The sequence below is a fragment of the Peromyscus leucopus genome, chromosome 14, assembly GCF_004664715.2.
Source record: "Peromyscus leucopus breed LL Stock chromosome 14, UCI_PerLeu_2.1, whole genome shotgun sequence".
Lineage (NCBI taxonomy): Eukaryota > Metazoa > Chordata > Mammalia > Rodentia > Cricetidae > Peromyscus > Peromyscus leucopus.
The window spans coordinates 87,793,945-87,915,840 of NC_051075.1; the positions used below are offsets into that span (position 1 = coordinate 87,793,945).

The window sequence follows — 121,896 nt, forward strand, 5'->3', positions numbered from 1 at the left end:
ATGCACAGATAACTTGAGGAACAATAACATAGAGAATATTTAAAGTGATTATATAGTTATTTTCTCAAAGCTCTTAAATACTTACTTTTATTGTTTTGATTCTAAGTATATGAATAAAATAATGTGTTTATTATTATACTTAGAGTTTATCTGTGTCTTAATATTTTCATAAAAATATAAAGTATAAGTTGCTGTGGGATATCGTTCTGTGTGCTATGAATGTGTGTTGCTCTGATTGGTTAATAAATAAAATACCGATTAGCCAGTAGCCAGATAGGAAGTATAAGCAGGATAAGTAGACAAGGAGAATTTTGGGAAGAGGAAAGCTGAGTCAGGAGTCGCCAGCCAAACACATAGGAAGCAAGATGACAAGACAGAACTGAGAAAAGATACCAAACCACATGGCTAAACATAGATAAGAATTATTGGTTGATTTAAGTGCAAGTACTAATCAGTAATAAGCCTGAGCTAATGGCGGAGCAGTTATTGCTGAGAGTATGCTGTACAAAATGGATAAGCAGAACACACACACACACACACACACACACACACACACACACACACACACACAAGGGTAGGGGGACTATTGATTCCTGCCAAGACAAATGTGGTTGCAGCTTTAGCAACAGGCATCCTCTGAGGCCAGGACAATATGACACCATCGCTGAAGTGGCTTTGCAATCCTGAAAGGTACAGTGCCCCTTCCTTCAAAAGACAGCTAAACAGGCATTGGGCCAGTGGTTCCCAGTGTGCAGTGGAACAGTAGCTGGAACAGTTATGCTTGGAGGAGTAACTAGGCTGACAGAGTCTGGCCTCTTAATGGTAGACTGGCATTTAATAAAGGAGATGAAGCTACCCACAAGCCGAGAAGAATGGGAAGCTGAATTCCAAAAACACCAGCAATTTCCAGAATTTAAAATCCTGAATCAAGACACAACACTGGCAGAATTCAAGTGTATCTGGTACATGGAATACTTGCACTAAATGTGAGGTCAAGCTGTAGGCCTTGCGTACATCCTGCTTCATAAATGAGTTGGTCAGATACACTAAGCCTGTAGGCCAAAGATGATGCCCCAACATGCAGAGAAACCTCGGGTGACTATACAGGAAGCTGGCTGTTTCTGTCATAACTCATGTTTTTTGGAAGTCACTTGTTTGCACTTCCTGTTTTACTAGGTAATATTATTTTCTTCTCAGGTGTCTGAGGGAGTTGAAGATTAGATAGTTATAGTTACAGTTTTCTTTGTTAATAAATTCAGAAAAGAAACTCACTAAGAGGTGTTAAGTATGTCAAGTTTGAAAGACATTATAAGATACTTTTCTGTTGGTAATACAAGATATAAGATAGATAATCGAATATTTTCTCTGAATTTGTCAAATGCAAATGGACTAGACATTGTTGGTGTATTTATTGCTTTTATACATTGTATATAGTTATTGTACTTATTGTATATAGATTTTCTTAGTTATAACTTTTTAATTTTTTATTAAACAAAAAAAAAGGGAAAATGTGGTGATATTTTATTTGTGCTTTATAAATAAAGCTTGCTTGGAGATCGGAGGAATAGGAACAGCCATTATAAGTAAACAAAGAAGTCAGGCAATGGTAGCACACACCTTTAATCCTGTCTCTTGGCAGGCAGGAATCTCTTTGGATCTCTGTGAGTTCAAGGCCACACTGGAAACAGAGCCAGGTGTGGTGGCACACTCCTTAAATTCCAACACTAGTTAACCATGGAGGTCTGGAGGTCTGTACAGACAGACATGAAGTGACAGAGCTGGGCAGGAGGAAAAAGTGATGTAGCTTGACAGAGAGAGCAAATCAGATGACAGAACAGCAAGGCATATAGGCATGGATAGACAGGAAGTATCTCAAATTTGGAAGCTGCAGAGTTGGTGAGGTAAGGTTAGCTGTGGCTTTTCCTATTTTCCCTGATCAGAAATAGGGTTTTCACCCTCATATCTGGTGGCTCTGTGTTTTTTATTTAATAAGACCATTTAGAAATCCATCTACAATAAGTTAATTTTCATAAATAATGTACATACTTGATTAAAATAAATGACATCATACAATGATTCCTTTTCAGCTGGTGTAAAGAAGGACTCTATATCAACATGATTTAGAAAGAATATCATAACTTTACATATGCACACACACATACATAACTACTGTCTGATGTATTTATCATCATGGGTCAGAAGATCTTAAGTGCTTCCCTGGTAACTCACAATGACTCATACCGACTTATAAAATAGGTATTGTTATTTTGAAACTCTTACACCAATGTGTGTTTGCTTCAGGGAGTTGACACAATTAATAAGAGGCCAAACTGATACTAGTGTAGGTGTGGATCAGCCAGTTAGGCTGTCTTTTGTTGTTGTGGGGTTTTGTTCTTTTGGGGAGCCTGCTGCCCAGCTCCTAAATAAACCATATACAGAGGCTTATATTTAATTATAAGTGCCCAGTTTTATTTTGTTTTTAGCAAGCTTTTCTTAAATTATGCCATCTACCTTTTGCCTCTGGGCTTTTCCCATTCCTTTATTCTGTAAGTCTTATTCTTATTCCGTGGCTTGCAGTTTAGCTGGGTAGCTGAACTGATGTCTTTCTCCTTTTCTGGCTCTTAGATTTTAGATCTCTCTTCCCAGATTTTTTTTAAATTTATATCCCCTGTCTGTCCATCTGCCTATCCTTTTCCTATCTTATTATTGGCCAGTTTTTTATTTGTCCATCAGGTGTTTTATATAGGCATAGTAACACAGCTTCATAGAGTTAAACAAATGTAACATAAACAAAAGTAACACACCTTAAAATAATATTTTACTACAGTCTTTCAATGATCCATTTTGATGCTCTGTCCAATGAACTTCATGCCTCTGCCTCCTGATAGAGCATCTCTTCAAATTTAGTACTTGAAGATAGTAGTGCATGATCATATGCAATGCTCTGTTCTGGGGGTAAGCAGCTTAGCTCTGGTGAAGCTATTTTACTGAAATCACCATCGAAGTTTCAATAGACATTCGAGTCTGTCTGAGAAGGTAAGGTAGAAATCTTTTTTGGAAATCATTCTACTTTTAAAAAATGGAAACAAGGAATGTGTGTTTCCAACACTGAAAGTTTGCAATAATTGTATCGATTATTAATTAATCGTAATTTAACGTAATTAATTAAAATAGCAAAATCCTCCAACATTATGTAACTTTTTTCAGTGGTAGGTAGGTTAGTGTAGCTCTTAGACCTCATCAGAGAGGTGGTTAATGCAGGGATTCAGACCTGGTCAAAATATAAAGAGTAAGGGGCTGGAGTTCTCAGTCACAGAAAGGACATCTATATCACCTCTTCTCAGGGCTCAGGGCCATTGCCGAAGAGGAAGAAAAGCTTACAAGAGCCAGAAGTTGGGGAGGACTAGAGCCAAGTAGTATCTTCATAACATGGCAGGACCACTGCATTCATACACTCACCCAGCAGCTGTGGTCACTCACATATGCTCTGTATAAAACTAAACCAGTCACCATTCTAGCATGGAGAAGGGGACTCATGGGTGCCCTCATCTGAGGAGCTATGAATTGTAGCTGGAGAGCTTCTCTCCAGGTCGCACCAAGTCCCCGCAGTCCCACAACCCACGTATAAAATAATCACTCAGATGCCTATATTACTTAAACTGCTCAGCCATTAGCTCAGGCCTACCATTCTCTAGCTCTTACTCTTTTTTTTTTTTTTTTTTTTTTTTTTTTGGTTTTTCGAGACAGGGTTTCTCTGTGTAGTGTTGCGCCTTTCCTGGAACTCACTTGGTAGCCCAGGTTGGCCTCGAACTCACAGAGATCCGCCTGGCTCTGCCTCCCGAGTGCTGGGATTAAAGGCGTGCGCCACCACCGCCCGGCCCTAGCTCTTACTCTTATACTCAGTCCATTTCTGTTAATCTATATGTTGCCACGTGTTCCGTGGCTTTACCTGTTGCCTCTACATGATGTTCTTTGAAGGACAGCTGGTGTCTCTTTCCGCTGCCTTCCTCTCCTTTTCCTCTCTCCTCTCTGCTAGTCCTGCCTATACTTCCTGCCTGGCTACAGGCCAATCAGTGTTTCATTTACACAGAGCGATATCCACAGGAATGAATAGCTGATAGCTTCTGGGAAAGGCAGAGTCAGTTTTCTTTCATGGTGTGGCTCCTGGTGGGTAAACCACATACCAGCAGATTGCCCCACAATATATTGACAGAACAAATTGGAGTTGATGGGCTATTAAGTTAAAAAATAGATAACACAAAATTGGAAGGTTAAGTGGGGGATAATAAGGGCTCTGGGAAGAGTTAAGGGGAGGATTTAGGGTGAATATTTTAAAAATATATTATATAAAATTCTCAAATAATTAATAAAATATTTATTAAAATATTGCAAAATGGGCAGAGTATGCAGCTCAGTGATCAAAAGCTTACCTAGCATGAGAGTCAGCTGGATTCAATTTCCAGCAACACAATGATGGCATAGGACAAAATTAATTTAAAATACAAAAATATTCAAGAAGTATTCTGCTTATCATTCAGTCTTCTGCTCTATCACTATATCTATCTCTACACATATGTTTACAGAAATATATATCTATATAGGACAATGTGTGTATCTAAATGAGAGTATATATTCATTCAACTTGGTGGGGGGGATATAACAATCTTCTTAAAGTAAATTCTGACTGAGAAAAACCATAGGCTATACATTCTCTTGAGTCAGAAGATAGCTCAGTGTTGAAACTATGAAAGGAAAAGTACCACTAAAGATTATGAAGAGCATAATGATACTTGTCATCTCTATAGCATCTCTCTTCAGAAGCACTCACTTGGACTCTGGAATATCAATTGCTGACTGGAAATCACAGGGTGGGTACTCTTTGCTTTAAATTCACTGGCTGTCAGGCAGTGACCTCCAAACCTCTCCTCTCCTCTTGTCCTGTAGGTGCTTATGACAGTTTTGCAGAGGCCGGTGACTAGGACAGCCATTGAGATGGATGATGAGAAAGCCCACCTATGGCACAGAATGGAAAAACAAACTCCAGTTCCAGTGCAATTTGTGGTGACATTTTCTTCCTTTTTTTCTGAGTTCTCCTTATAGGAAAACTCTGTCTCTCTGAGATGCTTCAAATCCTGTGCCTGACTAAGTTGAAATTATGAACTTGAAAGTGTATGGATAGACATCACACAGTGTGACACATATTTTATGAACATTTTAGCAGGGGATAGAGTCCATCACATGTAATTAAATGCTTCAACAACTGTACCAACTACCAGACATTAAGAACCATGGCTAGGGAATGCAAACTTCATTTCAATTCAATTTATAGAGAAATTAAATGCTAAGAAAGCAAAATGGCTATTTCTGGTAGATATATTATTTTTTTGCCCCGATTTTAGTTTACCTTGAATCTATATCTTGTCATGAAGCCAAAAAAGTTAACATTTTTGGTTCAAAGCATTTATGGTGAGGCTTACAACCTTGGAGCAAGGTTATCACTCATCTGGTTGATTACCCTAGTGCAATTATAACCAGAAAACTTCAAAGAGGAAGTTCCCGTGCCACAGAGACCAGTTCAATCGATTATTAAATTCATTATTCCCCATCACTTCTTATGTCTGCAATTCCTTCTAATTCTGTTCTGTTCTATTACCTCAACATTTCTATTCCTGGGGAAAAAAATCATGCAATTGAAGGAGTGCTCATAATCATTGCTGTGTTTCAAAAGGCATCTTCAGTGCATTTAATGTTTGGACCAGTGTGGACACTCAATAGGCTTGAATAATGCACAACAGGAATTTGCTCTGACATCGTGCAGCTGTGACAATGCAATTTCAACATCTGACTAATAACTGCAGTTGCTCAGAACTATGGGTAAGAAGTGTGGTGGACAAATTTTTATTACAATTAATATCAGCTGTACTTTCTGTTCTCTTCTTTTGATTGACCAAGAAGGACCAACTAAGGATAAGACAGAATATCTTACCAAGGCCAAACAGATTCTTTAACGATGAACAAGGAATTAAAATTTAAACGTGAATCTTTTAATGTGGCGCTTTGAAATGACATATGTCAAGCAGCATTTATATCATTTAAGGATGTTCTAATATGAACACCAATTCTATGAGCAGTTTTAGAATAAATTTAAATATACTTTGGGAGGAGGTTTGTCTATCCTTGTTTCCTATTTATATCTAGTCATATCTTTGTGAAATTTAGTGTACTATTTTCAAGAAATGTTGTATACCACCTGTTGCTGGAAAGCTTCTCTCCAGGTTCCACCAATCCCCGCAGTCCCACAATCCATGTATAAAATAATCACTCAGACAGTTATCTTACTTATAAACTGTATGGCCGTGGCAGGCTTCTTGCTAACTGTTCTTATATCTTAAATTAACCCATTTCTATAAATCTATACCTTGCCACATGGCTGGTGGCTTACCGGCGTCTTTACATGCTGCTTGTCCTGGCGGTGGCTGCAGTGTCTCTCCCTCCTTCTTCCTGTTTCCCCAATTCTCCTCTCTCTTTGTCCCGCCTATACTTCCTGCCTGGTCACTGGCCATCAGTGTTTTATTTATATAGAGTGATATCCACAGCAACCACCTTAATAAATGAACCTGGCTTTCAGAACTAATGGTTGAAAATTGTTTAGAGAATTTGGTAAGTCAGCATTATTTTGATGTTGTACTTCACTAACATTTAAATTCATTAATTTTGAGAACATTTTATCAAAGACTAAAAAATAAGGGCCAGTTAAGGGGAAAATCATTTGTTTTGTGACTGTATTTGAGTCTACATTACAGGAGGTGACACACATCTGGTATGTAAACTGGATCAAAGGCTCATAGCTATGGGGTCATGGGCCCTGGGAGGGGAACTTTCTTTTGCTAAGTCGTCATGATATCAACCTGTCTTCTAACTGTTTATGATTATGGCTATAGACTAATGCTTCTCTTGGCCCCTGTCAGAGAAGCTCTGTTTTGAAGTGTGTAATGAATAATGCAGAGACAGATCCCTATACCTTTCCATGATTAAGCAAAGTAAAAATAATAACTTAGAATCAAGTAGTATATTCAGTAAAGTTGCAGCATACAAAAACCAGTGTACAAGAATCTGTTGCATTTTGGTGTGATAATTATAAAACTATTAGAGACTGAAATTAGGAAAATTCCATTTGTAATGACATAAGATAAAAAGATACATCTAGGAAATGAAAGATTTATACAGTGAAAACTGTAAAACACCAAGGACAGAAATGAAAGACACACCTGAAGAAGTTAATACTGTTAGCATGTTCATACTACTTCAAACAATTTACAGAACCTGATATGAGTTACAGATACATAATTCCTGTCAAAATACTAATGATTTTTTTTAACAGAAATGGAAAAAAGCAATCCACACAATAGGTTTAAACCAATAAAATGAATCTAGGCTTAATTACCAATTTATAATGAGTTCCTTTTCATTTTATTTTTCTGACATTGTGTTCATTGCATTTTAAGACACAGTCCCCCGTTTTTTGCATTCAATACCAACCACTAAAACTAAATAATGAATTTTGGTTGTTTACAAGAGTTGAACTTGTATTTAAATAGTATTCTGTGTTAGCACAGAAAATAGCCAAGGATATTTAGATTTATTCCAATTCACATCCTTATTAATAAAACTTCAGACAATGGATTTGGTTTTTGTCTTTCAGGAAAAATATTCAGTATTAATATTCAATGTTTTATGTAAGTGTATGGTGTTTTATTTCATAAAATACTTGTCTGGATTGCCAAGGCCTAAGTGCTATTCACTGTTGAGGTGTGAGGGGGTGGTGGTTAGGTATTTTCATCAAGCGTCTTGCCAGTGACAGGTCATTCAAGCAGTAAATAAAAGGCGCTTAAGGGAGTTAAAACAGCAGAAAAGTTAATTTTATGGTATTAGAAGAAGATAGATTTATTTATTCTTATTTTAATTTTAGCCAATTGGGTATTTGAGAAATGATTTCTATTTTTTAATAGTCTGTGAACTTATGATATGAGTGAAAAACGATTCATTTCTGTTATTTAATACTATGTCATAGGGTGAACTGTTATTTGTAACTTTTTAGCTGTATAACCTTGCATCACTTATCCAAATTTAAGTTATTATACTCTCTTGAAAATTATGGAATTAAACAGTACTTTGATTATAGTGTTATAAAGATAAAAGTAAGCTAATACATATCAAAAGTTTGGTCCTTATTTTGTGTATTCTTCTTTCATACATATTCTTGAAAATATAAATCTTTTATCATATTTATTATTACTAACAATAGATTCTTGTAGGACAACTGGGAAGGTTGTGACTGATTTCAAAGATGCTGTGATAATGAATAAAACCAATTAATTATAATAATCCTAGTTAATGTACAGCTCTTCCCAAACTGCTGTTTGTTATTCTTCTTATGCTAATATTCCCCATAATATTACATGATTATTGTGATTTAAAGTTTACAGCCATATGGAGTGATTAACCCAGAAATGAACAATCAAAGTTTCTAAATTATCAATTGACTGTTCTCTATTCAAACACTCAGTGAAAAGTAAAATCGAAATAAAAAAATCACAAAACCATTCCATGAGGCCAGTGCTCTGCTGCTTCCAAAGCCAGTTAAACATATGGCCAGAGAATGACTGAATAGAATCTCTTATGAAGGCATATACAAAATCTTCAGAAATTATCAACAAATTGAATCCAGCAGGATATTAAAAGAAGTCTATGACATGAAGCAATGGGATTCATCTCAGTAAAGTAATACTGCTTAAACTCATAAAATGAACCCAAGTAACAAGCCATAGTAAAAAAAAAAAAAAAAAAAGTAAAGAATACACAATCATCTAAATGGACATGAAATAGTCTGACAAAGCAAATACCTTTCCATGATTAAGCAACAGCAACAACCAAAACAATTCATCAAAAACACCATAGGAAGAGGCTACATATTGACAAAGGACTTGGCCAAAACAACCTCAGCAAACAACACATCACATTGTGCTGTAGAAGATGGAAAACGGCCTCCAATAAGATTAGGACTAGAAAGGGAGTTTCATGACTTACTAGTAACATTGCACAGATTGTTCTAGTCATTAGGTATGAAAAGAAAAAAATGTATACATCTAGGTTTTAGAAGGGAAGAAGTAAAATTACCACTGGCAGATGCTATAATCACACACACACACACACACACACACACACACACACACACACACATACAAACACAGTCATAGTAATACATACAGATATTATAGTTAGTGAGTCCTATAACAATGTAGGACATAAGAGCAATACAAGAACACACTTATATTTCTGTACATTAGCAAGGAACAATAGGAAAATAAAAATAAGAAATTCCTATTCTAATAGCATCTGAAAAAATAAAAATTATAGAACTAAATTCAATTGAAAATGTGTTTCAATGTGAATAATATAAAATATTTTAGAAGGTAGTAAACTGAAAGTTCTAAATAAATTGAAAGATCCCATGTTCATAGATAGGAAGACTTTTGATGGCAATATGTTGGAAAATAATCAACAAAAGCCTTATCAAAGTTCCAAATACTTTTTCTGTTTGACATGGACTAGTAGAGTATATATTCCACATGGAATTTTATTAGTAGCTAAAACAACCTTATAAAGAAATCAAAGCTGGCTGACTCACACTTCCCAATCATAAAAATATGTGACAAAGACACAGTATTTTAAAGGTGCAATAGTTTACATAAACGTAAACATGGAATAGAATGGAGATTATAGAAATTAACCCATATATCTATGGCTAATTGATTTTTAACCTGGGATGCCCACATTCTTAAAAGTGAGATATGCAAAGTCTTTTGATAAAATGTTACTGAAATAACTTGATATGTAAATGGGTGAGTTTTGATCCTCCCCCTCACCATATACAAAAATGAACCCCAAATAGATCAAATATACAAAGAGCTAAAACTATAAAACTTTTAGAAGGATACATCTGTAATTATTCATGATCATATATTAGGCAATGATTCTAAAATAAATCACACAGAAAGTAAACATATCTTTTTTAAAAAATGGGTTAATTACACATCAAGTAATAATATAAAGAGTTCACAGGGATGATTATACATCGGGGCAAATACTTGAAAATTATATATTTGATAAGGAGAGTATATTGCCTAGAATATATTTTAAATGTCCATAGCATGGAAACATAAGGCAAATAATCTACTTAAAAAAAAACAGGAATATAATTTGAAATTTGAGTAATTGTTTCACCAATTTGATGAACAAATAGCCAAGTAGCCAAGGAAAAGATGTTTAGTATAGTATGTTTAATCACAAGAGAAATGTAAGTAAAAAGAACAATGAATCTCATGCCATTCACAATAGCCATAATCTAAGTCAGAAAACACAGGGATAAGAATGTATAGCTGGAGCCAGGTGGTGCTGGCACACTCGGGAGGCAGAGCCAGGCAGATCTGTGTGAGTTTGAGGCCAGCCTGGTCTACAAAGCGAGATCCAGGACAGGCAACAAAACTACATAGAGAAACCCTGTCTTGAAAAAAACCAAAAGAAAAAAGGAAAAAAAAAAAGAGAATGTATAGCTAGTAAGATGATTCAGCTGATAAAAATTCTTGCTGCCAACTCTGTTGACCTGAGTTAGATCCCTGGTTATACTCTGACCTCCACACATGCTCAATGTCTTGCATTTGCTACTTTGCACAAAAGTAAACAGATAAAAATCTAATGCAAATTATAAGAAAAAAATATGAAGACAGTCAAACCATCTTACAATGAATGTCCTGATATGTAAAATGGTATGGTATCACCTCAGTTAAACATAGTATTACTAAATCTTTTTAAAATTTAATTAGTTAATTAATTACAGGTTGTCTTATCTGTGTGTAAGTATGCACACTAACTGTATGCCTAGTGCCCCTGGAATCTAGAGCTGATCCTCTGTGATGAAAATGGTTATGAGCCACTATGTCGGTGCTGAGAATCAAACCCAGGTCCTCTGGAAGAGTGCCAGTGATCTTGACAGCTGAGCCATTTCTCCAGACCTTTAGAATTTCTACATAAAATAGGGAGTTCAAGCTGAGGAGATGACCCCATGGGTAAAGGGTTTGCTGTGGAAAGCTAAAAGGATGACATGTAATAGTAAGTCATGAGGACTCCGTTGTCAACAATATTTATCATGTCTCATTCATTCTCAGAGCTGTTTCCATACAGAGGGATCAGCATATACATCACCTGTCTTGTAGTCTTTCTTGGTTTCTTTCTTAATGTCTCTAGTCAAGATTTTCAGGCAGTCTCCCTCAATCAAATCTGATCTTTATTAATTTTGAAGAGAACCATAATGTCTTCCCCAATGCAACATATTTTCTGGCTTCCATTTTGAAGTTAAGACACTCTTAAAATATATAGGTTGGTTTAATTTAGCAGTTTCCATAATCCAGTGTCTCTGAGTTGTAAACAGAGGTTTTTCTCTGTCCTGCTCCTTCCTGCAACTATTCCAAATAATCACTCAGAGGCTTATATTAAGTATAAATGTTTGACCAATGGCTCAGGATTATTACTAGTTAGCTCTTACATTTAAATTAAGCCCATATTTCTTATATATGCTTTGCCACATGGTTCGTGCCTTGTTACCTCATTTTCTATATGTCTTGATTCCACAGTGGCTGGCTGGTGTCTGCCCCAACTCCACCCTTCCTCTTCTCAGAATTCTCCTAGTCTGTCTCTCGTGCTCGATCTCTTCCTGCCCAGCTGTCAGCCAATCAGCTTTATTATCAACAATGAGCATAGTCCACAGCATTTCCTCCTCTTTGCCTAATTAAAAAGGAATATATTAACCTTAACACGGTGACATTATATACATAAGAACAGTTATCAAGTAAGAATTGTAGAGAAAATATTTAGTCTATTTGTATTTGGCAAAATTAAAGAAAATACTCTATCATCGATCCTATCTTTCTGAGTCTGAAGTTTCATATCTAATTTACCTCTTACCATAACTAAGAAAAATTAGAACTATCTAATCTTCAACCCCATCAAAGACCCCAGAAGGATATATTACCTGAGTAAATAGAAAGTGCATTGCAAGCAACTTCCAAAACTCTAGAAATGACAGAGACATCTGGCTTGCTGGACAGTCATCCAAAGTTCTTCTGTAATTTTGGGGCATCCATCCTCAGCCTACAGGTCTAGAGTATCTGGCAGACTTTTCAGTGAAGCAGGAACTCTGATGGACCATCCTGCCTTGTGTTGGTGAAGTTCAGCAGTCACTTTCCTATGGGTCTTGCATGTGCAGTTTATGTAACATACTGTCAAGCAGTCCAGGCAAGAATAGTTTCTTGCACAAGTGGCTAGCCTTGCCACATTGAAAGCAAGCTCCATAAGGAGTTTCTTCAATACCCATCATTCTCTTTGAAGTAATTGGTGCATGCCTGCAGACATAATAAATATTGTTGACGACAGAGTCCTCATGACTTACTATTACATGTCATCCTTTTAGGTTTCCACAGCAAACCCTTTGCCCATGGGGTCATCTCCTCAGCTTGAACTCCCTATTCTAAAGGTCTGGAGAAATGGCTCAGCTGTCAAGATCACTGGAACTCAACTTTTCACTGTTGAGAAAAGTCTTAAGTTCTTAGATCGTTTTCAAGGGCATATTCTGTATGTCTCTTAAGTGTTTGAAGATTGCCTATCTAATTGAAATATATCTTTGTATATCTAGAAACCCTAACTAATATGGCTATAAGTTTGACTATTATAGATGACCCAACTATTAATCTGCCTTTTAATCTTACATTACATTTTTAAATGAGCTGCATAAACATAATACCTTAAACAAGAGTAGAAATATACATACAATATAACAAAATTGACTTTAAATTTGTATCAATAAACTAAAATCCATACCAATGTAAAATATTTTGAAATTAGCAATTGTTTTTTAGATTAAAGTAGACTCAATAATCTACCCTTTCTTTTTCATCATAATAATCTACACTTTCTGCATCATTTCTTTATCATATCCCCCTTTCTTCTATAAAAAGAGATTGACTATGACCATTAACAATTTATAACCAACCCTCTAAACAAAGACATACATCTGTAATATATTTTTGGGAAAGTGGGTGTAGTTCTCTAGACTATTTCCTGTTGATTGGGGATGCTGTTAATCTTTTGGGGACCCTGAGAAAATTTAGCATAATTGTTAAGTCTTGACTACTATTTTGTGAGGCTGGATCATCTTAGTCTAAGGCCTTAAAGCTGTTTTGGTTGCTGGATCATCCGGGCCATCATTTTTATTGGTGTTTGGTTCCCTTGCTCTAAAAATATATAAACATTTAAAGGTAACATACATCTCTGTATTAATACAGATATAAACTGTACATTGTACATAAGCCAGTCAAAGACTATATTTTTTTGTTTTGTGTCTGAACAGGTAAAATATATGTTATGTGTCTTGTAGTTACTTTAGGTTTATTTTCCCATGTCTGTAGTTAGGATTTCAGGGGGTCTTCCTCAACCAAACCTGATTTTCCTTAACCCAGAATGAATCCAGAGCCTCTCATATCCTGTGGAAACAAAAGCAGAACCTCTTTTCCAAAGCAACATATATATCCTTTGACCTAAATTTTGAAGTCAAGACATTTTATAAATGTATAGGTTGGTTTAATCCTACAGCTTTTATAATCAAATGTCTCTCGGAAGTTATCATTTGTTCATTAACTGTCAAAAAATTTAAAGTCAACATAATAACATACAGTATCCAGACTCTGTTTGTTTTCCATCTTTATATGGCTTATTATATTTTCTTTATTACTCTATTTCTTTTTTAAGGACTTTCTCTACATATTTTCTTTTTTCTCTCCCAACCCTACATATATTTTTTAAACATACTGTAACACATTTAAGGACCTTTTTGCCTGAATTTGTCCTATTGTGTATCTTTAGCCTTTTTTTTGTCTGTCTATGCAAAAACTCTAAATTGTCATACAGGGCACAGCTATATTCTCAAGCCTGGAGGCAGTGGCTGAGACTCAGTAGTTGTTGTTTTTTGTGCATTTACCTTTAAAAATTCAAAGTCAACAAAGCACCATACAGTATCCAGACACCCTGCATATTTCCCATCTTTATGTGGCTTATTCTTTTTATATTATTTTACACTTTATTATTTTTAAACTATTTTTATGACTGTCAGTACCCATTTTCTTTTCTATCTTTAGCATCTAAGCACATTTTAAAGCATACTGTGCTTCTTTAGAGGTTTTCTATGTCTGGACCTGGCTTTACTAAGCACCTGCAGTGGTCTCTGACCACGTGACACAAATCTTAAACTGCTGTGTCAGCTACTGTGTGGCTCAGCTTAACACGTGGTGCTGGCAGCTGGCTCCAGCCCACAGGAAGCAGCTGGTAGCTGCATCTCTGTATGCCTCTCAACACCAACCTGCCTAAGAGACTGCAGGATGAGGAAGCCACATCTGGCTCCTTGTCAAGAACTTTTCTTAGCTTTCTTAAGTTCTATGTTTAGCTATTTGAGCCTCATGCTGGGTTCCATATGTGCTTGGATTTTTCTTTGGGCCACCAGCTCACATAAAACAATGGGGAGCCTTTTATTAATTATGAAAGTTTGGCCTTTAGCTTAGGCTTGTCCCCATCTAGCTTTTATAACTTAAATTAACCCATTTATATTTATCTACATTCTATTACATGGTGTTATCTTTCTTTCATTTTTCCACCTCCTGTTTCCTTTCTGTGTCTCTTGGCTTCTTCCTGTGTGCCTAGATTCCTCTTCCTCTTCCTTTCTCTCCTCCGAAATCCTGCCTAGCTATTGGCCGTTCAGCTTTTTATTACACCAATCACAGCAATATATTTCACACAGTATACAAATATCTCACAACAGTCAATTCTATGAAGGAGTCATGATGCAAAAGCATTCAGTAGTGCAGAACAAAAGGCAAAAAGGAACACAGAACCTTTTTGAGATAAGACACAATCAAAAGGGTTGCAAAATTCAAAGACACCATGTGGGAAATGAGATGGAACCTGCCTTTAAGCAGTATGGCCTTCATAACGCCCCAAGTTGCTATGCAGCCATCTGTGGAAGAAAAGTCAGAAGTCTTTCCCAGTTCTGGACCTTGAAACCTGTAATACTAACTTGTCAGGGCAGAGGTACTACTTGTGCAGTAGTGGCAAGAATGTTAAGGGAATAACCAACTAATTTCTAGTTATTCTGAGGCCCACCCATAAGAGTAAGTTAATACCTAATGCTGTGAACCTGGTCAAAGGCTCATGGCTGGGCAGGCCATAGGCACTGTGAGTAAATCTACTACTTTTGCTTTCCTAAACAGACATGGCATCAAACTGTCTCCACAATATTCAAATTAATAACCATAGACTGGTACAGTCTTCAAAGGGGCTTCTATTTGCAATTAACTCAATTAATATAGAGACTCATAGTCAAAATGTGGAGAGCATGTGAGTGTTGAGTGTTCAGCCATAGATGGAACACCCATATGCCCCCTCCAAGACTCAGGAAACATGGTAAAAGAGGGGGTGAAAAGAATGTAAGAGCTAGGTAATAGGAAGGAAAACTAGGAGATGCTGTCTTTTGACTAAGACGTGGCCATGGCACTTCTGAACCCACAGCCTACATAGAACTTTAACAAGACCGAGCTTGTAAAAAAAAAAAAAAATTGAGTCCAAGCTAGGAGAGGGGATTGTGGAGCCCCACTGCATCCAGGGGAGCTAATGGGAACTGAGTGCTACTGGGAGAGAAGTCATTGTCATTTGTGACATAGCCAGTGATGGGTGCCTCATGCTTCATGGGGTAGCTACATGTCCTTGCTTATGTAAATGGCCCTAGTTAAACTAAAATGCAAGGGTACAAATAAAACAGAAAGACATGAAATTTACATAGGAACTTGAAAGGGAAAGCTGTGTGGGGAAGATGGTGAGCATGTGAATACATATATTATACTTTTGCTACTGGAACAGAGGTTGCAGCTGTGGCTGTGGGGACTGACTGGAGTTGGGTAAAGGAAGTATAAGAGTTTGAATAGGCATGTATTTGAATATATATGACTAGTCAAAATAGATTGATTTTCAAAAAGGGCAATAGCGGAGAATAGAAAGATACAGGTAGAGAGGACACATGTTTCACAGTAAATTGTGGCAAGTGGCCTTTACTATATTCATGGCTGAATCTTCCCTTATCTGAAGTTTTCCATTTGCAGTAGAATCCCAAAGTAACACTTCATCAAGAGTACGCATCTCCATTTCTACAGACTTCTAGAACCTCTGTAACTCTGAACTTCTCAGAAGGATTTAGTTCACGAGTGTGTTGTAAGAAAATGTGTGCTTGTGATATAGAGATGTCAGCACTCATTTCAGGTATACTCGCTCTCAATGAAGTCATTACTGAGGGCGTTCGGTCTCATTCCAACAGAGAAGGGAGGCAGGCAGTGATAAGTACCAAGGAGTCAAACATGGGATGGTTCTCTGTTGCTGTTGTAAAAATCTCATTCATAGAAGCAAGAAATAAAACAGTGATTTCCAAAGACTGGAATGGGGAGGGGTAGGAAAGAGTGGGGAGAGGTTGGCTAGCATGTACTAAATTACAGCTGAGAAGGAGGAATACCTAAAAATGACCATACCTAAAAACAGTATATTGTTTACTTCATAGTATCTAAAAGAATTGGTTTTGAATGTACTTACCACAAAGAAATGGCAGCTTTTAGGTGATGAATATGCTAATTACCCCGATTATTTCACAAGTCATTTCACTTAATACATATCTTGTAATACCATACTGAAATACCGCACTGTACTTAATGTATATGTAATTACCAGGTGTCTTAAAAAGTGGTCTTAATGTACAGTTAAACTCAGAAGTCATCTTATTATCTCTTAGTAGAATTCTAGATTCATACTCATACTTTCAAGTATTCCCCAACTCCAGTCAGTTCCCGCGGCCCTGTATTAGCCTCTTTTCCTACAGCAGCGCTTTGCTGACCTGCCGTCCCCCATTTCTGTCTTTCCAAGGTAATCGCTACGTTCTAACCAGTGATGGTTCCAAAGCCAACCTTGCTTCATTTCACCTTTTTACTTCTGGTTTTCCAATTTCTTCTGCTTAAAGGTCTCCCTCTGGTGACAAAATCATCCACTTTGGGTTTCTGCTTGCTGACTAATGTATTCCTTCGTGACCTCACAGCATTGTGTGCTTCTTTCTATCTCAACAACTCAGGGATTTGAAAACCTAAACATGTATCACCCAGTTAACTGACTGGTCATTGAGGGTGATCTTACTCATATTTGTGGCCTTCGTTTCTAGGCAAATTACTGGAAACAGAGTAAATACTCAGAAACATCTACTGAAGTGGATCCAGAAAGTTATGGTAGGCCTAGAAAAAAAAAAGACAACAAAAGGGTTTCATACTAGAAATAAGAAAATAGCAGATGGGACAGAAAACATATTCTGAAGTTGCTGAGCAAGCTAAGTAAAACCACTAGGAAATAAAAAAAAAAAAATCTGGTTTTGTGGCCTATTTTCCTCACCTCACTCATTTTTAATATATTCAGGTTACTAGGAGGGACAAAGATGTCTGCTAGAAATTAATCAGAATATTATAAAATACATGTCATTTTTATGGAAAGTATTGCAGAAATTTATATGGACAGCAAATAATATTTGTGCTGAGAAATCATATAATTTATACTTGGTTTTAGACCAAAAACAATGAAATAATGCATTTTAAAATATTATTTAAAAAACAGATTCAGACTTCTGACAAATATAAGACATTGTTTTGAAAATAATTAATTTAGAGGATTTAATGTGGCAACTTTAGAATCAGAAATAATATTGTGCCCTGCTACTAGGTTGACAGCATTACCTTATGTACAGTAGAAAGATATCAAAGTGAGTGATAACCTGAGAAAATTGTAAAAGATGTTAGCAGGCATAAAGAAGAGGTCTAGTCGGTAACAGTAGGAAGGACTGAGATATTTATCATCTCTCTTGTGCTTAGAGAAATGGAAATCACATTATAACTGGGAAGTTTCAGTGGAATTTTTATGGCATCAGAGTACCACAGACTTTAACGAAAGTATCTGATAAAGCACAGAGAAGAGGAAATGGAATGTTCATTGACTGGAGATAAATCTAGGCTTGTTACAACCTAAGGCAAACATTGGAATAAAGTCTTGAAGATGTTCTCGTTTCTCCCCTCTGACAACAGTAACACACAGGCAATGATTAATCACTGTAGAAGACTTTTCAATGGAAGATAAAGTATAGACAGGTTAAATGCCATACGATGACAGCTAATGACAGTGACTCAGAAGTAGCAGATGGAGCCCATGTTTATAGCTCACCAATAGCAAGGAATCTGCAGACACTAACAAGTGTAAATCTAATCAAAGGTGCAGCAAGCCTTCACAGTTGAAATGAATAGTGTAGGAAAGGAAGATGAATATTAATAAGCCATAGGAAGACACCAGCCATCAACAGGTACCAGATTTGTATTAGTTGATTTGAATGAAGCCTATAGAAGGTCTGCTCCCCACTTTCACAGGTGCCAGCAGTTCTGGAGGAATGAATGATTCTTTGGATGATAGCATTAGCATTTAAATGATCTTCTTAAAACTCTAACAAAATTAAATTTATACATGACTACAACATCATTTTATTAGCTCTTTGAGAATTTTGTGCTTATATCCATCCTATTTACTCGCCTCTTTCAACTTTTCTAAGATCTACCCTGCCTTCCCTACATTCACAACTTAGTGTTTTTATTTTTTTAACCCATCAAGACTAATTTGAACGCAGATATTTTTGGATACAGGGTCTTTTGCTAAGGATGGGAGACTTACCAGAGGATACACTCTGAGAAAAAAACTGACCCTCCCAGCAACTAACAACTGTTAATAGATCTTCAGCTAGGATAGGTACTTCCTGTGAACCTCTCCTCTCCATGCTGGGATTTATTCTGGCTTAGACTTGCACAGGTCCTGTGCATGTTGTCACAACCACTGTGAGTTCTCATGTGCAGCTGCCCAGCTGTGCCCAGAAGACATTGATTCCTTGCAGTCATCTATCGCTTCTGACACTTACGCTCTTTCAGGCTCCTCTTCCCAAACTGATCCCTGAGCTGTGAGAGGAGTGGTTGTGCTATAATGTATTCCTTTTAGGGCTAAACATTTTGCAGTCTCTTATTCTCTGCACCTTGGCCAGTTCTGGGTCTCTGCGTTAATCATCATATACTGCAAATAGAAGCATCTCTGATGAGGGCTGAGAGATGCCTTAATCTATTACTATAATAAGTCATTAGGAGTCAGTTTAATACTATGTCCATTTAGCAGAATAATAGGAGGTTCTGCTGTGTTTTGTTACACTTGCCCTTGAAAGTGCAAATCCCTATTAAATATAACCTTCAATTAAAAATGATCCTCTCCTCGTTTTTGATAAGGAGCAGCAAGCAGGCAATGCCTTAGCAATTCAGCCACTGCCAACTTGGCACATGATAAACACTGTGATGCTATATTAAATATTGAAATATTTGGATAAAATGACTTTTGCATGGGCCTGTTTGAGACTAGAGTGGCTCATGATTACTTGCACATTTGCATTATAAAGACAAGTTAAGCAATGGATCCTGTGTTAACCATGTGTTGACCTTCTAGCCATGTCCACAGGCATATGCATGCCAGTGTATATTATATAAATGGCATGTAAAACAGGAGGAAAGTGATTGAAAAGGGACATTTGATCCACAAAGAAAGAAGTTAAGGTAATTGTCTTTACCCCTTCCCCTTTTCTTTTCTTCTTCAGCTTCATCTGTCTGCCCCTCAGCCCTGGAGGAGGCTATGGGCTGAGGACTCACTGCTGGAATGAAGAGTGACTGAGCTGGAGCTGAGGTCAAGGTAAATCTCTGCTCCCAGTCATTGCTGCATCCTTCCCCCTTCCCTTTCCCTAGCTCCTCAGCAGCTTCTCCTGGTGCAAATCCCCTGCAAAGACACTGAAGCGGCCGCCGAAGTTGCGGGGCGCAGGACTCCGGAGGCATTGGCTCAGGAACTTTTCACGTCATTCCCGGCTCCGGAGCCCCTAGTCGCGGCGGCGCAGCCTTTCCCACCGCGGATCCCCGGTGCTCATGGGGCAAGCAGAGACAAGCTTGCAGCACTGAGCCCAACAGGACCAGTCCGTGATGTCCAGCACTAAATTGGAGGATTCCCTCTCTCGTCGCAACTGGTCATCTGCTTCGGAGCTGAATGAAACTCAAGAGCCGTTTTTAAACCCCACGGACTATGACGACGAGGAATTCCTGCGGTACCTGTGGAGGGAATACCTACACCCGAAAGAATATGAGTGGGTCCTGATCGCAGGGTACATCATCGTGTTCGTTGTGGCTCTCATCGGGAACGTCCTGGGTGAGTCTGGTCACGGGCAACCCTCCAGAAAGGCTGTCACCTCCCCTCCGCCCAGACTGCAAGGCTGGGAGACCCCTCCCTTCTCCCGGGGTGCAAACAAAGAGGTCGCTGCTCTTGGGTGAGGTTTCTAATAATTTTTGGGTTGTTGTTAAGTTTTCTGATTTTACAAACTAGGAACGAGCTCTAGAATGATTATCATGTTTGTCTGCGGAGAAAAGAGGGAAACTGTTTCTGTTTGAGAACCTAGATTATAAGCCCAAGGAGAGGGACAAGGACCTCCAGGTGGATTTGCTGAGTGTAGGGGAATCTGTAATGCTTTTGTGCAGGCTGGGTGGGTTTGTTGTGGAGGGCTTGCATCCGGAAAAACTGATGAAGTCATAAGGCCTTCGCGAGCTCGGTACCATGCCCTTTAGCAAGGAGGCTTAGGCTTGGGTCAAGAAGAGGTAATGAAGGGGCAGAGTGGAGGTAGAGGCAGGCAGGCAGAAGTGCGCTCAATCACAGAAGCGGAATTAAACAGAAACCGTGCCTGGAGCCTTAGGAGGAAGGCGGAGCAAGAAAAGTGCTCCGGAGCTAGTCCTGACCACCCATTCAAGCATGCACGCATGCACGCATGCATGCATGCATTCATTCATTCATTCATTCATTCATTCATTCATCCATCCATCCATCTACCCATCCATCCTTTCAACCAATACATATTTCCCCCAAGTGAGTGGTTGTTATCAGTTTCAGAAAACATTTGTACCAACTGGTGCTTTTTTCTTACAATAAAACTAAGCTTAATGTCAGAGTCTGTCTTGGTCTGTGAAAACACAGGTTTCCTTGCTCGCTCATTACTGCGCTCCCAACCACAATTTCTGAAGGATAAAGTGAGGGAGGAGTAAGAAAGCTATGGGGGCTTGGTGGGTTCATTAGGACAGGATGGGAGAAGCTCTTTCAAGAAAATGAGCTTCCTTCAGGGAGGGAGCTACGACTTAAATTGTGAATGGAAGGAGTATGTACCTTGATGAATGGAGACCAGGAGGCTTTTCAAATGCAGAGGGCAGTGTGGAGGAAGTCTGTTGAAAATGACAGGAGCAGGAGGCAGACAGCCAGGAGAAGGTGCAATCTCCCCAGTCCACACGGGGGTGGGGGCAGGGGTGAGGGACGCGAAATGGGCTGGGAACTGGGAAGTTAAAAAAAAAAAAAAAAAAAAAGGTTGTAGCTGCAATGAAGGACAGAACTCACCAGGCTCTCAATGTTACCCTGGCTTTACCATCTCTTCCAATTCACAGTAGATAAGCTGACAGTTATGTGACCGAGAAGGGCTCTTTAGAGAGAGTGTTAGTCATGAGACAAGAAATCTCTGAGAACTTTAGCTTGCTCTTTATTATTTTAGGATATTTTTGCTCTTTTGCTTTTTTTTAAGATTAAAAATAAAGACAATCTTCTTAGTCTACAATGAACGTGAATGGACGTGTGAGTAGATGTGATTCAGCCTCTTGTTATAAGGATAAGATTTTAATGGTTGTATCTGTTCCTGTTTCCCATCTTGTCATCTTCAGAGTCACAGCTATAAACAGAGTACTATGAGCAGAGCAGCAATTACTGCATGTGGCCCATACTTATTGCTAAGTGAATGATCAAATTGAACATGCATTGAGTATCTACCTTTGCAAGACCACATGACATAGACTCTATTGCCTAAATCTTAAAATAAACCACACTGGAAGATAGAGCAATGATGGCTTATTAGAGGACATAATTCAGATTCAGCCCCATTTGTTCTGACCTCACATCCAGAATTCTCAATTGTAATTCTACTCTAGAGCTAGAAAGCATGTAGAGAATAGATTCTCTGTTCTGGGTTGTCTGCAAAAAGCCTATTGGATGGACTTCCTTTTCTCCTCTAGATCCATGTACACTGCCAGTAAAGTACCACTACCATTCACTTCACAAGAAATCCCAGGGAATATTACTGCTCTTAACTTCAAGAAAAGTTAAAAAAAAAAAATTAAAGCAGGGAAAGCTATAAACAAACACCATTTTTCTTCCCCAATTTTATTTCAGGCTTAGTCTTTGTGATAAATGTGCTCTTCTTTGATGTATTCAGTTTGCTTTGCAAAGGCTCTGTGATACAGTCTTCATGGCCTGATTGCATGGTTTCAAGAAACTATGGTTGGGGGAAGAGTAATATGTCTACACTGAGGCTACTTCATAATGTCAACTGTCCACAGCCTCAAGTCTTTAAACACCCAGTTCCATTCAGCTTAAAAGAAAGATTTACCCAAGGAACTCTAGTTTCTAGATACTGACAGTTATTTCCCTCAGGACTGAATTGCATCTGAATAACACTGAAATCTTCTCTGGGTGAACTGAAGTTCATGTTTTACTGACATGTTCCCTGAAAGTTGGTGAGGTTTGGGTTTGACATTTAAACAAATGAGCGCCGTCATTACTTACAGACTTCTTGATCTTTGATGTCACTGTCAAATCTGCAAGACGGATTAGAACAAGAATTACCTTTCTGCTTCATGGTACAAATAGATCTACTTAGGGTATCAGGAAAAGTGACACTACTCATGTAAGATAAAGGGATGCTAAGAGTATGAAGGAGACACAACACAGTACAGGCAGCAGATGTAATTACTGACCCTCAGGTCCACATAACATGTGCACTTTCATGTAACTGGTTGCTTGGAAAATATCAACCTTGTTGAATTGCACATGCAATGCCATTAGCTAGAAGTCCTTTTTCTGACAATGTCCTTTTGTAAACTGATGCAGTAGAATATTGTCTAAGCATAATAGCAAAGTCTTGATCACTCAGCCTCTTTTTTTTTTTCCTACTGACAATCTCTCACCATCATTATGTCCCTACTTCATTATAAGGATGCTCCTTGCAGAGATAGAAAGCAGTTTCCTGGAAACAAATGACAAAGTCACTCACAAAAAGGTACAATTACTGTAAATGGGAGTTGATGAGTGTTTGTGTTCCAGCAGAAAGTCATATGCATGTCTAATTATGGAACTTAAAGTCCTAGGAAGCAGTAGGTGGTAAGGTTCTATATCTTATATCCAAGTCCACTCACCTACTTATTTAACTGATATATTTTGAGCAATATTTTATTTATAAAATTGATGTGTGTAAGAAGGAAAATACTTTGGAACACTAAAATAAATAAGTTAGATGTAATCTTTAGCCCTTGTTCCTTGAGAAGAAATTGGAGGGAAAGATGTTTCTATTCACTCAAATGTTAAATGGCCAGGAAAATCTTCATTTCTCTGCCTCTCTTTCTCCATGCTCAGTGATATTGTTTCACCTGGGAAATTCCAAACTTCCCTATCATGACCTCAGAAAAAGAAACCATGCAAACAATGGACATTCATCTAGTCATGTTCTTGCAATTTGTGTGTCCACGATTAAGTTCTGAACTCTCTAACTCTTCCCTTTTCTAATTACAAACTGAAGTTGATAATAGCTGCTTTTTAAAAATCATATCACAAATAATATATAATACTTTCCCTTGATATAAAGAAGAACATGCCAACATATTTTTCTTGAAATAGTAAATATGGATTAATGTCATTTTATTTATTTATTTGTTTGTTTGTTTGTTTCTTTGTTTTTGCTGTTCCTTTACTTCCACTAGTGAAGTGTTCCCTGTTGAAGTTTGTAACTTTCTGCTGCCATAGCCTAACTTAATCTATGTAGCTCTTTCAGGCCTCTGCCCTCATCCCATTCCTCAATGGAGTGGTTTTCTAAAAGAAATGAGTAAAATGGAGTTGGCCACATTACTCTCCTTTCCTGTCAGATCCATATACCCATCCTTCTGGTATTGTATGCTTAGCATTGCCTTTCTGTCTCTCCATGCAAGTCCTTATTTTTTTTAAATTTAATTAATTTATTTTTTTGGTTTTTCAAGACAGGATTTCTCTGTTTAGTCCATGCTGTCCTGGAACTCATTTTGTAGACCAGGCTGACCTTGAACTCAGAGATCTGCCTGCCTCTGCCTCCCTAGTGCTGGGATTAAAGGCATGAGCCAAAATTTTTTCTCACAGATTATACTTGCTTACACTATGTCTTATTTGTTTGTTTATTTGTTTATTGTAGTTACTGTCAGTAAATTGTTCTAGCAATAATGTTCTAAATAATTACTTACAATATGTTGATTCAACAAGGTTAAACCACATTGTCACTTAAGGATTTAACCAATATGAGTTAAGGAAAATTCTGTTCATGAGATGGTAAGCATATCTGTAATGTAGTTGCTTTCTAGAGTTAATTTTATATCCAAGAAGTGGTACTGGCTAAGCTACAACTCTATTCCCAGCCTTCTTAGAGTTAGGTTGATACAATGTGATGTTCTTAGATTAGACCCAATAATCATGAGCATGTTTGTCACATTATATTTCAGTCAAAAAATCAGGATATTGTTTTTCCTAGGTCACTCTTGTCCTACCATGGAAACTTTTAGATATGCACATCAACTTACCTGAAAACTAAAAGTAGCAAGAGAAAGCCAAAGGATAATAAATAAATAAGAAATCTATAAGGGTGCTGAATCTAAAAATTAAACACAATGTCTCAGGTTCCTGATTTTTTTTCCCCTGATTTTAGTAGGAGATCATAACTAATGTAGTTGAGGAATTTTCATCATCCAGCGCCTTAGTTATGCTTGCAGTTTTCCCATGCTAGTGCTCAAGCTCCCTGAGTTCTCACTGGGCTCTTCACATTCAAAACCACCCACCCCTGATGCTCTTTGTCTAATGAGAGGGTGCAGTGCCCTCTGTTGCTTGATTCAGCATTCCAGAGTTCTTTGCTCTGCTAGATCAGTAATGACTCACTGGGGTGGATCAGTCAGGAACATGCGACATGGATGATTGGTGTGTTTATCTCCCATTCCTTTTCTCAAAGAAAAATGAAGACCATGTATGGACTACTATGAGTCAAGCCCCATGTGCTAGGCTCCATTCACATATGCTTCGATGCCACCACACAATCTAATTAAAATGCAGAAATCAATAACTGTTTAACAAATGATAAAAAAAAAAAAAAAAACCTGCAATTTCAACCAATCTGAAAGTTCAGTTACACAGAAAGTGGCAGCTCTAAATCTCAAATATGGATTTGTCAGAACCGGTGCTCCACGTTCTAATACTTCACATGTCCTCTTTATCATCTAGGCTTGACGGGAGAAGCACAGGTGAAGGAAGGGAGCAGACAATGCCCCGGTGCCCTCTAGAGAGCATGCAGTACTGTCCTGGCATGTTGTCACACTGTTTCTCTGATAGACTACACTTCTTCAGCTCAGAGGATGAGCTCATTTGATAAGCCAATCAAGGTCAGGATAGGGTTACATTACAAGACAAAGTTTCAAGGTAAAATAGGTACTGCCAAAAATGCTTTTGCCTGTTCTGGTGAGCTGACTCACTGGGGGGAAAATGTTAGATAATCATGGTTAAGGAATTTATGTTATTGAAAGTATTATTGTTAGACATAACGTAAGAAAAAAAAAAAACCACTTAAAACCTGATGTAATCCAGAGACCCTTATTCTTTTTCTTTGTTTTCAAACAGTCATGCATTTAAAATATTAATACTTTATTAAACAGCTCTTAGTTATTATTAATTTGACCATGCAAATTTGATAGATTTTAGTTTGCATTACATTCCTATCATTAGATCTATTACCTCATAAAAATCTAGCTCCTCAAATTAAGTGTCTGCTTTGTTCCTTATTCTCATTTAGATATCACTGTGATTGAGTCTTTGCTAATAAATTTGCTTTCAATAGTAAATGCCCCAAAACCATGTTTAATATTTACAGAGAGTATTTATTCTTAGAAAATCTTGCTATACTTTTGTGTTCATTACTCATCAGAGCACCTTTCTGAGGTATGTTGTATTTAATTTAAAAGTTTCAAGTACTTAGAAGTCACTATGAAAGAAAAGCATGGCACACAGAAATATCCTGTAGCTGTTTTCTCAGAGCGAGAAAAACTGTCCGTTTCCTATCATTCCAGGGGGCAAGATCGGGAGCACAGATGACCTTTTCCCAGTCTTGTGCTAAGCCAGCTTTGATTCCTGAATTGGTCAGTACTGTGGGAACACAATCACATCTAATCAAACTCAATAACTTGTCAAAATAAGACAACGATGTCAATGTCTTGCTTTGAAGTAAGAAATAGCTGTAAGTCCTTGAAAGACCAAAGCCCTTCCAGTCATCAGTCTTTTTCTGTAGGCAGATTAACATGAAGATTTTGGTCTCAGTTACTTTTTTATTGCCAAGGCAAAATACCATAACCAAGACATCTTAAAAAGAAAGAGTTTATCTGGGGCTTACAGTTTCAGAAAGTGAGTCCATGACCACCATGGTGAGAAACATGGCAGGACACAGGCAGGCATGGCACTGGGACAGTAGCTTAGAGCTTATATCCTGATCCACAAGCATGAGGCAGAGTAAGAGCATTAATAGAGAACATCCTGAGGAAAAGAAACCTCAAACTCCACCCCAGTAACACACCTCCACCCACAAGGCAGCAACTTGTAATCCTCCCTAAACAGTTCCACCAACTGCGTACCAAGCATTCAAATATACGAGCCTATACATAGGCTGTTTTCATTGAAACCACTTACAACTTTGATTGGTCTGAATAACAAGTTCCTGCCATAATAGCCAATAAACCCTAATTTTTGGTACCACATAAGTTTATTATTTCTTTTTTAGACTTTTGAAACTATTTATGTGTGTGTGCCTTTGTGGGTTTATGTGCATCACAATGTATGGGCAGGTGCCCTCAGAGCCAGAAGCTGATGTTAAATCCTCTGGGGCTGAAGTAACAGGCTTTTGAGAAGTGTCATGTGATGCCAGGAACTAAATTCCAGTCCTCTTCGAGAGCAGTATATAATCTTAATCATGGAGCCATTTCTTCAGCCCTGTGTCTGGATAAGTTAGCAAATAATGCAGTAAGAAAGTCTGTTCCATCCAATGACTCATGGTCCATGTATCCACTGTTTGTGTGCCATCTCAACACCTGGCATCTGAGGTAACCAGCTACCAAAGCAGCTTCCTGGTGTTCATACCTTGTCTCCTATAAATTCACATCATCATTGTTTGGGTCTGGATGACAACAGCATTCAAAAGATGAAAGAGTATGCTGCTTCCAAAATTACATTTTAAAAGATTAGAAACTTTAGCTAGAATGCATATTTTCTTTCTTGCTCTTAAGTATTTTCTTCTGAAGCAACCCTACCAGGGGTGGGATTAAACTCTCCATCCATAAAGAGAAAATGAAGGCTGTTAACAACGAATTGAACCCAAGTCCTCTGGAAGAGCAACCAGTGCTCTTAATCACTGAACCATCTCTCCAGCCCCAATTGACTGAAACTTAATGGCAGACTCAGAAGCAGAGTTGTCCATCCAAGTTCCATACCAATATTTGGCCCCTCTGGGATTCAGAATATACTTTGGTTATTGTAAGCAATTAGGTTTTCAGGTAAGTTGATATGCATATCCTGGTTTCCATGGTATGACAAGAGTGACCTAGGAGTAATTTGAAAAAACAAAAACAACCAGATTCTTTAACCAAAGTATGATTTGACAAACATGTCCATGATTATTGAGCTTCATCTTAATAACATCACATTGTATCCATCTAATTGCAAAGGAGGCTGGGAGATGTATATCTCTGTCACAGAAAAGGTATGTTACTAAATGGTGTTTTAATTTGCATAAAGTCAGAATAAGGGAAGTGAGAGAAATTCAGTACTCAGTGGCATAACTATAGAGTCAGTTGAAAATATTGAGAGGTTTTATGCCAATGACTGTACTAGGACTAAGGGTACAAAGAAGAAATCTGAGGGGCATGCACCCCAGTTGAAGAGACAGACATACAAACTGTTTCAATAGAATGTGCCAAGAGCTCTGATGGAGGGTGCACATAAAGAAATCGAAACATCTGAGAAGACTGGTAAGCATCTTTGCATGGTTAGGTAGAGATACAGGAAAAGAAGACAACTAACCTGAGTTATTGTGAGTAAATTCAAGTTACCTAGGTAAAGAAAATGGAATAAGGAAGTTCTAGTCAGAGAAAACAACGTAAAATCAAAGAGATGTGAAATGACAGGGACTGCAAAGAGACTGGTAACAACTGATAACTCCTGAGTTAGCACAGGTAAGGAGAGACAAGAGAGAAGTCTGGGTTGTGATGAGGCTTGGACCAAGAAAAGCCTGTGCATCATGCCTCAGGTCCAAGGGTGAAGGTTTCTCTCTAGATTGGCAATGTTGTATACTTTAAAATTTCTGAAAGCAAGACTAGTTTAAACACCTTTGTTTTTCTTGGCTCATAATGAAAACACAGCAATGATTAAAACTGTAGTATCCCAGGTAGGTATGATGGCTCTGTGGGTAAAAGCATCTATTCCCAAGCCCAGTGACCTGAGTTTGGACTCTGGACTCCACGTGGTAAGAAAGAACTGACTCCCACAAGTTGTGTTAGGACCTCCATATGCACATGGTGGCAAGTCCCAGCTATACACAAATACACATCAACATGCACACAAAAATAAATAAACACGATGTTGTTATACAATTGTAATATTCGTCTCTAGATTCTCAGTGTGTTGAATTTCCCAAACTCAAAAAGATATTTTTAATTATTACCAGTGAAACATCACACACTTGAGTCATGGAACATGGAGAAAGCAAGCTGCTCCTGACCTGGAGGATTTATCCCTACTGAATAGTTTTCATAATGATGGCAGGTGTAATGCCTGCCACTGGAGGATAAAAATGAGCAATCTCATCCAGTTGAGTGTTTTGGTTATGAAGTCCCACTCCTGGCTAACGAGCTATTGGTAATTTATAGCTATAGGGAAAGAGTTCAGCAGTTTTCTTTAAAAGTATAGGCCCCGAAAAGTTGACCTCATTCAAATACACATTCTCATACCCAAGAGTATATAAGCAGTGCTAATTGGACTTCATGGGTTTATTAAGAAGAAATCTGAGGACACAAAGTGGGGTCATTACAGAATGGGCAGTGGACCTGGAAGGAGTTGAGGAGAGGAGTGAATGTGATTTAAAAAAAAAATGTATGAAATTCAAAGAATTAAACAATTTTTAAAGAACATAGAAAAGAGAAATACATATGTTACATTTATTTATTTGTTTTTGGTGCTGGGACTGAACTTGGGTCCCCACAAATGTCAGAGTATAAATTATATCATTAAAAAGCCTCTCAGTCCTACTTTTGTTCTGTGTTTTAAGGAAACACACATATCAAAAGATTTATGTTATAGTTACTAAAGCAATGATTGATAGGTACCATTTAAGATATCTCTCCCTAGCAGTACAAGCCCTTCAGCATTGCTCAGGGACTTATAATAGGAAACTATCTTACCCCTCTAGGAAACTTTTAACTGAAAGGGTTTAGGTTTGGGTTTTTTTTTTTTTTTAATGGAAAGTACACCAAGATCTTCTTAAATGATATTCTATATTTCTGCAATATCTGAGGCTACATCGGGTACCAAACCTTCACTTTAACTATCTTTGTTTCAAAATAATCCCTGGTTACCTTTATGAGTCTACAGATACACTTGAGTTCCGTGTTCCAAATGCATGATGAGAGCTGAAACCGAATGTCACCGTGACTCTGACATCCTGTTAGGCAAGAACATCCTTACCTGAGTACAAGGGGTTTCAAGCATGCCAACAGAGGCTTAACTTTGGAAAGTCTTCATTATGTACCTTGTCACAATTAAATCATACTAATTGTGAACGTTTTCTGTGCAGAAAATTGGGGGAGAGAGAGAGAGAGGGAGGGAGGGAGGGAGGGAGGAGGAGGGAGGGAGGGAGGGAGGGAGGGAGGGAGGGAAACTGAAGAAGTAAATCAGTCATAGAGCACTCAGCTCAAATGTCCAGGGCTCTAATTCCAAGCTCTGGCTTCACTGAAATAGAGAAAGAGCAAAAGAAAGAAAAAAGAAAAGGAAAAAAATCATACTTCTGGTGAAGTATAAGACCAATGTTGATAATTGCGGGTTAGTTCCAAAAAATTAATTTAATGACAATAAGAGAAACAAAAATAATGCTCTGACTGACTCTGGCTCTTAATTTCCAGAAATTTCAATAAAATTATGCAATTTTGTCCCAAGAAGGATAATGTCACTAAGTCTAGCAGGTATCAATCAGGGCAGCCTTCTCAACAATGTTTATTGTTACCAGTCAGTGAACTATAATACAATTTATAGAATTAGATTGGGGGCGCTATTATATTGCCCTCATTATATAATTCTTCAACAGAGTGTTTATAATAGTCCAATGTAGTCTTGCAGTCACAAGTATGACAGAGCTATTATTGCCCCTTCCCTAGGTGGCAACATTCAGTGTTAGAGAGGCACTGCTGTGTCAGTTTTCTGAGTAGTTTCTCCTTCCTAAACAGTACTTCTTCATTCTGTTCTCCATTTTTATTCTTGATATGCATATGTTAAGTCTATACAAGTTGAAAGTATCCGTGGACTTTAAGGAACAATCAAACTGTTTAGTATCAACTAAAAGGGTCATTAATTCCATAATCAGCATGAGCTCAGTGATCTATAACTATCTCTTCATTGGTGCTACAGGGGATAAAGAGGGAAAGATAAAAGAAGGGGTAAGCCAGAGATGCTATTTTCCCTCTTGGTAAAAGGACTTCTTACAATGACTTTAAATACCGAGTGTCATTAGCAACAATCAAACCCCCTAAAGATTATTGGTTTCAAGTTACAAGAGCACATCATCACACAAGTAGAACCAAAAGCAGCAGAGCTTTATAGAAGACTAAGTTTTGTGTAGAAGTGAGAGGCAAACAGAAAAATACGTCTTGCAGCAACATGGTGATTTTCTAGGATTATTCAATTTAGAACTATTTCCTTTTCTTATTTCATTCAGCAAATATTTATTGAACACCCACAGCATGCAATCTCTTTTATTACATTTTGTAGAGGAAATAGAAAAGTTAATAAGACATGATCCTTACCTACAAGGATTTTCTAATTGTATGTTTGAGTCTAAGCTATAAATAATAGACTGTAGTATGGCAGATATTGAAGAGGAAAATGTAAAGTCAGAGAATATAGCAGGTCTGACTTGGGGTCAGAGCCTTCACTGAAAAGGAAATATATGATGTTCGATTTGTTGACATGTGAGTAGAATTTTGAAAAATTCTAAGAGTACAAAAACATTCCATTAAAGCTGGTAAAGTAGTAAATGTACCATAGCTTGAAAATACATAATAATTGTACATAAATCTTGCCAAAAAGTGATTCAGAAATCCCAATAAAACCTTGGTTTTCATATGCTTTCCGATAAATTTAGCATAATACTTCTTTAGATTCTTTGAATTGCTTCCTTTATGGTTTTGTGGGTCTTTATTTTGTGTTTCTTGTCTGTAGAATTGACTAATTGTAGACTGAAAGAATAAAAATCCTGCCATTTTGATATCTGACAAAATAGACTTCAAAGCAAAACTAATCATAAGAGATAGGGAAGGACACTACTTACTCATCAAAGGAAAAAGCCATCAAGAGGACATTGCAATTTTAAAACTTCCCTGGAATTGTTTTTAAATGACTGTTGTCACATGTGAGAGTGTTTGGGAGGAAGATCAATTTGAGGCATGGTAAGAATGAAGATATGAGAGACCTGAAACTGGGAAACCCGCACAGGATTCTTCAGGACAGTCATTATTAGGGTAAAGTCCACATAGCAGATGAATAGAAATAAAATGAACCAAATACAAGAGATACTATAGAGCTGGAAGTTGGCAGCTCATCAGATATGAGGAAGTAAAGGAGTTAAAAAAAATAAAAAAGCACCTGATATTTAATAGAAGGTTTTTGCAAAGAGAGTGTGGTGCTGTCTTACTTTGTCTTTTCATTAAGTAAATGAAAAATCTGTGAAGAAAAAAAAAGTTATGGTGGATAGAAGAAGAAGAAACTTGGCAACAAGAGTTGGAGTCACTATTGCTAGAAGAATGCCAATATGGATTTCCAGTAGCAGGCATGAATTCTGTCTGAAGGAGCAGGTCTCCAAACCAAGCAGGGAGTGGTTGGTTAAATCTATAACAGTCATACCACTGTTGTCCTAATGGGTCCAATTTGCCTGGTAGGTCCATCCTGTAACGCTCTAGATGTACTGATGAAAAATGTTGTTCATGACTTTTCTCACTCAGCTAATAATCTCACATAATGATCCTAGCAGTACAAGAGCCAGCTAACAGGTATGAAGCTTCCAGATCAGTTCTAGCTTGATTTCCCTATTGCTTATGACAAAACTTTGTGGTGTCTTTACCAGTAGGGTCTTATCATCTAGTTCAGGTGAGCAACCAAGACCAAAGTCAAAAGTCTATGCTGTTTGGAGATTTATATAGCATACCTGACCACCAACTCATACAGAGGTAACTTATACCTTACACTGGAATTTTCATTTGATCATCTATGGCTTCTGAAATTAGCATTATCTACCCATGCAGGATACCTATATTCAGTTAAAAAGTGATTTATAATTAAAGACATAATTTCTTTTTAACTGTTTCTTCCATCTTTAGGTTTTAGTTACCTCTCACATTCATCCCCTTCCTTTCTTCTATCCCCTGACCCTCCCTGTTTAAACCCTACAATCTCAACTTCCCCAAACTCTATTTTCATTTTGAATGTGCTATACTATTCCCACTTTGTTTTGGTTGGTTCTCTACCATAACCACTTCTCTTCTCCATTTTCCTTCAGCTCCTCCTCCTGCTTATACATTTTTACCCCCAATATTTCCCTTTACACTTTCACTTCACAGGTGTTCTATTACCCTTCCCTACTCCTTCCTTTACCACCCCCTCCATATGCCTGTGATGGTTAGCAGCAATTATCACTCAACACCTCCAGAGCACACCTGTGAGGGATTATCTAGATGAAGATTAGCCTCTAAGAAAGTCTATGAGGAATTGATTGATACTTTAATTATGTGGGAAGACCCACCTTAATTACTGTGGGCAGGATCATTTCCTATGTCGGAATCCTAGACTGCATAAAATGGAGAAGGCAAGGTGAGCACTAGCATGCATACATTAAGACAGGTTGCTCTGCTCTTGGATGTGAATGAAACATGATCAGCTCCCCCAAACTTCTGTTGTTTGTCTTCCCCACCATGATGAAGTGTAACCCAGAACCAAGAGCCAAGTAACGTTTTCTCTCACGTGTCACTTTTGTCAGGATATTTTAACAGCAACAGGAAAAGTAACAAAGGCAAGTTTCTTTCAGACTTCATGACCTATAACTACACTCACTCACCCAAATACATTTAGTATAATATTTTCCAGTTCCATTTATTTTTGCCAGATATTTGTTCATATAAAGTTGAATAAAACTCTGTCATGTATTCATACCACATTTTTATTGTTCTTTCTTCTATTGATAGTAGTTTCTTGCTATTACAAATAGAGAACAATAAAAAATAGAAGTATAAGTATCTTTGATACAATATAGGATCCATTGAGTATATGCCCAGGAGTAGCACAACTGGGATATATATATCATCACCACTGATTCCTATAGTGACTGTATCAGTTTACCCTCCCATTAGCAGAAAATAAGGGTTCCTCTTAATTCACATTCTCACTAAGGGTTGTTTTCTTGGTGATAGGAATTCTGACTAGGATGAAATAGACTCTTAAAGTAGTAATAATTTGCATTTTCTCATAGCTAAGGATGTTGAATGCTTTTAAAAAAATATTGGCACCTTATGTATCTTCTATTAAGAGCTGTATGTTCAGGTCATTGACCCATTTATTGGTTGGCAGGGTTTGGTAAGTTTCATTTTGCGGTTCTTTATATATCTACCCTCTTTCTGGAATACATGTGACAAATATTTTCTCCCCATTCTGTCTGCTGTCTTTTCACTCTGGTGGTATTTTCCTTTGCTGTGCAGGAGCTTTTAAATTAAATCGAATCCTATTTGTTAACTCTTGAGGAGTTTCTTATATTATTTCTATTCAGAAAAATTTTCCCTATTCCTATATCTTGATGTGCTTTCCTAGTAAGTTTTCCTTTAGCAATTTCAGGTGTTAAATTAACATCTTTGATCTACTTTGAATAGATTATTGTGTAGAGTGAGAAAAAATATATCTAATTGAACTCTTTTGCAAGTGGCTCTCTGATTTTAACAGCACCGTTTTTAATGACCTATTTTTTTCAAGTGTATATTATTTACACGTTTGTAAAAATCTGATGGCCTTAGGTGCCTTGAACTACTGTTGGCTCCTCTATTGTATTCCATTGGTCTACATATCTATTTATTGACTGATCCCATGCTTTCTTTGTCACTATGGGTCTAGTATATAGTTTGAGGCCGGTTACATCTCCAGCAATGTTCTTTCTGTTGAGAATTGCTTTTGCAATATATGGTCTCTTGTGTTCATACATGAGTTTTAAAAATTGGTTTTTAGTTCTGTGAAGCCATTTGAATTTCGAATGAATTGTATTGAATCCATAGATTACTTTTGTAGTATAGCAATTTCCATGATATTAATCCTGTTAACCTAGGAGAAAAAAAAAATGTCTTTCTACCAGTTACCATCTGCTTTGCTTTATATTTTCAGTGTCTCAAAGTGTTTTATTGTATAGATCTTTCACATCTTTGGATAGGGTTATTTCCAAGTATTTTTTTTTAAATACTACTATGAATGAATTTTTTTATTAACAAGTGCATTACTGATTTTTAGGTGGTGGTTCCTGAAAGTGGTTATCAGATCTAAGAACATTTTAGTGGAATTTGTAGGGTCTTCTTTAGTATAGAATCACGTCATTACAAATACGGGTAGCTTTACTTCTTACTTTCTTATTTTTGTCTCTTTCATATTTTATTACCTTTTGCTGTAGCTAACACTTTGAGCATTAGACTGAGTAAAAGTGAGCAGAGTAGGGTATTCTTGTCTCATCCCAGATTTTAGAGAAAATACAATTTCTCTACATAGTATAATTTAGGCTACAGGTTTATATGTCCTGCATTATGTTATTGCATATTCCATATCTTTTTAGATCCACCAGAACATTTTATCAAGAGAGCATATTGAATGTTGTCCATATCTTTTTTCTGTATCTATTGAGATGGTTACTTAATTTCTGTCCTCATCTATTGATAATGTTGTATTACATTTATTGACTTTCACATGTTGAAATTATTTGTATCCCTGAGGTGAAAATAACTTGGTTATGATGTATGATCTCCTTGGTGTACTCTTCAATACTATTTGCAAATATACAATTTAGAATTTTTGTATCTTGCCAGACAGTGGTGGTGCATACCTCTAATCCCAGCACTTGGGAGGCAAAGGCAGGTGGATCTCTGAATTCGAGGGGAGCCTAGTCTACAAATGAGTTCTAGGATAGCAAGGACTAAACAGAGAAACACTATCTCTGTGTAGCTTTGGAACCTTTCCTGGAACTCACTCTGTAGCCCAGGCTGGCCTTGAACTCCCAGAGATCTGCCTGCCTCTGCCTCCCAAGTGCTGGGATTAAAAGCATGGGCTACCACCACCAGGCTTAGAATTTTTGTAACTTTGTTCATCACAAAAATTGATCTGTAACTTCTGGCATGTAACTTTTGACTATACACATTTATAAATTATTAGTCTATTATAGATTTTCCAGCTTTCTGAAATATAAGTTATCAGAGTATTCCCTAATGATTTGGATTTCACTGAAGTCTATTGTAATGAATCCTCTTTATCCTCAATGTATTGATTTGGCTCCTCTCATTTTTCTTTGGTTTATTTAACAAGGATTTTATCAATCTTGTTAACCTTTTCAAGGTATCAAGTCTTTGATCAAGTCTATATTTTGTTCTTTTAGTGTTCATTTCTTTATCTTTTGTCATAATATTATTTACTATTTCTGCTGTCTACTGGGTTTGAATTTGGCTTCTGTTTTTTATTCTATTTTATTTATTTAGTGTGTATATTTGTATTTGTGTATATGTGTGGGCACATGGGTGTCACAGTGCCCATGTGGAAGTCAGAAGACAACTTGTGTGAGTTGATTGTTTCCTTCTACCATATGGTAGACCTACCATATGGAATTAAACTCAGATAGTCATGCTTGATGACAAGTGCTCTTACCTGCTGAGCCCTTCTTGATTTTCTAGAAACTTGGGGTACATCATTAAGTTATTCAGATGCTTCTGAATTTTTTTCTGGGAAGGCTTATATCTATAAAATTCACATTAGTCCTGCTTTGGTTATATTCCAGAAGCTGTGGAATTTCCTTTATCATTTTCATTAGGTTCCAATCATTAAAAAAAATTCTGCTTCCTTCAATGACACACTCTTAATTCATAAGTATATTGTTCAATCTCCAAGTATTTTAAGCATCTGTTTAGTTTCTGAGATTACTCTTACTGATGATTTCCAGTTTTATTCCATAATGATCCAACAAATTTTTATAACTATTTCAATTCATTTTTGGTATTTGTCAAGACTTGCTTTGTAGCCTCTAAGACATTCAATTTTAGAGAAGACTCATGTGGCATGGAGAAGAATATTCATTCCCAGTCTGTGAAGTAGAAGATTTTGTATATACATACTAAATACAGTTGACCTAGGCTAGAAATCACCTTTTAGGGTTCTTCACTGACTTTGGTTTTATAAGGAGCATTTGGGTATGACAGAGAAATTTGAATTCTTCTACTTTTGTGTCAGGATCTGTGTGATCCATTATTCTTTTATCATTTGTTTTATGAATGTTTATAATAGTTATAGCTTCTTTATGATTTTTTTTTCTTTTATCAATAGGTAATGGTCCCCTCTGTGTCTTCTGATCAGTTTTTGGGTGGAAGTCTACTTTCTCACAATAGGAGATTAAAGTTGCTAACTTGTTTGCTATTTCTGACCTTTGATTTCCAGTTTGGGGGTCCCTTTCTTACTTACATGCATTTCTTCAGACAATAGAGAGTTGGATTTTTTTTTTTGGTCTGTTTTTGTTTTAAATTTTTTGCACAAGATATTTTTGGTGATCTTCTTTCTCTTCCACTAACTCATCCCAGATTCCCCTTCCATATTCACCCAACTCCATACTACTTCACTCTCAAAGTAAAAAATGAGAACAGAAACTGTGGAGTCAATTTTGTGTTGGACAACTATTCCTGAGCATGCTGCCTTACCTGGAGTGTAATTGCTACACTGTGTGTCACATCAGAAAACTTATTTTTCCTTCCCAAGCAATTATCAATTGCAAAGACCATCTTTATTAGGGATGAGACAATCCATCTACTTCTCTTCTCCAGGCTAGGATTTTGTCAGCTTTAAACTTGTACATGTCTTATGCATGCTACAAGAGTCTCTGTGATTTGTATGTTCATCTGCTCATTTTTTTGTCTGGAAAGCACTGTTTCCTTTGAGTTACCTGTCCACCCCTGGCTTTTACAATCTGTCTGCCTCCTCTTCTACATAAATTACTGAGTTTTGAATGGAGAATTATGATACAGATATCTCATGCTCCAAAGTATCTCACTTTCTGCATTGCCCAATTTTGATTTGCTGTGTTAATTACCACCTACTGCAATGAGAAACTTCTCTGATAAGGGTTCAGAGATACACTGACCTATGGGTATAGCAATATTCCATTAGTAATTGTTTTATTGCTATGTTCATTTAGCACAGCAGTTCTCAACCTATGGGTTGTGACCCCTCTGGGGGTCAAATATCAGATATCCTGCATATCAGATATTTACATTATAATTCATAACAGTCACAAAGTCATAGTTATGGAGTATAAACAAAATAATTTTATGATTGGAGGTCACTACAACATAAGGAACTGTCTTAAAGGGGTTGCAGCATTAGGAAGGTTGAGAACCACTGATTTAGCAGAATAATTGTAGTTATCCACTAGGGCTCATTACTATCTAGTCTCCGGTTCTTGGCCTAATTAACAGTGTAGGGAGTAGATCCCATCTCACGAAGCAGGACTTAGACTACACACTAATAAAAGTGTGTGGTTACTCCTGTCCTGTTTATGTCACTGTTGTCCTATGCTATTGTATCTCGTGGGATTCATAGATGGGTAAGATTTATGTTTATTTTTCTTCACTGGTAGTGCATACAGCACTTTGCAGCACTATGAATGCTAGCCAGTAGGTATGAAGCTTCTGATTGAACACAAGCTCAATTTCTCCATGTTTGATGACAGATGCACGCGTGTCTTCAGAAACAGGGTCTTACCAGAGTCAGGCTGTGGAGGATAACCAATATCATTAGCAATAACTTGTAATGTTTGGTGGAATCTATGGGATTCCTTTGGTCAATGACTCAAAAAAAGATATACCTAATTTTCAATACTGGGGACTTTATGTGGTAGCATACAATGTCTGGTTACTGTATTGTCTTTCCCATTATATGGTAACTATATTTAAAGCCCATTTATATGTGTATTTATTTTGGCAAGCTTCTACAGTAATAGTTTTCCATATGGTTTTCCAAAAGGTCTTAGCACTAGTTGTCCCTCTCCATATCCTTTCCTCTACCCTGCCCTCCCACCCCCTCCCAAATTATAATCTTCCTATTATAATTTATCTTTTATTCTTTTATAACACCATATTCTATTTCCTCTTCATTGGAACATCCCTCTTATTCTGTCACTTATTTGCTATCTAACCTCTGTGAATGTTTTGAATGAAACGCACATATATAAACCTTTAAAGCTAGCATCCACATATAAGAGAAAACATCTTTTTTTCTTATATTTGTCTTTCTGGATCTAGAGTACTTAGTATGATTGTTTCTAGCTCCATCCACTTACCTGCATATTTCATTTTTCTTAACAACTAAATAATATTCTCCTGTGTAAATGTACCACATTTTTATTATCTATTCATCAAATGATGAACATCTAAGCTGCTCTCAAGTTCTGGCTATTATGGATAGAGTAGCAATGGACATGGATGAGCATGTATCTTTGTAGTAGGTTGTAGAGTATGTGCCAAAGAATGGCATAGCAGTATCTTGTGGTACATCAGTCTCCAGCTTTGTGAGAAACCTTCACATTGATTTCCATAGTAGGCATACCAGTTTGCATCCCAACCAGCAATGAATAAGTATCCCCCTTCCCTAAAACCTCACCAGTATACACTACTCTCATTTGTTTTGTTGATCTTGACCATTCTGACTTGGGTAAGATGAAATCTCAAAGTAATTTTAACTTTCCCTTCCCTGATGGTTAAGAATGTTGAACTTCTTAAAGTATTTCTCAACTATTTGTGCTTCATTATTTAAGAATTGTTTACTTCTATAACCTATTTGTAATTATGTTTAATTTGTTTTCTTGATGCTCAGTTTTTTTAATTCTTTCTATATTACAGATACTAACCCTCAAACAGGTGTACTATTGGTAAAGACTTTTTACCATGTTATAGGCTGCCCCTTTGCTTGAATGATGGTGTCCTTTGCTGTACAGAAGCTTTTTGGCTTCATGAAGTCCCAAATATTAATCATTGGTTTTAATGCATGAACTTACAGGGACCTGTTCAGAAAGGCTTTTCCAGTGACAATGAATTCAAACCTATTCTCCTCTTTCTCTTCTGTCAAATCTTATGTTGAGGTCCTTGATCCATTTGGGATTGAGTTTTGGATAAGGTGATAGACACAGATGTATTTTATTCTTCTACATGTAGTCATCTATTTTGACCATGACTATTTGTTGAAGATGTTGTTTATCTAGTGTGTTCTTTTGTTTTATTTTGTTGGTTTCTTTGTCAAAAATTAGGTGTTCATAAGTGTGTAGAATTATGTCTGGGATTTCAGTTCTATTCTATTACTCAGTGTGCCTGCTTCATGAAAATACCATGCTGTTTTTGTTTAATTGGCATAGCTATGTAGTACAACTTGAAATATGAGGTGGTAATACCCCAGGAGTTCTTTTATCATTAAAGATTATTTTTATCTATCTTGGGTTTGTGTGTATATGTTTCCAAATGAAGTTTAATAGTATTTTTCAATTTTTGTGAAGAACTATGTTGTAACTTTAAGGAGTGCACTGAATCTGTATATTGCTTTTGGTAAGATGGTTATTTTCACAATATTAATCCCACCAATCCATGAACATGGGCAGTTTTTCTGTTTCTTCAGTTTCTTTCCTCACTTATTAAAGTTTTCATTATACAAGTCTTTCACTTGCTTAATTAGAATTATCTCCAGATATTTTGAGGCAATTGTGAAAAGTATTGTTTGTATGATTTCTTTCTTGGTATGTTTGTGATTTATATAAAGAAAGATTAGTTATTTTCTGCGGTTAGGGTGGAGATGCTGAGATTCTCTCCACTTGAGACTCTTACCACACGCCTGCTGCTGTCTCCAGACATTCAGCTTGGGGGCCTTTGCTCTTGTCAAGAAGTTCCCCTCATTCCCCATTCTGCCATGCTCTTTCTGGAGTTCCAATGTCTTTCTTCGCTGGGTAATGGTAGTGATCTTTTTTTTTTTTCAACCTCAAACTCACGACCTGTGTCCTGGTGCCTGTGTTTCACTTTCCTCTTTTGGCATGCTCCTTGAATTAGGTCTCTGATTGGCTTTTCAGTGATGCAAACTCCCTCTCCTGGACTCACAGTGACTAGTGTTTGGAGTCCTTCACCACAGCTTCTTGATGGAGTCTAGCTCAGTATTAGCAGCTTGGTGTGGCTGGGGTGCAGGCTGGTTTCATTATGGAGAAATTCCTAACTGGTCTCATTCTGCTTTGTGTAGTTCATTCTTTTATTTCTCAATGATAGCTTTTTTAATTTTCATTTTCTTCCATCCAAACTCCCTGTGCACAGATGATTCTTCTAAACAGCCTTCTTCTCTTCCTTTTATATTTACTCAAGACTTGAAAAGAATAATCTTGAACCATGTACTTTAAAAGCATCCAGAAAACCAAAGCTAAATGCACATCAGAACTCTAATTTCAAGGCCTGTACTTCAACTCTTGAATCAGAATTCCAAGGGCTGGAGACTTAGACTTAGAAATTTACTTTTTGTCTAGGGCCTTAGAATATGAAAATTCTTGCCATAGGAAATAGTAAAGATATACCTACAAGTGTTAGATGGCAGATATCTAGAAAGAAAAATGGTTTCACATAAAATGAAAGTTGATTATGCCAATAGTTACCAACGGAAGAATTGGAGATCTGTTTTGAAATGAATTAAGCTAGAAAGCAAGGAAATATAACAAAAGGGTCAATAGAAAAAGATGGAGGAGATAAAAGAAGTTAAAGGTATCAGAGCTCTAAAAATTTTCTTGATATTAATTCTGAAGTAATATTCTTATATCACAACTAATGTGTAGCTATAACTGTGGATATTAGCATGCTCTCTTATGTCATAGACAACACACATTACACCAGAAAAGATGTTTGAAGTCCGAGATGCTAAGTGAATTTCATTGCAAAATAGAATTAGTAATAAAAAAACTCTTTCAGTATAACAAGTCAGCTTTGCAAGATGAAAATGAAGTCACTTCATTGTATTGTGTCCTTTGAACCGTTAAACAAATTCTACACACACATAACTGCTTTTGCAAAGCAAATGCAGTTAATCAGTTAAGTCACAGAAAGAACTGAAGTGATGATATGAAAATTAAAGGGGTGTCACCATCAAAGCAGTATGGAAGCCAAGCTCTGGGTCATTTGTAGTGGCTCTGATTTATTAAGTCATGAATTTCAGGAGTCTTTTGTCATATATTGGAATTACAGGAAATTTGGAAAGCATTAAAATTTCTCAGCAAAAAATTTAAAATGTGAAAACACTGAAAGAATAACTTAAGATGAGAAATAAAAACTTGTATATGGATCTGTCCGTACAAATATTTTAAAAATGAAATTTTCACCCAAAGATCTTTAATTTTTTTTATATTATAAAGGAAGGAACAAGATCCTGGCAAGCTCTATCTAATCCAATCTTTTTCTTAAATTTTTCATAGCTTGCTAACATTCTTCCAAAAGGTATGTCTTTGAGAAATATGGAGCAAGATATACAAGCCTGGAGTTATAGCAGTTACAGTTAAGTTAGAGAATTATTTTGTTTTAAACTAAGTAAATTCATTCAGATTTTAACACATCAAATATTCCTATATATTGCATATATGCCATATATATATATATATGTTTCTGTGTTTCTCATACACTTTAAGGAAATGAGAGTGCAATTAATAGTTTTTTTTTAACTTCTTTTTACCTTATTCTTGTGTCTGTCACATCATGCATCTTGATCTCATTCATCTCCCTGTCCCTTAGTAGCAGCCCTCTGCCTCTGTAACCTCTTCCCACCAGAAAATAATAATAATAATAATAATAATAATAATAATAAAATTTAAGAGAAAATAATAAAAAGAGAAAAAAAGGAAAATTCTCATCGTGGAAGCTGTAGTGTGACACAGTGGGTCACACAGTCCATACATCTTTACTTGCACAAGTGTTCATTGCAGAGTCATTGGTCTGGTTCAAGGCCTCTGGCTTCTGCTGCACCACTGACACTGGGACCTCACTAGGACTTCTCTTGGATATCCTACCGTTGTTGCCCTGTGTTGTGGAAATCCTGCAGCTTTGTGTCTGCAGGAATGGCCCCTTCACATGCTCAAGTAGATCATAGATGAGGTGGATGTTGGGTGAGCCAACTCATAACCCTGGTTCTGGGCCTGGATAACTGCAGGATTGGTCGGCCCACCAGGTCTCCCCTGTCCTCACCACCAGGGGGAGCTCTCCTGCACTGTCCAGGCTGGTTCACCCTATGAAGCAAGGAGCAAGGAGTGGACCAGTTCTCCTTTTATGCCATCAGAGCTCGTTCGCCCTTATCAACACCACTCGGGCCAGCTCTACTGTGCGGCCCAGAACAGGTGCAGTGTCTGCTCTTCCTAGTTCTGCAACTGTTGAGGGTCAGGGACAGCTCGTCCACTCTCATGACCCCAGGACCATCTCTCCCACCTGCAACAGGTGACAGGGGCATCTCTCCCTTGCCCATGCCACCATATGGTAGATGAAGGGCAGGACTGGATCTCCCATGTTCACAGCCCCCATCGGCTCACCTGTGGCCCCGTCAACAGGGTTAGCACCACTGTGCTACCCAGGCGAGGTGCAGGGCCCATTCCCCTGAGTACTGCAGCTAGTGAGGGGTTGGGTCAGCAACCCTGCTTGCCACATGGGGTCGAAGGGAGAAGAGGGGAGGACAACTTTCCCTCACCAACAACACCACAAGGCAGACAAGGAGGACAGAACCCATTCTCCCATTCTCACACCATCAAGGCCAGCTGGCCCATGCGCTCTGAATAGGGTCAGCTCTGTGGTACTGCCAAGGCAATGTATAAGACCCGCTCTCCTGAGTGCTGTAGCCAGGGAGGGGCAGGGCCAGTTCTCCCTAGTGTTGCAGCCAGTGAGGGAGAGGGACAACTCTGTGTAGCCCTATCCTCTTGGCTTTTGGTGGTATCAGGAGCCTTGGACATCAACACAGATCACAGCTGCAGCAGGGCCACCGGCCTAGACATGCATCCTGGCAGCAACCCAGACCCAGATATCACCATGATCCCTGGTGCCAAGCAAACTGCCCACCTCAGCCTGCTCCTCACCACTTTCACGTCTTCAGATCTGAACTGTCCACATGACTTGAACCATTCTGTCTCACACTCTCTCTCCCATATCACACCATTCATTTGTTCACCATAATAGTGCCTGACTGGCGCTGCAAAGGCAGGCCTATGCTTTCTCCTTGGTGCCTGGTCATGTCCTGGACATGCATGTAGGTCTTCTTCTCCCTTTCAGTCATAATGATAGTATTTTTAAATGACAAGTTTTAAAAAGTACTAAAGTTTGAAGCTCCCATTTCACTTCCACAATGATGGTGATGATGATGATGATGATGATGATGATGATGATGATGTTGATGATAACAATGTTTTAAGCTTTTCTTGGCTTTTCCTATGAAGGTTATTTTCAGCACAAGTTTATGCTCCTTAGAACACAATTCATTGCTTTGTGTTTAATTTTAGTATTGATAAGTATGGATGCTAAATTATTTATATGTCTCCATTGCCAAATATGATTGGCTTTCTTTTCTGTAGACTATCTCTAAAGGTCTTATATCCATCCACAGATCCAAATATAGTACAAGAGCTGAACATATATTATACTTTTAATGGCCATTTTCTTCATCAGCATGATAATTAAAACTGCAACACTCATCATGAGTACAAGAAAAGATGATCTGTGTTCAGATTTGAGAACTGAAGAAAATTGCTAGAAGCTTTTGGATAACAAAAGCAAGGTCACAAGAACTGATTTCCTTTGGAAACTTGGGATAATCATGTTATCAATAAAAAATATTTCATCTCACAGCTTGCATCCTGATGCTCTGCTGAGACAGATCTAACTGGTGGTGTGTCTCTGTCGAGTGTGTATAAAGTAAATCTCAATAATGTTAAAATAGTTATTCATCCTTCACGAAACTACTAAGGAGAGCCTATTATTTAGACTCTGCTTGATATTAGAAGCATCTACTATAGACAATATATCATCATTGACCTTGAGGAGTTAGCAGCATCATAGGGAAGAAGGGATGTAATAATTAGAGTAAAACACAGCAGGATGTATATATACAGAGCTGAGACATACAAGTGTGTGTGTGTGTGTGTGTGTGTGTGTGTGTGTGTGTGTGTGAATTAAATGGATGAAAATAAAATATTGATGCCAGAGAGTGGACATCAAGGAAGTGAATGACAGGTGAGGCGAGAGAAAGCTTCACACAAGCCATAATTCTGCTACCTACAATTCGTCATATCATACCAATAACAAGGAAAACTATTTCCTCCTCCCCACTACGGTGTTTGTTTAACTTTAGCAGGCACCTTTCTCCTATTTGTTCACCTTTATAATGTCTGTGGACACTGCTGACAATACAGGCTATTTGCAAGTTTACCTATTTAAAGTCACACAAGAGAAAAGAGTTCGTGTTTCTCTTGTATGACAGTTTCTGGGGAGACATGAACAAGCTTTGCTCACCCCAGACAGGGAACCAATGACAGGATAAAGTAAAAATACCACCAAAGATGAGCTAAGTGAACCAATTTGTTTCATTGGGCTTACTTACAGGAATGAGGTGAGGGGTTATTTATGGGCTCACAAATGACTCAAATGCAGCAACTGCACCAAAACCCTGTGGCAGCTGATGAAAACTGGAAACCTGTAGTCCAAAGTACAACCTGCAGGCAGCTCAATGTGCTGGACAGTATCCTTTGAAATAAGATGAAAAATTGGTCTGAGCATCTTCCAGGAAGCCCAGTAGGTTTCTGCTTCTGTCAGGCTGCTTCAGGGGAGCTGTTTCCTCCAGGCAGCCTAGCTGGTCACAGAGTTTCTCTCAACAGTTCTTACAACTTGTATATGTTTGAGGAGAGGGAAACTCAGAGAATCTGGTCAGTTTTAGGGACTTCCTGTATCCTTTGAAGTATTTACTTCCTGAACCTAATGGGTTTCCTTCCAGGATGGAATGCTTTATTTACCTCTTAGAAATACACTATTGATTCACCTCCTTTCTGACATCCTGTGTCTTAACAAGCATCCCTCAAGATGAGATCCAAGGGTTTAGTCTAGAATGAATTTCTTACATACACACTTGCAAAGATACCATTGGTTTTAAAAGATGATGATATTTCATATTGTATATGATAAAAAACACTGAGTTTTTTACATACGTGTTTTCATATCGCAATCCCCTCTATTTGAATCATAACAAGCAATCACCTAGAAATCTTGATTATTTAATAAAAATTGGAAAATGATTCAACATATAATGGTTAATCTGTGTTTCCATTTTCAAATTTCAAATACATTAATTGCTTCTGTGCTATGGCCAGTACAACTGTGAGCATCACAGGGACCTGGAAAGGAAGGTATAGTTAGACAGAGACACAAGACTCTGGATTCACTGCAAGAATGAACAATTTTTATTTTTCCTACATCTGTAGATAATATTGTTTCTATAGCTATTCGAGATCTCACTACAAGCAGGGCTTGAACAGTCCATTTGGCCCCCTTTCTGAGTTCTTCCTCCTCTACTTCCCTGCCCCTGTGGCCTTGCTTTTCCCTGGAGAACATACTGCCTGGGCCTTACCTCACCTCATGCCTGCAGTTTCCCACAGTCATGTGGCCACATACAGGTCAGGGCTTGTTATTTAGAAAGGAACTGTAGTCATCTGGACCCCAACAGATCTAAGATGGTAACACATCTCTAATATATGTATTACTACTTCACTCTCAATAATATTATACTCAAAACTATTGATTTTAGAGTTCAAGGCTTTAATAAATACATTTAACAATATCAAGAACACAAATGAGACTTTTTGGAGGTTCCTGGCAGAGTTTTATTCAGCATTGTGATGTTCTGTTTCTATACTCATGTGTCTTTGTCACTGAGTAAGCCCAGAGTATGACACCACAACAATTAGATATTAATTATATCTCTTTATTAAGTCTGATACTTTTTAAACCAAATGGATTAACCTTTTAGAGCTTTTAAAAGAACAACAGAGCAGCTTTTAAATGAAATACAATCATACAGAAAGGCAAAATGTGATTGAAAAACAAGCATGGAATGATTCATAAAATATTCTATACCTAATAATAGAGACAAAATTCCACTTCATGGGACATGTCAGATTTTCCAGAAAAAAATTACTATCAAAACCACTGTGATATCAGTAACTAGAGAGTCATCTCCTTCCAAAATAAAGAATGGACAGAAAAAAATAGAGAAGGAAGACTTGGGAACAAGGTAGAACAAGTAGTGAATGAAAATAGAATTTTTTTAAAAATCAATAAGAAATTGACTTAACAAAACAAAGCATTAAAATATAAAATACCTCAGGGAGGGAAAAAAATCAATGCAAGATAATAAAATGAAAATGAAAATATAAGGAAATGACTTGACTTTTCAAGGGAATTTGGATGAAGGTATCATGAGGAATATAATGTGTCAAGTTTCCTTGAACATAAAACTAGATGGCAAAGCTTAAATTACAAACAGTAAGAAAAACAACATAGGGAGTGAACAGGAACACAGATCCAAATGCCTCAAATGTCTAAAATATCAAGGATTTTACATGTCTGCTCTAGCATAAGGATCTAGTGGCTTTGTCTCCTAGCAATGATGTCCCCTCTGTTCACCGTTCCCTTCTGGAACTACCTCCCTTAGGAAACAGTTCCCTTGCTATATACTGTGTGGAAGGATGGTGGAGGTGCAGATATTCAGGGCAGACTTGACTTCTCATCCTCCTCTCCTCACCCCAAGAGATCAGAGACCACCCAAGAGGAACGCACAGTGTGCTACATTCTCATAAATCTGTGAAAAACAAGTGCACATTTGTTCTTGTAAGATTTTTACTAGTGTGAATCATTAGACCTAAAGATGACCAAGACCTTTTTCTTTTCTACTTAAAAGAAATCACGTATAGTAGTATAGTAGTACCCTCTGATGGATATTTGAAGCTCAAGAATGTGTGTGTGTGTGTGTGTGTGTGTGTGTGTGTGTGTGTATTTCCTGTGTGTACATACTTACAAGTCAGGCATAGTAAAAAAAAAAAGTGTTATAAGTCAGGCACAGTAGAAGAAAATGAAGGAGCAGAAGAAGGAGAAGGAGAAAGAAGAAGAAGAAGAAGAAAAGGAGGAGGAGGAGGAGGAGGAGGAGGGAGGGAGGAAAGGAAGGAAGCTTACCAAAGATGTCAGCATCATTATTAAGTCAAGAATTTTCATCCTTTTACTTAAAAGAGATACTTTTGGCCTCTCTTTGGCTTATCTTAATTTCTACCACTTATGCTGTTTCATTTGGAGATAATTACTAAGTAAAATGAGGTGTTCTATATGTAACTACTGAGACCCATGACAATAACCCAATAATGGTGACTTCTAAGTGGCTAACGAGCCAGTAGGACATACAACATGTATATGTTGACAAAGGGAGATTTTCCATTAGGGTAGAACAGATTAGGATGCTGTGAGGTTTCGTCATGCCACAGAATGAAAAAATTTAAACATTATAAGTTATATGCATCTAAAATTTTCTGTTTATTATTGGCAGGAGTTGGCTGCAGATAAGCAAAACAGTGAAAATTGAAACTATGATACCATGGGAATATGGTCATCACAATGGAGGCCCATGAGAACAATTTCCAGAGATTAGGGAAAAATCTAAAATGAAGAATTCATAGATCTAGTCAGACTAAGGCTTTTCTACTTTCTCTGTTATATAAGCCTTATTTAGTTTATATTCATTGGATCTGGATGAATATACTTCAGACTAATATGTCAAGTAGGAACAAGAGTGTGTTATATTGGTAGGAACAAAGAAAGAAAAAAGAAAGTGAGGGGAAAGGGACAAAAAAGGAAGGTAACTAAGAAACTTTGACTTTTCCTTCTGATGGTTTGCAGCCCTGAGAGACTTAAGTAACTTTGTCTAGTGTATGTATGGGCACACTGAAAGCATCGCTTTTCCGGCTTCTGACTGATGAATGGAGGGATTGTAGTCTCCGGTCTACCTAGTATCTTAACAAAATAATAGCACTAACACCCAACTCAACCTCACCTACCATCCTACATGTTCACTGACACTGAGCCTTTAAACTTGGTCCTTCACCTAATTTTAACCACACAGCACTAATTTAAATCGTGTCTGCTTCTAATCTGACCAAAAAACCAATCTGAATTTTAAAACTAAGTCGAGAATTAAACACAAAATGTCATGTCATTAATTTAGAGATGAGCTGGGCCCAGTGACACACTCCTTTAATCCCCACACTCAGAAGGCAAAGACAGGTAGATCTCTATGAGTCTGAGGTCAGCCTAGTCTACGTAGTGAGTTTCAGGCCAGCCAAGGCTACATAATGAAATCCTTTCTCAAAAACAAACAAAAAAAAAGTAAAATAAAATTGAAAGATGAGTCTATGCTTTTCTTTTTAAAGAAACTATGGATAGGATGTTTTAGGGAACACAATCCATGCCTTCTGGCTCAGGTTATACAAATGCTTGCTAGGAAACAATTCCTAGGTTGTTGTTGTTTTTTAACAGAAGGGTGCATTTAGGAATTGATCATTTCTTAATATTTCATTTTTTAAAATATACTTTAATTATAATAGAATTATATCACTTTCCCCTTCCCTTTTTTCTCTCCAACCTCACCAAGTACTATCTCTCCAAATGCTTTACATGACTCCACTCTCAAAATTACAGCCCCTTTTTCTTTAATTATCATTATCACATACATACATATTCATGCATATCCCTGAGAGAGGCTAATTCTCCCTCTCTCAGTAGTCATTAATTGCCTATAGTTCTTTGTGTAGGGGGTGGGACCTCATGAAATCTTCCTGCTTATACTTTAGCACATCTATGGGCATTGTTATTGTTCTGTCTTGCTCTTAAAATCATTTCTAGGAGAGACTATTTCATTGCAGACTTCTTGGTATTCTGACTCTTATAATCTTTTGGTCCCCACTTCTCCCATGTTCCCTGAGACATACAACCAAGAACTATGATGTAGATGTATCCACTGGGGCTGGGCTTCCCACTATCCATTGATCTCTTCATTATACTTAGTTGTGGTTTGCTGTGAAGGTCTCTATGTGCTGTAAAGAAAAGCTTCATTAATGAGAGTTGATAGCTTCACTTATCTGTGAATATAAGGATAAAATTTAGAAACTAGTGAGAAATTGTGCTGGTCTAGCAAAGTGGCAGTAGTACATTTTTTTTACTAGAGACCATGATAAGTTTCTAGTACCTTGCATAGTTTCCCTCCTGTTAAATGGGCCTCTAGTCCATATATAGACAGCTGTTGGTTACCACCAATATGTAAATGCCACTTGTACTTTCAGGGATATGGCTCCATGCTGGTCATTGTTGTTGCTCATAGATTCATCTGGGTAAGACTATTAGTTACCTGTTTGGGGAACTTGCATAGAATTTTCTGGTTCCATAGTAACTAGACAGCAGGAAGAAGGCTTTCAGGTTAGAGCCAATTCAAAATGTTTAGCATTCTTATGTTTGCTCCAAAATAATTACATTTGTTTTATTTTGAGAAAAATTGACAAGTAGATATAGTTTGAGAATAGTTTCAAGATGAGAGGAATAGACCTTCACTGTAATTGAGGATTTGACAAAGATACCAAGATATCATATTAAAATTCTAGGTTTTTCCTGTTTGAGTGAATGAAATGAAAAATTCATAAGGGAGGATTTAATGAGTCAGTGGAAACTCTAAATCCATCAGAATGTGATTCACTGCAAACTACCAACTGCTCAGTACCTGAATGAATCTATCAAAGAATTGTGTGGCCTGAGTTCCAAATGTAAAGGAATAAGGCACAGGGATTGAAGCCTGCATTTGCTGCTGGACAGGCCTTGTCACTGCTGTGCTTTGCCCAAGGAAACATTACTGCCACTGGATTTGTCCATCCCAATGCAACAGTCCAGGTAAATCCACATGACATGATCTATAAAAACATTTTCATTTACATTTATTTGTTCTTTAATATATAATTTCTCATTTTCATTTCTTTAGATATTCTATTTTATGTATTTTTTCTTATGTTATTTTTATAAGTACTACTTAGTAATTTGGAAGCCGACACTTAAAATTGAATTCTATTAACATTTGTAGTTAAGTACAAAAACTATTGTGTAAAGCCAGTCACTGGTCTGTCTTATTTAATCCTGCTTATATAGTTGTATGATTCCTTATATTTCTTTAAAAAAATTTTCTTGATCTTATTACTAAAATTTGAAACTGTAATTTCAGATTATTGCCACTCATAAAATATTTAGTGTCAATTTGACTTCATATCTATATAGTGTCAATATATTCTATATAACATGATATGTTTTATAAATAGTCTCTATACATATTTTAAAATGCAATTTGTTATTCAGTTATTGAATTATTTTCAGAATTCAACTGCAGTTTATCCAATTTGTTTTCCATTGTTATCTTTGGTTTTGATATGTGCATTGATTTTGTGTTGTAAAATTCCTTTATTCTATCAGAGAATGGAATTTACAAGCAAGTTAGCTTAAGGTTGATTGGACATAAGATCCTTTATTCATAAAATTTTAAAATCTTATTCTCTATTTCCCTAAAGTCTTTGCACATTGGTGATGTAAGAAAATTATTTTAGAAAAAGCTGTTACCTTTGCTCAATGAAAACAACTATTTTTCTTTCACTCCTTGTAATCATTCTTATTTCAAATTTTATGAATCTATTTTATTTGGTGTGAGTACTATATTTAAAAATGTGTATTTCAAAAGACTGCTGGCAATGGCTGAGAGACAGCCGGGACTGACTTGCTCTGGTGATGGGATGGCCAAACACCCTAATAGTTGTGCCAGAAACCTCATCCAAGTACTGAGGAATCTGGATGCAGACATCCATGGCTAGGCCCCGGGTGGAGCGCTGGGAGTCTAATTAGCAAGAAAGAGGAGGGTTTATATGAGCAAGAATTGTTGAAACCAAGGTTGGATAAAGCACAGGGACAAATAGCCATACGAATGGAAACAGATGAACTATGAACCAAAGGCTGAGGGGCCCCCAACTGGATCGGGCCCTCTGAATAGGTGAGACAGTTGATTGGCTTGATCTGTTTGGGAGGCATCTAGGCAGTGGTACCAGGTCCTGGGCTCGTTGCATGAGATAGCTGTTTGAAACCTGGGACTTATACAGGGACGCTTGGCTCAATCTGGGAGAAGGGGACTGGACCTGCCTGGACTGAGTCTATCAGGTCGATCTCAGTCCTCAGGGGTGGCCTTGATCTGGAGGTGGTGGGAATGGGGGATGGGCTGGGGGGAAGGGGAGGGGGGCAGGAAGGGGGAGAACAAGGGAATCAGTGGCTGTTATGTAGAACTGAATAGTATTGTAAAATAAAAATAAACAAAAGAAAAAATGTGTATTTCGGGGCTGGAGAGATGGCTCAGCAGTTAAGAGCTCTGGCTGCTCTTCTAGAGGATCCAGGTTCAATTCCCAGCATCCACATGGCAGCTCTCAGCTGTCTTTAACTCAGTGCCAGGGAATCTGACACCTTCACACCAATGTACATAAAAGTTAAATGTATTATTTTTTAAAGTATATTTCGATTGTTTTCTTGGTGCTGAAATTTCTTTCATGGTATACACTTTTTTTCAGACAAGATATCACTATGTAACCCTGGTTTGCCTAGAACTTGATATCTAAAATAGGCTCATTTCAAAATCATAGAGCTCCACAGACCTCTGCCTCCTGAGCACTGGGATTAGAGGTGTGTGTTACCATGCCCAGCCTTAAGTGATATCTTTGTCTGTTTTTTTCTATTATCTTCTCTTGAAGAGTGACATCTCATTATATTCCATTATTCTTATGTTTTTCGTTATAGTTTTGAGCCTAGATTCTATCACCCTTCATTCATACGTACTTTAAGTCATCTTCCAATCCTCACTACTTGTTAGAGTTTCTATTGCTGTCATAAAACACCATGACCAAAAGCATCTTGGGTAGGAAACCCATATTCGCCTTCATTCTCAGTCCAGCAGCAGAGTGATCTTTGGGGGTTTAGTTCAGTAAACAACTCTCAGGTCACACTCCATCACTGATGAAAGTCAGGTGAGGAACTCAAGCAGGAACCTGGGAATGGGAACTGAAACAGAGGCCATGGAGAAATGCTGCTTAGCGACTTGCTCCTCAGGGCTTGCTTGGCCTGCTTTCTTGGGACCACCTACCCAGGAGTGACATTGCCTGCAGTGAGAAGGGCCTACCCACATGAATCATTAGTCAAAAAAATGCATTACAGACTTGCCTATTGACAAATTTTAAGGAGACATTTTCTCAACTGAGAGTTTCTCTCCCCAAATGACTCTAAAATATGTCAAGTTAACATAAAACTAACCAATACAACTCATTGGATGGTTTCATTTTAATCCAGCTCCTTGTGGTGCTGTGACCGTATATTAAATTGTTTTTAGATTCTTCATCTTCTGGAGTGGACTCCATAACAGTTTTAGACACTTTTAGAAACTTCAACAAAATAGTTCCCAATATTTTCATCTGTTTTTCTAAATATGGTTCTTCTTTATTCTCCTGCCAGAGTTATTTTTACTTTGCTACTGCATCTTCCCCTCTTTCATTCATTTTTAACTGGAAGACGAATATCCAGACCTAGCATTTAACAACGAGTCCCAGTGGAGTGCTACACCACTTACGTGCTGGCAGCCTTTCTCCTCAGATTCAATTCAGAATGATGCCATTTATTAATACAGGGCTTTCCAAATTATGAGTTCATAAGACAGGCATTCCAAAATAGGATTGAAGTCATTTTTCTGTGAACTACATGGTTTGCTAATTTCACTCACTTTTAAAATATTAAATGCTATGTGAATATATATGCAGTTGAGAAACAAAGAAAATATCAGATAGGAGCATATTAACTATCACAAGGACTTCATGTTTGAGCAGGGCATTTTGAGCATTTTTTTCCCATTGTAGGTTAGAGCTCTATTATTTGAGCAGAAATGTGGCATCTCCTATTCCATGATTCAGAGGATCACTCTGTTGCTGGACTGAGAATGCAGGCTCAAACTTGAGACCAGAGCCCATGTCAATTCTTGTCAACCCCTAATACTTTGCTTCTTGATGTTTATGAGCATTTTGCTTGCATGTATGTAAGTGTACCATGTAAATGCAATGCCCTTGGAGGCCAGAAGAGGGTGTTGGATACCCCAAGAACTGGACTTAGAGACAGTTGTAGGCTGCTATGTGGGTGCTGGGAACTGAGCCAGAGTCTTCCTGAAGAGCAGCAACAGCTCTTAATCAATAAGCTACCTTCCAGCCTCACCTCCTACTTTTCACAGGAAAGGTTTTTGGGTACACCCAAAAAATATCTCTGAGACTCTAAATCCTCTTACAGGCACAAATTGGGCATGCTGGAAGTGACACTGAGGATGGCCCTTGAGCCCACATACTGTTTCATTCATGGAAGTTGATGTAGCTTGTATAGAGAGCTGCAAAGTGTGTGTGTGCGCGCATGCATACACACACACACACACACACACACACACACACACACACACACACACACACACTTTGCTCTCATCTAGAGGGCCTTCTCGATACATGTTGATTTTCTCACTCTTTTACCATAATAGTCCATTTCCTAATAGTATTTCTCAAAAGTGCCTCTCAGACTCTCTGAATTTTGATATTTTTCTTAGAGTCTTATTCTAAAGGAAACAAAGCTAAACAAGGGCAAAGAGTAGTAATATGGTAGTATTTTGTAGATTTCTCTAGTAGTGCAACAGACAACATGACATTTTGGACCAGGTGGTAACAATAAAAAAAAAACCTATTGTAACTCAATATGCTAAATATAAAGTCAAAGAAATTTGTTCCACATAAGTTGTGAGAATGGAGGGGGGGATGTCGCCAAAATGATTGTCCTAAATAAGCAAAGTTTGAATTTGAAATAATCCAATCTAGTATGTTTATTAGACACCCATGTAAGAATGTCAATCAATACTGCAATATGTAAAATCCAGGCTGAATAATAGACTTGAAAAAAATCAGCTCAGTATGCTCAGCATAAATAGCAAGTAGATGAGACCACCATAAATGTTAATCTAGGCAAATAAAAGAAAAACCCAAATAACAAGATGAAAAGTACTCCAGTGTGGGAAGGCAGCAAAGCCTGAGAGAAGATTGAGCAAGAGTCGCTGTGAGGAAGTCTGAGCTAGCCAATTGGCTGAAATATTTCCAGGAGGGGAGTGAAATTGCTATAACAAAGCAGGCTGGGCCAACTCTGAAGAGCTAGCCAGTAAGCATCAACCCTCTATGGCCTCTGGTTCAGTTCCTGCCTCCAGACGCCTATTCTATTTGAGTTTCTGCCTTGATGTCTCTTGTGGATACACTGTGTTGTGGAACTATAACCTGAAATAAACCCTTTCCTCCCCAAGTTGCTTTTGGTTACAGTGTTTTAGCACAGCAGTAGAAACCCAAATAAGATAGAAAATAGTAACAGTTCATGTAGTATTGCTGTGACAAGAATGACCTTGTGTTTTGGGAAGGATTGTTGAAGGACTTTGAAACTTTGGGCTACAAAAGCCATTGAGTGCTCAGAACTTAATGAGCTGTAGTGGGAACTTAGAAGATAATGCTGAGAGCAGTGCAAATGATGGAGGCTGGGAAAGTGCCAGAGGAAATTCTTGAGAGTCTTTAAAGCCGCTGTTGGGACCATTCATGTGGTACTTTGAATTAAGAACCATTGCAGTGAAGCCTTTGCTTTTCTGGAACACTGATACTAGTTAGCTGGGGCTAAAGAATAAGCTATGATTAAAAAGAGATGAGCATCACTGAGGTCAAATCTTCTAGGAAGTATTTCCTCGGGATCAGAACACAGAAACTGTGTCTAGAGGGACCAAGGCTGTACCTTGTGCAGCTGAACTTGGTAATATGTAAGAGTTCTCAGATGGTACTAGATTTGTGGGCATGAAATGGTCATGACCTGACATTTCACAGCTCTATAGTTTTCTCAGCTAATTGGTAATGGAAAGAATTAAGTTATACCTCAAAGAGGTTTTTAAAAATACATGTGCGGGAGCTATCCAAATTACAAGCTTTTTAAATTTTTAACTGACACATAAAATTGGATATATTTACGGGCTATTCATTTGAATTCATCAGATAGAAAACATTGACAAAGCAAACTAGAGAAACACAGATGGTAATTATAAAAAATGTAAAATTGTAAGATAATTATAACTGGAAGCAATGTCATGCTTGAGATAGTACCTCGAGATTTTCTGTATCTCCTTTGAAAGGAAAATATGTAACCTATATTTAACTATGCATATACAAAGTAAATATAAGGAAATGATAGAGTTTGATGTAGAAACTAAGATTAATAGAAACTGTAAGACTGACAGTATAATAAATAGAGTTAGGGATATAATTCATTGGTAATATTTGTCTAGTGTACACAAGACTCCAGCTTCAAGTTCCATTACCATAAAAACAAAACAAACAAAAAGCACATGTTTTGGTATCTGGCTTGTTCTGGAAAGCAAAAGGAGTCCAAGGATATGATAAAAATATCTGCTATCAACACTCATGAAGCCACAGATTCATTTCAGACATACCTCATAAGGAGAAGGATGGTCATGTCCCTGGTATATTCTAACCAGATAATAATTAATAAAAGAAAAAAATAACATACATGATATTATTGGAAACCTGAGTGGTATCTATAATACATACCATTATTTTTTATTGGTCATTATTTTTATTCTTGCCTACTGTATAAGAAGCACTGGGTTTAAAACAGTACCACAAGAAAAGAAAGAGAAAATTATGGTTAAATTAATTTTAGAAAAGTATTAATATGATTTCATCTTAAAGTATGTTAAACAGAAAAGATGACAATACTTGAATGGTTAGTGGAATATATTTTGCAGTATTATGTCATTGAGTTAGGGTAATTTTCTAAGTTTATGGCTTATCATACAGTAAAATATCCACCTGTTTAGAATACACATTCAATCATATTTTTGTCTTTACAAGTAGTTGATTGTGAGACCATATAAAATAAGTTTATCCTTCTCAACCTTTGTTTAATTTTTCTATGAAGTAATAAGACTGAAGATAATTGTGAATTGCTTTATAAGTCTAACAATCCTTCTTTTTAGATATAAAAATTCATAGATTACTGAAGTTGAACCCACTCAATTCACTTACCAGTAGGACTGTATATACATTCAGAAGTCTATCCAATTAATGTTGGTCAACGAATTAATATAACTTAAATTCTATTTTACACAAGTGGTTCTTAATTTGCAAAATAAAGACAGTCATTAATGAAAGCATTTGTTGTCATTTTAAATCAAACATAATATTCAGAACTGAACATCTTCTTTGCCAGGAACTCAGTTGAGTGCAGAAATTCATAGGTTAGAGTTTGTTCTTTTCCACAAATATAATAATTATCTCTCTCTTCAATAGCTTTCTTATGGAGTCTCTAAATATGGATTTGATTTGTTTCAAAGTATACTTGCCATTTGAAATAAACTTAAACAACTAATCAAATTGTGAGCATATGGAATAAAGGGCCACCATGTTTTAGGTAGGTTATTCCAGTTAAAATAGTAGGAAGAAAAATGTAATTTAAAATAGGAATGAGCATCTAAGAACTGTTGTAAAAGGTGGAACAGAGGAAGGATCATAAAAGATTATAAACACATTGAACGGTTAAGTAATTTACTGTACAATTTCTGATGGTACTGCAGACTTTCTGTCTTGAGTGGAAGGTTGGATAAAGTAACCTACATAATATATAATGAAAATAACAGAGCCCCTTTTATTCTGTCTCCTATGGGTATGTATTAATAAAGAAGCCACACAATAATTTATTGAAGAATGTCAAAACACAATCTGTATCCATTTAAAAAAATCTCCAATTCCAGATAGAAGAGTTAACAGGTTTTGTGATCCTAGAACAAAACTAGCATTTATAATGAGGCCACCTTTACTTCTTTTAATAGATCTCCACTGGCAGTCACAGCACTTTGATGACATCATGGTATGATAGGGCTTAAGATTTATATCTGGATAAGCTTTGAACAAATATGGATTGCCAACTAGTGAGAGTATATTTGGTGTATTAACTAGAGCTACTTTTTTTAACAACAACAAAAAAAGAGCAGAACTCTGAATTTTATCTGTAAACCTCTGTTGGAGACTGTATTACTCATAAATGTGTTCCCTTAATGTTTAGACCTAACCCTGGACTGTGTGGGGTTTTGTATGAACAGGAAGGTGTATGAGGGTGTTACCAATGCCAGCTATTGATTTCTGCTCTAGTTGTGTGGGTGAAGTTCAATGTTACACTTTGAGCTGCTGTAAATCTTCCCATTTCCTGATGCCATGAGTACCCAAGAGTTTCAGATTGCATCTGTAATGGGATGAATGCACGAGTATTTCTGGGTATTACTAGATAGGCCCGATGATTTATGTTTTAATTAGCACCAGACTTTGGCAAATCACATAAATAAAAGAACCATGTATCTAAATGATGTTTGTGTAACAGTATTATTTATTAGAGTTCACACTGAGCTAACAGAGTACTTGAAATTAAGAACTGTTTTGAACTGCATTGCTGTCTAAACATGGCCTTGGGCTTTATATTAAGGCACAGATATGTTGATGAGGCTGATCTCAAAAAGAAAAGAAATACTAAAAATGCAAAATTTAAAATTACTGATTTTCTTACTGTTATTACAAATATTTTTTTCTAAGTAGATCAATATATACCAGATTATGTGATGATAGCATAATGTAATAATAAGCTATATTTTTGTACAGGGCAGAAAGGATCACATGAGAAAGGAATTATGGATTCCTTTACAGACATATTTAATAGAGTTTTACAAGGGATTAAGTGACTGACTGCAAACAGACTCTAACTGACACCAATTTAACCAGACAGCAAATGGTACAAGAAACATCATTTTTTTGCCAAGAAATAGCTGCATGTTGTATTCAACATTTATGATGGATATTCATTTATAAGACTGTTTTCCACATGTATTTTTTGTTTTCACCAAATGATTATTATAACACACTTGCAAACATGTATGCATTACTTTTGAATCAGAGCCATGGAAGAGTAGATAATTTGAGATTACATCTATGCATTAGCTTCGGTTGTAAAAGTTGATTACTTGGGAAATCCAAGGCAAGTAAGGTAGCTTGTTAAAATTTTCTCTTAAAGACTGGTTAATCAGACAGGATGAGTACACCATAGGCTAGAAATTTAAGTATTATTAAGTTAATAATATACCTTAAGGAAATGTGGCAGTGAGGTCCAGCAAAATTTTCAGGTCTGGCATGTAAGTTATTTTTTATCATAATGCATCACTACAGGATGGAGAAATGAGTCCAGAATAATGACGAGAATAAGACTGGGAAAATAAAAGAAAATCAAAGCTTAGATGTTGAAAATATTTTATGTGAGACTTAGAAATAACTAGGTTTTAATAAGGAAAAAACAAAATATTAAACTTTACTTATAATATAGTAAGGTTTTATCATGTTGAGCCTGGACATCAGAGTCTGATTCTTCCTTGTATCCTTGGCTTGAAATGTAGAGCAAATTGTAAGGATTTCTGCATCTCAAAGCACTTGACTTACTGAAAAGTTAGAGGCACAATATTTTTCATGAGCATGCCTTCTCATAGGAAATAATTTCCTCAGTAATAATGTCAGTAGACACAAACCAAGAAAATCCCAATAATATGTTCCAGTAATTTACAGAAATTGAACTTATAGGCTCTGAAATCTTATCACATGCCATCTTTCCATGGAGGTCTCATTTAACTGTCTATATTATGTAAAAACAAATTTCTTAGAAAATCCATGCATTCACTAGCATTCTTAAACCTTTTAGGGTTTAACAATCTAATACTCTTATTGTTTTTATAAAATGACTCTCTTTAATGTGCTCCTTTTCAATGCCTATTCACTTTTTAAGAAAAAAATAACAGATACATTAATGACAGAAAATAGAGCATGTGGAAAAGACTTATAAAATTCTCTACATAAATTACCAACACTTTTATAGATAAGTTTATAAACTTATCTATAAAAATAGGTATATTGCTATTAATCATATACCTGTAGTCTTGTTTGTGTTACGTGGTCAGTACAAATGTAGGTGAGGGTGATATATATGGTGGACTGACAATGGGAAAATTTCTACAAATCAAAACTACAGTAAGGTGCTGTTCTCTGGTTTAAATAGTTCTGACCTCCTTTTCAACATTTAGCTTACCATAACACCATACATTGGGCAATTTTTTACCATTTTAAATATTTTATGTCTATTAGTGTACATCTATTTACAATACTTTCCATGTAATTCACTTTTATACCCATTAATTAGGGTGAGCAAACATTATTTAGTCAATTGGGTAATTAATAGATATAATAGTTACACATGCATTCATTGGAACTCATCCCACAATTCCAAATTCATTTGCAACTGTCACGGAACCTATGGGGCATGAGTCTTGAAGTAGTGGTCATTGTGTCTTTGCTCTTGTTCCTCATGTCACCTGTGACATGACAACCCCTCACCTCTTGGGTAGAGTTGAATTTTTTTTTAAAACAATCTGTCTCCAACATGATGTTTGAAAGGATGACATCTTACCTCAGTCAATAAGAGCTCAAAAACTAGGGAGTATCTATGGATATCTAACTGAAGGTCAAGTTTTAAAATTGAATATAAAAATTTCTTCAATTAAAGTTTTGAAATAATCAGTGATAAAGTCTTGGCTATAACACGCCAGAGATTGCTTATAAAGAATCTCCTTATATTTTACTGTGTTGGAAATATACATTTTTAGTGAGTATCTATTGTACATTTAAGTACCAAACTGTGAGAAATCCTTTCTTCACAGAAACAGCTCTATAAAAGAGGCATACATATCTCACTCCTACCCATCTTAACACTGAAGCATAAAGAAGCAAATAGACTAAAAGTGGTCACTGTTTGTTAGCAAACTACGCTGTGTTTTTGCAAAAGGTTAAAGCAAGTCATCTTCTGGGAAAACGCAAATAGCTGCTGCTCTTAATTATTCAGCTATTGCAAGCACATTCAAGGGCAACAAGACAACTGTTATTTACAATTAGTAAAGTTAATAAAGTTAGACATGTAGTACTAAAGCAATAAATGTATTTGTGTTCTTTGAATACAAATCGGGATAAAGCAGAAGCTAATGTGTTTATGGTAGAGAAGGGACTTTACCCTGTGACAGAAAGTTGTCACCTGCCTTCTGATCAGATGAAGATGTGTCCCATACTCTTATTTAAAAGGTTAGTCTGCTGTTTTCAGCCTTCAGCAAAAATGCTCTTTGACATCATTTAATGGGTTTATGTGTGTGCAATTATCTAAGTTGAAAAATTAGAAAAGGCAGGTGTTACGATTTACTTATATCAAGTTTTTTTTTTCTCTTCTGAGTTGAGCATTTGTGATAACTACTCTATATATAAAGGACAATGAGTCACATGGTTACTACACTATGTCAACCACTCAATAATCACTTACTGACCATCAATTAGATTCCTAAAAGAGTCTCTGACTAATGAAAATAAAACAATTAAAGGTCACTAATTTAAAATGGCATATAAAATCAAAGGAAAGCTGGACAATATTAAGGACACAATAGACAGTATTAGAGATATAAACATTCACAAAATACTATTTAAAAGATATTTAGTTTTAAAATGGGTCTAAATATAAATAAACCAAGTGGTAATCAGGTTAGTTTTAAAAGGAGTCACATCCTAAAGTAGTTATGAAGTTCCCAAAAACTTTTCACAAGACATCTCTAAAATGAGACCCACAGAGTAGTTTCCTACCCCATTCTCAAATTGCCAATAAATAAAAAAATAAATAAAATCAATAGTAAATAAAATGTACTAAATTTGTCAAAAATAAACTATAACCTGGAAAAACATGCCTGACAGAAATAAGTGTAAGTCAAATGTGTAGAATAACTGTATTTTGAGGTTTGCTCCCACATGCTAAAGAGAATAAAGACTTAACGGCAGTGAGCATTGCTCTTGGCAGTTAAGGACCAATGATGGTTTCTTTCATGTTCTGCAAAAGCACTTTTATTCATAGAGATAGTAGAAATATTCCTATGTGTATGTAGTAGGGTATAATCAGAATGTAGACACAGCCTGCCTATATATCCTGAATTGGAATAATTCAAAATGTTTATCATAGTGGAATGGAATGGTGATAAAGCAATAACGTATCTTGGTATATTATTCAACAATCCAAGTAATGGCTCCTAAGTTATTCATAAAACATGAATGTCCTTGAGAACACTGTAGAGTGATAATCACAAGGTATACAGTAACACGTACACTTTTATTCCATTTAGATAAAGATAAAAACAGGAAAAAATAACCTGTTGTTTTGCAAATCAGTATATGAGTTTCTCTTTGGTTATGGAGTAGATTTTGTGAGAGAAGACACAAGAAGGTTTCATCTGGTTAGTGACCATAAGTTATTTCTTTGTCTGGACAGTGGTCTCAAAGAAGTATTCCTTTCATGACATTTTCCCCAATAATACATATATTTATATGTGATCCTGCAATTAAAAGGCTTGAAAATATTGACAAGAGCAATGAGAGCAGCAAAAGACGTCTGGAAGAAATAAGTACAAAAATTGACATTTTCAAACAGATGCATCGAGTAACTTCTCTCATGTTCTTATTATGTACTCAAGAGACTATATGCTATCAACTTTTAAAGTTTGTTTTTCTGGTTATTATTTAATACTAATAGAATTGACTTTTACATATATTTTATGACCTATGTATTGATTTTTTCATGGCTTAAAAATTAAGTGTTTGTGTTAATGAGCTTTATATGTCTGAAGTAATCAACTTGTGATGAAAAGTTTATTAAAAGCTATTCATACACCTAGGGGAAGAAAGTGACAAAGAAAAAAATGGGAAATGACTAGGAGTCAATGATCTGTTTTAAGGTTATACCCCTAATCCCTAATGTCTCTAGGGATGTGTGTGTGTGTGTGTGTGTGTGTGTGTGTGTGTGTGTGTGTGTGTATTCTCTAGGCTCCTCTTATTAAAGGCTCCATAACATCCCTAATGAGCAAGTCTTTATCACATGGACTTTTGGGGATACTTAAAACCAAGATAAAGCAGTGTTACTTTATATTGAATAACTTCACTGAATTCATCTTTTAAGGTCAATAGTTAAGGCGCTACCATGCATAAGCCCCTGTGTTCAATCCCTGGCATGATAAAAATTATATTAGTATGGTAAAGTGTTTCTAGAATTTATGTTTTAATAATTTAACTGTCAGTTTCATTATTGTAAGATGAATTGCTAAAAGGTCTATTAATAAAAAACTGGAGCCAGATATTGGGGTGAAAAACTGAGAGATCAGGGAATAGGACAAACCACAGCCAACCTCATCTCACCAACACCTCAGCTTCCAAAGAGATCTACTTCCTGTATACTCACGCCTATATGCCTTTCTGTCCCTGCCATTTCACTTCTTCTCTCCACCCAGTTACATCACTTCCTGCCTGTCTGTACAGACCTCTAGACCTTTATGGTTAACTAGTGTTGGAATTTAAGGCGTGTGCCACCACGCCTGGCTCTGTTCCCAGTGTGGCCTTGAACTCACAGTGATTCAGATGGATTTCTGCATCCTGAATGCTAAGATTAAAGGCATGTGCTACCATTGCCTGACTTCTATGTTTACTATAGTGGCTGTCTTTTTCCTTTGATCCTCAGATAAGCTTTATTGGGGTGCACAAAGAAAATATCACCATACATTATGACTATTCAAAGGTGATTATTTTTGTGTGTGTGTACTTTAAGATTATCCCGGATGCTGCTTTTTAGCAATTTTATAAGAAAGCAAGGCTTTCTCTTATGTCTATTTTGTTGAGATGTGTACCACTTCTTAAATCTGTGAATGGATACTACAGTTCAGTTTGGAGCAAATCTTGTTTAATATACCTTCCTCGCTAGTATTTTTAAAATATCTTTTTTCACTTCATTTTCTCTACACGTGTGTCAAGAACTGAATTACTTGTACACTGAAACTTTCACCTCATTTTACTTGTATACTTTTCTGCATTTTCTGTTTTTCTCTACATTATTTGGGCTCAATACTCCTACTGCATTGTTCCATCTAATCAGTGAATTCTATTTGCTGTTTTTCCACATTTTTAAGTTCTGCACTCTCTTCAAATTTTTCTAATTATTGCCCGATGGTCCCAATAACAACATGCAATGTATTACAATTGTCAATACAGTCACCCTCAATTTTCTCATTTTTTTCCTGTATAGATTTTTTGGTTATGTGGTGCTGCCTTCTTGTACAGCTGCAGATTTTTTATTAGATAAGTAGAATGACATTTTGCATGAAAAACATTGCAGTAATTATTTGATGCTTCAGATAATGCTGTCTTTTTTTCCTTTAGAGAAGTTGTTTAGTTTGGGCAGTTGGTATCAGGACAGAATACTTGTGTCTAGTCAATGGATGAACTTCATCATTTAGAGCCCATGTCTGATACAGTCATTCCTTAGATTTCATGGTTGGAGCTTCAGCTAAAGGGCCAAAGATGTTAACTGCCTTGATCAGCCTGGGATCCAGTAATTTTACTCTTTTCATTTGAATTTCCCAATTTTCTGCTCAAAGTCTCCCAAGAGCTCAGTTCTCAATTTTCTTCTAAATTCTTAGCTTGTAGTAACAAAGGAACTGAGTGCTAGAGCCTTTCTTCTTCTATACTTCATCAAAAGACACTGGTCCTTCTGGTTATTGCCTTGATGATGGTCTTCCAGTAACAAAGAGACCAATTTAGTGATTCTGATGGTTTAGAGGAGACTGGGGATGTGCAAGGTGGTATGATCCTAGGTTTTATTGTCATAGGTTCCAGATGTGTCGTGTAGGGTGTTTGTTCTGCAGCAAACTTATCTGCCACTGCCAGGAATGTATTTTTTTTGCATGTGATAATGCTATAAATGTGACTTCAGAGGACAATTGGCATTTCTTGAATATTCCCCAACTTATGGATGACTTAGGAACTTACTGTCTTATTTGTATTCTATCCTTGGTTGCTCTTAGCCACTCAGCTGCTTAATCACTGCCTCTATTCTGATGAATCACAAATATTTACCTCTAAATGAAATATGTCTCCTGAAAAACAGAACTACAAGGTCAGATGTCAACAAGATGTTGACAGTAGGATAATTTACATGTGTTTTCAAACCATATGTACCTGATTGAACTCTTCATCTTATATCCCTGCTCCTGAACACAGCCTCTTAATTCCATCTTTGCAGCTCAGTGAGTATCATGAATACCTCCCCAGCTGTTGGACACCACATGCAATAATTACCATCATATCAGGTTTATATCATGTTCAACTAATCCTTTATCCACTGAAGCATTGTATTTCAGCTCCACTGTTATCATTAGGATTTTACTAGTGTTGTGTCATTAGCTGATTTAATTGGAAATTAAAAATAGTGTCAATATTGATCCTTCTGATATTTCATTAAAGTCACGTGTAATTTTCAAGTTCCATTTTTGACAACTACAAGCAGGATATTGTCATTCTCTTATTCTAAACCCGTCGGTCATTTTCATAGTCTACAAGATGATGTCCAGATTATAGCATCAAAATTGTAGAGGGAAGATTTGAGGTACAGAAAGGTACCCAAGAACTGGAGTTAGAAATTCTGATTATTGGTATACTAGAGATGAACACTAGAGTTGTGGGGACTAATAACAATAACCAAGGAAGAAAAAAAAATAAGGGAATCCAAGATTACATGTATCTTATACTGAAAGAATTTTTTTCTGTAAAATAATCAAAATATGAGTTCCTTCTGCCATGAAGTTGAACAGAAGCCAAACGTCACTAGAAGGATCAGTTGCTTGTGTGCCAACTACTGAGTACAGAAAGGTCAACAATGAAAACTGACCGTTTGCCACTGAGTAGCTCTGAAACTGGGCAGAAGTGCAGGAACAGTCACGGAAGACTGCATTGGGATAGGGACTTGTGGTGATTTACCTGTAAAGAACGAAAAGGATAGAAGTAAGCAACACACACTACACGGAAGGGAGACTGTTACCGTACACTACACCCAGACACTGCCACAGCTGTGGCTACTCGGGCCCTGACCACCCAACCTCTGAGCCATCTCCTCAGTGGAGCCCTAGATGTCTGTTCAGACCCATTAATAACTGCACTGTTTTTCTCTCTGACAGTTTTTACCCAAAAGATGCAGAGCCTATTCTGATTCGGTCTACCCACCCCACTGAAGAATCAGGGTGGCACTCAGACGCAGTTGCTAAACCTGTTTAGCACCGTTTTTAACTGTTTGTTTGTTTGTTTGTTTTCTTTGTGTAGGAGTTTGTCGTTAGAATCTCCCTCGCCCCCTCCCTTCCATTCTCTCCCCCCACTCCCTTCTCCCTCCTCCTCTCTCCACTGTGTGTGTGTGTGTGTGTGTGTGTGTGTGTGTGTGAGAGAGAGAGAGAGAGAGAGAGAGAGAGAGAGAGAGAGAGAGAGAGAGAGAGAGAGAGAAAGTGCCTTTCTAAATCTTCCCAGGCAATTCTCCCTATGGTGTGGTAATTATTCCCACACTGCCTCACAGTATCAGCACCATGGTGACACTCTTAGTCTTTAGGAGACTGACCACTTTCACATAAGGACCCGGTAGACCTGAGATATATGTTAAATTACAGACCTATATTTTCTTAAGCAAATAAAAACTGAAAGTCATTTTAAATATCTGTCCATTTATAGTACCTTGATTTTTAAAAGTTTATGGCCTATTAATATTAGTTAAGCTTTTGAGTGACAAATTCATAATTCAGCAGCATTTTTTGGCAGGATCCCAGCCACGAAGCATATAAATAGGAAAATGCCATGTCTGTGCATTGTTTCTGAGCCAGAGAGATGTATAAACTCTGCCAAGGGGTAGAGATGGAGACAGGTTGTGACAAGCCTGTTGATAAATATGGAAAAGGAGCTAAAACCCAAAGCAGCAGTAAGAAGGACCAATGCTACACTCCACAAAGTGGAGATGGACAAGGGCAAGTGCCTTCGTGGTGTTTTGAGTTAAGGACACATTGGGGCTCACGTTTTGGGTTCTTTGATCTACCTCATAATGATTCCATGAATGATTCGACACAGAAAGCTAAAAAAAAAAAAAGGTAACTGCAATCTCCCCCACCTACATTTTGTTGCTGGCTCTCTTCATTTTATTTTTCTTTCACAAAGAAATACATTATTTCATCTGAACTAATTCATTTCCATTAAATTAGGAAGGTATTGGATGGTTTATTTTTTTTCTTCAGTATTCTTTCCAGCATATGAATTTGACTTAAAATGAACATATTAATTTCTACATTATAATAAAATTACAATTGATTTAATGTTTAAAAAATCCCTGAATTGTTAAAGTAGGTGGCTTCAAAGGCTTTCACTGACACTTTGTGGCACTGGGTGGAACTGCACTATTTTTTGACAAGTTTCCTGAAATGATTAGTATTTTATAGGAGACTGACTTCTTAAATATCTAAATGCATATTCTATATAGTGTCTCAAATTAGAAAACAATAAAATCACTAAAAACATTTCATTAGTATATCTACATTGTAAATAATGTGTAAATACCTAAACTGCCAATCTATGCTGCAATTTTAAATGTTTCAAATAATTCTTGGTTTCACAGAATACAATGAAACTTTCTACAATGTGCCACATGTTTTATGTTTTTGATATTACATTAGCATAGTGGAACTGTAATTTTTATTTTTTAAATATATTTTAAATTAAAATAGAACTACATAACTCCCCCCCATCCCTTTCCTCACTTCAGCTGCTCCCAGCTACCCTCCCTTCAGCCCCTCCCAGACCCCCACTTTTCTAGTTAATAGCCAATTTTATTAATTATTGTTACAGACATATATATATGTGTGTGTATACACATATATGTACATATATACATATGTATGTGTGTACATATATATGTGTATGTGCGTGTATCCTACAGATTCCATTTTTGTTGTGTGTTTGTATATGGTTTCAAGGCTTACTGCTCTATGTGTACCACAAGTAAGGGGGTTCATCCCCGGGAGAGCCAAAGGGGCTTCACAAATGAAGGAGGGTACCAGGCACAGGTCTGACTAGGCTTGAGAGTTTGTAGACAGCAGTGAAGAGAAATCAAGTCACCCAAGAGAGTTGGAAAAGTGGCTGTCACACAAAGAGGGTTTGCAGGCTCTGTGTGTGAAACTGGGCCTGTGGGTTTGCAGGGGCAGAGGGTTGGGGAAAAAAGACAAAGGGAAGAAGAAACTTACCCAGGAAAGGTTTGAAATCTTCTACAACTCCCACTGCCAATAAATAGCCAAAGAAAATGAAATCCTGAGTCCCAGAGATGTGTGCTGCTGTACTCATTGTATTACCACTTGCATTTGTCAAAAAATAGAAACAGCAACGGTGTCTAACATCTGAGGAATGAATGAAGAAAATGTTAAGCGTGCAAAATTAAATACTACAAATGCACAAAAAAAAATGAAATCCTGTCTTTTACAGCAATGTGGAAGAAACTAGAGGTTATAATGTTAAGTTAAATAAGCCTTGAACATAAAGACAAGTTTACATGACCTCACTCACATGAGTAATCTGAAAAAAACAGCTGATCTCATAATCAAGGAGAATAGGATGGTGGTTCCAGGAGCTAGGGAGAATAGGATAGGTGTGGATGAGAAAATCATGATCTATGGTTACTAGTCATAGATGGAGTAGAGGGAAGTTCAGGTGTGTTTGGTGCACAGCAGGGCAGAAACGAGGAGCAATAATTACCATACTTTTAAAAAAGCTTCAGTAAAGGATTTAGAAATTTTTACAATAAATAACAATTCTGTGAGTGGACAGACATACTCATATTGTTTTAAACATTATACAATAAAACATATACTTAAAATACTACAATGTCCCATTATTATATATAATTATTAATTTATACTTATCAGTTTAAAATAAGGTGAATTCTAGGACATAATTGTTATATAAAATTTTTCAGAAAAAATCATTGTTATAAAAATTTTGTGACTTATGGGAGTCAATTCTATAAATTGTGATAAAATATCTATAACATGGACTAAGAATCCAGGCACTACGGGTGGCCACTGCCAGCCGATTCTCCTGGATGATCTCTCAGGGAAGCAGGAACAGCCTGCCGCCTCTCCGTGACCTAAAAATTCAGCTGAGGAAAGGTCCCTCTCTGGGCCTGAAGCTCACCAATATGGCCAGACTAGTTGATCAGCAAGCTCTGGGGAATCCACCTGTCTCCTCATCCCAACATTGCAATTCCAGCTCCAATATCTCCAAGTTCAAGATGAAACAACTAGCTCCAAATGTCAAAAGGAAGAATGTGATCGAGCCAACTTATCCCAGACACAGAGTCTGCCAGCTCTCATTGGGCGCAGAGCGCTTCCTGAGACACAGAATCTGCCAGCTCTGATTGGACCAAGAACCCTGACAGGACCAAGAGCAGCTCCCTGAGACAGAATCAGCCTGCTCAGATTGGACCAAGAGCAGCTCCCTGAGATGCAGAATCTGCCAGCTCCAATTAGACCAAGAGCTAAAATTGGACCCAGAATGGCCCCCTGACACACAGAAACAGCAAGCACAGATTGGACCAAGGGCAGTTCACTTAAACACAGGCACTTCTTGCACTTATTGGAGGAAGAGATGGGTAGACTCTAGTGCAAAAATACATACAACAACATAAAGCACAATATAGCATCACCAGAACCTAGTGGTTATACAACAGCAAGACATGAACATCACAACATAGAAGAAGCAGAAGAAAGCAACCTTAAAAAGGACTTTATGAAGATGATGGAGGCCTTTAAAGAAGAAGTGAAATATTCCCTTAAAGAAATTGAGGAAAAGACAAACAAAAAATTGAAAGAAATCAATAAATCCCTTAAAGAAAGCCAAGGAAACCATGAAAAAAAAATTCAACATGTGAAAGAAACAGTTCAAGACCTGAAAATTGAAATAGAAAGAATGAAAAAGATACAAATCGAAGGGATGCTAGAAATAGAAAATCTGAGTAAATGAACAGGAAATACAGATGCAAGCATAACCAACAGAATACCAGAGATGGAAGAGAGAATCTCTGGCATAGAGGATACAATAGAGGAAATAGATTTGTCAGTCAAAGAAAACACCAAAGCCAAAAAAGTCATAACAGAAAATGTCCAGAAAATCTGGAACACCATGAAAATGCCAAACTTAAGAAAAATAGGGAGAAAAGAAGGAGAAGAATACCAACTCAAAGGCACAGAAAATATATTCAACAAAATTATGGAAGAAAACTTTCCCAACTTAAAGAAGGAAATGCCTATGAAGATGCAAATAGTTTGTAGAACACCAAATAGCCTAGACCCCCCAAAAAGTCCCCTCACCACATAATAATCAAACAACTAAGCATACAGAATAAAGAAAGAATATTAAGAGCAGCAAAGGAAAAAGGCCAAGTGACTTATAAAGGCAGACCCATCAGAATAACATCCAACTTCTCAATGGAGACTCTGAAAGCCAGAAGGTCTTAGACAGGTGTAATGTAGATACTAAGAGACCACAGATGCCAGCCCAGACTACTATACCCAGCAAAACTCTCAATCATCATAGGCGGAGTACAAAAGATACTCCATGACAAAACCAGATGAGGTGGTAACTAGGTTCTGCAGAAAAAAGTAAAACTTGACGAGGATGATGAGGATGATGATGAAGATGATGAGGATGATGAAGATGATGATAATGATGATTTTTGATGATGAGGAAGCTGAAGAAAAAGTTCCAGTGAAGAAATCTGTATGAGATACTCCAGCCAAAAATGCACAAAAATCAAGCCAAAATGGAAAAGACTTAAAACCATCAACACCAAGATCAAAGGGTCAAGAGTCTTTCAAAAAACAGGAAAAGACTCCTAAAACACCAAAAGGACCTAGTTCTGTAGAAGACATTAAGGCAAAAATGCAAGCAAGTATAGAAAAAGGTGGTTCTCTTCCCAAAGTGGAAGCCAAGTTCATTAATTTTGTGAAGAATTGCTTCCAGATGACTGACCAGGAGGCTATTCAAGATCTCTGGCAGTGGAGAAAGTCTCTTTAAGAAAATGGTTTAAACAGTTTGAAATAATTCCGTCTTACTTAATTTCTGTAACAGTTGATATATCTGGCTGTCATTTTTATAATGCAAAGTGAGAACTTTCCCTACTGTGTTTGATAAATGTTGTCCAGGTTCCATTGCCAAGAATGTGTTGTCTAAAATGCCTGTTTAGTTTTCAAGGATGGAACTCCACCCTTTACTTGGTTTTAAGTATGTATGGAATGTTATGATAGGACATAGTAATAGTGGTGGTCAGATGTGGAAATGGTAGGGAGACAAATATACATGTGAAATAAACTCAGTATTTTAAAAAAGTAAAAAAAAAAATCTATAACATAATATCTACCTGCTTAAATGTACTATGTTACTGTTGTTTTTATTTTCAGACAAGATCTAGATATGTAGCCCAGGCTGGCCTGAAACTTGCAATCTTCCTGCCTTGTCCTCTTGTGTATTAGAAACCTGCTGAAGATGCCTAACAGGCAAGTGAGATGCGAGCATTCTCTGGTGTCCTGGGTGTTTCACCAGGGTATCGGGGTAGGGATGGGGGACTAGTTAGATGCAGACAATTCCCACTAGAACCTAGTAATAGGAAAACTGGCTGAGAAGTCTGCCTTCCATCTGTCTGCTTGTAGTCCCAACTACCACTCCACCAAGCATCTGCGTCCAGCTGTTTCCATCTGGAAGAGCCTGTATGTCTCCAGACACACCTTCCCTTCTGCCTGCCTAGGAGTCACATCCCCTACCTACTACCTTACTGGGCACCCCACATCATGTGCAGTCTGACAAGAACTGCCACCCAGCTGAGACTACTCTAGACACCTCACCAATGAACCAAAGCAGAGTGTCCCTCAGATTGAACACCAAACACCATTCAACTGTCCACAACCTGATAGTTTGGGATAATACTAAACAAGGATCCAAATAATCACTCAACACAGGAAAGAACAAATGTCCACACCAAGAAACACTTCCAAATATCCAAGTTCAGATGCTTAATACCAGTCCAGCCCTGCGAGAGTCACCTGACTTCATGCCCCTTGCCATATATGTACCCAACCTCCAGCCCCAGTCCAACTGCACAGCTTGCACTGGGGTTCAGCCTGGTGGGTCCACCTGATCCTTCCACTACAAACCTTCTACAATACTAGGATCTAACCCAGGTTCCACATCCAGGATCCCAGGCCTATTGTGGTGAGGCATACTCATGTGGCCCCCAAGCTCCAGACTTGGACACACATCTTGCATGCCAGTCCAGGCCTTCTATGACTACCTGACCTCATCCCTCCCATGCTACATCTACCCCTCAGGCTGAATCTGTCGTAGAATAACATGCACCAGGGCCCAGTTCACTGAGTCCACCTGATCCTACCGTGCTTGTACCTTCTAATCCTCAGATCCAGCCTGGGTTCCAGATCCAGATCCCAGGAATAATCTAGTAAGCCCTGACCACACAGTCTCCATACTCCTTGCATGGGCTAGGTTTCACATACTAAGTGTCATCCTAGCCCTCTGAGTCTATCTAATTTCATCCCTCTAGGCCTTATCCAACTTCCAGGTACACTGTGACTTGCACATTCCATATTAAGTCCCAGCCTGCTATGTCCACATCGGACACAGAACCAATAAAAGAAATCCACAGGACTAGGTCTTATCACAAAATACAAATAATGCAATCAATACAGTAAGCCTCCCCCAAATCCATCAGTCCTGCAACAATGTTCTCTAATGGAAATTATCTAGATAAACCCAGGGCACAGAACTTATAAGAACAATCATAAAGCTCATCAAAGATATCAAGGAGTTTTACAAAGACACAAATAATACAATAAGCTTAAAGAGAATAAAGAGATAAACCTCTGTGTGATGCTCAAGAAAAACAAAATAAAAATAAACATGAGACTGGTTTTGAAAACCAAATTCAATAAAGAGGTACAAATATGAAGAGAACTCAAGCTGAAATAAAAATAGACATGAAAACTGCGCCCTACTAGAAAACTCAAGGGAAAGCCTTACAAGTAGAATGGACTGAGTAAAAGATCAAACATAGGACTTGAAGATCAAGTAGAGGAATTAGAGCACAACAGGAAATAATATAATTTTCTAAGCAAAAAAAAGGAACATACAGAAACTGGGGGATATCAGGAAAATAGAAATTATTTGGATTATAGATATAGGTTAGAAAGAATAAACCAAGGTCAATGGCATAGGCCAAATCATAGAAGAAAATGCCCTCAAATTAAGGAAATATATGTCCATATAGATAAAAGAAATATTTGGAACACCAAATAGACAAGAACAGAAAAGAAACACAGCAAAACATAGTTAAAACATTAAATATACACAACAGAAAAACAGCATTGAACGCTGAAAAAAAACACATAAAGAAAAATCCATCAAAATAGCAACTGATTTGTCAGTGGAAACTTTGAAATCAAGAATGCCCTAGAAAGATAAGAAACTCCTAGAACAATGTATTCCAAGTTGTAAGAAACCATGGATGCCAAGCTAGACTGCTAAATCCAGAAAAACTAACTGCTATTTTTGGATGAGGAAGGAAAACTTTCTCTGTTACAAGTGGAAGGATGCAAGCCCAGCAAACTAACCCCAAAAAGACTATTGGAAGCAATACTATGAAATGCAGAGAGTAATAAGCAAGAGACTATAGGAAAAAAACAAATGATACTATAATTATTGAAATTACAATTACAAATTACAGCTAAAAAAACAAATAGCAAAAAACATAAGTGACTTCAATTGACACATACCTTTCAATAATATCTTTAAATATTAATAGTCTCAACACTTCAGGCTGGTTGAATAGGTTAAGAAACTAAATACATCTTTCTGTTGTCTTAAAAAATACATTTTAGCTTAAAAATAGGTACAACCATATAGTGAAAGGATGGACAATAATTTTCTAATCTGATGGGACCAGGAATCAAGCAGAAGTAGCTATCCTAATATCTGACAAAAAACACAAGTTAAAACAAAACAGAAGAAATAAAGAACACATTGTTCTAATAAAGGACACATTTAACAAAGAAAACATTACAGTCCTAAACATGCATGCACCCAACTCCATAGCACCCAGTTTCATAAAAAGGGTATTACTGAAATTAAAGACACAGAATAGCATCATCAAGTTAACAAGAGGTGATTTAAATACCTCACTTTATCTAATAGTCAGGCCACCAGAAGAACAAAAAACCTAAACAGAGTAACTTCAGAAATAAATGACATCACACATCAAATTGACTTAACAGATATCTACAGAATATTCTAACAAACATTCCATATTTGATGTTTGGATCAAAGAATACACATTCTACTCAGCAGATCATGGAAACTTTCCTAAAATAGACCACATCCTAGAAACAAAACAAACCTTAACAGATTCAGAATAGTCAAAACAACTCCATGTATCCTATCTGACCATAATGCAAAGAAACTTAAAACAGAGAGCAAGCAAATCTCTAGTAAATATCAAGATCATAAAGATTAAATGACTCATTTACAAATGTTGAATGGTTAGAAAATAAGTAAAATTAAAAAACACAACACAACAAAAATCTCTATCAAATGTAGTCCTATCAGAGAAATGATAGCTCTAAGTGTCTACATTAAAAAATCAGAGAGTGGCTAGAGAGATGGCCCTGAGGTTAGGAGCACTAGATGTTCTTCCAGAGGACCTAGATTTGATGCCCAGCACTCACATGGTAGTTCAAAACCATCTGTAACTGTAGATCTGGGGTATCCAAAGCCCTCTTCCAGTCTCCACAGGCAACACACACACACACACACACACACACACACACACACACACACACACACTAAAATGGAATGTCCTCACATGCTCATGGATTGGTAGAATTAATATTGTGAAAATGGCCATTCTCCAAAAGCATCTTATAGAATAATGGGATCCAAATGAAAATCCCCACAATATTCTTCACAGAAATAGGAGGGAAAATAACTAAAATCGTATGGAAACAGAAAAGACTCTGGAGAGCCAAAGCAACCCTGAACAAAGCAAAACAAATAAATCAAACACACAAAGAAAAACAATTCTAAATGGATTACCATTCCAGATTTCCAGATATGTAACAGAGTTACAGTATTAAAAACAGTTTGATATTGGCACAAAACCAGACATGTATGTTGTGGGAATTTGTTCTGTTCAACCAATGACCTTTGGGCTATCTGGCCCAATGGGCATGACCCTTTCTGGGTATGTGACCAGTTAAGACTAAGGAGGGGGAGCACTAACTCCTTTGGGTGTTCTGAGACTGGTCGATTGGTTCCCTTCACCCTTGGGCAGAACAAAGGACAACAACAGCTGTTTAATTTGTTCTGTATCTGTGAGTGTATTATTCCCATCTTATATCTTAATAAATGCTTGATATCCTTTAACAGACTGTTGTGGGTTCACATAACACATGTAGAACAACGGAATGAAACAGAAAACCCAAACATGAGAACACATAACTACAGTCATCTCATAGCTGACAGAGTACAAAAACATACATTGAAGAAAAGACAGCAGGTTCTGGAGATGCCAGGAATACTAGCATATCTATCACCTTGCACAAAATTTAACATAGAGGAATCAAAGATCTCCATGTGAAACTTGAAACATTTAAGCTGCTAGAAGAAAACATAGACATTACCCCCACAAGATATATGTGTAGAAAAGGACTTTCTTCATAGGACCCTGTTGCCCAGGAATTCAGGCCAACAATGACAAGTAAGAACTAATAAAATTTAAAAACTTCTATGAAACTAAGGAAACCTTTAGTTGAGTGAAGAAGAATCCCAGAGGAGGGGAGGGAGTCCTTGTCAGCTATATGTCTGACAGAAGATTAACATCCAGGATATATAAAGAATTCAAAAATCAAAGAGTCAGGACAAGGGGGCATTTAAATAATGGACTATAGATCTGAACAGGCAGTTTTCAGAAGGAGAATTAGAACTGGCTATGAAATATCACAGAAGATGTTCATCCTTAGCAATTAGGGACATGAAAATTCAAACAGCTTTGAGATTTCATCTTACCCTGGAAGAGCGACCGAAACAACCAACAACCAGTGCTAGAGAGAGTGTGAGGAAAAGAGAAATCTCATTCACTGTGGCTTGGATTGTAAACTGGTCCAGCCACTCTTGAAATCAGTGTGGAGAACTTTCTAAAGGCTAAAAATAAATCTACCATATGATCCAGCTGTACCTCTCCTTGGCATATACCCAATGGACTCAATATCCTACTTCACAGATACTTGCTTAGCCATGTTTATTGCCACTCATTCATAACAGCTAGGGAATGGAAATAACCATTTTAATGCCCTTCAACTGATGAGTGATTAATGATTAATGAAAATGTGGTACATATGCACTATAGGATACTCTTCATCTGCAAAGAAAAGTGAAATCTGCAAGGAAATGTTGGAGCTAGAAAAACATTATGCTGAGTGCCATTACCTGGATCCAGAAAGACAAATACCACGTGTTTGACCTCATCTTTTATCCTTAACATCACATCTTCAGCTACAAGTATATAAGCTGGAGTAACCATAGAAACCAAAGAGGTAAAAAGGAACTTTGGGGTAAAGAGAGTGCTAAAGAGAGGACCAGAAGGGTTCAGATTCTATGAAGAGGAAATGGGAGAAGTGTGGGTGAGGCGGGAGGAGGGAAGCACATATTGAAGGAGAGGGAAGCAGAAGGGGAAGTGGCATTATGGATGTTTGAAAACAATCATATTATTTATATTTTCCTAAAATTACATAAAGTATATATATATATATATATATACATATATATATATATATATATATTAGTGTGTGTGTGTGTGTGTGTGTGTGTGTGTGTGTGTGTGTTTTCAATGAAGTACTTAGAGTGATAATAATCCCCTCAAGAATCATAGACTAACAAAAATCCCATTACCAGACACAGGAAAACCTTTTTAGAGTTGTTGGCCATGGACATCCAAGAGACTCCCTAAACAATATAGCTATATCTGCCGCCCTTGGTTGCCTCCTAGAAGTTGAGGGTAAGCTCCTCTTTCTGAAGACACTGCACTTCAAATACCAGGCTCAAAAGAGTCAAGTTAGATGATACACAAAGTCTCCTCCCTAGGGACTGGCTTTCATAATACAAGCTGCCAAGGAAGGAAAGAAATCGATAGTCCTGCACAGCTGTGATGCCTATAAATGTGAATAACAACAGTGACCACTATAATAAGATATCCCTAAAGGCACAAGAGTGGCAATCATATCTTGGCAGTAACCAAGATATGTCTAATTTTATTTAAAGTCTACTTAACAGGAGGGAAATCACCATACTGTTACTAAAAACCTGGTCTACTACCCGGGGCTAGTGAGGTCATGGATATTAGAGAAGGGTCTGCTACTGCCACCTTCATAAACTGGTATAATTTCTACATTCTAAACACTTACCCTTACATTCATGGGTATGTATAGCTCTCACCCCTTATCAAAGAAGCTTCTCTTTGTAGCAGAGAAGGTCATTAAGGAAAGCACAAGTGGTCAAAATACAGAAAAGAAGTGATCATATAGTTCTCAAGACCAATTCATACCTCAATAACACAACCTCCATACCTAAGGCTGAGGGAACATTTCAAGAACAGAGTAAAGATTGCAAGAGCCAGAGGACTGGGAAATCTGCTGTGCAATTTTATCTCCTAAAAATGACAAGGAAGCTACACTCATGATACCTTATCAATATGGCTGCCTAAACAAGAAAGGAAGAATGACACCACCAATAGATGTGTTAACATGGAAGCAGGAACTATCACGGGATCCCACCCCTAGACAAAGAACTACAGGCAGGTATGGAATACTAAGAGAGACAGAATTAGTCTTCTACTGGGATGAGCCTCCAATTAACTAATGTAATGTGGTTGCCTTCCTAATCATATATATCCAAAAAATAGTAAACATAGTCAGCATGTTGTATTTATATATTTATACATATGTATATATAATAATAGTAATTAAAGAAAAAGAATCAATGAATTTGAGAATGAGCAAAGGGACTACGGCAGGAGTTGGAGGAAAAAATGAGGGAGAAATTACATAATTAAATGTGGTGATATTTTATTTGTGCTTTAAAAAGTTTGCCTGGAGATCAGAGGAAATAGCAAGCCATTTTAAGTAAACAAAGAAGTTGGACAGTGGTAGCACATGCCCTTAATCCTACCACTTAGCAGGCAGGGTCTCTGTGTGTTCAAGGCCACACTAGGGAACAGGGCCAAGTGTGGTGACACATGCCTTTAATCCCAGTACCAACCATAGAGACCTGGGGGGCTGCACAGACAGACAGAAAGTGGCGGAGCTGTGTAGGAAGTGAGGTAGCTGGGCTAAGAGAGCCAATGAGAGGGCAGAACATCAAGGCAATAAAGGCGTGGGTAGACAGGAAGTAACTCGCATTTGGAAGCTACAGAGTTGATAAGGTAAAGTTGGCTGGTAGCTTTCCCAATTTCCCTGATCTAAGGCTTTCACACCTGTATTTGGCTCTTTGTTTTTCATTTAATAAGACTTTTCAGAACTTCGTCTACAATTAAATACTAATTTAACCAAAAAGAAAACCTGAGTGAAGATTTCCTATAGAGCGGCTCCTGTGAAAGTTAAAAGAGTTGTAACTAGAGTATGTGATCAAAGAACACTGTCCATAAAGGTCAAAGCACATGTCATGCCAGAAGCTGTCAGGATGCTATGACATTGCTGGTGCTAATAGTTAGAGTGACATTGTATATTATCAATAGGACTAGGAAAAACATGACAGTTGAAAGATATTTTTGAGATTTCAAGCACTGATCACTGGAGGAAAAAGGAAGAATATTACATTTCAGAGAAATAGAAAAACTGGGCAAAGGCTACGAGCCTAGCTTTTGATGAATTTGACATGCTGTGGAAAAAGAAAGTGGTTGCTGTTGTAGCTTGGTAAACAAATACATATATGCACAGATTTATGAAGCATACCTGCAGGGTTGTATGCAGTTTACAGGTCATTTAGAAACAGATCCCTGACAATGTATAATGTTTTCACAAGAGAGGCCAGGGCAATGAAGATAGAGCCACCTTGCTGTGTATGAGGAAAATGTTGAAAGTTCATGGAAAAGCAAAGCCCTGTGAGTAAGCAGAGTCATAATCTATAAATATTGGGGTAGACATAATGCAAACTCTAAATTTATTTTTAAGTGACAGAATAGCACAATCACACAGAAAGCTCTAATATGAACTGCTCGATTACTCTTCCAATAATGTTCCTTATTGATTTTTTTCCTTTGTTACCTCTACTGGATAATAATGTGTTGTGGTTAATTCTGATCTTCAGTTTTGCAGTGTTTGGAATCACCAAAGACAAGCATCTAAGAGAGTCTGTGAGGGATTTTCTTGATTATGTTAGGTGAAATAAGAATGCCCCTTTTAGTGTGGTTGTCAATACTCTATGATTTGGGGTCCTATTTTTTTCATATATTTTGATCATCCTTTCCCCTTCCCCAGCTCCTCCTCAACTCCCTAACCACTCAACTTCATGTTCTCTGTGTGTGTGTGTCTGTCTCTCTCTGTCTGTCTGTCTCTGCCTCTGCCTCTGTCTCTGTCTCTGTCTTTCTCTCTCTCTCTCTCTCTCTCTCTCTCTCTCTCTCTCTCTCTCTCTCACACACACACACACACACACACACACACACACACACACACACACCAAAAAGAAAAACAAAACTATGGAGTTCATTTTGTGTTGCCCATCACTCCTGGGCATAAAGCCTAACTTTGAGTGAAGTTGATATACCCAGTGACACCCCATTGAAGAAAGCTTTGCCTTCAGATATTAATTGCAAATGACTTCTTGGTCCATTGTGGGATTCAGTGTTCACTTCCCCCACCCTGAATGCTGGAACCCCATCTGGCTTCAGCCTATCTCTGTGCTGCCACAGTCTCTGAGTTGATACATGCATCTGACCTGTTATGTCTAGAATATGCTGTATTCTTGGAGTCATTCACCTTCTCAGAACCTTACAATCTTTCTGTTTCTACTTCCACGTAGATCCCTTGTTGTTGGTTGTTTGCTCTTTTGGCGAGCCCACCACCAAGCTCTCAAAAAATTACACAAGGAGGCTTATTCTTAATTATAAATGACTGGCCTTAGCTTGGCTTGTTTCTTACCAGATATTCTTAATTTTAAATTATCCCCTCTACCTTTTGCTTCTGGGCTTTTACCTTTCTCTATTTTCATAACCTTACTTTTACTCTTACTTTGTGGCTTGCTGTGACTGACCCCTGATGTCCTCCTCCTTCTCTGGCTAATTCTTCTCCCAGATTTCTCCTTCTAGTAATTCTTTCTGCCTGCCAGGCCCACCTATCCTTTCTCCTGCCTCACTATTGGCTGTTCAGCTCTTTATTAGACCATCAGGTATTTTAGATAGGCAAAGTAACACAGCTTCACAGAGCTTAGCAAATGCAACATAAGAAAAAGTAACACACCTTAAAATAATATTCTATTACAATCCCTGATCCTTAAGGGGAGGAATTTGACGAAGACATCCCAGGACTGATGCTACAAAGTCTGTCATTCTCTGCACATTGTCCAGTTTGGGTCTCTGTATTAACTGTCATCTACTGCAAAAAGAAGCTTCTCTGATAAGGGTTGAGCAATGTACTCATCTCTGGGAATAGCAATATGCCATTGGAATGATAACAGTAGGATAGAAAACTTAGCAGTCATTGTGTTCCTTGCTCTGGCATACTACACCTAGAAGCATGTGCATTTACATATGGCTCATTGAGAGTCATTATTGATAATCTGGATCATCTTCAGAATACAGGGACCAGGTGACAAGTGATACAGAATTTTAGGCACATATGAAAGTCTTAAGAATTTAGATGGAGAAGAAAAGACTGGGAGAATGGGCATAATGGTGGTCTTTAAATACTTATTCATTATAGCGACTGTTCAATTTTGCTGCTTACCTCCAGAAGATACAGTAAAATTCTGATCTCTCTTTTCCCAGACAGTGACTTTCTCTGTATATGCATATTTTTAAATTTTTATTTAATATGCATGAGTGTTTTTCCTGAATGTGTTTCTGTGTATCACTTGCATGTATGGTGCCTGAAGAGGCAGAAGGGGGCACAGATTCCCTGAAACTGGAGTTACAATTGTTAGTCACTGCTGTGCGGGTGCTGGGAACCAACCTAAGAGCTAGTGCTTTGAACTACCAGGACATCTTTCCAGCCTGCAAAGGTGACCCTCTATGGAAATAGGTTCACTGAAAATCTAATTTGTGAGAATGAAGTTTTATACTGCATTAGGGTGAACCTGTAACTCCATACGGATGTGATTCTTATAACAATATGACTATACAAAGATCTAGACAACAGAGACTATCATGGAATCACAAAGGCAGAGATTGGAGTTACACCGGTAAAGGTTTCTAGACTCAGCCATGATTGCCATCAGACCATAAGAAGTTAGGAGGAAGCAAGGAAGAGCATTCATACAGGTCTGGAGGCACGGCATAACTAACTGCATTTTTAAGTAGTTTTCTAGGTCTAGGTTGTACAGTTAGCATACATTAAAAAGTACAAGAAATATTCAGTGATTTCCCATTTTCTTATTACAAACCATAATAACTTTTTCATTGTTTTTAAGAGTTAAAAGCCCAGAGATTGAGCAGTAGCCAAGAGCTAAGACCACCTTATTTTACCACTCACTGCTGTCCTTCCCCTGAGAGAGAGAGACCTTCTTCCTGTGTCCTGTCTTTTTATTGCCTTTCTGTTCTGCCTTCTCATTGGTTCTAAACCCAACCACATGACTTTCCTCATCACTGCCTGTCTATACAGACTTCCAGGTCTCTATGGTTCATACTGAGATTAAATGTTCGGGTCACCACTTGGCTGTGTTCTTGAACACACAGAGATTCTGCCTGCTATGTGATCGGATTAAGGACGTGTGTCACTACCACCACACTTCTGCTAAATGGCTTGCTCTTAGCTCTGATCCCCAGGCAACATACAAATAAAATCACATTTCAGCACAAATAAAATATCACTATAACAACTTTCTATTAATCTATGCATTGCCACATGGCTTCATGGCATACTAGTACTTTCTTTTTTTATAATTAATTTAATTTTACATATCAGTCATGGATTCCCCTGTCCTCCCCCCTCCCAACCCCCAGCCTTCCCCTCCCAATCCTCCCCCCATTCCTACCTCCTCCAAGGCAAGGTCTCCCCTGGGGATTCAGCTCAGCCTGGTAGATTCAGCTGAGGCAGGTCCAGTCCCCTCCTCCCTACACCAAGGCTGAGCAAAATGTCTCAGCATAGGCCCTAGGTTCCAGAAAGCCAGTTCATGCACTAAGGACAGGTCCTGGTCCCACTGCTTGAGGGCCTCCCAAATAGTTCAAGCTAATTGCTAGGATATGTGTGTGTTTCAGGTATTTATGTGAAATAACTTACTTGGCAGTATCACAAGTGAAAACATTATAGTGTATCCTAATTAAGGCCACCTGATGTTTTAGCTGTTATATTGCTGAAACTAGAGGATCATTTGAAGTACTCGAAATTAAATTTTCCAAAATATAAATATTTTATTAAATTACATCAATTGAAAGCTTGTAGCCAATTTCAGCGTTAGGAACTAGTGAAAGTATTTTTTCCAAGATAGGAAACTTCTGATGGTAGATGATTGTCAAAAATAAGTTCTTCTTCAGGTACTTAAACTTAACAAAAGGTGTTTGTATTTCTATTCTACTTCTTAAGGTTACCAGTAACAGCATCATTTGGGCTAGCACAGCTTTAAACAGGGACTTTCCCACAGTGCATGGAGGAGGCAACAATGTGTGATTTCAGGGTGATGTTCAGAGCTATCAAGTGTAATGAAAATGAGAGGATTGTAGCTTAGAATTTAAATATACTCTGTTATAACCTCTTCATTTTCAAATATGAAGACAGCCTAGGTGGAGAAAGAACACATATATCACTTAGAATTTAATATCTGTCATTAACTGCTTTTATGCTTTATGAGTTCTTCAACAAGTCCAACAAATGTCCTTGTCTCAATTATCTCACATATGAAACATGGCTACTAATGTTTTCCTGTAAGATTTGTCCAAACAAAATAATATAAATATGTCAACTGTTGGCTAAGTGTTTGAAAAAGTAGGGTGAGTACTGGCTGGATAGGAGGTTGTTTTATTTGTTTGTTTGGTTTTTTTCTCCTGTAGTTAAGAGTTTTTTCCTCTGTCGGTTGTCCACAAAGCAGATTTGTGGAAAGACATGGGTCAAGGTCATGGATGAAGCAATCTCGTCTCTTTGAAGATTCCTAACTCTAATTCTCATCATTCAATCCAGCCTCAGGAACTATTTTCTTTTTCTTTTTCTTTTTTTAATTTTGGTAGGATTTCATTGTATAGAGTTTCATTCAGTGTCTGACTGATCTGGAACTCATTATGTAAACCAGGCTAGTCTTGAACTCAAAGAGCTCTACTGCCTCTACCTCCTCCCAGGGCTGAGGCTCTATAAGACTAAAGACGTGCTACTATACCCAGCCCAGCAACCATCTCTTGATGTTTTTCTACATACTGAGTATTGAAATAATAGAAAGATCAATCAGGGGCTGCCCTTTGACTTGACTTACAACTCAAAAACAGTGTAGCTCTTATGAATAGGAAATAATACAGTGTCAGGTCAATGAGCTCATTAACCTTAGATTCTAAATTCCCAGAGATTAATGGACTGAATGAGCACAGCACAGACTTAAACTCTCTCCTTTTCAGCTTGTGTGTGTATGGACTTTGTAACAGTGCTAATTCCCTTAATTTTCCTCATTGCTACCTAGTCTCTTTGTTTATTCTCCATCTCTGTTTCTTTCTATACCAGTCTGTGTGGCAGTGTGGAAGAACCACCACATGAGGACAGTCACCAACTACTTCATAGTCAACCTTTCCCTGGCAGATGTGCTCGTGACCATCACCTGCCTTCCAGCCACTCTAGTTGTTGACATCACTGAGACCTGGTTCTTTGGACAGTCCCTCTGTAAGGTCATTCCTTATTTACAGGTAATTCTTTTTGGAGGAATTATTTTTTTTGAATGTTTTCAATTATAGTCATGACTGTCTGGCAAAATAGTTAATGAGTTAAGAAATAAATACAGATATTCAGAAAGAAAAAAAAAACTTAAAGAAGATAACACTTGATATTTGCTGAACAACCAAGTTAATGCCTGAATAAAATTGAGGCAACAATGCTGTTAATTACTTCACAGTCTTCATCATTAAATAAATCATTTGAACAAAGTAGTGATTAAGCCTCTCCTAGTTCAAGTAACTGTGAGCATTTGTTTTTCAATAATCAAGAACATCATGGTTTTTTCCCAATGATTCCTTTTCACTCTAAGGAATTTACAAGGCATGTGGTCAAAGAAGGGGAACTTGAGACATCAGCTCTAAGTTTGGAATGTCTGTTCTGCCATCTCTAGATGGTACACTATCAAGTGAAATACGTAGACTCTAGCCAATTCACTTACTGAAAATGGTAATTTTAATAAGATCTACCTCATATAGCTGTTGTGACATATTGTTTAGATCATTTACATAAGTCTCTTGGCTCTGTGATGACCTCATCATGAACGTAAAGCAATGCATTCAGAGTAAGAACCAGTTACCAATATCATCACTGGATATCTCAGTGGTAAGCAGTGAGTGCAGCCTAACTGCATCTGTTTGACAATTTTTTTTTTTAAATTAAGAACAAATACTTTTAAAAGAATCAATGCTTTCATTTTCATTCAAGTAGTTTTTCTCTTATTGCCACAGCCTAAAACTAATTGCTTTCACTCCTGATATGTAACCTAAGTATTTATGTATGTGAAATATAGTACACTTTCAATGTAGCCAAGCTATACAGGAGTATTTGGTTATATCTGGCTTTTACTAACTTGATAAGATTTATGTTTTCTTTTTTCTTCTAAAGCAATAGAACTTAGATTTGTGAGTGATATACTATAGTACTTTGGCAAATTCTTAAATTACTTAAGAATCCTACAAATGTAATAAATTCAGCTGAATAATTAAAATAACTCTCTTACATATTTAATAATTTGTAATTCCACAACCAATAATACCTATTAGAATTTTATTGAGCAATCTTCAAATACTTTATTCCTTAATATTGACATGTATAATTGGCTCTTTTAAGAGGGAAGGTGCCTAAACTTCTCAATAGTCATCAACTATTAAGATTAACTTATCCCTCCAAGAATTTAGAAATGCTATAGATGTAGTTAGATTTCTAGAACTCTAGGCTCCAGAATGGAACATGAAAACAATAGTATCGTTGATAAATATCATCATTATAAGTATAAATAAATAATAGCAAATGCATAGCACTTGTGTGGAAGCCTTCAGTTGGGAATTTTGCATCTCAACTAACTGTAATTCCCTAACCCTGTGCCCTAACCCTATTAAAGATAGCTCCATACATTGATTATGTGGGAATCAACAGGGTTGAAATGTTAATTTCTTTACATTTCCAAGCTGAAGAATCACCTTTGATGTTATTTACATGCATGTCTGTACTGAGAGGTTCTACATGTGTTTGGGAGCAAGTTACTAATCCTGTCAGTGAGCAAATTATAGTGCACATACTCATGTACAGAATCTCTTTTACTGTAATCTAGACTTTTATTTGTATGCAATATATTGAAAATAAATTGAACAAAATTACCCTTTTTTGTTATTTAAAAATATGAAAGAAGATACCCATGATGTATTTATGCTAATGAAATGTAACCAGTGAAAACTTACATGATAATTTAAAATACACATGACATGTAATTATGTTTGATTGAAAGGGAATATACCCATGTATAATTTCTTTCTCTTTGAGAATACTAGTTGCACTATCAGTAGAAAAGCTACAAAACTAAGTAGATATAGTAACTATTCACATATTATAAACTAAGCTTTTAATGTGAGAAAATTGCAAAGTTTCAAAGCACTTACTTTACATCTGAAAGGAAATACAAAGTTTCATGATGCATTTCTAGTTCTCTATTTTCATCATCCATTTTCTTAACATGAAAGCCATTTACATGAATTAATGTGTAGAGTGAGCCACCCTGAATTTATTTTTTTTTCTGCTGTAACTACCTTGCTGATAAGGCAAATGCTCTCACATCCTTTCTGACACCTAGCAATTCTCTTGAACCGTGTTCCTTTCTTTCCCTCCAGACGGTGTCAGTGTCTGTGTCTGTTCTTACACTGAGCTGCATTGCCTTGGACCGATGGTATGCAATTTGTCACCCTTTGATGTTCAAGAGCACAGCCAAACGGGCTCGAAACAGTATCATCATCATCTGGATTGTGTCCTGCATCATAATGATTCCTCAAGCCATTGTCATGGAGTGCAGCAGCATGCTCCCTGGCTTAGCCAATAAAACCACCCTCTTTACAGTATGTGACGAGCACTGGGGCGGTAAGTAGTTTTCGTTCATGTGCTCACAAATTGGCAGGGTAGCTGCAAATATTGGATTAGCATCACTATTGCTAAATTAGGCTTATATATTTTATTAGTATTTTACTAAAAGAGATCACCAAAAGGGAGAAAATAGAGTTGAAGCACAACACAATTTCATAAATAACTCATCCTTTGTAAGTGCTTTATGTACAATTTTTAAATTTCATATTTTTCACAATGGAAATGTATAGAGGAGTTTATTCAATGACTCATTTTTAGTTATTTCTTAAAGTTTTTAAAACAAACTAGTCAATGAAACAAATCAAATTATAAATTAAGTTTATGAAAATCAATACAAAAGTTTCTCAGAAAGCAAAATACAGAGATTTTATATATAAGCCAGTTTATCCTACTCCTGGGCAAAATCCTCAAGGATTCTGTATCTTATTTCAGAGATAATTGTGCATTTATGGTTAATGCTTCTCTATTCATAATATTTAAGAAAGAGACTCATCATAGATGTCTATGAAAATGTGATATGTATCACAATTAAATTTTATCCAATCATAAAGAAAAATAAAATATTCAGGAAAAATGGACAGAGCTAGAATAATATTGCATAGAGTGAACCAAGGCCCAAAAGACAAATGTTACATGTGTTCGCTCATGTCTGGGTCTCAGCATCTAGTTTTTTAAAAATGTGAATTTATGTGCAAATGAAGGAAGGTAGATACCAGGGAACTAGAAAGGGGCCCATGAGAGGGGAAGAAAAAAAAAGACACTTTAAGAGAGAGGGTTAGGAAGAGCAAGAGAACACATACACTTTAAGGGAATGGGCCAGTGGGCGCACGCTTTAAAGCACTGGAGCAGAGCAGCGGATCGTGTGAGTGAGGAGCTGAGCACAAGAGCTAGAAAGCAAAGCACACAAGAAACTGTTAAAAAAAAAAAAAAAAAAAAAGTGGAATGGTTTGTCCTGGGAGCAGAAGGAATAGGCAAGAAAACAAGCTAGGGAAAAGTGGGGCGGTAAGAGATGTTCACCCGAAACTAGGTATGCATAAAAAATACCATAAGGAAATCTTTGCTTAAAATGTTAAGAAAACACCAATAAATTTTTATTTTCTTGTTTAAAATAAAAAGACATTTCTAAGCTGGTTCAATGTTATGTTGTCTGAAGTTCCCAGTTTCTCAATTGCCTCAGATGAAACTAGGTTTGTGTTCATTTGTTTGTTTGTCTTCAGTTTAGAACAGTGTTCTGAGAGCATTACCTTCTCACAGAGACGCTCAATCACTGAGTGAGGAATTATATCAGTTAGAGGCCACCTCTGTATGGTGTACATCTATACACACCTAGCACCCATGATAGTGATATACAAACAAGCAGAATTTTGGAGGCCTTGTGATTCTTTGCCTCAAAACCCCTAACCATGGGAACATGGCTATCCATTCATGGCAAAGACACATATATGGACAGAAAAAAGAATAATAAAAATTTACCGTATGTTTCAGTATGACATGCACTAGCTACACGAAATGAGCAAACTGGCTTCTTCTAGTTAATTGCACTGAAATTGCTCATACTTACAGAATTTACACATCAGGAAAGAATGATTGTTAAATAGACATGCAGTCACACTGACTGGAAAAATGAATCAACCCAGATGACCTGGAAGGCTCAGGTAGATGGATCCTGAATCCTAAGCCAGACTGGGCTGCACAGTGATGCTCAGTCTTAGAAAAAAATCAAAACAAACCAAAGCAAATCAAAACAGAACTGTAATAAGTAAAATTTTACAATTTGAATTTCCTGTTACTCAAGATATTAAATGTCTTTTCAATGAGTTTTACTCTTCTTTTCTAATGTTATAATGCTTTTGATTTTTGTTTATCTTTTATATTTTTTATAAATTTAATAATACAGCCAAAAATAAACTGAATGGAAAGTTCCTAAATATTTTCCTTAAGTATCCTATGTCCCATTTATTTAATGTGCTAAAAAAACATCTAGAGTATGCTGGCCTTGTGCCTAAGAGAGCACATTCTCCAGTAAGGCTGAGAGACAAACCACAGTGTGATTAATGGACTTGTGTACTGAGTACTAGGGACATAAAGGAGAGAACAGCTTCAGTCCTGGCCATTTGGACAAATGTCTACAAAGGAGATGCTAATATTTCAGCAAAGTATTAAAGATGAATCTGAATTCTGCCAACTAGGAGCAGGGAAGGGATATCCCAGGAAAGGAAAAGATGCGTTGCAGGAAGTACAGTAACCCACTTACTGAGCCCTCATCTTAAGGAAGGCATAGCTCCTGGAGTATAGGCAACCTGAAGAAATGACTTTAGCGTAGATTTGAAGCTTCTTACATGATTTCTTTATAGTAAATTTTAGCTGGAAAGCATCCCATAACCCATAGCCTGACCCTTCTTAATTTATGACTAAATTGAGCCCTACAGAGATTACACTATCTGTTCAAGATTATAAAGCAGACTGTGCATGTCAATCGCAAGAGTCCTACTGAAATGTGGGAATCCTTTGAGGTTATGGAGAGGGTTATCAGAGAAAATACTTAGTACTTAGTAAATACCAGAAAAAAATTTCTAAGGTGTTTTGGAAATGAGTTTCATTTATATGTTCATGGAGTATAATATAAATGATTGCTCTACACACACACAATCAAGCATCATTAACTCCATTAATGAAAAGATTACCAAACTACAGAATCCTATCAACCTATGAATAAATGTAATTAAGTACCATGTTGTGTTTTTATAACATCTTGTATCAGTAAATGTAAACATAATGTATCAGTAAATGTAAACATAAAATTTATATCTATTTCCACTATTTTATTATCTAGCTTTTATATAGATATTCAAAAGTCATTGATAAAACTACTTGAAAGTGATTTGATAATAGTCCACAGTTACTTAAAATGCTTCTAAGGGCTAAAATTAATTGATATTGAATTAAAATGATCATCTATAAAATAATCAAACAATAAGAACTATTCATTTGTTCTTCAGCTATTCAGCTATAAATTATCGATAGTTTACTGCTTGTAAGGAAAATATAAAGAATTTAAAATAATTTCTTATCATTTAACTCCTTAACAAATCTTATATAATAATATTAAGATTCTTACATAGAATACCCCCTGTTCATGGAGACTATTTAAAATTCCATGCCCAAACTGGAAGATTAAAGGTCTGCAGAGGCATTATAACTCTCTTAGTTTGCTTTCTGTTGTTGTGATAAACACACTGACAAAGCCAACTTGGGAGGAAAAGCTTATTGTGTCTTATAGCTTATAGTCAACCATGAAGGGAGGTCAGAGCAAGAACTTAAGGCAGGAACCTGAAATCAGAAACTGAAGCACAAGCCATGAATGAATGCTGCTAAATAGCTTGCTCCAAATGGCTTGTCCAGCCTGCTTTCTTACACAACCCAGGGACATCTACCTAGGAATGACATTGACTACAGTGGGCTGGACTCTCCCACATCAATCATTAAAAAAACCCTGCACAGACTAACATACAGGCCAATACGGTAGAGATATTTTCACAATTGAGATTGCCTCTTCCAGATCACTCTAGCTTACATTAAGTTGTGGAAAAGAGAAAAGAAAAACAAAAAACAGGACAACCACCGTAACTCAAAACATCACACACCACGGGAAACACTTTATAACGCTACTTCTCTATATGGTGGCTATCCCTAATATCCCAATTTAAATATTTAAATATATCAATATTGACTGTAGAATACAGTATCTTCTATTTGAGATTAATTTATGATCTTGGATTCTTATTTTTTAGTCTGTCCCCTAAATTCAATAAAAGCAGTTACCAAAAACAAAAAAAAACAAAAACAAAAAAAAAAAAAAAAACAAAAAAAAAACACCCAGTTGTGCTTTAATTATCAAATGGTACCATATAGGAAGAACTCCCATTGGCCTCTGTCTATCAAATCACTTTGAGAAGTCACTCAAATAAGTGCCCTTCACACATGGTGCAAGATGACTGGGAACCCCTTAATGGCCATGCAGGGACCCATTATTTCTAAAATGATCATAATCGTCATATGCATGGTTGTTGAAAACAAAAAGACAGATAACTCCAACAAAGAAAAAACCAAGGTATGTGTCTGAGATGTTATTTTTAATATTCAGTGTGGGTCTGTACTACCAATGCCATTGCTCTTGAACGTCACCATTCACCATGTTTATTATTCGCTTCAGTCACACTCCTCCATATTTATAAAATTGTATAATTTCCAGCATTATTTTCATACTTTCTTGGTTAGTAAATGAAAACTTAGTTCCTCAAAATAAAGTTTATTTAAAGGAAAGCTATGCATTTTGAACACTCAATCTAAGAAGTAACCACATCGTATCACTTTATCAAATGTTTTATGAGTATGAACTATTGACCAAATATTGTTCTAGATACTGGAATTTTATCTGAGAGAGGGTCTTATTATGTAGCCCAAGACAGTCTTGGAACTCATTTTGTAGCCCAGGCTTTCCTAGAACTCACTCTAAAGCCCAGGCTGTCCTTGGACCCATAGTTCAACACATAAATTACTACTGCCCAGGCCTCCTGAAAACTAGGATCACAGAGGTGACTACTGCCACCAGCAATGACTGTAGATTGAAAAATACCTCTCCTCCTGGAGCTAACAAATTGGACTTTGTTGGCCTGATCAAAAAAAAAATAGAGTGAACCTTCCTTATAGTCAGAGTAATTATGGTTTTTGTCTCATTATGAAAGTTAGAAAGTACTTAAATATGTATATATGTGTATCAAGAAACAGTTACAATATATTCATTAGAGGGATGATAATAAAGCAATAAATATTCAGGTAAATTTTAAAAACCCATAAGGTTTAAAAATTGTCAAATTGAATATTGGCAAATTATATTTAGCCTACTTGTCTCTGACAAGTATAGCATAGGGAGAATGTTATAAATTTTGGGTAATTAGGTAAATAATGCACCTTAACTCTTCTGAAGAGTAGTATTCTTTATTCTCTGATTTTAAAGACACTCTAAATATCCATATTTGTGTCTGATTCATTGATTTGTGGTAGCAATATGTAGGGAGAAAGAGAGAGAGAGAGAGAGAGAGAGAGAGAGAGAGAGAGAGAGAGAACATATGAACCTATAGATTCGTACAGAGAAGAATTTATTTAGATACTGCCTTCCATCACTTGAATAAAGACACTGATTTTTGTTGTTGCTGCTGCTGCTGCTGCTGCTGCTACTGCTGTTGAGACAAGCTCTCATATTATCCCATCTAACACTAAACTTGCCAGACAACCAAAGATGATCTCAAACTTCTGATCCTCCTGCCTCTACCCCTAACTCTGAGATTATAGATGGGCACCACCACACATGGCTTTGAGCGATCCTAGGGGTCAAACTCAAATCATGATAGACAAGTATTCTACTGACTGAGCTACATCTGCAGTCTGAGACACAGATGTATAGTCATCAGCCTTCAAAATGCTGCTTACTAATTCAGGCAGTGTTTAAGCAAAACAAATTTTATATAGCTATATTCTAGATTATGTTTCATAAATATATATTAAGAAAATGATGATTATCAAGGGAAGGAATCATTGATATTTTTCAATACATGCAACTTAAATTTTCAGTAGATCAAGTTTTCAATTAGCTCTAAATTTAAGAATGAAAGCAGATTTTAAGACTATTACTATTATAACCTCTCCAATAATACACTATTGCTAGCCTGTAGTAGAATTTTGCTTCACCAACTTTTCTGCACAAGTAATCATCATAATATATACTTACTAGCTAGTTATTAATTTTTATATTTATTCAAAATCACAAGAACTCACCTTCTTTCCATCTGTTCAAAACACCAAATTGCTATGGCAGTAATGGTATCTGCTACTATAGTGGGGAAAATGTTACCAATTAAATTTACTTTCCACCTGTTCAATTTAGTTTCATGCAGCTATTAGAGATTCAGTATGCATAAGCTTCAAAGGTGTGCGTGTGTGTGTGTGTGTGTGTGTGTGTGTGTGTGTGTGTGTGTGTGAAGTACATGTGGCATGTATTTTCTTTAAAACAAATAATAGTTCAAAGCCACTCAGGTCCATGAGAATTGTTGCTTTGAAATCAACCCAGCAAATGCTGTTCAAGCTGCTGTACTTCAAATGGAAATATCTGTTATTACTCCAGTACTTGAATTCTATCACTCTTTATTCAATGGCCTGTTTTACAAAATAAACTTGAAAGGAAGTTAGAAATGAATGGGGCAGATAAGTGTCTCCTGACCCAGGAAGAGTCTAAAAATGACACCTCAAATTGGTCTTTTACACCTCCCAGCAGCCTATGTACCATGCTGTTCTTTCTACAGAATACAATACAAAAAATGAGAAATAAGATAATTTCAGAGCGAAGAGTACAAAAAATATTAGACTCAAACTCAATCAATCCCAGATAAGAAGTTATGAATTTAAAATGGCAGAGGCCATTAAAATTATGGATATGTTTAAAATATAACCAGTAATATAACTAAGTGCAAGATTGCAGAGTAAATGACCATTATTATGGTCATTAATGTACTTATGATGCATCCTAAATACAAATTGCTCTTATGATGAATTTAATCAAATATTCAAGGCTTCATTCTTTATATCGTTTCTTAATTAAATATAGAGGTGATAATTCCACAGCTGGCGTAATCACTGTTCTATTGCTGTGAAGAGACACTATGACCAAGGCAACTTTTGTGAAAGGAAACATTTCACTTGGGGGCTGGCCTGCAGTTTAGAGGTTTAGTCATTATCATCACGGTGAGGAGTATGGCCACATGCAGGCATATGTAGTATGGAGTGGTAGCTGAGAGCTAAATCCTGATTCATAGGTACAGAGAGAGCCTGGGCCTGGCATGGGCTTTTTAAACTTCAAAGCCCACCCACAGTGACACATTTCCTCCAGCAAAGCCATGCCTCCTAATCCTTTTAAACCTTTCAAATATTGCCACTTATATTCTAATGAGAATCATTAACTGTATTTACATTTAGCTCCTCTTTAAACAAGGATTTAGTTATTATTTTTTTAATTTAAAAAAAATAATTTTTACCAGGCCTCTTTTAGTAAATGAACGTATAAGACCATTCAAATAGTATATTTCAATTAGCCAAATGCAGGCATGCCAAATAAAGAGCCATTTGATATATAAATTTCTTGATCATGGTTAGATTGTGATCACACCCAATTTAGAAATGACTAATTGTTATTTCTCTGAGTATATTAAATGAAATATTGGGAATTATTTTCCCCTGTGTGTATATAATATACAGATGAAGCTCTCAAGAAGTGTATTTATTCTTTAAAGGGAAAAGCTGAAGTGACCCCTTTTTTAAGTCCATCATTTTAATGTGAGATTTTACTGTTTGTCTCTCATCTCAGGTGATGTCTACCCAAAGATGTACCACATCTGTTTCTTTCTGGTGACGTACATGGCACCTCTGTGTCTTATGGTGTTGGCTTATCTGCAAATATTTCGTAAACTCTGGTGCCGACAGGTACGTGATATCAAATAATTTGTCTGTGTCTTCTTTAGAATGTACATAAAAACAAATTTAAAATTCGTTGAACTCATGTAACATATACAACACAGGATTGTTTGTTCTAAAGTAATGATACTCTGGATGTGAAAATACTGTTTTACTGATATTTAGCAAATGTCTTAAATTTTGCCTTAAGAAAGCTACACTTCTGATAAAATTCCAACCTCAATAATTAACTGGGTTATTTTTCATTAATCTGGGAATAACAATTTTAAATTTTTAAAAGGATTTATTTATTGTTATTTTATTTATGCAGTGTTTTGCCTGCATGTGTATCAGCACACTACAGGCACACAGTGCTCTCAGAGACCAGAAGAGGGCACTGAATGCCCTGGAATGAATTACAGATGATTAAGAGCCACCATGTAGATTCTGAGGTTCAAACTTGAGTCCTCCAGAAGAGCAGACAGTGTTTTTAACTGTTGAGCCATCTCTCAGCCCCTGGGAGTAAAATTATTAATTTTACTTCTCATTATAAGTAACAAAAATTAATTTCAGTTCCTGAAAAGTGTAAATATAAATGGTTGTACTTTAAATGAAATTTTTGTAATACATTTAACGTACGGGTTATATCTTCAACTTCAATGATCTCATTTAGAGTATATTTAAAGAATAGGATGACTTAGGGTTCTTTCCTCTGCTCCCCCATCACCTTTCCCCTTTTTTGCCCAGTATAATTAAGTTTTTTTAAAGACGTTTTAATTCTGAATTAGGGTTACTGTGATTTACTAGAAATTTGAACCATTCATGAGATTTCATTCATTCTCTTAGTGATTCATTTGTCATGTGTTAATATCTTTTGCATACCAGCCTTAAACTAAACCACGGGTAAATTCAGTCTTTAAAGGGGATCTAGTCAGGTACATAGTGGAAACAGCCCTTTTAATACAAGCACACGATACCAGAGCTTGGTGAAGTGGGAGGTCTCTAAGCCTAGGCTGGTAACATTTAAGTTGTATCTTGATGACTTGAAAGAAATCAACAAGTGTGTTGAGAATTGTAATAGGCAAAGTGGATATCACTCAACTTCTTATGTTTAGTAAGTTATATGACATGATAAAGATATATTCTTCCCTTCTCTATAACTATGGCCAGTATACTGAGTTTATTAAGCTTGAGAACTAACAGGTTGTTGGTCTCTTTTCTCTAACATATTTTATTGAGAAAGAACTTACTGAGATCCTCTTAATTCATTAAGGACAATTCCACTTGTTTTGTTTATAAGTAGCATTTCTATTATTTGTGAATATCATATATTTATGCAATGTATTTTAATCATGTTTACTCACCACTCCTCTCCTTAATTCCTCCCAGATCAACACTCCTTCCCTTGCAAGGTCATATCCTCTTTTTATTTTTATAATTCACTGAGTCAAATTTGTGCTTCTCATTTATTCACAAACTTAAAGACATCCAATGAAGTATGGTTGACCTACCTAAGGAGCCACAGGCTTAAGAAAACTTATTTCTCCCAACCTCCAATACTACCCATCACCCATCAACTTTCTAGCCTCTCAAATAGGAGTAGGAGATTCTGAGCCTCTCCTACCTGCATAATGGAGTATTGATTGGTTCCAAGGGCCATGGGAATATGCAGCAGATGACAACTAATGTTGGACAAATCCACCCATCAGACGTATAAACTCCCTGATGGGAGCCCCACTGGCAATGCTGTGGGGTCACTGGCTGTGGAAACTGGTTGTTTTCTGCCTGTAACTTTCTCAGGTGCCACTGCCTTGCCTCCCTAATAAGAACAGCTGTGGGGTGCTTCCCACAGCCTTTTGGTAATATGTTTTACATCTCTGGGCACACATTTAGCTGTGGATTTCTGTTTAAGCTATATAATTCTGATGAGCAGAAATATTACCAGAATATTCTTCTTTACTGATACAGGAAAGTAACAATATTCTCTGTGGTGACATATTGTGTACCCCAATAAAGCTTACCTGGGGATCAAAGGACACATTTCGCAAAGATCTTAGAACTAGTCCAAAACAGACTAAGCTGTCCCTACAGAATATGTATCTAAAGACTGATTCCCAGATGTTGTATATTGCTAAATCAAAGCCAGGCTGTTTTCATCAAGACATAGTCCCTGTAACAGCTCCCTTTCTGCACATACTCTGACTGTTCAAGGTTCAGCCAATTGTTTAATGTCTGGGACCCCTCACCAACTTAGAGCTATGTGCATGAGTCAATGACATTACTAGCCTAAGAGAAACTACATGACTTATCTTATGTTTTGAGAATGGGTAGGGCTCTAAAACTATAACTTTTAATTGTCCAAATTTTGGCTGAAGCGGATCAGCAGTGACAATAAGGAGAGAGATGGCTATAGAGAGCTATATGAGAACTGCTGCAAAATATGTATGAAATACATACATATATATACATATATGTATATATACATATATATGCTGAATGATGGACAAAGAAAAAACATTAAAAAATAAAAAAATATGAAGAAATAAATGGATGAATGAATAAAATATAAATAAATAACATAGAGCTATATGAAAGAGATGCTGCTATGTAGAGGAGCTATGCCTAGGAACTGTGTAAAATGCTATATGAATAAGATGTTTAACTATGGCTATATGCAGATGTAACCAACCATCTTATTAAATAAGAAACACAGAACCAATGCAAAGAAGAAAGCCAAGAGATCAAAGCTAAGAGCCTTACCACCTGCTGCAGCTAGCCTCTTAAGCCAAGAGACCTCTCCGAAAAAGGAGCTACTTCCTGTCTGTTCGTCTTTATATAGACTTTCTGTTCTGCCTTCTCATTGGTTGTAAACCCAAACACATGACTGCCTCGGCACTGCCTGTATGTACAGCCCTCCAGGTCTTCTATGGTATTGAGATTAAAGGCGTGTATCTCCAATGTTGGCTGTATCCTTGAACACACAGAGATCTACCTAGCTCTGTCTACCAAGTGCTGGGATTAAAGGCGTGCACCACCGCCGCCGCCGCCGCCACGCTCTTTCTATGGCTCTAATAGCTCTGACCCCTGGGGGACTTTATTATTAACATACAATTAAAATCACATTTCAGTACAAATAAAATACCGCCATAGCTATATGGAAATTTATAACTGAATAGAGACAAAAAGAGTCAGAGACCATTTCTTAAGATGAAGTAAAAGAGAAAGTTATCATCAGAAAGCATGTATGTTTTCTTATTTTACCAGTCAGATAGAAACTTATTTCTAAATACCCTCAGATTAAAAAAAAAAAAAAAAGTCTAGCTCTCACCGCCTTTATGGATTTTCTTGCATTACCCTGGAGGTGGCCTTGGAGCAGGCTCTCCATTTATACAGGCAACCATAGCTACTGTTAGTTCATGGGTATAGTGGTCTTGTCCTTTTCAGAAGTTGCTATTTGGCCTCTGTTTTTCACAACCTCTGGCTCTTACAAATCTCTCTATTCCAGTTCCTCTTGCACAGGTCTCTGAATTGGGAGGGTGGAGGATGTGACAGCTATGTACCATTTGTGACTGAGTACTCTACACACACTCATTAGGCTCTTTAGTTAGTTGCAACTTTCTGAATTAACTGCCACCCATAGCAACAAAGAAACTTCTCTGAAGAGGTGGAAGACCTACACCAATCTGTGGGCGTAGAGACAGGAATATTTTATTAAAGGCCATATTCCATAAGTTTCCTCTTATAGAAATACCTCGCCAAAAATCGAAGACAGGGGAGCTCACAAACTCCAGGGATGGATCAATTATTATTATTATTTTGCAAAAATTTCCTTTTGAATTCTAACCAGAAACTGGTTGGTTATTTACATGACATTTATGCCATTATTTCATCCATGAGTGTATCTTACAACACTTGTCTTTGTTGTAGCTCAAAGGGTGATAGCTGAGTAAGGCTGCTGATGACTTTTCAACCCCAGTTCCTGCATAACACCTTCTGATACTGTGGAAATTAGTTAACAGGAAGGAAGCTCCCTGTCAGCACTGTATTTCTCCATGTGTTGTCAGCAACAATGTCTTACCATCAAATTCTGTAGGAAATGAACAATAGCAATAGCCCACATTGCTTTGAGTATTGGATGGGACTTCCTTGAGCAATAATTCAACATTTGGCGAGAGGCTTTTTATTTCGGAACTTACAGCCTCTGGGAGGAGAATTATTCCTGAGTAACTCCAATTAAACCATTAAATTCCTATGTGAATATATCTATATATACATGCTGGTACATAATGTTGTATTTTATAAGCTTCCATATATACATAGAAGCTTGTAAAATACTAGATTTCCATTCAGCATTTTGAAACATCCTTAGCATTAGTTATTTTCCATTTCTAAAATGCCCTATTTGTTCATTGAGGATGAGTCTTCATTTGTGTTTTATTCAGTCTTTGGTATTCAAAATACCTTTTCAAGACCAACGTTCACTAATTGGAACCAAATAGCTTTTACAATTTCTAGTCCTGTATGTTGTACAATTCCTAACTTTTCCTTTCTCTTTTGTTTTTTACAACAAGTTTTTCTTTTAATAATAATTTTCATTATTTTTACACATATATTATTTTACATATATTATATACTATATTTTACATAAATTATATTATACATTAATACATTTTATTTATATTTACATATTTTATTTATAACTTCTGTGACTTTTCATATCCAGTAGCAAAGTCAAGTCATATTCTGTTCTCCAAATCTTTTTATCAAAACAAAGCAAGAGAACAAGGTAAACTACTGTAAGACATGAGAAGTGATTTGTTTAATTCCTAGCAACTATATTTTTCAGACTTAAAGCCAGTGGCACTCATTCTAGGATGCTTTGTTATTGGAACATCCCACTTCCTTGTATGTGTTACTGTATCAGCTTTTACTAGGCTACTCTACCATATGATGCATGTTGTTCTCAGCAACAACTCTGTCTTACTCCCAGTTCATGTCAATGTTGAGTTCAGCTGCTGTTCCACCAGTCTATGCAAGTGGTGCTTTCTGGGACATGACACTCTGGGTATTTCAGGAAAGGCTGAAAGGCTGGAAAAATATCTACTACCTCTTGAAATTTGTTATGAGCCTACATCTTGAAATCTTTCATTGGTTCCAGAGTCAGATGTTTAAGTAGTATCTGACAAAAGGCACAAGTTCACAGGGCCTTCTCAGGAGGTGAGGGCAGATGATATGGAATATCATAACACAAAAATGTGAAAACAAATGCAGTCTAGCATGCTTGAGTTTGACCTCTGGGCATGCTACTTGGTAGTTACACAAAGTTTGTCAATGACTCCTGTGACTTTCATCATCTTTAAAAATTTTCTTTTATTCAATCATATGTGCATGTCTAGGGATCATGTGTGTATGGTGCCTGTGTGGACCAAGAAGTTACTGGGATAGGGATTACGGAGAATTGTCAGCTGTCACATGGGTGCTCTGGGAGAAGCAATTAGTGTGCTTAGCCACAGAGTCACATCTCTGGCCTCGCTTCCATCATGGTTGCACAGCTCACAAATTCATACACATGACTTAAGTCATTGAAATAAGTACCCAAATCATTAAATAAAATGTCTCAACAGTCTGTGTTGTTAGCTCGACTTTCAACTAAATCTGTTTACATTTCTAAATTAGTTTGTGTTGAATTGTTTAGTCTGTGACCTCTGCCCTTTGTCTTTTTTTTTTTTTTTTCATGCTAGAGGATCAAACTCACAGCCCGACCACGTTTTGAGTGACATCTTTGCCACTGAGTAACAAATCTTGTGACTGAGTAATATCCCTAAAAATGAACTTCCTTCATGGGACTTTAGAGCAGCCTTGTAATGATCTCTGTAGGCTGTTAATTGATGACAGTTCATAGTAGCCTGAATCCTTGTATCCTTCTAATCATCACATGCCCAAATGAGCACAATAGAAAAAATTACTGAGAATTTAAAGAAGTGAGGACATATAGCAGTCCGTTGTCCATCCATTCAGAGGAATGTTTTTAGAAAAAATTAGAACATGACAATTTCTCAAAGAAGAAAAAGTATTAATGTACAATACAGTTATACAGATGTTATAAGTATAGATAGAGGTTCTGAGGAGCATATTAGATATCAAGATCATCTCCTATTATGTAGTTTTGCATATATTTCCATATTCACTTGTTTAAAATTAATGTACCTTTAAAACTCCTTAAAAGTAATACACAATTTGTCTTGTTACCATTGTGTCTACAACTGTTACCTGTTGCCTGGCACAAAGAAGGAACTTGAAAAATGTGCTCTACTGTGTAAATGACTCTTGAACCATAAACAATGTGCTTAGTTATTATTTAAGCTTATATTCCCAAAACTTTAAAATAAATTCAAATTGTATTACAGGCTTAGAACTGATCTACATTTTTTTTTTTTTTGATGAAATGTCCCACTTAGTACAATCCACATGATTTAAAAGATTTGCAGTAAAATGCCTGAACTGTGAAACTAAAACATTTAAAAAGCAGATTGGAATGGAAATTGGCAAGTTGAGCTGAGCCCACTTTACAGCTGTAATAAAGTAAATTGACCCCAGATGGATAATTAAATAGAACTCTGCTTGAGCGATGCTTGGCTTCTCACTGTTACTGCCTCAAAACAGAGTCAGCAGGCATTGCCTTTGCCATGGGCCACATCAAGAGAGCCATCAAGTGAAGGGCCTAGCCTATTTGCTTAGAGTTATGAAGATGCGTGGATTCTGTTTTGTACTTTTGAATTAGCAAATGTAAAATTATTAGTGAGCAAATTGTGTGCCCTTGTCTGACTTTGTTGAGAACTTTAGTTATCATTGTCTTGCTCAAATCAGTAACTTCCACTCCCCTTTCCTGTGACAGTATGATTTTAAAAAATTCACTGGTGATGAAACTGCAGATTGGTTTCCAAGATCCTCTCGTTCAGAGACTTCTTTATTATTATTATTATTATTATTATTATTATTATTATCTTATTTTATTTTACAACACTATTCAGTTCTACATAACAGCCACAGTTTCCCTTGTTCTCCCCCTTCCTGCCCCCCTCCATTCCCACCTCCTCCAGAGCAAGGCCTCCCCTGAGGACTGAGATCGACCTGATAGACTCAGTCCCGGCAGGTCCAGTCCCCTCCTCCCAGATTGAGCCAAGCGTCCCTGCATAAGTCCCAGGTTTCAAACAGCTAACTCATGCAATGAGCCCACAAATATGGTATGTAGTCACTCATAGGAGGATACTAGATGTGGAACAAGGATGACTGGACTGCTACTCACATCACCAGTGAGGCTACCTGGAAAACAGGACCCCAAGAAAGACTTGAGGATCGCCCAATGATGGAGAAATGGCTGAGATCTACATAAACAACCTGGACATGAGTGGGAGCAATGAAGGGTGAGAGTCGAGGGAAAGAGAGTGGGAGATCCCACCTGGATCAAGAACAGAGAGGGAGAACAAGGAATAGGAGACCATGGTAAATGAAGACCACACGAGAAAAGGAAGAAACAAAGTGCTAGAGAGGCCCACAGAAATCCACAAAGATACCCCCACAAAAGACTGCTGGCAATGGCTGAGAGACAGCCAGGACTGACCTACTCTAGTGATGGGATGGCCAAACACCCTAATAGTTGTGCCAGAAACCTTATCCAAGGACTGAGGAATCTGGATGCAGACATCCATGGCTAGGCCCCGGGTGGAGCGCCTGGAGTCTAATTAGCGAGAAAGAGGAGGGTTTATATGAGCGAGAATTGTGGAAACCAAGGTTGGATAAAGCACAGGGACAAATAGCCAAACGAATGGAAACACATGAACTATGAACCAAAGGCCCCCAACTGGATCAGGCCCTCTGAATGGGTGAGACAGTTGATTGGCTTGATCTGTTTGGGAGGCATCTAGGCAGTCATTCAGAGACTTCTTAAGCTTAACTCACTTGGCTATTTGTGCATACTTCAGCATTCAGTCCAGTTCTGAGTCTTCTGAGAAGTAATAATAGATTGTATTTATGATGTAAACTTCTGTAATTCCACAGACATTATTAAGCACTTGTGTGTCTCATACTATGTGAGACAGTAGAGGTGAACAACAGTATACTATTAAGTAATATGGGATTTTAACTTTCCAAAGACTGAAAGACCTTCAGTTTTATAATTGTGTCCATGGTCCTGTCTACCTTTATTCACCAACATTTTTAGAGAAATTAGAATTCATGCAGTGATATCTGAGTAATAATAATCAGTCTAGTATGAGAAAATGGACAGAAAGTCATGGAGACTAGGAGAAGCAGGAAGGCAATGCTGAAGCTCAACAATGAAACAAAAAAGAACAAGTGAATGTAATTGCTAAGGTATATTAAAAAATTACTATAAAGATATTTTTGTTTATAATTCTTGTTTATATCCAGACTGAAATACAGTGTGTAAAACAATAAAACTGAAAATTCAGCTTATAATTCATAAATATAACTTATAGGAAAGATGAAGGGGGTGTGCAGTGATGTTGGAAAAAATATACATTTATATGTATTAAAATTTGATAAGTTAGTATTAATCATTGTTTAAATTAAGCTGTTTATTGTAACTACTAGAAAAATACTTTTTTCAAAAAAGTACCTAGTGAAAGACACAATAAAATTTAAATGTTATAGTAGAAAACAATAAAAATAATAATAAAATACTAATGGAGAAATAAAGGAACACAATAGATAAAATAAACATATACAAAACAAATACCAAAATTACAAATATTGATCCATGAAAATTTGAAAATCTGAACAGACCTATATTAGGGGACAGAATGAGTCATCAAGATTCTACAAACATTAAAAGTGAAGAGCCCCAGATGAGAAAGAACATGTGATTTTTGTCTTTCTGAGACTCAGTTACCTTACTTAATACAATAGTTGCCAGTACCATCCCTGTTCCTATAAATTTCATAGTTAACTTTTCCTTAATAACTGAGTAAGTTTCAATTCTCTACATGTGTCACATTTTCACAACTCATCTTGTTGTTGATGATGATGGACATCTAGACTGGTCCCTTTCCCTCCCTTTTTATTGTGAAAAGTGCAACAACCAGTACAGATGTAACTATCTATCTCTGTAAACTAACATGGAATCTTCGCTATGACTGGGTCATACAGCAGTCAGAACTGGGCATTTTAAGGAACCCTGATACTGATTTCCATAATGGTGACATTGTTTACATTCTCACCAGAAGTTGATAAAGGCACTTCTTTCTCCACAGTCTCACCAACATGTTGTCATTTGTTTTCTTGATGGAGCTTGCTGCTTCTTTGTCAACTTAACATAAGAGCAAGAGGCAGTGGTTCTCCTGCTTCGATGCCCTCAGGGTCGGCTCTTCCAAACCTACACCTTCAGGGTCAGCTCTACTCTGTTGCCCAGGCAGGAGTGGCATAGTGCCACCCTCCTGAGTGCTGCAGCTGATAAGGGGCAGAGCCAGCTCTCCCGAACATCCACCTCATCTGTGATCTACTGGAGCACGTGAAGGAACCGGTCCTGCAGACCCAAAGCTGCAGGATCTCCACAACACAGGGCAACAGCAGGACAACCAAGAGGAGTCCCAGTGAGGACCCAGCATCAATAGTGTAGCAGAAACCAGAGGCCTCGAACCAGACCAATGGTTCTCTGCAATGAACACTTGTGGCTGGAGTTATCTCTAGTCCCGCCCGGCCAGCAGCCACTCAGACTCAAATAAACAGAGAGGTGCTTATATTATTTTAACTGTTTGGCCTAATGGCTCAGACTTCTTGCTATCTAGTTCTTATATCTTAAATTAACCCATTTCTATTAATCTATAATCTTGCCACGTGGCTTGTGGCTTACTGATACCTCACATCTTGTTTCTCATGGCAGTGGCAGCATCACCTGACTCAGCCTTCCACTTCCCAGAATTCTTCTCTCTCCTTATCCTGCCTAAACTGTACTTCCTGCCTGGCTACTGGTCAATCAGCATTTTATTTATCAATCAATCAGAGCAACATATTCACAGCATCCCCAGCAAACACGTGCAAATAAAGATATATGGATAAAAGGGTTTACTGAGTGACTCACTGTGTCACACTACAGCTTCTGTGATGAGATTTTTTTTCCTTCTCTCTTTTTTCATTTCTCTTAAATTTTATTTTATTTCATTTTATTTGAGGTGGGGAGGTTCCAAAGGCAGGAGGTGGATACGAAGGGACAGGGAAATAAATGGGATGGAGATGCATGATGTGAAAGATATAAATAAAAAGAAGTGGCGGGTGGGGTGGGGGTGGGAGGACAGGAGGTGGTGGAGAAAGGAAGCTGAGCAAGACATGTGGAACAAACCAAGCAGCACTCTCCCAGGGTCCCTAATTCAGTTCTTGCCTCACGTTCCAGGGCCCCTAACTCAATTCTTGCCTCATGCTCCTGCCTTGAGTTCTTGCCCTAACTTCTCTTCATGATGGACTGTGAACCCCACCAGGACTTTCCTCCCCAAGTTGGTTTTGGTCATGGCATTTCATCCCAGCGAAGAAAGCCTAAGGCAGTAGTCATTTTGATGGGGGTGAGAGAGAGTCTCAAAGTGGTTTTAATTTACATTTTCCTGATAGCTGAGGATGTTAAACAGTGTTGAAAACATTTATGGGCCATTTGTGTTTCTTCTTTTGAGAACTAGCTGCTCATTTCATTAGCCCATTTATTGACTGGCAGTTCTGTGGTTTGGGTATTTAATTTCTATAGTGCTTTATTTATTCCATATATCAAGCTCCCTGGGTGAGGTATAGCTGGCAAAGACTTTCTTCCTAATCTGCTGGATATCTGTTTGTTCTGCTGATAATTTTCCTTGCTGTGTAGAAACTTTTAAATTTCCTAAAGTCTGTTTCTTGATTCTTGCTTGGGACTATGCCCTGCGTCATTACAGTTCTCTTCAGAAAGTTCTTATCTATATCATTGACGATATCCAAAGCAAGTGTATTCCCTATGCTTTGCTCTAGAAGTCTCAGGTTTAAATTAAGTCATGGAGCAGAAGAAATGGCTCAGCTGTCTAAAGCATGTCGTACTCCTGCAGGGGACCCAAGTTCAGTTCCCAGCACCTATGTTAGGTAACTCACAGCTGTCTGTAGCTCCAGCTCCAGAGACATCCAACGCCTTTGGCTTCTGGGGGTGTGTGCACTCACACGCAGCTATCCACACACAGACACACTCACATGGTTAAAAATAAAAATGATGTCTGAAATTAATGATCTCGGCCATTGGAAATGGCTTTTGTAGAAGGCCGACGATGCGGATCTTAGTTCATTCTTCTGAATGTTATCTATTCAGCTGTGTCTTCACCATTTCTTCAACAGGCTGTCCTTTTCCAATGAATGCTCTTGATGCCTTTTTCAAATTTAGGTACCCACTGGTGTGTGCATTTATCCCTGGGTTCTTTATCCTATTTATTGCTGCACATGTCCATTTATGTACCAATACCATGCTGTCTTTTTCACTGTGTTTTGAAAGTATAATCTCAGGCCAGCTCCTATGATATCTCCAGCAGTGTTCTTTCTGTTTAGGGTTGTTTTGTCTACTCATGGTCATTTGTGTTTACATGTGATTGTGATTTTTTTTTGGATTATTTTCTAGTTTTCTGAAGAATGTCATTGGAATTTTGATGGGGATTCACCTGGTGAATATTCAGGTTACTTTTACGTATATGGCCATTTTCATAAAATTAACTCTGCCAATCCAGAAACATGAATGACTTCTCCTCTATCTGGCAGCTTATTTAATTTCTTTTTTCAGTGTCCATCATTTACATGGTGTTTTGAGCTAATAATTATTGTTCACATTTCTTTTATAGTATGTTCCCATATCAAAGATAGTTTACACAGTTCATTTACAATGTGATGTGTAGTCATGTGTAGCCTGCTTTCTACAATTAGCTATTATGGAGCCCTCGGTGACCTATTGGTGAAAGACCTTCTATAGGGACAAACTCCTGGAAATTGTCTTCTCTGGTCCTTTTATATCATTATTACTACTTTAATGTAATAAGACATGCACTCAAAATTCAGGAGCCTGGGGTGACAGTTCAGTCTGCAAATGTCTTGCCTTGCAAGTATGAGAACAAGACTTTAATACTCCCAAAGTCATGCAAAATCTCTGGATATCATAACACATACTTGTAATCCCAGAGCTGGAGAGGAGAAGCTAGGAAGATCCCCCAGGCTAACTAGCCAGACAACCTGGCCTGCTTGACAAGTTCCAGGCCAATGAGAGACCCTGTCTAAAGAATGAAACAGACATCAACTAAGGAATTCCAGCCTAGGTCATCTTCTGACCTCTAGTGCATGTGCACACACATGCACACAAACAAAGTAAGGCCCACACATGCATCTGAACACACATGAGCACACACATGCATATAAACATACACACAAAAACTGCCTACTCTCTTGTATGTACATTTTCCAAAGGAAACTTTTTACAATCAAAAAAGGATGAAGTTTGAAGTTTCGAACAAATTAAAGATATGATCTGAAATATCCAACTTAGCATCTTTTCAGTCAAAATCTATAAAATGAGATTTATAATTTACCTTTAAGGACACATTGAGCATGACTTAAGGTCATGTGCAAGTCTTGAGTGTCAGTTGATGTAAAGACTCCTAATGGATTTTCTGCTCTCTCCTCTGGGGCTGCTCAGGTTCTCTGCCCTCTCTCTCTCTATGAGTGGAGGATGAGTTGAAGGATTAAGCATCTTCTGCCTTCAGGTCCTTATCTGAAAGTGGCATTGCCACATTTCTCTCTCTTTTCATTGCAAGGGCCACAACTCTGCCCCCAGGGTACTTTTTCTTCATGGGAATGTTTTGATACTTGAAGAAGTCATCAGGCAGAATATTGGTTCTCTCCTTCACGGGAACACTCAAAAATAGAATGATCTGTATGGCTTTATTTAGAAACCACTTTGAGACCACTTGACAGACACTTGCCAGCTTTTGTGATAGAATCTTCCAGAACTTTTTAAGATTCATTGCTACTTCTACAGAAGTTGTTTCTGAAACTACATTTTGAAAAGAGATCCACAGGACTGAGGAGATCCTCAGCAGTTAAAAGCACTGGCTACTCTCACAGAGGACCTAGGTTCAATTCCCAGCACACACACATGGCAGCTCAAAACTATCCAATGCTAGTTCCAGGGAATCCAATACCTTTCTCTGACCTATGCAGGCACCAGGGACACATGTGGTGCACAGAGATCCAAGGAGGCAGAACACTCCTATACGTAAAATAAAAATTGAATAACCTTTTAAAAAGTTTTCAACTGACAATCACAGAAGAGGGGGAAGCTTTAGCTCTTGTCTCCCAGTGCTTTGGTGAAGCAGCCCCGCCCATTTGTGGGATGTTTTGGTTGCAGGGCAGGTTTTCCTTTGCATCACTGATCTCCTTAACTGAGAATATGGTCAAGTGGGGTCTCCTGTAACGAGACTCATCTGTTTGGACATCAAAGCAAAAGTTCCATTCTCAAGTGAAAGATTCTCAAACAGACTTTGATCGTATAGTGTAAACAGCCACAGGTTCCATGTAACCTTCATTCTGAGAGGCCACGGGAACACGCTGCTCTGTACAGTGTGCAGCTTTGAAAAGATGAAAGTACCAACTGAGCAACTGGAACAGAATCAAACTGTCCCAGTAGTGTGCTTATTGGCACATCTTATCAAAAAAAAAAAAAAAAAAAAAGGCACATGCTGAGTTTTAATGTTTTGCTAAGGTCTATCAATTTTCATGAGATTATAATTAAGAAAATATTATACTTGGCAGAACTTTCTGCTATTATCAACTAACTGAAAATCAAAGGAAAAAAGCATGTTGTGTAATGTAATTGCAACAAATTGTGGCTATTTGGAATATTAGTGTAAGACCTGGAAGGATTCTCATTGTACTTGTGTGCTTTCTGGAAGGACAAATTGCAAAATTAGTTTCAGGCAATTTTGTAAATGTGAACACTAAATCACAGAGAGTAGTTTGTTTTTGTTCTCTCTATGCATAGATTTGCTTTGAATCAGAGGCAGAAAACCTCATAAAAAGCAATAGCGGGTTGGGTGCTATGTCTCCGTGAGACAGCAGATGGCAGTATCGATGCACCAAAAATTCATTCAAGTGTTTTGTTTTTTTCGTGTGTGTGTGTGTGTGCGCATGTGTATGTGTGTGTCTGTGTGTGTGTCTGTGTGCGTGTGTGTCCCAGTGTGTGTGTGTGTCTGTCTGTCTGTCTGTGTCTGTCTGTGTGTGTCTGTGTCTGTGTGCGTATGTGTCCCAGTGTGTGTGTGTGTGTGTGTGTGTGTATGTGTGTGTCTGTCTGTGTGTCTGTGTGCGTGTTGTGTGTGTGTGTGTGTGCATGTGTATGTGTGTGTCTGTCTGTGTGCGTGTGTGTCCCAGTGTGTGTGTGTGTGTGCTGTGTGTCTGTGTGTGTCTGTGTCTGTGTGCGTGTGTGTCCCAGTGTGTGTGTGTGTGTGTGTGTGTGTGTGTCTGTCTGTCTGTGTGCGTGTGTGTCCCAGTGTGTGTGTGTGTGTGTGTCTGTCCCAGTGTGTCTGTGTGTGTGTGTGTGTGTGTGTGTGTGTGTGGGTGTGGTGTGTCTCAGTCCCGCTATCTGATGAGTGTTTAAACTTAGGTGTCATCTGAATCTAGAATTTGTAATGAAAATTTATAGTCGGGATTTCTTAGAATTCTTCTCTCCATATTTTACTTCTCTTTGATAATGGTATGTATTTTCTATTGTTCTGTTTAGACCACGACAACGTTTTAACACAACCACCATAACAAAAAGCTTGTTTAACTTTTTTCTCACGCAAACGTCTATTTGGCGTTTGACTAGATGAATGCTAAAAACATACAGCCAAGCCGGTGCTCTGGAGAGATGGGAATTCTAAACTCTAAACTTCTGTTTCTTAATCTTTACTTCTATGTGGAACGTCGCTAAGTACCAATGAGGGATCCCCCTGTCCTTTCAGATTCCAGGAACTTCTTCTGTGGTTCAGAGAAAATGGAAGCAGCCTCAGCAGCCGGTGTCTCAGCCCCGAGGGTCCGGACAGCAGAGCAAGGCCCGGATTAGCGCTGTGGCTGCTGAGATAAAGCAGATCCGAGCGCGAAGGAAAACAGCCCGGATGCTCATGGTTGTACTTCTGGTCTTTGCAATTTGCTATCTACCAATCAGCATCCTCAATGTGCTAAAGAGGTAAAGCCCGTGTATTTACTTGAAAATGAAGCAGCTTGACATTTAATTAAGAACTCTTTTCTTTCTAAACAGACAAAAACCCTCTCCTAGATACTTTGTCTGGCTCGCCCACTCAGGGATGCAGTTGTTAGAACACTTAAGGCAACCTCAGCCTTCTAGCATGCTAAGGAAGTACTCTGGTCAGTCAGTGAAGATTCACAGCCGAATGGGAGATAAAACGGTTGTTTTCCTAACCTCTTGGGGTTGACTGCTAAGCCTTAGCTGGAGGAAACAGTCTAATAAAAATTGTGTTCCAATAACTAATTTCATAAACAAAAGTCAACTACAGTTCTGAGTTCTTTTTCATGAGAATAAAATGGGTTTTCCAACTTTGTTCTCAAGTATATAAACAACCACACTACAATTGTTTCTGTTAAAAAAATATTTTTTCAGGATAAAAAAGAGATAAGAATAATTTATTTGGGGCACTAAACAAAGAATCAGTGAAGCAGATATTTCGTGTTGAACATTAAACTGAAAGAAGAATGTCCATTTCTTGAAGTCATTGGAATGATTTCAGGATCAATATTAATATAACACATATATACTATGTTAATATAATATAGTGTGACACGTGTTATATGTAACTTATTAATATAGCATATTAACATAATCTATTACTATAACATACAGCACATTTTTCAGTTAGTAGTGCACAGTTTGTTACAATTTAGACAACACAATGAAGTTCAAAGAACTTTTGGCTGGTGACCTGAGCACCAGATGCTGGGGTGCAGGTAGACTGCCGTCGGCAAATGAGCAGCCAGTGTCACCGGGAAACGGCAAACCTGTTGCACACACCCTGGTCCCAAGACAACCTTAATTCTGGTTAAAACAGATTTCGAACTTAATCTGGAATCGCTGCTCCTGTCCCTCTTCCCGAAGTCAGAGTCAATATCATATTCCTCACAGCTGGGGACCTTGGAGACAGGTAGGTTTGTTTAGAGTCAGACAAAAGGTGGTATAACCGGCTGCAAAGAGCTCTCCCTTTGACCTTGGTTTTTGATTGTTTAAAGGCTTTTTCAGTGAAGAAGTAGAAAATGAACTTTTGTTCAGAAACGTTACAGCCTTGGATGTATGAGGTTTTGAAAGCTCCTGTTCCTGAGATATGTGTCTGCTCACAAGACATAATTTACTCCCTGCCTCTGCTAAGCCTGGCCTCTCATTCTATTCCTCACAGAAATCAAATGCAAATATATTAAGCACTTTACTGATTTCTGCTTTTCGATATTAAGAACATCATGAACATGAATGACACTGAGTAGATTCCTTCTTCCTCTCCCTCCTACCCTTTCCCTTCTCCCCCTCCCTCTTCCCCTCCTCTTCGCTCCCTCTCCCCCTGCTCCCCTCTGTTTCCCTTTCTCCTCCTCTCCTCCTCTTCCCTTCTTCTTCTCCTCTATTTGCTAGTCCAAATCAAATATTTTCAAAATGGATTTAGCACTCTGTGGGGTGCACATTTGAATTTCTTCTATCTCTGCTCTTGCGCCTCCCCCTCTAATCATTTCCAGATGCCCTCTTGTCAATAATATTCATCTTATTATTCTGAATTAAATGCCCTCCTTTCCTGGGGGGAGAATTTTAAGTTTAATTTAAAACTTTTTTTTTAAGTTTTGAGCCATCTTCCTGTTTTCATACAAACAAACATTTTAAAATAATTTTGAAATTTGTTTTTACCGCATATATGTGTGTGTGTGTGTGTGTGTGTGTGTGTGTGTGTGTGTGTGTGTAAATTTAGCCTTGCCTTGCTCATCAATCTTGTTTTCATTTATTTTTCACACACTGTAAAGTCCTTCCTTCTTTTTCTTGTAGTGAATTCTTTTGCCTGGTTGGTTAAAACTAACTTCCTCAAAGTGGTCTAGTATTTCCGAGGTTTTGAACTAGTGATTGCATCTTATGTGTATTTAATTTGTCCACATTCTTTCACTCGTGTGTGTGTGTGTGTGTGTGTGTGTGTGTGTGTGTGTGTGTGTTGCTGCACACATGTCATAGCACAGGTATGGAGCTTAGAGGACAAGAGGAAAATGTATGGAGCCAATTCTTGCTTTCCATGTTTTTGGAAGCAGGGTAGCTCTTTGTTGCTGCAGTGGTGCAGTTCACTCCAGCCTAGCTGGCCTAGGAGCTTCCAGGAGATTCTCCCGTCTCCACCTCCAGTCTCACAGTACGATTGCTAGGACTACAAACGTGCACTACTGTATCAGGATTTTTATGTGTGTTCTGGGGATCTGAACTCAGGTCATTAAATCTTCACAGGAAATGCTTTTACCCCTTGTCTAATCTCCCCACACCAAAGAAAAACAGTGTTAAAATTGCTCAAAAGAGGCCTTTGAGGGTACTGTAATATATTTTTTAGTTTAACATACTATATGAAAGCTTGAAGCTCATGAACCTAAGGACTATCAGAATCTTACACACTGAAGACCAGTTATTGCCTATATACAAAGATGTCTCATGACAAATTTCAACAAGGCTGGAATCATTAGAGTTGAGAAAATATACATCCATCAGTGCACAAGTGAAAGTGAAGAATTTAGAAGTCCAGGTTTGGACTGCTAATTAAAATATATACAATGGGTCTGGGAGATAGCTTAATGGGTAAGAACACTGGTTGATCTTTCAGAGGACCAGGGTTCAATTCCCAGCACCCATATGGCTGCTGACTAGCATCTGTAACTCTAGTTAAAAGAGACCCAGCACCCTCTGTTTACCTCTGTGGAAACCAGGCATTGTAGATGTAACCAACTGTCTTATTAAATAAGAAACACAGAACCAATGTAAAAGAGAAAGCCCAGAGGTCAGAGCTCAGAGCTAAAATCTCACCCTTCCTCCTGCCGTGGTTCCAGCTTCCCGAAAGAGAGCTTTTTCCCTGTGTGTAAGTCGTTTCATAGTCATTCTGCCTTCTCATTGGTTGTAAACCCAAACACGTGACTGCCTCGTCACTGTCTGTATGTACAGCCCCCAAGGTCTTAAAGGCATATGTCTCCAATGCTGGCTGTATCCCTGAACACACAGAGATCTATGGGATTAAAGGCGTGCGCCACCACCGCCACAGTCTGTCTATGGCTCTAAGAGCTCTGACCCCCAGGCAACTTTATTTATTAACATACAATCAAAATCACATTTCAGTACAATTAGAATACCACCACAAAGCATGCACACAAGTGATACACAGACATACATGCAGAGTATCACCCATACACATAAATAAATTTTTAAAAATGTACGTCATGGCACAATAGCAACAAGGTTAGTCAATCACATCTAGAAACAAGACGACAGAAGGGAAATTCAGCTTCTGTCTTCTTGACAAGAGATTTGCGTTTCCTCATTCCAGCCTTTTCCTCTGAGCTGATCCAGCTTTTAATTCACCATGTGTACCCTGGAGGTTCTGATGGGACTGGAAACCATTCTAAAGAGACTGGACTGTCAGTGCCTTTCATAGAGTTCGGGGCTGGGTTACTGCTGTGTTCACCTTGGTACTCAATTACTTAAAGGTCACCTTTGATTTTCTTTTTCTGTTTCTCTTCCTACAGAGTATTTGGGATGTTCACACACACTGAAGACAGAGAAACTGTCTACGCTTGGTTCACATTTTCTCATTGGCTTGTATATGCTAATAGTGCGGCGAACCCCATCATTTATAATTTTCTTAGTGGTAAGTTTTCAGTGTTTCTTCTTTAAGCCTCTCCTCAAGGATGGCACCTGTAGAGCAGATGCCCTGGAGCAGTTCTCAAGTAGACATAGAACTTAGTCTCTGTTTGAGCTATGATAGCCCCTGACTAGATTTGTTCTGAATTTCTTCTTTTTGAGAGTGAATCCATGCCACCTAGATCTTCAGAGGCCATGATCTAGTCTGCTTTCTTGGAAAACTTAGAATAAACGATAAAGGGAAAGTGAAAATCTTGAGTGTCTTGCATCCCTTACATTAAACTTATGATTAAAAAGTATGAACTGCCTTTATCTGTTTTGTATAGACATGGGGTTTTGTTGTTGTTGTTGTTGTTTTGTCAAAGTGCATAGCCTAATTCAAACTGGATTGGAACCAACCCACTTTCAGATATTTTTATACTTTCATTTTTGTGGGTAACACTTGAGGCACTTGAAGAATTCTCACTAATCAAAAAAAGTATTGTAGCCTCCACAGACACACTTGTGAGCACACTTCTACAAGTACCAAAACAAAAAAAGAAATTGAAAAAAAAAAAAAAAAAGAAAAGTAACACTTAAGTTAAAAAGATATACACATACACACACCTATAACTAATATATGTTACATTTATTATTATTTATTATATGTTATATACATGTACATACAGTGAGATGTGGTCTTATTTACCCTCATTTCTTCCCTCCAAATCCTCGTCATCATCTCCCAAACATACCCCTGCCAAGTTCATGTTTGCTTGTTTGTTTTAATAACTCACAAAATCCACTTAGAGCTGCCCCTAAGTGTGAGAGCACAGGCCACCCACTGGAGCTTGGGAAACCTACAAGCGGCCCTATAAGAACTGTGCTGCCATTAGCTACATTTTTGTTCTATTTTGTTCCCAATTACTTGGTTATTTATTTATTTCCATTTCTAACTAGTCGTTTTTACATTCGAGAAAACTATTTACTGTACATTTAATAAACAATGTGTGTCTTCCAAATTCATATTGGCTTTTTTGGTTTGCATGATTTGTCTAAGTAGTTAGAACCATCAGATAGAGATAGACTTGATGGGGAGAGAATTACAAATAGAAGGATCTATTATAGATCTCAAAACATTAAAAATGAAAAAGGATTTTGTGTTCTTGCCATGAATACATAACACACATTTGCATCTATTGAATTCCATTTCAGCTTTGATAACTGCATACATTTACTGAAATATCACATCCAGAAATATATATTTTTTATGACTTCATGTACTAAAAACGTTTAGTTGGTAAAAGAAAAGGAAAACCAATTTTATTTCTGAAAAGCAAGGTTGTCACTTGTAAAAGAATCTCTGCACACTGGCTAGTGCTCTGAGCTTGCCCTGAGCAGGGGAGACACGTTAGGAAGTAGAGAGACAAGAGCTGGAAGCAGAAGGCCCAGTTCTGCTATGAGGTTAAGGGAGTCAGAGGGGGCCCAGACTACCACCTGGCTCGTGCCTACCATTATCCTAGGCCTGTGAACAGTCACCACACTCAGTCCCTCACCAGCCTAGTGGGATAGCTTAGGCACAGAGAGAATTAAAAACAGTTTCCAATAACTCCCTTCACTCTAATAAAGGTGACTATTTCATCTTCTTAAATGCCTAAAATCTTACTAATAGCTTAAAATAAGTACTTCCTAAGATTTTCCCAGTTTTTTTTTCTTTCCCTATGTTGCCACACATGGATTATGAAAGGGGAATTTTCATAAATACTTCAACTTTTCTATTTTGTTGAACTCTTACAGCACCAGCATCTTTATACTATAACACATCTCTATTTAGTAATACACAGTGTAGATTTCATGGCTTTTGAAGCAATTAGGTGTCTATGCAACATTTCCTAAGAGCCATGTAGTATTATTACAGGGTTAAAAACTAACGAGAAACACAGGGGGTTTTGACTTTAAAGAAAGAAAGCAAACGCCAACTGTTACATAGGAAAATACTTCATCGTTTAATTTCCTTTCTCTATTTCCTTTATTGATGCAAAATGCTCCACCTCACTGTTAGTTTGGCTCAAGGGAACGACTCATTTATACCCCGCGCACTAGGTGCTGAGCTGTTTATGCATAATTCACTTTCCTTCCATTCTCTCTGGTCTGCCAGGAAAATTTCGCGAGGAATTTAAAGCTGCCTTTTCTTGTTGTCTCGGGGTTCATCATCGCCAAGGAGATCGTCTCGCCAGGGGACGCACAAGCACAGAGAGCAGGAAGTCCCTGACCACACAGATCAGCAACTTTGATAATGTATCAAAACTCTCAGAGCACGTGGTGCTTACCAGCATAAGCACACTCCCAGCAGCCAACGGGGCAGGACCGCTTCAAAACTGGTAGAATATTTATTGCTATGATGAGGAAACCCGACTCAAAAAATCCTTTTATACAAACTCTGTGAACGGAAGTTTTAGTATCCAGCTGATCTAAACCTAAAATGTCAATCCATTTTTTTTAAATCGATCACTCTTTGAAAATAAGTAAATTTTAAATATTTCCTGGACCATTTATTCGAACATGTTATATGTTTAAACTGCAGTTGAATTTATTTTAGGCTATTTCTTCTTAGTTCTGTGAACTGAAGTTTGTGGCAATTAAGGGTTTGAAAATTTCTAATTCTTTTTATAACCCCTTTGTTATTTTAATTTCACAACTCAAAATGGTTGCTAAAAATTACCGAAAATTAATCATTTCCTTCCCTGATTAAAAAAAAAAGTAACAATTACTCTCAGTTAGCAACAGACATATGTTAATCAACTTAATTTTTTTTTAATTCACAAAAACTATCATTACAATGTGCTAACTGGGAGACCATTTATGAATAAAACAGCATACAATTTGTATATATTCAAAATCTACCTTTCCAAATCACATGAAATATGTACTATTAAGCTTAATTTGCCACTAATTTCATGTTTCATTTACTAAATGTTCTCAGGTTTATATATAACCTTACAGTATCTAAGATTTTTGTGTGTGTGCAATACAGAATCAAAAAGACTGTATTAAAGTAAAAAATTTGCAGCAACTACTAATACATAATCATTTTCATCTCTGGGGAGGGTTTAACATTTAAATTAAGAACTAAAACATCAGATTATTGTGGTAGGTAAGAGGAAGTGAGAAGGTGGCTGCAGCCAGGGTTTGAGAAGCGCTGTAGCCCAAGTCTGGGATAGGATTTAATAGCTGAGCACTTCCCTAGCAGCTTGCACGAGGCTAGCATTTAGTCCCCATCATTGAAAACAAACAATGACAAATACATGAAACAAAGCTTGTTGTAGTCTAGTGAGGGAGAAAGGCTGAGGATTCCCAGGCACGGCAGAGTAGTAGCACAACCAAAGACAGCGGTCCCCACCACAACACTGGCAGTACTGTTACAACCCCCACCCTATACCCATGCAGTTATGCTACACTCTGAGTTAGTCATGTTAGCATGCCTGAGGCTAAGAGATGAGAAGTTAGGAAAGTGGAAGGCTTGCTACTGACTCATTCACAAATGGAAAGTGTAGAACGTATTTTGTGTAGATGTAAATCAAGGGATTGAAATAATTATTCAAATTTGTTCTCTGCAAAATTCTTCTAATACAAGTATTCACTTCTAAATGAAATTAAAAGTTTAAAGGCATACTTATAAAGTTGTTCTTCATCTCATAGTGAGCAGTAGGCACTCTGATTTTATTAAAATCAGATATATTTAATATATTTAAGAGAGATTTTATTTGAAAATAATCATATTGTCCTTTTGCCTTTTGCCCATCTCCTCATTCTCAGAGAAAAATAATGCAACCAAATTATCCATACTTTCTTTTCAAAAGTTTAGGATTTTGTTACCATGTGCCTTTTAGTACTTTAAGCCAAGACTACCCTCTTATATGAGGTTTATCAAAATTATATGGCTGAATATCGTGATGTTCTCTATCTATGAACATGATCACTTTCAATGTCTCCTTTCTCCCCTTTGAGGGCTTTGTCTACCATATATATACTACATGAAAGGAGAGCTGTAATTTTCTGATTGTGATGACCGTTAGCACTTTAAGATTTGAAGATAACTACAAATCTTCTTGGTAATAAGCCTTAATAGCCTTGCAGCTCAATAAAGATGAGATAATGATTTTATCCATTATGGTTGAGCTGCTTTAACTCTAAGTTGCAAAACAGTATTAGATTCTAAGATGCCAGTTCTTGTTATATAAACAAGAGGAGAGGCCTTGAGAGGGGAAAAGGTGGAGAAGGGTGGGAAAAGAGACAGGGGGTGGGGAGAGAGAGAGAGAGAGAGAGAGAGAGAGAGAGAGAGAGAGAGAGAGAGAGAGAGAGAGAGAGAGGGGGAAAAAGTGGTATGGGTATGGTCAATCAAAAGTTATAATTCCTTTATTCTAAATTAGTGATCTTAAATGTGGTGTGGTCCCTGGACCATCAACACCTACAATTCCCAGGATCTAAGATTAAACATGTATCCCAAACTTACTGAACCTGAATGCCTTGGGTTTGGTATCCAGGAGTGTATGTGCTTACAAATCCTACAGGTGATTATAAAGCACCTCAGCTTTGAGAGAGCTGCTCTAAATGATGTCTCCTGGCATCAACTTATTAGCCCATGTGAAATAAAGTCTTTTACCGCACAGGTATCGACAACAGGGAGTAGCATCTTCACTACTGTCAGCCTGGCTGGAGGTCTGAGAGAAGAGGCTGAGTGTCCATGTGGAACCTCACCCATGTCATCTCAAAGAGAGAATGGTTTACAAAACAGTTGCCACTGTGTTCTTAGTGGTGGTTAAAGAAGATGGACCTTAAGGCACTTGTGTGCTTTATAAGTGACCTGGATGGCTTGAGATTTTAAAACTTCCCAGTTATCAATTTAATTTACTAAAGTTTCTGTTTTATGGAAGCAGTTCATTTTCAAGAATAACTATTGCCTGGAAGAAAACTGATGAATAAAACTGATACATAAATGAAACTCTGGGAATGGAATCATGAAGCATGTATGTATTCCTCAACATTAGGGCCCATGAATCCTGAACGATTTGGATTAATATGGTGACCTTCATAGGAAAAAATGGTTTAAAAAAGCAGGAGGCCCCAAAACATAGCAATGTTATTGGGGTGCTTAACTACTTACCTCATTGTGTGCTAAGGACACAAATGAGAAGACTATGGGAAAAGTTTATTTTGGAGCTGAGTTATGCTGAACATTGGACGATTTATCTGCCTTTATTTCTATTGTATTTCACACCTTCAATGTGAGATGTTAATGTCATTAGTTTTGTCACTAATAAGAATGGTGTAATAATTTTACCAAATATATTTGAGTTTAATGATTTATGAATTTTATAATATCATAAAAATCTTGATATTTTCAGTTCATTCATTTGGGGCTAAATATTATTCCAAGTTTGTGAGGAAAAGAAATGTGACTTCTAAATTTTCCACAATGTGGAACTATTAAATAGTTATAAACTATTGGCAAGTTTAATGCAAAAGTGTTAGGCACAGTAATACTCCGTTTCACTCCAGTGCACATTGCTTCAGGAAGAATAGTAATTATGTTTATAAGTGACAATATGAATGTGTCTAGAGATGTTACTAATCATAACTGAAATGAGGGCTATTAGCACTTTGATACAATGTAACAATATCAGGTTTGCATTAGCTGTGAATCAAACAAGAATCAACTCCATTTCAAAAACATGGGTAGTCCTTACAATTAGAAGCATTTCAATGGAACTCAATTTTCAGTGGATAACTCTTCTATTTCATGTCACAAGTAAAAGCATAAATTCCATTGGATTATTTTCAAATAGTTTTCACATTGCTTGAAACAAAATAATAGGATGGGGGGGTCATTATATAAGTAGGAAAGTATTTACAATCCATTCTATTACTTTATGCATAGCAGAAAACAAAGAACAGGAACATGAAAAGAACTGTCAGTTCTCCAAGTTCAAAGGGAATATTTTTCTACAGTTTTATGCTACTGAAAAGGGGAACAAAAGACTCCCCAACTTGCCACGTATTTCTATTCTTTTAAATTTTCTTTGTGGGCTTTGGAGTTAGAAAACCTAGGTTTTTCATGAAATGTGTTTCTATTATTGTATCTATGTGTGTATCAGCATGTCAGTTGTTCAACAAGTATACATTTAAGGTCCTTTATGCCTGATTGTACTGTTTTCATGAAGATCTTTCTTATCAAAACAATGTGATTATATGTCTCCCAGTGTGAAGATTGAATTATGTAGTTTTTAAGTAAAATATTACTGAGAAGTCCATAATCACATCTACATTGTCCTGCTGTACTATGTGAAAAATTATGTTGTTGTTCAATACATAAATTGGATATTTGCTCATAATTATTGTCAAATCTTTGCAGTTAAGGATTGAATTAACCCTGGTGCCATACTTGATGACCAAAATATTTTTCCAATAAGTTTATATAACCAGGGATAATTATGATATAAAAGATTTTTAATATTGTTTCTAAGAGGAGGTACTACAATAAAGGTTAATATTAAGTACACAGATATTTCATAAAAGTTATACAAAGCCACACATACACTTATAAAAGTAAAAATTGAAGCTTTTATCTGAATCAGAATTTTCCTGTTTGTGGCTGAGAATAATGGCCCCCTTAATTTTCAAATCACTATCATAGTCTGCGAATGCATGAATTAGTTTTCTCTAGGTAATTAAACTTTTAAATTATACCTCTAGTTGGCTCCTCTTTTACCCAGTTGATTCTCATGACTTTAGAATTTAGTGCAAATGGTTTAAATTTTTAAAACCAATTCCTATTCAGAACATTTTATTCTAACCTCTATGAAAACATAAAATGATCAAGGTAAACATTTGATGCAAGGAAGTATGATCGAAGAAATATCATGTGGCTTCCCTGGAGGAAGAGAGCTATTTTGAAATGAGGTTCCAAGAGGAGGTTGTCAGTGGTAAGGATATTGTTGGCTAATCCACAGTCACACACTAGACATCAGCCCTGAAGAATGGACATAGCATCTTGTCTTGCATCCAAGCCAATGGCCATGCACCAGGAGTGACAGAGAACTTGTGGATGTGTTCTCTGGTCCTGTACTCTTCACCTGATTCTGGTTGGTCACCTGTCCTTCTTTTCTCCAAGTCCACCCTTGTCCTGCACTCCAAGGCCCTGGGGCTGCTCACCACCCTAATATTATCAAATTCTATTAGGCTCACCTTGTCTTCTGAAGTGAGCAAGGAACAAATTTCAGAACAAATGGATAAAAGCTCAAGGAAAAAGGAAAATGAGAAAGGAAGAGGAGGAGACACTTCAGTTTTTACCAGGAAATGAACGTGGAAGTGCTAGTGTCTCAGTGATAGGATGTGCATACACCCAGAAAAAGCATAACAAAGTCTTGTGTTAGTTCTATTTTTAGCAATTTGAGGAACCTTGCTACCAATTTCTACACTGGTGGCACCAGTGTACATTCCCATCAGGAGAGAAAGAGAAGTACTGTTTTCCATCATTCTTGCTAACATTTGCTGTTTTCTTGGTGACAAAAATTCTGATGGGATAATATAGAATATCAAAGTAGTTTTTATCTGCATTTCCCCCATGGCTGATGATACTGAACACTTTTTCAAATATCTATTGGTCATTTGTGTTTCTTCTTTTGAGAACTGGAGGATGTTAGTGTTCACTTAGTGTTCAATTTTTACTGATACATATGTGTGTGTATACAATAAACACATGGTGACTATATATAGATAACTATATCATCCATCTATATTATACATTAGACAGGGGACATATATGTCTAATGTGTAATTTAGAGAGATTTTTCTCTCATTCTATCTTTTATTTTGGGGGTTGTTTACTTTTCTGTACAGAAGATTTTAATTCCATATAGTTCTATTTATTTGTTTTTTGAGGTTTTTTTTCTGTTCTACTTGAGTTATTTTCCAGAAACCCTTGTTTGTGCTATATCATAAAATGTTTTCCCTCTAGAAATTTTCGAGTTTGGGGTCTTGGGCTAAGTGTTTTATTCATTATGGTATTTTGTACAGGATGAGATCTAGATGGATCTAATTTCTACATAAATATCAATTTTCACAGCAGCATGTGTTGAGAAGGATCTTTTTTCAGTGTACTTTGGATACCTTTGACAAAAACCAGGTGGCCATGGTTGTATTGATTTACGTCTAAGTGCTTTGCTCTTCTCCATTGGTCAGCAGGTCTGTTTGTGCCAGCACGTACCTTGTCTTCACCATGGCTGCAGTATAATTTGAGGTCAGGATTTAGGATAGCCCAAGCATTGCTTTCTGTGTAGGATTTCTTTGTCTATTTGAAGGGTTTTGTCTATTCATTTGAGGAGTTCTCTATAATTCTGTGAAGAATGTCACTGGAGATTGTATTGAATCTGTAGGTTACTTTCTGTACTATAGCACTTTTCACAATACTCTGCCTATCCATGGGCATCGAAGGCATTTCAGCCCTCTAGTGGCCTCTTCAATTTCTGTTTTTCAGTGCCTTAAAGACCTCATTTTACTCATCTCCCACTGCTAGGGTTATTCCTGGGTGTCTTGCTTTTTGTATTTATTTCTTTATTTAATTCATATTCTTACTTTATTCATTTACTTATTTACTAGGTTTTAGGGACCAAATGCATGCCATTGTCCTTTTTAAGCAAATACTTTACACTGAGATAAATTCTTAATCCTTTGATTTTTTTGTTTGTTTGTTTGTTTGGTTGGTTGGTTGGTTGGTTTGGTTTTTGTTGTTATTATTGTTAACTTTAGTGAGGTATTTT

At 37.2% G+C, this 121,896-nt stretch overlaps 1 protein-coding gene across 2 annotated transcripts; it reads left to right on the top strand.

Annotated features, from left to right (window-relative positions):
- Positions 1-19,898: 19,898 nt before the first annotated feature.
- On the top strand, positions 19,899-120,778 carry Hcrtr2 (hypocretin receptor 2). 2 transcript variants are annotated; one of them, XM_028864929.1, is made up of 8 exons: positions 19,899-20,448; positions 84,091-84,269; positions 86,442-86,685; positions 94,106-94,221; positions 109,191-109,414; positions 112,984-113,105; positions 115,236-115,458; positions 117,748-120,778. In XM_028864929.1, the coding sequence occupies exons 1-8, from the start codon at positions 20,226-20,228 to the stop codon at positions 117,800-117,802; spliced, it is 1,386 nt and encodes a 461-aa protein (XP_028720762.1). In that variant the 5' UTR covers positions 19,899-20,225; the 3' UTR covers positions 117,803-120,778. The 2 variants fall into 2 exon arrangements, with proteins under 2 accessions (XP_028720762.1, XP_037066840.1); XM_037210945.1 differs by lacking the exon at positions 117,748-120,778 and having other exon boundaries at positions 115,236-117,337.
- Positions 120,779-121,896: the final 1,118 nt, after the last annotated feature.

Coding starts and splice junctions, on each gene's coding strand:
- Hcrtr2 (XM_028864929.1), top strand. CDS start 20,226: ATGTCCAGCACTAAATTGGAGGATTCCCTCTCTCGTCGCAACTGGTCA. Junction 84,270..86,441: donor AGGTCATTCCTTATTTACAG/GTAATTCTTTTT, acceptor CTTTCCCTCCAG/ACGGTGTCAGTGTCTGTGTC. Junction 115,459..117,747: donor GCAGGACCGCTTCAAAACTG/GTAGAATATTTA, acceptor TTTACCGCACAG/GTATCGACAACAGGGAGTAG.